This window comes from Botrytis deweyae, assembly GCF_014898535.1.
Source record: "Botrytis deweyae strain B1 chromosome Unknown BDEW_056, whole genome shotgun sequence".
NCBI classification, from domain to species: domain Eukaryota; kingdom Fungi; phylum Ascomycota; class Leotiomycetes; order Helotiales; family Sclerotiniaceae; genus Botrytis; species Botrytis deweyae.
In genome coordinates this window covers 94,086-221,569 of record NW_024066263.1, presented here as the reverse complement: position 1 = coordinate 221,569, position 127,484 = coordinate 94,086, and the positions used below count along the sequence as shown (strand labels likewise).

General features: G+C 41.4%; 32 protein-coding genes across 32 annotated transcripts; 16 read left to right on the top strand and 16 right to left on the bottom strand.

Annotated features, from left to right (window-relative positions):
• Positions 1-1,661: 1,661 nt before the first annotated feature.
• EAE98_012011 (uncharacterized protein) lies at positions 1,662-2,487 on the bottom strand (the record flags this gene model as incomplete). Its single annotated transcript, XM_038959635.1, has 4 exons — positions 1,662-1,968; positions 2,040-2,214; positions 2,267-2,292; positions 2,345-2,487. The coding sequence occupies 4 exons, from the start codon at positions 2,485-2,487 to the stop codon at positions 1,662-1,664; spliced, it is 651 nt and encodes a 216-aa protein (XP_038804059.1).
• A 2,497-nt stretch (positions 2,488-4,984) lies between these two features.
• Positions 4,985-6,766, top strand: EAE98_012010 (uncharacterized protein; the record flags this gene model as incomplete). The annotated part of the gene is made up of 6 exons (XM_038959634.1): positions 4,985-5,014; positions 5,186-5,431; positions 5,503-5,813; positions 5,860-6,013; positions 6,073-6,196; positions 6,261-6,766. 6 exons carry the CDS (start codon positions 4,985-4,987, stop codon positions 6,764-6,766), a joined length of 1,371 nt encoding a protein of 456 aa, XP_038804058.1.
• Positions 6,767-13,758: 6,992 nt separating this feature from the next.
• EAE98_012009 (uncharacterized protein) lies at positions 13,759-15,787 on the bottom strand (the record flags this gene model as incomplete). The annotated part of the gene is made up of 2 exons (XM_038959633.1): positions 13,759-15,418; positions 15,534-15,787. The coding sequence occupies 2 exons, from the start codon at positions 15,785-15,787 to the stop codon at positions 13,759-13,761; spliced, it is 1,914 nt and encodes a 637-aa protein (XP_038804057.1).
• A 927-nt stretch (positions 15,788-16,714) lies between these two features.
• Positions 16,715-19,971, bottom strand: EAE98_012008 (uncharacterized protein; the record flags this gene model as incomplete). Its single annotated transcript, XM_038959632.1, has 4 exons — positions 19,410-19,971; positions 18,076-19,125; positions 17,443-18,000; positions 16,715-17,390 (listed from the first exon to the last, which is right to left on the bottom strand). The coding sequence occupies exons 2-4, from the start codon at positions 18,876-18,878 to the stop codon at positions 16,715-16,717; spliced, it is 2,037 nt and encodes a 678-aa protein (XP_038804056.1). The 5' UTR covers positions 18,879-19,125; positions 19,410-19,971.
• Positions 19,972-22,484: 2,513 nt separating this feature from the next.
• Positions 22,485-23,648, top strand: EAE98_012007 (uncharacterized protein; the record flags this gene model as incomplete). The annotated part of the gene is made up of 1 exon (XM_038959631.1): positions 22,485-23,648. One exon carries the CDS (start codon positions 22,485-22,487, stop codon positions 23,646-23,648), a length of 1,164 nt encoding a protein of 387 aa, XP_038804055.1.
• A 1,219-nt stretch (positions 23,649-24,867) lies between these two features.
• On the bottom strand, positions 24,868-25,876 carry EAE98_012006 (uncharacterized protein; the record flags this gene model as incomplete). Its single annotated transcript, XM_038959630.1, has 2 exons — positions 24,868-25,612; positions 25,728-25,876. 2 exons carry the CDS (start codon positions 25,874-25,876, stop codon positions 24,868-24,870), a joined length of 894 nt encoding a protein of 297 aa, XP_038804054.1.
• Positions 25,877-26,150: 274 nt separating this feature from the next.
• Positions 26,151-30,400, top strand: EAE98_012005 (uncharacterized protein). The gene is made up of 5 exons (XM_038959629.1): positions 26,151-26,910; positions 27,019-28,693; positions 28,751-29,322; positions 29,384-29,505; positions 29,557-30,400. Exons 1-5 carry the CDS (start codon positions 26,564-26,566, stop codon positions 29,937-29,939), a joined length of 3,099 nt encoding a protein of 1,032 aa, XP_038804053.1. The 5' UTR covers positions 26,151-26,563; the 3' UTR covers positions 29,940-30,400.
• Positions 30,401-36,115: 5,715 nt separating this feature from the next.
• Positions 36,116-39,242, bottom strand: EAE98_012004 (uncharacterized protein; the record flags this gene model as incomplete). The annotated part of the gene is made up of 4 exons (XM_038959628.1): positions 36,116-38,476; positions 38,540-38,622; positions 38,678-38,818; positions 38,870-39,242. The coding sequence occupies 4 exons, from the start codon at positions 39,240-39,242 to the stop codon at positions 36,116-36,118; spliced, it is 2,958 nt and encodes a 985-aa protein (XP_038804052.1).
• Positions 39,243-46,942: 7,700 nt separating this feature from the next.
• Positions 46,943-51,718, top strand: EAE98_012003 (uncharacterized protein). Its single transcript, XM_038959627.1, has 3 exons — positions 46,943-47,822; positions 47,890-48,005; positions 48,057-51,718. Exons 1-3 carry the CDS (start codon positions 47,040-47,042, stop codon positions 48,847-48,849), a joined length of 1,692 nt encoding a protein of 563 aa, XP_038804051.1. The 5' UTR covers positions 46,943-47,039; the 3' UTR covers positions 48,850-51,718.
• Positions 51,719-54,247: 2,529 nt separating this feature from the next.
• On the bottom strand, positions 54,248-54,799 carry EAE98_012002 (uncharacterized protein; the record flags this gene model as incomplete). The annotated part of the gene is made up of 1 exon (XM_038959626.1): positions 54,248-54,799. The coding sequence occupies one exon, from the start codon at positions 54,797-54,799 to the stop codon at positions 54,248-54,250; it is 552 nt and encodes a 183-aa protein (XP_038804050.1).
• A 1,319-nt stretch (positions 54,800-56,118) lies between these two features.
• Positions 56,119-56,313, top strand: EAE98_012001 (uncharacterized protein; the record flags this gene model as incomplete). The annotated part of the gene is made up of 1 exon (XM_038959625.1): positions 56,119-56,313. One exon carries the CDS (start codon positions 56,119-56,121, stop codon positions 56,311-56,313), a length of 195 nt encoding a protein of 64 aa, XP_038804049.1.
• A 1,484-nt stretch (positions 56,314-57,797) lies between these two features.
• Positions 57,798-58,833, bottom strand: EAE98_012000 (uncharacterized protein; the record flags this gene model as incomplete). The annotated part of the gene is made up of 4 exons (XM_038959624.1): positions 57,798-58,050; positions 58,104-58,516; positions 58,566-58,618; positions 58,665-58,833. The coding sequence occupies 4 exons, from the start codon at positions 58,831-58,833 to the stop codon at positions 57,798-57,800; spliced, it is 888 nt and encodes a 295-aa protein (XP_038804048.1).
• A 1,054-nt stretch (positions 58,834-59,887) lies between these two features.
• EAE98_011999 (uncharacterized protein) lies at positions 59,888-60,778 on the top strand (the record flags this gene model as incomplete). The annotated part of the gene is made up of 3 exons (XM_038959623.1): positions 59,888-59,948; positions 60,003-60,320; positions 60,399-60,778. 3 exons carry the CDS (start codon positions 59,888-59,890, stop codon positions 60,776-60,778), a joined length of 759 nt encoding a protein of 252 aa, XP_038804047.1.
• Positions 60,779-61,111: 333 nt separating this feature from the next.
• Positions 61,112-62,483, bottom strand: EAE98_011998 (uncharacterized protein; the record flags this gene model as incomplete). Its single annotated transcript, XM_038959622.1, has 4 exons — positions 61,112-61,127; positions 61,179-61,646; positions 61,699-62,303; positions 62,358-62,483. 4 exons carry the CDS (start codon positions 62,481-62,483, stop codon positions 61,112-61,114), a joined length of 1,215 nt encoding a protein of 404 aa, XP_038804046.1.
• Positions 62,484-64,443: 1,960 nt separating this feature from the next.
• Positions 64,444-66,498, top strand: EAE98_011997 (uncharacterized protein; the record flags this gene model as incomplete). The annotated part of the gene is made up of 1 exon (XM_038959621.1): positions 64,444-66,498. One exon carries the CDS (start codon positions 64,444-64,446, stop codon positions 66,496-66,498), a length of 2,055 nt encoding a protein of 684 aa, XP_038804045.1.
• Positions 66,499-67,717: 1,219 nt separating this feature from the next.
• Positions 67,718-68,026, top strand: EAE98_011996 (uncharacterized protein; the record flags this gene model as incomplete). Its single annotated transcript, XM_038959620.1, has 1 exon — positions 67,718-68,026. The coding sequence occupies one exon, from the start codon at positions 67,718-67,720 to the stop codon at positions 68,024-68,026; it is 309 nt and encodes a 102-aa protein (XP_038804044.1).
• Positions 68,027-70,868: 2,842 nt separating this feature from the next.
• EAE98_011995 (uncharacterized protein) lies at positions 70,869-72,582 on the bottom strand (the record flags this gene model as incomplete). The annotated part of the gene is made up of 2 exons (XM_038959619.1): positions 70,869-71,995; positions 72,180-72,582. 2 exons carry the CDS (start codon positions 72,580-72,582, stop codon positions 70,869-70,871), a joined length of 1,530 nt encoding a protein of 509 aa, XP_038804043.1.
• Positions 72,583-73,103: 521 nt separating this feature from the next.
• EAE98_011994 (uncharacterized protein) lies at positions 73,104-73,424 on the bottom strand (the record flags this gene model as incomplete). The annotated part of the gene is made up of 2 exons (XM_038959618.1): positions 73,104-73,214; positions 73,356-73,424. 2 exons carry the CDS (start codon positions 73,422-73,424, stop codon positions 73,104-73,106), a joined length of 180 nt encoding a protein of 59 aa, XP_038804042.1.
• Positions 73,425-75,454: 2,030 nt separating this feature from the next.
• Positions 75,455-76,717, top strand: EAE98_011993 (uncharacterized protein; the record flags this gene model as incomplete). The annotated part of the gene is made up of 2 exons (XM_038959617.1): positions 75,455-75,526; positions 75,583-76,717. The coding sequence occupies 2 exons, from the start codon at positions 75,455-75,457 to the stop codon at positions 76,393-76,395; spliced, it is 885 nt and encodes a 294-aa protein (XP_038804041.1). The 3' UTR covers positions 76,396-76,717.
• Positions 76,718-77,824: 1,107 nt separating this feature from the next.
• EAE98_011992 (uncharacterized protein) lies at positions 77,825-79,481 on the top strand. Its single transcript, XM_038959616.1, has 4 exons — positions 77,825-78,141; positions 78,196-78,596; positions 78,649-78,948; positions 79,001-79,481. Exons 1-4 carry the CDS (start codon positions 77,994-77,996, stop codon positions 79,265-79,267), a joined length of 1,116 nt encoding a protein of 371 aa, XP_038804040.1. The 5' UTR covers positions 77,825-77,993; the 3' UTR covers positions 79,268-79,481.
• Positions 79,482-79,808: 327 nt separating this feature from the next.
• On the top strand, positions 79,809-83,870 carry EAE98_011991 (uncharacterized protein; the record flags this gene model as incomplete). The annotated part of the gene is made up of 1 exon (XM_038959615.1): positions 79,809-83,870. The coding sequence occupies one exon, from the start codon at positions 79,809-79,811 to the stop codon at positions 83,868-83,870; it is 4,062 nt and encodes a 1,353-aa protein (XP_038804039.1).
• An 806-nt stretch (positions 83,871-84,676) lies between these two features.
• Positions 84,677-85,284, top strand: EAE98_011990 (uncharacterized protein; the record flags this gene model as incomplete). The annotated part of the gene is made up of 3 exons (XM_038959614.1): positions 84,677-84,847; positions 84,898-84,994; positions 85,043-85,284. 3 exons carry the CDS (start codon positions 84,677-84,679, stop codon positions 85,282-85,284), a joined length of 510 nt encoding a protein of 169 aa, XP_038804038.1.
• Positions 85,285-85,985: 701 nt separating this feature from the next.
• EAE98_011989 (uncharacterized protein) lies at positions 85,986-88,220 on the bottom strand (the record flags this gene model as incomplete). Its single annotated transcript, XM_038959613.1, has 1 exon — positions 85,986-88,220. The coding sequence occupies one exon, from the start codon at positions 88,218-88,220 to the stop codon at positions 85,986-85,988; it is 2,235 nt and encodes a 744-aa protein (XP_038804037.1).
• Positions 88,221-88,666: 446 nt separating this feature from the next.
• EAE98_011988 (uncharacterized protein) lies at positions 88,667-92,895 on the bottom strand. The gene is made up of 3 exons (XM_038959612.1): positions 92,097-92,895; positions 91,069-92,012; positions 88,667-91,017 (listed from the first exon to the last, which is right to left on the bottom strand). The coding sequence occupies exons 1-3, from the start codon at positions 92,416-92,418 to the stop codon at positions 88,816-88,818; spliced, it is 3,468 nt and encodes a 1,155-aa protein (XP_038804036.1). The 5' UTR covers positions 92,419-92,895; the 3' UTR covers positions 88,667-88,815.
• Positions 92,896-93,467: 572 nt separating this feature from the next.
• EAE98_011987 (uncharacterized protein) lies at positions 93,468-95,674 on the bottom strand. The gene is made up of 2 exons (XM_038959611.1): positions 95,433-95,674; positions 93,468-95,358 (listed from the first exon to the last, which is right to left on the bottom strand). The coding sequence occupies exons 1-2, from the start codon at positions 95,555-95,557 to the stop codon at positions 93,648-93,650; spliced, it is 1,836 nt and encodes a 611-aa protein (XP_038804035.1). The 5' UTR covers positions 95,558-95,674; the 3' UTR covers positions 93,468-93,647.
• Positions 95,675-98,839: 3,165 nt separating this feature from the next.
• Positions 98,840-100,103, bottom strand: EAE98_011986 (uncharacterized protein; the record flags this gene model as incomplete). Its single annotated transcript, XM_038959610.1, has 4 exons — positions 98,840-98,870; positions 98,923-99,470; positions 99,562-99,844; positions 99,895-100,103. 4 exons carry the CDS (start codon positions 100,101-100,103, stop codon positions 98,840-98,842), a joined length of 1,071 nt encoding a protein of 356 aa, XP_038804034.1.
• Positions 100,104-100,901: 798 nt separating this feature from the next.
• On the top strand, positions 100,902-107,110 carry EAE98_011985 (uncharacterized protein; the record flags this gene model as incomplete). Its single annotated transcript, XM_038959609.1, has 5 exons — positions 100,902-101,768; positions 101,820-102,537; positions 102,590-102,693; positions 102,742-103,752; positions 103,802-107,110. The coding sequence occupies 5 exons, from the start codon at positions 100,902-100,904 to the stop codon at positions 107,108-107,110; spliced, it is 6,009 nt and encodes a 2,002-aa protein (XP_038804033.1).
• Positions 107,111-107,947: 837 nt separating this feature from the next.
• On the bottom strand, positions 107,948-109,342 carry EAE98_011984 (uncharacterized protein; the record flags this gene model as incomplete). Its single annotated transcript, XM_038959608.1, has 1 exon — positions 107,948-109,342. The coding sequence occupies one exon, from the start codon at positions 109,340-109,342 to the stop codon at positions 107,948-107,950; it is 1,395 nt and encodes a 464-aa protein (XP_038804032.1).
• A 1,060-nt stretch (positions 109,343-110,402) lies between these two features.
• EAE98_011983 (uncharacterized protein) lies at positions 110,403-111,671 on the top strand (the record flags this gene model as incomplete). The annotated part of the gene is made up of 1 exon (XM_038959607.1): positions 110,403-111,671. The coding sequence occupies one exon, from the start codon at positions 110,403-110,405 to the stop codon at positions 111,669-111,671; it is 1,269 nt and encodes a 422-aa protein (XP_038804031.1).
• A 1,150-nt stretch (positions 111,672-112,821) lies between these two features.
• EAE98_011982 (uncharacterized protein) lies at positions 112,822-113,654 on the top strand (the record flags this gene model as incomplete). The annotated part of the gene is made up of 2 exons (XM_038959606.1): positions 112,822-113,427; positions 113,526-113,654. The coding sequence occupies 2 exons, from the start codon at positions 112,822-112,824 to the stop codon at positions 113,652-113,654; spliced, it is 735 nt and encodes a 244-aa protein (XP_038804030.1).
• A 1,027-nt stretch (positions 113,655-114,681) lies between these two features.
• EAE98_011981 (uncharacterized protein) lies at positions 114,682-115,345 on the bottom strand (the record flags this gene model as incomplete). Its single annotated transcript, XM_038959605.1, has 2 exons — positions 114,682-115,228; positions 115,287-115,345. 2 exons carry the CDS (start codon positions 115,343-115,345, stop codon positions 114,682-114,684), a joined length of 606 nt encoding a protein of 201 aa, XP_038804029.1.
• A 5,377-nt stretch (positions 115,346-120,722) lies between these two features.
• Positions 120,723-123,156, top strand: EAE98_011980 (uncharacterized protein; the record flags this gene model as incomplete). The annotated part of the gene is made up of 3 exons (XM_038959604.1): positions 120,723-120,807; positions 120,918-122,985; positions 123,138-123,156. 3 exons carry the CDS (start codon positions 120,723-120,725, stop codon positions 123,154-123,156), a joined length of 2,172 nt encoding a protein of 723 aa, XP_038804028.1.
• Between the last annotated feature and the right edge of the window lie 4,328 nt (positions 123,157-127,484).

Sequence of the window (127,484 nt, the reverse complement as noted above, 5' to 3'; positions counted from 1 at the left end):
GGTTAGTAATAAAATGAATCAATTTTAATATTGTGTTTTGAATATAAGGGTACTTTATTCTGAGTTTCTTATTAATAAATCTGAGTAAGGATAATTGTATTTTGAATTTAATCTCAATGATTAATTTAATTATAGTTATATATACTTTTGATATAATTTTATATTTGCAAATTTATATTTATAGGACTAACTCCTTCCTGATTGGCGTATACCGGGTGGGTTTGTACAAAATAGGGGTAAGTATTAGGGAGTGATTATCTAATAGGGTTTATATAATAGATTTACTATTCCGAAAGTATTCGGAACACTCTATGCTTTTATAGGTTAATGATAAAGTGAATCAATTCTAACAATTTCATTAAAAAAGTTTAGAATTTTATATTATAAAATTTATATTATTTCAATTTCAATCCTTTATAAAAACCTCAGTTTTGAAACTAGCAATATTAAAATATATCATTTAAAAGCCCTTAGCTTTTTATATATGATTATCACTATTCTTTTTTTTCATTCAATTTATATTAGTTTAAATAAACTGATTTAAAAGATTCTATTACTAATTCAACTATAATATTATAATCGATTATTGCTAAAAACATTATAAAAGATTTATAACTAATCGGATAGCTAAAATTATAATTCATTTTAAACTAACAATTTTCGAATCAAATTTTTCGTATATATGTATACCTTTAACCCTCGCGAACGGTAAGAATATTAAGGAGGTAAACCTTCAATAATTATTTTTAGAGATTTAATCGAAAAATATTAAGAGTCGTAGTCGATGTATATTTTAATATAGTAATATATCAATAGCGCAAGCGATCATCTTTAATTCAGACCGCCGATAGATTAGTTATGAAATTAGAATTCAGGATGAGTTATACATAACTCTACTTATTCATTTCTTCGACTTCGTAAGCTCAGCCGGGCACCAATCATCAAGTTAATAACATGACTCCAAAAAGAATAAAATCAGACTCTAATGCGGATCCGCGTCTCCCTATGGTGGATCCTCAACTCTAGCGATGACACGTGATGCATTGAGCCGCAGTAACATCAAGCACATAATAAAAACCAGACACCTGACAACACACAAATGAGACAGGCTCGGAGATTCAAGCTTCGACTTGATATTTGAATCTGGATAACGGTTAATATCATTGGTATGGCGAGGCTCTGGTAAGTTGCTATTGGGGAGACTGCAGCGATTGATTGACGTGGAGAAGTTGGAGATGGTCATTAAAAGAGGCGAAGATTATATGGTAGTGAGCATTCGTTGGTGGTCGCTCACGAATACGCGGACTTTAGACTGGGGTATAGAAGTGTTGACGGGATACGTATTCCCTTCAACCTATGTTTTTGTGAGAGATGATTAGAAGTTGCACACATCTTGTTCCCTGCGATGAAATGGCCAAATCAACCTACAGCCGTGTTGAAGTGGTTCTCATGAAGAGCGAACACTTATAGGCAGTTACTCTCGAAAGTAATAAATTCTATCTGCAATACTATCATGCACTTCTAAACAACAGACTACAGACGGTCGCAAGTGAGTGCGGCAAATTCGAATGCTAAAGGTGGTTTTTGTAACAATGAAATAACAAGCTTGAATACAATCTCTACATCGTCTTCGCGAACTCGCCAATGGTCAAGCTTCTGGATCAGCTGAGCATTATGTTGATGAACCACAACATCCTCCACTGAAACCCCTGCATTGTATCCACATCCCGCTTGCCCAACTGGTCGGCCTCAAACTTCTTGATCAAAGCATGCAACGAAAATCGGCACCAGATGATAATCCCCATCTTGCACGCCCGAGTGAAGGACCACAGGACCGACACCCGGAGGCCCAAGAGAAAAGCACGACAAAACCGAGGATTGTTCGGATACAATGCAGCATTTTCAGTCGTACGCCAAACTATCTTGGATATTGGATTGCCGTCTGCTACGAGAGAATGTGCCAAAGCGCTGAGGTATCAGTGAGAGTTAGCCAGTGCACTTCTTCAAGCATGGGACCCGAGCAAGCGATCTGGACTTACAAAGCGCAAATGTAGAGTAAGCATTTAGGAACATATGGGAATTGTCTGTAAGGCCAATTGGCGTACTGGATTTGCAGAAGCAAGGTTTTCATCTCTCCCAATTTGAAACGTAGACAATCCTGCGATTCCTCGAATATGGCCGCGACCCATTCTAAGGGTTCGGCGGTGACTTTGACTATCGATGTATTTAGTGGGAAAGCGTAGTCGTCCGCAGTGAGGACACTTACTCAAGTCTCTGCTTTCTGATTTATCGCTATGAGATGGATGTTATTGATTGCATCTCAATTTGAACGGTGGACACATACTGATAAGCCTCATAATATGGACGGGATTCGACCAAATCCCTCAAGTCTTCGCCCACGTCCATACGATCCTTTTCGAATTGCTCACCGATGGTCGTAGGGCCTAGGGAATCAATAATAGCAGCTGGGTCGAAGACGTAAGGCATGATGATGATGATGATGATGATGATGATGATGATGATGATGATGATGATGATGGATTCTTGTAAGAATTAGTCAAGCATTCAGTGAACAGTTTTTTTATCTCATCTGCTCGCTGTTTGCTGTTCGCGAAACAAAGAATGCTCAGCCCGGCTCGGCGACTGCATTAGGTCTAGTGAGGGCCGAATACGATCTCATGGTGGCGCTCAAGCTGAAACAAAGACGAGTAAAGATCTAAAACATATCGTATAGAAAAGAAAGGAGTTTTAAGACTAATCTATAACTACTTCAATTAGTATATCTACTATAGGATTGAGTACTCGTAATCTACTTAGGGGTTTTTATTCTCTTTTAGTAATTACTTTACTTTAAAGATATAAAGTAGAGCGAATATCTAAGAAATCTATTAAATATTTAGAATATTCGAAGTATATTATATAATTATTATATAATTATCGTTTTAAAACGAGATTATTTATAATTTATATATAAATTTAAAAGTATATAATAATATTAATAAAATATCAATAATTAATTATTTTATTATTCTGTATATAAATTTTCTATATAATAGATTTCAAATCTTTAAATAATTAAAGTCTCGAATTTCTAAATTATTAATTAAAGAATTATATTAAACTTATTATATAAAAATTGTAATATTATATACTATTTATTTCGAATATATTTATATCTAATTATATTCTATTAAATAGTTATCTTACTCTATAATATATAATAAAACAAATATTTAATTAGTTTTTTAAATAAATACTTAATATTATTTAAAGTATATCTATTTGATAATTAATTCTAATCTATTATATATTCGTTTAGAATTTTAAATTTATTTCTAATTAGATTTAAATAGAAATTGTAATTTTTAATATTCAAAAAAATTGATATAATTAAAGTAAAGTAAATAATTAATTAAAAATAAGAAGTAACTAAATATATTAAATCTAATATAAAGATTATTGTAACGAATATTACATAATATATATAATAATTCATTACAGCCTAATTCAAGACTAACTTGAACTAGACGTATATAAGAGATAAAGAGATCTCTTAAGAATCTCTTTTCTCTTTAGCTTTCTTATTCTAGTTATTTAACCTCTATACTATACTCTAATATATAATCGTAATAATTATTTAAGATTTCTTAGAGTTAAGATTTAAGTCTAAGTATATATTTTCTTCTTTTTTATTAATTTAATTAGTATTAATTAATATATTAGTAAATATTCTAATAAATATAAAAGAACTCGTTATTATTACAAAGCTTTAAATTTGATATATTTTAAAAATCTAATTTAAAAATAATTGTAATCATTTAAAGTTTAGTCTAATAAGATTAAATATAATTATATAAGAAGTATAATAAAGAGTATATATATACATAATTAAACTCTTAATATCATATTTTAAATAATATTTAATATTTAAATTACTAAGTAATATTTAAGATATAATTTAATTTTTTTTAAAAAAAATTAGAGTTTAGAAGAGATTTTTAATACTATAAGTTAAGAGTCTATAATTATTATAAATATTTTCTTTTTATTAAGATTTCTTATTTTTAATATATAAAATCTTATTTTAATATCTTAGCTTAATATATCTCTATACTTTTGAAGAGATTTCTCTTAGATATTAATAAATCTACTACTACTACCATTATATTCTTTTAAAAAATAGACTATACGCTAGTAAGAATTAATTGTTTAAGTTTTTTATAGATTAGAGTTATAGTAATTACTAGAGTTATTTGATTTATCTCTTTAATAAATTATTTAATAAATATTTAATATTTCGATTGAATACTTTTATTTTGAGGCGTTTGATTTTATTTAAAAGCGAGTCAATTAGCTCTAAAATAACCTCAAAGTAAGAAACCTTACTAGCGCATGATCTATCTTTTAAACGAATACGATACTACTACTTAAACTGAAACAGAGTTTAGCTACAGCAAACAAAGCATCTCAAACACTCGACGCAATCTTTTTTCTTTAAGTTATATAACGACAATCTAGAAGCAAGCCTCTCATCTAAATGGAATTTAGCTCAACACAATAGTCTCAAATAGTTTCTGACTGACAAAGCATCCTGCGGGCTCATGCTGTCGTTGTCTTGCTATCGTTGCTGCTGCCATGAAATCATCATGTCGTAGGCCGTTCATATTTTATACCATCTCAAATTTCCTCGCTTTTATCTTTAAAGTACTGTGAAACCCCGATTCATTTCGGGGTCTAAGTCAATTTTTCACTTGGCAGTACCTGATCAAACTGTATTGACAGCTCAAGAAGGCTTTTTAATTGGGAAGTCTATCGTGGAAAGTGAACTTCGACCACCGAATGGAATGGGTGATGGTACAGTGTTTTGTGGCTTTCATCCTTCAGCCAGCCATACGCTTTCTAAAACTTTCTTTTCTCTTTCGCCGATGATCACAGCTTTTCACTAGTGATCCTTTGATTATGAGACTGGCAACATGGCAACAAGATGGAGCGGTCGAGCCTGGATCCTGGCTTTGTATTTGTATCATGCAGTTGTTGAATATATTTCAAAGGAGGATCTCCCTTCGTTCTACAATCCTCTCTAACTCTCTCTTTTTTTTTCATCATCCATACCAAGCTCCAGCAACGCAGTAACGTACAGTCAATCATGAGCTCATCCACAAGCTCATTGGCCCTCAGCCGGTAGAAACCGAACCCATACGCGTCTTTAATCGCAAGCCGTCGGCCAGCTCCAGCTCCCGTTGATGTCGACTTCACGGTTCGTTTATCGGTTTGGCAACGAGGTTCTCGTCAGACGAATTCTCAACTCGCCGACCACATCAGCTTCGTTCTTCAAGGAATACACGAGGGATCAAAATCCTCGAACCCTTGGACTACCACCACCCTGCCTCGCTCCATCGATTCAGCGGGGTCGTGGCCTCAACCAACACAGGTGAGTGGCCGAACTTTTGGGGAACGCAACTCTTTTAGCCATCCCCTAAAGTATCTTTACTAAACTGTTAGGTGAATATTTCATGCCGAAGCATGGATATCTTGCCACCGAAATCGTCCTACCAACAAGAGGATAGATGGGAGGACCATAAGGCTCTCGTTGACTTCTTGTTCCAATATTTCCAGGCACATATGAGCAACCAAGACTATGTGAATTCAATCTACTCCGACCGCCTGATCGGCTTCGCTCTCAATTACCCGGCGATCCCAAATGGGGAGACTTCCTACAGCAGACTCGACATCCAGGAGTTTCACCTCCCAGAAATCAAAAAATGGGAGATGTTCAAGACCAAAATTGTTCGAACTAAGTTCTACCATGGACCGTAAGATTAAGCTTCAAAATTCCTCATCTCATCTAATGATGTGTAGTCTCCTGACCTTGGATCGTGTGTCAGAGGTTATCAGAGCGTACAATGAAATTATACAAATGATTCCGAATGGCATTTTTCCAAATTCCAATGCTAACATAGGACTGGCTGCCGGAAGAGCAGCAGTTGGGGTCCTACCTGATCTAATGGAAAAAGTTTTTTCTCCTGATCAACTAGAACCAGTAGACAATCATTTCAAGCTAACAATTCACAGAATTCTTTGTTAAAAGATCTCGACCGATCTAGTGTCGATGATTTAGTCCGTCAATACACCCCGCCAGTGATAAGATGTATGGAAGAAGTTTTGGACGCTTTGGAGAACATGGCTATGGATACCAGTATGTAAAATTCTACGGAACGTTTTGTTAGTAGTTTCATTCTGATATATTGTGTTTAAAACAGAGTCGAGGGAGCCATGTCCTCGTCAAACTTGCGACGTGCTTTCAAAGATATACCAACTTAAACGAAGGACTCCAGCGCTTACTGGTGTGTTGGCTTTGCTCGTAGATAAGAAGGCACAACAGAAATGTATATGGGGCACCATTGCTGTTAGTAGTCTCGTTGTCGGGGGCATTCTATTCTATACCGCTCCTGTGACAGCCCCAGTCGCCGCACTTACTGGGCCAGCTATGGGCAGCACAGCTGTCGTCAGTACAAGTGTTGGTGCCGTGGTAGCCGAAAATGCTGCTCTAACAGCCACTAGGGCAGCATTATCGTACGGAGTTAGAACTATGGCCGGTGGTGCATTCGGAGCCGGATCTATGACTTTTATCAAATTCCTCGAAGAGTCGAAGTCACATAACATTATGTTAAACTATCCCTCACGCCCTCTTGAATTATCGCCTTTCGACACTGCTTCTGAGTTAATATCAAAATCATTGTTGCTAATTATCGGCTCACAGCTTTAACAATCAATAAAAAGATCAATGGAGACCTCGAAACGATAGTGTACTATATAGCCTTGTGCTTTCTGAAGTCTAACGGTATCGCCAACCCACACAGCGATGACGATCAACTGAATGAGATCGTGATGAAGCTACATGGTCGCCGACCAACACAGATAGCGAAGAAGCATTATCGAGCAGTATTTTTACACAACCTGGTCAAAAGATTGGAAGAGCATTTTCACGAGGTCATTGTACGGCTACAAAAACTTGGATATGCTCATCTGGAAAATATGGAATGGACGTCAAAGCCTCTGATTACTTTAGAGGAGAGTACGATGTCGTTTTAATGGTGTCTCACGTTTGATCCAATGAATACACTATTTGTAGTGCTTTGGATGCGGGAGTATATATCTGGGTGTTTTCAATAGATTTTACAACGTTTGAATATATCGAACATAAGCAAAGATGTATCTCATACTTGTGTCTTTCTCTGTTCTAATTTACAAGATCGCTCCAAATCTTCAATGGGGAGCCAGCAGCCTCCATTAGCGCATTCCATGTGACCAGCTCCTTTTTTTGCAGGATAACAAAGGCAATCTGAAACTTAGCAGCTTGGACTCCAGGCTTTAGAACTTAACTTAAAGCAACCTACCAATGAGAGCAATCCTTTGTTACACAATCACTCATAGTCCTACACTCTATCGTCAAATACGAAATTTAAATCCAGTTGTAGATAATCTCCTTTAGAACGATGTTGCTACTTTTTATAGATAATATAATAGCTACTTCGTCGCGAGATCCCTATAGTAGTAGAATTCGTAGTTGACTAAGCGATCGCTTCGTTAATTAAAATAAAATTTTCAATACTTAATAGCATATTTATTTTTTTCTAAATATTAAAATAGATTAATTTTATCTTTATAAATTAGTAAAAGCAAATCAAGTGATTATATACTCTATTATATAATTATATATTTCTATAATTAGGAAATTTTTATATTTAAAGATATATTTACAAGGAGGGATATAATTACTTTAGATATTTTTCAATATTAGAATCTAAATTAAAATATAAATTTAAACTCGAGCGTAGCGAGGATCGGAGGCTTAGGGGCTGGGCTGACTGTGACGAATATCACGTGACACACATGATGACTCATCACAGCCTAGTTCAAGACTAGCTTGAACTAGATATATATAAGAGATAAAGAGATTCTTTAAGAATCTCTTTCCTCTTTAGCTTTTTTATTCTAGTTATTTAATCTTTATAATATACTCTAGTATATAATCGTAATACTAGCCCTTATATATATTATATAAGAATGAATATAAGAATAAATATAAGAATAAATATAAGAATAAACATAAGAATAAATATAAGAATAAATATAAGAATAAATATAAGAATAAATATAAGAATAAATATAAGAATAAATATAAGAATAAATATAAGAATAAATATAAGAATAAATATAAGAATAAATATAAGAATAAATATAAGAATAAATATAAGAATAAATATAAGAATAAATATAAGAATAAATATAATTATCCCTAATATATAGGATTTTAAAATACAGTTTATAACTGAAAACTGATTGGTTGAGAAAAAATATAGATACTCTGTATATAAATATTAAAATACTTTATATCAAATTAATCAACAAATCAAGAGTAGAGAATTTATGAAATAGAATTAAAAGGAATTCTAGAATTTTATAAATTGAAAGCTTTTTAATGATATAATTTTTATATTAATAAATTGTAGTTAATAAGAGAAATAATTGATTAGAGAGTAAATTGAAGATTTGAAGAGATTGAAGATTTTGAAGAATTGAATAAACGTTTCTGATTGGTTTAAAGGTTCGGGACTTGTTACATAAGCGGACACAATAGAAATTGTAAGCTTTATTACTATATTATATATATAATCTGTTCAAAAGATATAATATTAGGGATCGAAGTTCTAATAGTTTACTATTATATATATACCCTGTAACAAAGCCCTCCTTTTTAATCTTTTCATTCCGAAAAGACTAAGCGGGGATTATTACTAATAATATATAGTTAATTATATGATTTGTGATAATACGCCAAGTCTATTACCCAATACCCTTACCATTAGTAATTCCTGTACTAATGAATTCAGAATATCTAATCATTAAGCAGATATATCCTCGTCCCTTACAGATCCATTATCTAATTAATTATTAACCTAATTTCAATTAAAGTATAATCAATAAGAGATTTTAGAACGATACTTATAAGGTAAGATTTCTAATACTCTATTATATAAATAGATATAATAGAAGTTATAAGCTTTACCACTATATTATGTATACAATCTGTTCAAAAGATATAGTATTAGGAATCGAAGTCCTGATAGCTTACTACTATATATATATCCTGTAACAGGACTTGCGATAAGAGAAATAAGGGATTAGAAAGAGGAGGGGATTAGAAAGGGAGATGGAGAGGAGGGGGGGATTAGATTTATTAGATTTAGATTAGATTTTAGATTTTTAGATTTAGATTTAGATTTAGATTTAGAAGTAGATTTCGATTTCGATTTAGATTTAGATTTAGATTTAGATTTAGATTTAGATTTAGAAGACTTAGTAAGATTTATTAGATTTATTAGATTTATTAGCTTATTAGTTTATAGATTTATTGTTTATTCGATATTAGATTTATTAGATTTTTAAGATTTATTCGATTTATTAGATTTATTAGATTTATTAGGATTTCTTAGATTATTAGATTTAGAAGATTTAGAAAGCTTAGAAGATTTAGAAATTTAGGCAGATTTAGAAGCTTTAGAATATTTAGAAGATTTAGAGATTTAGAAGATTTAGAGATTAGAAGATTTAGAAGATTAGAGATTTAGCAGATTTAGAAGATTTAGAAGATTTAGGAAGATTAGAAGATTTAGGCTTAACGCGCCTCGGCGCCCTCATGCGAGCTAGAAGCGAGAGGGCTAGCGTAATCTAAGTAGTATTATTATTATTATTATTATTATTGTTATTATTATTATTATTATTATTATTATTATTATTATTATTATTATTATTATTATTATTGTTATTATTATTATTATTATTATTATTATTATTATTATTATTATTATTATTATTATTATTATTATTATTATTATTATTATTATTATTATTATTATTATTATTATTATTATTATTATTATAAAAAAGCTGCGCAGCACGAGCGTAGGCGTAGGTCCTGAGTAGCGTTAAAAATAACTACAGAGAGCGCTAGCGAGGCCGTTGTTATTTTTAGCCACGAAGAGCCGAGAAAAAGCTCGTTATTAATATTATTACTTACCGGCTATTAGAAAAATTCTATCGACTATCCTAAGGTGGTCGGTAGTACTAACTCTAACCTATAGCAACCCTAATATAGTGAAATTCTTTTTATAAATCAATAATAAATCAACTATATAATATATAATATTAAATTTTAGTATAGATTATAGCTCTAATCGATTTCTTAATTAAGTATTGATTTCTAATAATATATAATTGATTAAGGGTTGTTGTTATAGTTTTTAGTAATTTATAATATAATAAAATATAATACTTTTCTATCGAGTTTGGTATTACGTAAACGGACACAATAGGAGTTGTAAGCTTTATTACTACACTATACACACAATCTATTCAAAAGGCATAATATCAGAAATTAAAGTTTTGATAGCTTATTATTATATATATACTCTATAACAAAGCTCTCCTTTTTAGTCTTTTTGTTTTGAAAAGATTAAGTATGGATTATTATTAATAATATATAGTTAACTATATGATTTATAATAATGATCAATATACAGTCCATTATTCAATACCCTTACCATTAGTAATCCTATTACTAATGAATTCAGAATATCTAATTATTGAGCAGATACATCCTCGCCTCTAATTCGATCCACTTTTCTAATTGGTTGTTAACCCAGTTCCAATCAAAGCACGAATCAGAGATCTTAGAACGATATCCATAAGGTAAGATTCCTGATACTCTGTTACGTAAGTGAACACAATAGGAGTTGTAAGCTTTACTACTATGTTATATATATAATCTATTCAAAAGGCATAGTATCAGGGATCGAAGTCCTGATAGCTTACTATTATATATATACCCTGTAATATTTGGTTTCTAGGAACAAAATGAATAGAAATATTATTTCCTTAATCCCGAAGTACTGAATATATTCGAATAAATCTAACTTTATATTTATATTCTTATTATTACTATTAGTTCGAGAGAGATATAAAAGACGTAGTTCCTACTATAAGTAGGCCTCTAAATGTTTATTTGTATTTAATCTAAAGAGCTAGTTAATGAGGGAAATAGTAGGCCTTATATAGGCACTACTGAAAGAGCTAGTCTCTTTCGCATTCGCCTAAATACCTTTAATACAATAGTCATTATATTGAAGTTATTCCTTTAAAGTAAATACCCTTGTTTATATAATTACTACTAAAATAATCATTTTTGATAATTATATTAAAATTATTTTAATAAACATTTTCATCTTTTCATTTATTTAATTGAATGTATAATTAATTTATTATTGATTTATAAAATAATTTTATTATATAAAGATCACTATAGGTCAAAGTCGATACTATTAATTACCTATAAGTGGTTGACTATATTATAAATAGTCGATAAGTAATTCTAAACCCTTAAAATCTCAAAATCTAATAACTTTATAATATCTTTAAAAAATAATCTAATTTTTAATATCTAATTTTCAATATCTAATTTTCAATATCTAATTTTCAATATCTAATTTTCAATATCTAATTTTCAATATCTAATTTTCAATATCTAATTTTTAATATCCTTAATATATAAAATTATAAACTTAAATTAAAAAATTACTTAGAATTTTCAAATTCCTATTATTTATAAATTTAAAATTATATATACTTAATTATTTATATACTTCTAAATTCTTTTATTTTAAATTCTTTTCCCTTTGAATTCTTTCTACTTTAAATTCTTTTCCCTTTAAATTCTTCTCACTTTGAATTACTAAATTCCCAAATTTTGAAAATTAATATAATTATTTAGATAGTGTTAGTTCGAGAGAGATACGAAAGACGTAGTTCCCACTATGCGTAGGCCCCTAAATGTCTATTTGTATTCAATCTAAAGAGCTAGCTAAATGAGGGAAATAGTAGGCCTTATATAGACACTACTGAAAGAGCTAGTCTCTTTCGCATTCGCCTAAATACCTTTGATACAGTAGCCATTATATTAAAGTTATTCCTTCGAAGTGAATACCCTTATTCATATAGATAGTATTGAAATTAGTTTATTAATTTACTAATTTGAAATCCCGTTAATTTTATTACTTAGCTTGATATATAATTAAGATTATTAAGAATTCAAAATTCAAAATTCAAAATTCCCTTTTCTATTTTATTTTTCTCAATTATTTTTTCTTTATTATCTATTTATTTCTTATATTTAATTTATTATTTAATCTATTTCTATATCTATTTCTTTTCTTTTTCTCTCTGTTTCTCTATCTCTATATCTTTATCTCTCTCTCTCTCTCTCAGATAACAGAGTAAATACTACAGCCCCTCTAGCGTGGTTTTATTAGCTTTCTAACACCTTAAATAGCTTTAACTTTTATAAGAAATACAATCAAGCTTTTCACCCTCTTCAATACATATTTAGCCTCTTTTCTCTCTCTCTCTCTTTCCATCTCTATCTCTATTTTCTTTTCTTTTCTTTTCTTTTTTCTTTTTCATTTTAATCTTAATCTTAATCCTTTTATTTTTTTTTCTATTTTTATTTCTATTTTTATTTTTTTTCTATTTTTATTTCTATCTTTACCTTTATCTCTATTTCTATCTCTATCTCTATTTTCATCTCTATCTTTATCTCCATTTCTATCTCTATCTCTATTTCCATTTCCATCTCCATCTCCATCTCCATCTCCATCTCCATCTCCATCCTTTACTCTTTACCTTCTCTCCTTAAAATTCTATAACTCTCCCACTCTTCAACTCTCCAATTCTACAATTCTACAATTTTATAATTCTACAACTCTCCAACTCTTCAACTCTTCAACTCTACAACTCTCCCACTCTCCCACTCTCCCACTTTCCCACTCTTCTACTCTCTCATTCTCTCATTCTTTTACTTTTCTACTCTTCTATTTTTCTATTTTTCTATTCTCTATTTCTTCAATTCTCCAACTCTTCAATTCTATAATTCTCCAACTCTACAATCGGTTTCTAAATCTGTTTTATTTGATTCTTAGATTCTTGAATTATTTGATTATTTAATTCTATAATTCTATAATCCTATAATTCTTTGATTTTTGAATTATTTATTAATTTATTTATTAATTTATTTATTAATTTATTTATTAATTTATTTATTAATTTATTTATTAATTTATTTATTAATTATTTATTAATTTATTTATTTATTTATTTATTTATTTATTTATTTATTTATTTATTTATTTATTTATTTATTTATTTATTTATTTATTTATTTATTTATTTATTTATTTATTTATTTATTTATTTATTTATTTATTTATTTATTTATTTATTTATTTATTTATTTATTTATTTATTTATTTATTTATTTATTTATTTATTTATTAATTTATTAATTTGTCTATTAAACTATTTATTCTATCTATCTACTCATCGATCGATCTGTCTCTCTATACATCCATCGATCGATCTGTCTTTTTATCCATCTATCTATCCATCTACCCATCTACCCATCTATCTATCTGTAGAGAGAAATCGACAGAGAAATCGAGAAAAGTAAAGGAGCAAGCGAGAGAGCAAAATCCTTCAAACACCAGCCAACTTGTCATTTTGTATTTTCTCAATCTCAACCTCAATCTCAAGCTCATCCCAAATCCTGACTATCAATCTCCAAATTATACAATTCCTCTCTCTCTCTCCCTCCCTCTCCCTCACTTCCCATCCTTCCCATCCTTCCCATCCTTCCCATCCTTCCCCTCACTTCCCCTCCTTCCCCTCCTTCCCCTCCTTCCCATCCTTCCCCTCCTTCCCCTCCTTCCCCTCCACCCCACCCTCCTCATCACTAAACACATCCTCCCCCGGACTCGGAATCCCCGCCGTAATCCCCTCCACCTCTCTCTTCCTCTTCAATTCCCAACCAGCATACAAATTCCTACCAGGAGGAAGATGTTCTTCTCCACCTGCACCTCCACCTCCACCTGCACCTCCCCCTACACCTGCAAAAGCAAAACCTCCTCCATCAATAAAACCCCTTCGTCTCTCATGCCTAATAAACACTCCTCTATTCCTCCCCAGGACATTTTGATACTGAGCCCAAAGAGGAGCAGGAACAGGAGCAGGAGCAGGAGCAGGAGCAGGAGCAGGAGCAGGAACAGGAGGAGCAGGAGAATTCTCCACAATCCCTCTAATTTCCCCCGCATTTCCAATTTCTAGCCGAGGGGGTCCAGCAACTGGAGATCGAGGTTGAGGTGGAGGTTGAAGAGGAGGAGGAGGAGGATAGTTAGGAAATTGAGCAGCATAATAATTTCCATTCCGATTTCCATTCCCATGTCCATGTCCATTTCCATTTCCATTTGCATTCCCATACATAATCTCAAACTGCGATCGACGCTGTTCACGAAGTAATTGTGCCTCTTCCATCGCTTCTCTTCCTGCATTTTGGATCCTCTCCCTATCTACAGCCGCAGCCGCATCTGCAATTCCATCTCCATATGCAATCTCCCCCCGTAATCGATTTCGTTCACGAAGTTGTCGAGTATGTTCCTGGTTTCTATCGAGAATTGTTTCCCTCTCCCTCTCTGCATCCCCGTTTCTATTCGCATGTTGAGGGTTAAGTAATCCGTGGAAATGTGGAACCGTTTCTCCGTGCGCTTCTCTCCTTCGGATTCTCTCCCTCTCCCTCTCCCTGTCCCTCTCTGCAAATGCATCTTCATTTACATCTCCATTCCGTGCGACAGGATTTGGGAGACCAGGATTCTGATTTCCATTAACATTTCCATCTCTATCCATTGGAACAGGATTTGGGAGACCAGGATTCTGATTTCCATTAACATCTCCATCTCCATTCATTGGAACAGGATTTGGCAGAAGGCGATTCTGATTTCCATTTCCGTTTGCATTCCCATCGCCATCCCCCTCCCCATCCTCACCCCCTAAACCAAGACCATACCTCTCACGAAGTTGTATAAAAGCCAAGGGCTCTCCCCCTCCACCACCCCCCTCTCCCATTCCCGCATTACCCCGCCGCGCCATCACACCCGGCAAAACAGGAATCGGCAGATCCCCACCCTCTTCTCTAACCACCCCCAGCCCCGACCCATCTCGTTCTTCTCCCAACTGCCTGCGCAGCACGACTCCTCTTGCCCTCCTCATCCTCGCTTCATTGCGCGCACGATACGCATCTGCCATATCCCTCAACAACTCATCCCCTCTTCCTCCATTTCTCTCCCCATCTCTCTGTCTCGCGACAACACGCGGTGCCGGAGGTATTGGTGCAAGAGGAAACTTCTCCTTTCCCTTTCCCTTTCCCTTTCCATTCCTATTCCCATCCTCTCCGCCCGCTTCCCCAGCGTCTAGAATTTCATTCATGTGTCCTGCCAGACCCCTCAACTGTTTTTGCAAATCTGCAATCAGATGTCTATTTCTGGGTTTGGGTACTTGAACTTGAGCGGGAGCGGGAGCAGGAACAAGAGCAGGAACAAGAGCAGGAAGTACCCCCCCCAACCCCCCTCTCCCTCTCCACATCTGCATACATCGCTCTCGCACCTTCGAGATATTGAAGATCCATTGGATCAAAGACTGGATTTCCGTAAATATCTTCCATTTGCTGAGCAAGGAGTCCAGGCTGCATGACCCCTTCGTTCTCATCCAATTCCTCATCCTCACCCAATTCATCATCCTCATCCTCATCGAATTCATCATCCTCATCCAGTTCATCATCCTCATCCCCATCCTCATCCCCATTCTCATCCACAAGCTGCGGTGCCCCAACCATATTATTTTCCATATTCCGGAGATGATCATCTCCATCATCTCTCCCTATCGCGATCCTGTAATTTCGTCCATGCCTCCTAATCCTTTCCTGAAACTGCATATACAAATCTACCATCCCAAAATAAGTTAGTACATATTTCCGAAAAGAAAGAAAAACACTCCTCCCCACCCCTCCCCTCTCTCCCTTCTTCCCTCTCGATATCCAAGATCCCCCCCTCCCAAAAAAATCAAAGAAAAAGAAAAACATCCAAGATAATCCACCCCCCTCCTCTCAGGGGGAATTCCTCCCAGATGCTAGTCCCCCAGTCCCCCAATATCTCAATCATCCCATGTACACTACTCTAATCCATCTCAATTTCCCACCCCCACCCCCGCCCCCACCCTCTCCTCTCTCCCCCTAAATCTCCTCTTCCCCCTAAATAAATCTCCCAACTTTCCGTTTCAACTTTTCGTTTCAACTTTGAAATCATTCATCACTTTAACAACTACAAAAAAAGTACCCATATATTTAGTGGACCACCATTTCTCACCTCGGAGAACTTCCTCTCTACCACCTCGTCTTACCCCCTGATTCCACTCCAAAAGATCAAAAATAAAAACCAAAAAAAAAAATACAAAAAAAAATTCGAATAAACTCACCATGATCACGCTGCAATTCTTGTTGTCCTGTGTACCCATTAGTCAGCAAATATGCAAAAATGTCTATGTTGCATGCATCGCAATTAAATGACTACTCCAAAACAAGGGGAAGCAAAAAACCCACATAACATCTATCCGACCCAAAGGCTTTGGTAATGGTATTTATCTTACTACCTAGTATCTGGTTTCAAAAGAAGAGAGAATAGAATACCATTTCTAAGATTTACCCACCCAATGCCGAAAGCCAAAGATCATATAACATTATGGTATCAATTAACAACGAAAAAATCATTACGAAGTACTAACCCATTGCTACCGGTCGAAAATAGGCATGTTGAACTCTTGGATCCATCGCCTTTCTCCTTTCATCATCCTTGGTGACATTTTCCGACATCTTAACTCTCAAGTCCTCCTCGGAATATTCGGGATGTTCTGCACGAACTTTTGCCAGTGCTTCTTTTTCGGCCTTCTTAACTTCATCATTATGTCGTTCCTCCACTGATTCAAATAGTGGACAATTTCCTTCTTTACCACCTCTCCTTACATCATTAAAATGATCGTAATTGCATGATTTGGAACAAACATAGCATTGAACGTTATAACATCCATTGCGTGTGCATGTCATTTTATTGCAACCTTCTTCCTTTACAAATGGAGTACCGCATTTGTTACAAGTCCTAATCATTGCTGCAGACATTGCTTCCTCAATTTGTCGTCTAACCGAGAGACCATTTGCCTTGGTATTTTCTTCACAAGTCATAGGAATATGCGACTCCAATTTACAAAGTCGACAACTGACCTTTTCGCAATCAGGAGCTTGACATCGAAATTCTCGATTGACTTCGACAGGAGGATATTCTGCTGCGAATGGACAAAATGGACAGCTGGCGAGATTTTCGATACCAGCCATACGTAAGACAGCTTCTGCTTCATTACGTTCCAAGGCGACGATGGTTAATTCGTCTAGGAATTGATTTCTGCATAATAGATAAGTACAAATCTGAAGGTTTAACAATTGAGAATACTCACCTTTGTTCAAGAGAAAACCCCGCCTCGCATCCATCCGTGGACATACACATGAGCAGATATTTAGAATTTCCGATTTCGGTCTCCGCTGATTGTCGTGCGCACCCACGGCAAAACCAATGTAGGACTTGTTCATTGTTGCAATGTACCATGCGATTGAGTGGATAGTCGGAATAGCAGCAGCAGCATTCTGACATGGTCCCCTCGGCTTCAGCTTTCTTTAGATTCTCTTCTTCTGCGAGTATGACTTCTTGTTCGGCGAGGCGACGACTTTCCGCAGTCTTTCGAATCTTCCGACACACAAGTAGTTCTTTTAAAATCTCTGTCTTCTCGGGAAATTCATTCCTCTGAATAGATTCATCAATTCTACCATCTTGGTACTCATATGGCATTTTTCTTGGAGTTTTGATTCTCCTATATGGTGGATTATTAGCATCAAAAGTTCGATCTGCTTCCTCGAGTGCGCGATAGGCGGAGAAAAGACGATGACCGGTAGAACGTAGTGTATCATCTACAAAGGTCAATGGAGTTACTGGAAACTCAAATGAAAGGATGCTCCGACTAGGTAAATGTTAGCAAAAGAAAAATAGAATGAGGAAATGGATGAGTGATTGAGATGAAACATAATATACTCACATCAGTGTCCGCTCAAAATATAAAGCAGGCCCAACGACGCGACCGGCGGCTTCATATTTTTGTATAGCTTCCTCTTCTTCGGTGAGTACTCTCTTTCTCTTCAATTGCTTCTGGACATCTTTTGCTTTTGGGTACGGAGTTCCAGTATCCGCTTGATCCAGTATGTGAGCAATCAGTCGACCAGAAGTGATAGATACCTTTTCATATAGACTAGCGACATGATCCCTACAGATCTCTGGGAAGACTGCAACCACTGCATTGATACATTCCGTCTTTGTTTCCATCATCGCTGGATTTAAATTGTTTGGTGATGGCTCAAATGGTTGATGGAGACGAGAAGGTTCAACAAACGAAGGAGGAGGGTGAGAAGCTCGATTGTATTCCGCTCGAAAAGTATAATCTTCCAACAGTACACGATTGATACCTTCGTCATTTTCCTCATCCATCCACTGCGCCCAATTCATTTCCCCTTCTTCATTCTTGACGGGAGAAAGATTTCTGGCCATTGCTTTATTTTCGGGTGCAGCTGCAACTGCGGGTTGAGGCAATTGGCCTGGATACACTAGGTTGTTATCCTCGAGATCAAATATCTGGTTGTTGGCACCAAAATACCCTCCGAGTTGATGATGTTGTAAATCTAGATGTGGGGGATGTGCGGGGACTTGAGGTACATCAAAAGCATCTCCATAGCCTTCGGAGTCCGAATCCGAAATTTCGATATAGTTATTCACTGCATTTTGAATGAAGGGTTGTTTATCTCTCGGTGGACCATTTTTATGGTTCACTGGAGCTGCTTGACTCATGTCGTCAAAGTGAATTTGTTTGCGGTTGGCGCTTGATCAATATGATGAGTTCTTGCGTAGTTGGTTTTTTGGAATAGTGTAAGTTGGTGAAGAGGGAGTGTTGGTCAAGAGTGTCGTGAGAATGATCGTTTGCATATTCAAGACGTTTGACTTTGTCGAGGGTAGTGGGTGAATATTAAGTAAAGAGAATTGGTGAACCGAGTGACGGACGTTCTATAGAATCTAATGTGATGGCACTAGGAGTGTACTAGTAGAATTTTCGACGTTAGTAGATTCTTCTTTTTAAACTTTGGGGGGGGATCGAATCCGAATCCGGTTCTCGAAGTGAATATCTGGGTAGGTACTAGGTATGCAGATTCTGAAAAGGAATCGGACTTTATGTGTGGTGACGAGGTAGACTAGAAGAGACTCGACGGAAGAAGTTCTCGTAGTATATCGTCCGCTCACGTATGGAGAGATGAAACATGAAACAATATTTATATTCTCAAAGTCTCCAGAATAGAAGATGAAAAGGAATGAATCATATCATACCACGAAGAAGTGAAGAATTATGGGATTCACCTGGGCAGAGATATCAGGTTGTATCTTTTGTTTGGAGAGTGAGGGGTTATGAATGAGGTCAAACGTATGTATGTAGGTATGATGCAACGGTATGTAGAGGTTTCCAAATTTATATTGTATTATATTACAACCTTACAACGAACGATGTAGAGTTTCAAGTATATTCTGTACTGAGTTGATGGGAAAGTACGGTATGGAGAAGAGGAGAAGATGAACCTGCCAACCGCATTCGAATTAAGAAGAGATTCCCAGATGACAATTGATGAATCATACCTGCCGAGTAAGTGGTAGGTAGGTAGAGAGTGAAGAGTGAAGAGTGAAGAGTGACGAGGTGAAGTGAAGTGAAGGCAGAAATGAGTGAAAATGGAAGGTAGAGTTGGGAAAAGGAAGCTAAGGCAAATGGATCATCATGATTACCGGTATTTTTAATTTACATGCTAGGTAGCGGTCTCTACCTCGCATGCATATTGAGAAATGATGCACGATCATAGGTTGCACATGATAATCTGCTCCACTTTTTTACCATCTCTGACTAGGGTAGCTCGAGAGTCGATGGGCACGAGAGGTACGATATTGCGATTTTACGATATTCCCATGATACTACGATGGACTAGCTACTACGAGCAGCCACCAGCCACTAGCTACCAGCTGTTTGTGGAAACCTGGAAGGTCAGAGCTCCTCCTCCCTTGTCCTGTCAAATGACGCACAGACTTTTGCTATGAGACCCAGGGTCGCTGATCTGGATTTGGGTGGACGTGGACGGGACGAGGGGAAAGAAGTAGAAAAAGCCCCACATTGGGAAAATGATGCATCACTCGATAATAAATGTATGGTGGTGGAAGAGTGTGGAGAGTGAAGGGTGAAGGGTGAAGGGTGAAGGGTGAAGGGGGAGGGAAGGGGTGAAGTGTGAATACTACTAGGTACCTAGGTAGATACTCGTACACAAACGGAAATCTTCTAGAAGGGCCTTTATTGGATGGAAGGGGAGAGTACCTAGTGGATACCTAGTAGATACTCGGTACCTCGTACGTACAATGAGTTTCCCATCATCAAAATCAAGGTCTGGTGGTCTAGATTTTATATCGTCACATCACTTTCCTACTTCACTCTATGGAAGCATGTTAAATAGAATAAATACCTAGTATCTATCATCACATCCTTCACGCAATTCCCACCCACGCACATTGCCAATGGGAATCATTCTGGAAAGAGGTTTCTCATGTAGTCAATAAAGTAATTGATTCTTCCCAAAAGACACAACAGACTTCACTCCAAGACGACATCCGATCATGTACAGTATCGTTGATCGGGAAATTCTTCTTAGCATCTCTCATTCATGGGTATGGGAGCATCCAAACACAGCATATTCAGGATGCCACAATCGTATTGCATCGGTCCAGTGAAAACATTCAACACGTTCTGTGCGTCGTACTCGCTGTACGTTCTGTACTTTCGGTCAGACGGCGTAATTTGGTACTCTTTACATATATTTAGATCCTCAACTCACAACTCAGGTCTGAGGAATCAGGAATCAATCCGAATATCAGAAATACTTTGGTCGATCGATGGGACGGTGGATTTTGAATCATTTCATTTGGGATTCATCAGGGATGTGGAAGTGATTGTAGAAAGAGAAAGGAGAGGAGAGGAGAGAGAGAGAGAGAGAGAGAGAGAGAGAGAGACATATCGGGTTTGGCAAGATGAGAATGAATATGGATGTGAATTTAATCCATCACTTCTCTCTTTCTCTCTCTTTTCCCCTCTTCCCCATTGCCGATGATGTTTTCTACTATTGATATCTACTAGGTAGGTATATACATCTACATATACCTATATATACCTCTCTCTATACAAGGCATTCTCCAGGCATTTCATCAGGTAGACTCAAGCTGGACGAGGTAAGTTACCTACTGCAATCGAATATATCAGGAGTGAAACATTGAAATCTTACCACAGAGTAGATATTCTCTCCTCGACTCCCAACGATGTCACGGTCGACTATCGTTACTTGAAGTCTTTGATCAAACATCCTACTATGTAGATACCAAGTAAGTTAATGCACCCCATATTGTCACTAACGTTTCAGAATCTGACCACTTTGACCCCTCTGACCCCTCTAATCCTCTGATCCTCTGATCCCTTCGTTACCTAATGCTTTTACAAAAAACATCATCTTCTCTCCAGACTTTCACATGATGATATATTTCTTATCGTTATCACTCTCGATGCCCCGAGATTAACCGTACGTTTAGCCTGGGCAATTTCATTTAATCAATGCTCTCCAATTGATTGTTATATATGGAATTACATACATGCACAACTTCAATTCGATTCAACATCTATGGTCATAAGTATGTCCTCATACACCTCCCTAGGTAAACATCCTCTCTCACTCAACAAGTGAAGAAACATTCAAGAAGATCATGAAGCTTCTCTCGTTTCCAAAAATCCCGTGATCAACATAGCGGAAAGTATATCTCAGCCTAGGCCTCCATAAATCCGGTTATTATCGGCCCCGGATCTCACCGTTCTTCGTCCTCAAAGTCTCAAACCACCAACCGTCAAATCATCAACTTCCTCGATACGAACTTGTCAATGGTTGAGCATACCGGTCCCCAGTCATCAATACCTTGAAAGGCAAGAGCTTTGACTAAGATTAACTCAGCTTCATGCGGAGATTATGATCATTTGATGTGGAAGTATTCACCAATTGCTAATCCTTCACTCCTAAATCATTGTTTGGTCTTTAGTTAGTCTGATGGGTTGACCTAAAAGACGTATTTAGAAGGTAGATATTGCATCCCTTCCTTCAAAGAGGACCCTTTCCCCACAGGAAATGCATGCTATCATCTATCTACTTTTCTTTTGTTAAGATTTACCACATATCTACCTTCTTATCAAAGTTCAATTCCCCACAACAGAGGGAACAGAATAACTTTATTAGAGTGCCAAATCTCACAAAGAAGTTTCGATTCATCTATATTTGTAGGAAGATATCTTTCATTCAATCTACTTTCTACTTTCTACTTACCTGCCCTTCAAACATGTTTCCAGATTACAATTCCCCAGATCTTCATCTGGCTCACCCAACCCCAGAAGAAAAGCTAGCAACGTGGAATCTCAACTATGAAGAATGGGGCAAAGCACTTTCCAAATCAGACTATCTTCATCGAGAACAATATCTCGCCAGCGTTCCCTTGACCTCGGAAGATGGAATAACCTACTGGTGTCTAGTCGATAAATCCGCCCCTCCAAACAACCGGGAAATCTATGCCTCCTGCGAATCCCTCCGCAAAAAAGCTTTTATATCCAAAGAAGGAAAAGTCGAAGAAGTCATCATTCATTCAATTGGATCTGTTTTTTGTCCTCCCAAAAATCGAGGCCGTAAATATGCTTCTCGAATGATGACAGACCTGGGCAATATCCTCAAAACATGGCAACTCGACCCCAACATCCCCGGACGTCAAAAGACCCCCGCCTCCATCCTCTTCTCCGACATAGGCAAGAAATTCTACGCAAATCACGGCTGGCATCCCTTCCCCTCTTCGCACATTTCCCTCCCCCCTCTACCCAACCCCGCACATTCCACCCCCTCCCCCTCCTCCCATCCCACCACCCTCCTCAAAGAAGCAGACCTCCCCCCCCTCTGCGACCTCGACACCACCTACATCCGGCGCGTCCTCTCCCGCGCAAACGACCACAAAACCCACATCGCGCTCCTCCCCGACCACCCCACCATCCAATGGCACCACCTCCGCGAAAACGTCATGTCCGTCTCCATCTTCGGACGCGCCCCCGAAATCAAAGGCGCGCTCGCCGGCACATCCCCCGGCTCCCGCGTCTGGGCCTATTGGACCCGCGGCTACTACGGCCCCGTCGATTCCCCCTCCTCGGGAAATTGTCTGCACATCTTGCGCTTGGTACTCGAGGATGAATCGAACAGTGCGGAGAACGCGGAGAAGTTGGAAGCGGTGTTGCGCGAGGCGCAGAGGGAAGCGAGCGAGTGGAAGATGAACGAGGTGCAGTTTTGGAATCCGACAGCGTTGGTGGAGGACTTGTTGAATCGGTCCGAGTTGGGCGAGAAGGGTATCCATCGGAAGGTGGAGAGGCAGGAGGAGAGCGTGGCCAGCTTGATGTGGTATGGTGAGGGAGAGGGGACCGTGGAGGAGGTGGAGTGGTGGGGAAATGAAAAATATGGATGGTGTTAGGGTTTGTGTTGGGTTTTGGTTTTGGGTTGGGTTTGGGTTGGGTTGGGTTTGAGGAAGGAATTGTGGTAAAGAAAGATGGGATGAAAATCTATCATTGTCGTCATCGTCATCGTCGTCGTCGTCATCGTCATCGTCATCGTCATCATCTTTTTCTTAACATGGGCGGCAGCGGATCTCTTTTACATTGCATTACATTACATCACATCATATTACACTACACTACACTACACTACACTACTACACTACACTGCATTGCATATAGCAGTAAACAGTAAACAGTAAACAGTAAGCAGTAAGCAGTAAGCATAGCATAGCATAGCATACCACATATCTCATCCCATTTCACCATTTCACCATTTCACCTCACAGGAAGAATGAGATGAAGCGGTAACATTTTGACTTGATAGATAGAGAGAGAGAGAGAGAGAGAGAGAGAGAGAGATCTAGAATCATATTATATCGTATCGTGTCATATCGTATCGCATCATATCGTATCATATCATATCATTTCATATCATATCACATCATTTCATATCATTTCATATCGCATCGCATCGCATCGCATCGCATCGCATCGTGTCATATTATATTACATACATATATATCATATCATATTATATAATATCAAAATTGATATTCGTATATAAATACATATCAAGAATCTAAGTTTTGCCAGCTCGGAGAAAAGATTTAGATGGGGATCTTGGTTTGATTGGGTGGTGGATGGTTTGATTGGGTGGTGGATGGTTGAGTTTGGTTTGTATGGGTTTGGGTTTGGGTTTGTATGGATGCGTGGATGGAATCTTTACGCATAGTTAGAGTCTTAGTTACTTACTTCAAATGCCTAGGTATGTATGACTCTCTGCCCAGGTAGTTATGTAGGTAGGTAGGTATACTCACTTGCAGTTCTTCAATCCCCTTCCCTTCCCTTCCCTTTAAATTCTCAGTTTAGATTTCGAGTTTTGGAATTTGAGACAGGAATGAAGTAGAGTACTCCGACTGTGTTGAGGGATTGCGTATCCATATCCATGATCAAGCACAATCAATTGAGTCGAAGATTGTATAGGGAGGTAGGTAGGTAGACTTCTACGATTTGAGACCCGAATTTGCCGGCTCCACGGCGCATATATCTTACGGTTGATTTCCTGCTCTGCGAGTACTAGTTTTGTTGGTGTAGACGCCCTTTTGTTTTGTTCGTCTGGGTGCTAATGATGGCTCATCATTCATACTCATGTTGCTGACCCTCTTCTCGGGAGCGCGATTCTCGACTCTCAAACTTGGCTTTTCCTTCTTCAATCCAAGCTTCCATGATGAAATCTCCTACTTCCACTGCCCTGATAGCTGTACTCTTTATACCTCCTCTTGCCTTGCCAACTCTACTCTCTTTCCTAGCCTCCGGCTCATCATCTCTGGCTTTTCCCTTTCCTTTTACATCTGTCGCGCCTTCAGTTGGGATTTGCAACTCCGCCACTGCCGGTTCCCATCGCTGTGGATGTCCAATTGGCGCATTCCCCTCTCCCTCATTTTCTTTCATCTCCATAACAACTCCCCAGGTACACTCCTCTGGATTCTTCAAGTCCTCCAATTTACTCGCACTATAGGCTAGTTTTCTTAAACAAGCACGTAATTCTTCTTCGACATCAATATTGCGAATGGCATTTATATCTGCAGGAGCGCGTCCTTCGAGGAATGTAAAGCGTTCGTTGAAGGGAATAGAGGGGAAAGAAGAGAGATTAAAGATGTAGCGTTCGAGTACTTGGACTGAGGGGGACGAAGATGGATAAGGTTTTGTGGGAGGAGAGGACGAGATATTGGCGGGAGAGGACGAGGGTGCGACTGCGGGGGAATCGGAGTAGATTACTATGGAGACGGTATTGATGGTTCCAGCTTGTAGGTGAGGGGTTATGGCGCTGACGCAGGAGTTTATGTAGGCGCAAAGTTCTGGGTGGCGGTTTTGAGGGACACTGGGAAATGGTTAATTGAGGGTTTGGGGAGGGGAGAGATTGGCAATCTGACATAGAGGAAAACCTCAAGATTGATAGGAAATGGGACTGAGAAGAAGAGAACCAGTAAACTTACGGGAAATTAAATGCGCGCGTTAGGAGAAAGGTATTTTCAGGATAGAGACCGCGCGCGTGTAAGATTGTATGGATTGAAAGAGTGAGGAAGGAGAGGAGATGCGTGTGTAGTGAGTGAGGGGTACTGAGGGGTGGAGGGCGTGCCGGCATTGTGGATGGAAAGGGTGGTTATCGAGTTGTGTGTGACTTGCTTTTGGAAGAGTTGAAGAGCTTGATGATTGAGGGGCGACTACTAGGTAGGTAGAGAATGCCTAGTGGTTGATATGGAATCTTCACTGATTTGCTTGCTTGATTTGGGACTTGGACGGTAGGTATGTGGTGGTAGTTGTCGTTACTTGATCATGACATACATATCTTGTCATTTGATATCATTATTGGAAATTCACTGTCTCCCAATGCATACCGACTACCTACCTACGGTACACATCTCAACATATGATGTCGATCATTGATAAAGTTTCCTACAGTAAGAATATTTTCGAGGAAAGCTCGAGAATCTAATCGATAAGATCTACCGACCTACCGACCTACCAACCTACCTACCAACCTGCCAACCTGCCCACCACCAAACTCTAAAATCTAGACCAATGATTGGTGAATGATGAGGTCAAATCATATCAATTTACCAAACGCGAATTTCAACCACGACGATCAACTTTACCGTGATACCGACTACGAATTAATTCCAACACTTCTCTCACAAATTTATTCACTCCCACCCCATTATCTACAACCCCCCTCAAAAAGGTATCACTCAATCCTTTGAGATACCTCTCCCTTTATTTCTTCTCTTTCATTTCATTTCTACATTCGATTTCTTAATTTGAAGAATCAAATATGGCTTCACAGCACGAGACACAACTCCTTCAAATACTCGCAGATACACAATCATCTGCAGATGGACCCCGCAGACAAGCAGAAATCTTTCTTAAATCTGCTCAAAACGATCCAGCTTTTCCTTCTGCGCTTGCATCAATTGCTTCTCATTCAACCGTCCCTTCAGAACTTCGACAAGCTGCTTTATTAAATCTAAAGAACTTTACGAGTAAGAATTGGACTGGTCATGATGATAATGGCAATCCTACCATTCAGATTGAGGAGGGCGCAAAGGCAGAGATTAGAGCACGAATGTTGGGAATTGCTACAAGTGATGTAGATTCAAGGAAGATTAAGGGTGCTGCTAGGTTTGTGGAATTTCTGTTCCTGACAAGTTCTTGGTCTTGGATAGGCTGATGGAGGGGCATTTTGATGTCATGAAAAGCGCACATGCTAATCTGCAATTGAATGAACAGTATGGTAGTTAGCAAGATTGCAAATGTCGATTATCCAGATCAATGGCCAGATCTCCTCCCAACTATCCTACACATCATTCAAACCGGCACAGATTTACAACTACATGGATCATTGAAAGTATTAGCAGATGTTGTCGAGGAGAGTTTGAGTGAAGATCAATTCTTCTCCGTCGCACGAGATATTGTCAATACTGTCTATGGTGTAGCAGTCAATGAAGCACGTCTAGGAAAATTACGCGCACTATCGGTATCTGTTTTCCGAGGAACTTTCGATATTATGGAAATGGTCAAGGACGAACATGGAGCGGAAGTTAAAGCATTTGCAGAGGAGGTCCTAAAGGACTGGACACCATTCCTTGTGGCTATTATGAAGCAACCTCTACCTCCACCACCAAAAGAATCTGAAGAGGATGGACCAGTCGATCAGCAATGGCGTGGAGTTATTGCATTAAAGTTACAAGTTGTTAAGACCTTGATGAAGATCAAATCGGTTTTCCCAACATTGTTACTTCCACAAAGTCCAGTTTTATTCAGCGCTACCTGGGCGGAATTGTCAATGGCACAACCTATATTTCAAGAGATGTATGTCGATAATGATATGCCAGGTCGCATGGAGGATGCGGATAATTTGCCATACACTTTGGATTTCTTGGTATTGGAAGAGCTCGACTTTTTACAATCATGCTTGAAAGCTCCCCCGGTACAAAAAGAACTCGAAACTCAATTACAAGCAAATGCTGGTGCAGCTATGACTCCTTGGGTTGTTGACGTTATGAAGCTTGCTGTAAATTATGCACAAATTCTCAAGGAAGAGGAAGAATTATGGGATATTGATGTCAATTTATTCTTGGCAGAGGAATCATCAGTTACCACACAATACACTCTCAGAATGTCTTGTGGAGACCTCCTCATCAAACTTGGTGAGTGGTTGTCTCATGGTGCTTTGGAAGGTTTATTGGCCTATACCCAAATGATCTTCTCCTCGGACGCCGCTTCATGGAGAATGAGAGAGGCAGTTTTATTCCTTCTCACTCAACTCACAAACGATTTCTTGGATTGTGGCAAGGAGATCCGCCCTGAGGTTTCCCAAGCTTTCTTGCCTTTCATCGACTATTCCATCAACAGAGAAGAAGAGCCATTATTGCGTGCCAGAGGATATTTGGTGGCTGGTAATCTTGCACAAAGTCTACCCCAGGTTTCTCTTGGATTACTTGATCGTACAGTCAGAGGTGTCAACTTGGATGAGGCTGAAGTTGTCAAGGTTTCTTGTATAAAATCTATTCAAGGATACATTCTAGCTCACAACGTACCTGCTGATCGACAACTTCCAATTATTGCTTCCATATCCGAATTCCTTCACTCAAAGGATCTTACAGAACTTGAATCTGCAGATGATCTTCTTGTTACGTTGGTGGAATCTTTGAGATCTGCAATTCAAATGGATACAAGAGTAACACTTGCAGATGAAGGTGGAGCTTTAGATTTATTGTTTGTTCTTGCAAAACATGGTGCCTCGAACTTTCAATTGACTATGTTGGTCACTGAATCATTTGAAGAAGTTGTTGAGTCATTCACTGGTGGACCAGGCTACCCAGCTTTATGTACTAAAGTATTGCCTTCATTGATCGGTGCATTTGATGTGGGATCTATAACTGATGATGATCCTTTGGTAGAGGTAAATCTTTCTGGTGCTCTCAATAATTTGATGCTCAATACTGATATTTTCTTCTAGCTTGCCGCAGACTTACTTACTATTCTTACCGAGAATGGATCGGAACCACTTCCAGCTGGATATGTTGCTGCCGTATTACCTAAGTTGAATCGACTTTTGATGACCACAACTGAAGGTGGTATTTTACGACCAGGTGCCGAGGCAATCAAGTATATGCTTATGCATGATCATCAGCAAGTCTTTGCTTGGCATGATGAAAGCAATAAATCAGGTTTGGAAGTTTGTCTAGTCATTATTGATAGATTACTTGGTCCTGAGGTGGAAGATAATGCAGCATCAGAAGTTGGAGGTCTTGCAGCCGAACTTGTTGAGAAAGCTGGTCAAGAACGTCTTGGTCCATATTTACCACAACTCTTGAGAGCTGTTGCTACACGTCTTGCTACAGCAGAAGCTGCTCCTTTCATCCAATCTTTGATTTTGGTTTTTGCTCGCTTATCTTTGGTTGGAGCACACGATGTTGTTGAATTCTTGAACCAAATTGAAATCAACGGTCAAAGTGGTTTACAAGTCGTTTTAAGCAAATGGTTGGAGCATTCAGTTATGTTTGCAGGATATGATGAGATTAGACAAAAGTAAGTTTCTCTTTCCAATCCTACTCGTAAATTCGATCGTCCGAAGGCTTATCATAAATAGTGTCATCGCACTCTCTAAAATTTTCAGTCTCAACGATCCACGTGTTGGTCAAACCATGGTTAAGGGTGATTTAATCATTCCAACCAGTAATCGGATCATGACTCGATCCAAGGCCAAACTCAGTAAGGACGGATCATACTTCACGCCCCCACCACAACTAACGCGACAATCAGACCCCGATAAATACACAATCATTCCTGCATCGTTGAAAATCATCAAAGTCCTCATTGAAGAACTTATTTCAGCATCAGGACTTCAGAATGCAGCAACGGCGGCAGCAGCAGCAGAATTCGCGGATGAAGATGGAGATGATGACTCATGGGAAGATCTTCCCAGTGTACTTGATCTAGGTTTGTCGAGTACAAAGGCAGATCTCATGGCATTTGGAGAGGGAAGAGGGGGTTTCGGAAGAAACAGAGATGATGAGACGCAAGCTTACTTGACCGAATTCTTTGTTAAGGCTGGAAGAGAAAATGTAGGAGGGTTTAATGAGTTTTATGAGGCATTATCGGATGAGGAGAAGGTTAAGTTGCAAGAATTGGCCCAGGGAGCTTGATTGATGAATCGAGGTAATGTGTGAGATAACATTGTGATGGATAGATGGTTTTTTGGGTAACTGGAGATTCGTATGATGCTACGATGATATGTTGAGGTAAATCGATGTATAATTTGCCTGTCTGGCTGGTGCGCAGACGGGATTTTATTACATGGTATGATATGGCACCAAATGGATCCAGACACCGCAATGTATTCGTTCCAATTTGGAGGAATGAATGCGAGTGATCTGCATCACGAAATCATGACTTGAACGATGATGACGGGGAATTCTTGAGCTCAAAATAAAAGTAAATACTTATGATTGATCGATGGGCTGGGTACAAACAAATATCATATGTTGTAGATGGATAGCTTGATGGATGGTCTGATGGATGGTTTACTACATGTATGCATGGAAATAAGATGGTATAGAATAGCATAGGATATATTAGTAAGGTGGTAATGAATGCTTGATTCCAATGTTTGTTTTGTTTTTGGGGTGGATTGTTTGGTGTGTGTGTGGATGGAGATGTAAAGGTTTGAGTGACCAACCAACTGAATACCAAATCATTTGTAGTTGCTCGACACTTGCTTGGGGCGTCGTACCGAGTGTTTCTACTCCAAATCCGAAGAGTAAAAAGTCACTCATATTGTGAGAAGGAAAATATGTGGTCACTTCCATATATTTCCCCTCCCCCCGGGGATTTCTCAACAGAACGGTATTTCCTCACTTGACTTTGTTTGCATCGTCTTCAACAAACACGAGCTTTCATTTCATTCTTGATCCCAGTAAGCACATAGACTCTACAGCACGGTACGTACCCATAGCATCGATCAGGGCTCCTCGCAATGATTTCTTTGCTACTAGTCAAGCCAATCTTCGTTTGCTTTTCCATTAGACAGACTCCTGGTATCTTGATCTCAAAGGTAAACAAACACATACCTCCCTTTCTTTTGTGCCTCCTTTTCTGCTTCGTAGCGCTAACTCAAAATCCCCTTTACGCTCTTCGGTCTTGATGATTTTGGAACACCCCAGCAATGTGAATGTGGCAGTTCTCTACGAGTGAGTATATCACGAATTCTCTTTGCCAAACTGATACTCGAATTGTGTGTGCACTGTCGTTTCTGTGAATGAGGCTTGTCGAAATTGGGATTGGTATTGGGATTCTAATCTCAAGGTGACTTCTGCGGGGTTAGTCTTGATGTAATGTAATGACGCAATCGGGAGGCATGGAGGTACGTTACCGGAGTAGCTATTCATATTGAATTTGGCCATTAGTAGCTTTAGCTGATCGGTGATAGGGGATCACCATTCCGTGCTATGGATTCTCTTGTACGTGAGGATGGCGATTCGTTTCCTGGAGGAGTAGGTATGTTCCAGTGAGGGTACTTTGCGTATGGTGGCTGACTGGGATGTGGATTGGTGGTGGCTGGCTCGAGGTGTTGCTTCTGGAATTGTATATTCCGATGGTGATGTATTGTGGTTTAGAAATGGAGATGCTTACTTACTTAGTTGTTGCTTGTCAATAATCGGTAATGAAGCTACCGATGGCGAATCATTTGAACGGTTTGAGAAGAATGGGACTTGACCGGGAACAATACAAAAGTATCACTCGCATTGCATATCGTGTAGCAGAATGGACGGGAGTGAAAGCACAGAAATCGAAGGACGTGAGGTGTGGTTTGATTGGGGCGGGAAGATTCAGAGATAGTGTAAAAGTTCGTGTTGTTGATATGCCAGAGTACTTCTCATGCTAATTATCATCCATCATATACTTTTGCTAAGGCTGTTGCTGCGATACTCCTCTCCTCCATTTTCAAGGATTCAACTCCGTTAGGCTACACGCACTATCGTACAAAGCGCAATTAGACGGTAACTCTTCACTCAATACCGGAGATGTAATGACTTTGGTATCAATCATCTTTCAGTTCGATATATGATTTTTATATCGCCTGATTAACTTGTTTATATCTGCACTGACATTATTTATCCCAAGAAAACCAGAGTACTACAATCTCAGAGCGTACTTCGGTCCTCGTGAGTTGTCATTGATATTCGTAGAGATGAGAAAATGAAACCATTTGAATCTATGATAATATGCGTCAATGAAGCTAGAGTATGTATTTGTATTCTCTGATCATGACTAAATGATATTGGTATGTTTCTGGAAGCTTTCCCATTCGTTTTACACGTTTCGCTACATCGCATTGCGATATCGCTCAATTTTCGTATAAAGCTTGAAGGAGAATGTTCCTCTTAGAACGCGGATGCCGAGTACTTGATTCCAGGAGGGAATCAATGCACACCGGATAACATTCTCCTGATATTTACATTAAAAGCTATTGAAGAGTGACTTGATTCATCTCATGAATGAGTGTAGCGTGTTGAGAACACTTCCATCTGAGCCGTCCAGGCATGATTTTTCGTAAGAATCTCATGAGATCGAATTCATTCGCTTCCCACGAGCCGACAAAGCACTAAACTTTCTCTCTAGCTTGATGGAAAATGCTTCAAGAGACGAGCACCATGGCCGAAAATGACGCCTGGCACATAAGCCATAAAATCCCATATCATACCGCCTAAAATTCCATATTGAATCAGGACATTGATGATCGATTGTCCAATTCCACCTGTACCATTTGTGGTCATTGTCCACAATAGAAAGGGACATTATCAAATTATCTGCAGGTATGAAAACCTAACCCTGGCCGAAAACATCACACTTGCAATATCCTCTTCGGAGCTGAGAGAAAATTCAGAGTACAGCGACCACACTCTCAAAGACTGTGTCACTTACCTTTCCGCCCACTGCTTCATTTATTTCAAACTGACATTGTTACGGTATCCGTAAAGCTCGAAGGAATCAATGCAATGGAAAGTTTCCTGATGTATTCTCCCAACGACTATTCAGCTTTCACTCAAGGCTTGCGAATATTCTTCCGGCTTAATTCCCAGTGTAACATTTACTCCAGTTTTGTAGTCCTACATACTCGTAATCGAATACCAAGCCTTGGCCAGTGTAAACAGCGATAAACACAAGCCCAGGCAGATTCTCAACGAGACATAATATGATGAATTCTAGATCGTGGAATTAATAAGTCGTAATACCTTGGGTCACACACTTCAAGCCAGCAGCTGAAAAAAGATGAAGCTTATGCTTCATGTTCTGCACTTCATCTATAAAGTCGCTTGCCAAGTACAATACAAAGCCAAAGTCGTTTATTGACTCAACTGAACGGCTTCTTGAAGCCAAGAATCCGAAAGGCGACATTTCTCGATATTGGATACACATTTTCCCATCTAATCAACGTACCGCCAAGTAGCTTTACCACACGGTAATTCGCAGGTACCTTTGATGTGATACAGCGATGAGAAAAATCGTTGCCCGGAACCTCAATCTATCATTCTTGATCGCTTTCTCCAAGAGTTTTGGGGTCTTGGTAGCATGGAATGATTGCGTCCTTGGCGGCCGAGCACTCAATCGTTCACCCTTTCATGCGAATCGGCCCTCGCAAATTCACCAAAGCAGAATCTTCCATACTCAGGTTCATCCGTCCCTGAATTGACATTTCATGAGCGTTAAGACTTTTTCCCTATCTCCAAGGGGTGACCCTTGACTTGGCAATTGTGAACTTCGGTCGTTTCCATTAATTGCCTGTACATTTGTGATGACTTGTTCATTCATTAATCCATTTTCATAACCGACGTAGCATAATTGAAAAGGAGTAGATTTTCATGTCCATGCACATATCGCGAGACGGTGAGACTTTGATGCCACGACATATACTGCGGGAAATGGCCCCCAAAATGCCAAGATAATTCCCCAACCTCCTTCCCCTTGTTCTCTCACAATCGACAACGAATGCATCGTCATCTAATTTCCCCTATCCATCGCATATCGATACTCACCGTCCCTATCAATATCGATAGCATCAAAGTAAGACAAATTAACCTTATACTTATCCCGCATCGGTATTGAGATCCGCCCATTGGGAGAATAGCGGATATTGTCTCTCGATAATGCCACAGCTTGCGGTTAGATTCGGGCTCCACGCATTCTATCAACGCTGCCACGAAAGTTTCCCCGTGCCCAGATTCCTCCATTCTCCATCCTCCACACTTCCAACTTCTTCCAAATTAAATTCTAGTACGGAGTGGTGAGTGGAGACCCCGACCGAGGAAATACAAAATGCGGATGGGGAATCGAGATGTGGACGGAACATCAACAGGAAAATCTCTCAAGTTCCTCGGCGTGGAGCATGAGAAGAGCGGGCGCGGGCCGATTGCATTCATTGGTGCGGTGGAGCACGTTCTTCGATGGAGTTCGAAATTCGAATTCAGGAGCGGTGGATGACTAGGTATGGGGACCGGAAACGTGTGGCAATGGCAGAAACAAAGTGTCACCGTGCCATTGTAAGTTGTAACCGTTCACCGTTCACCGCTCGCACTCGCATTCGCACTCTCTGTCGCTGTCGCTGTCGCTGTCGTAGCATCGGGCAAGCGCGTATACCCGTTCAGGCACAATTCAGCATGTTGCGCATTGGTATCGTGTTTACAAAAATTCTCCGAAGATCTTCCACCCATCAGAGGCAGAGGAAGAGGAAGACATCAATCATCGCGAGTCGCGACGAACACCAACTACTCCGTACAGCAATGAAATTGGAAGAGACCCTCACAAGCTCTTTTCCCCAAACAGTCGCACGGAAGCAAACAATCACTGCCCCACCATAGCTACGCGCATTAACCTCGAGCTTCTCTACCAGCAGTCGCAAAGAAGGCAAAAACGAGCAAGCCACCTATCCAGAAAACGCACCCATCTCCGCTGTGGACCATTCCTTTCCCTCCTTCACGCTTGTAAGTTGTATTTCCGTACAATCGCTCCAATTTTCAAGGCACGCTATGGATACACCTGTGACCTTTGGCTACAATCACGATGGATTCCTCCATATCGCTAGCCCAGCAGGGAGAATCCCCTGTCTATCCAGGCCCTCCCCTGGTTATCGTAGCATCCCTCTTGTTTCCCGGGTGACATCGTAACTTTTACCTGCCAAAATTCACAACTGTTCCTGCAAATGGCCAGGTCCTCTGGTATTAAGTTATCCACACATACAGTAAGTAATTTTGTACCTGCCTTAATCACCCAGCTCCCATTCAAGCGTCCGCGAACCAGCGGGTCTCAATCTGTCTGCTAAGTTCAAGATGGGATAAACCAGGCACCAAATCCGTGAGGAAATTTCAAATTGTGGAGATTGGATTATCTTTTTTTGTATTGGAGCTTGTACGGTAGACTACAAGGTAGAAAGATTTTAAAAATGATTGTAATTAAAATAATAACAACAATAACACTAATAACAATAATAATAGAATGAAATAAATCTATGTTGATTTGGGGTTGGCTGTACGAACTATTGGCTAATGAATGGGTAGCAAAAGGCGCTTAATTGTGTGACTTTGACATACCTCGGAAGGTTATGAGTGAAAGAGTGAAGATCTGTATCAAAGAGAGAGCCTAGAAGGGGACGGAAATGAAACGTAGAGTAATAGAGAATGAAGTGGATGGGGCCTCAGAATTGTAAAGGAGAAAAAGGGTACTGCAAAACGGCAGATGGGTTTCGCATCTAACTCAAGGTCAAAGCAGTCAAGAGACAGAAAAATGTAGCACAATTTTATTCAAAGTCACAATTCACAAAGCACAGCACAGCACAAGACAGGCACAAATCAAGATATTGTAATGAAGTCGTTCCATTTCTCAGTATATACATCTAATCATCCTCTTCTGCTCCCGTGACATAAACACATCCCTGGAATATCCCAACCCATTTACCCATCTATAGGTACTATTCAAACATAAAACATAAAACATAATTGAAAATCTCGCATCTCGTAATAAAGGTCTATAAGGTGTAAATAGTATGGATTAAGGTGAGGCGACAATTAAAGGTGTATTGACGACAAGTCAATGTGAAGTCGAAACGTCTGCAGCTCTGTACTGGCAAACTATGTTGACAAGTTGTTTCGCAACCACAATGACAGATGCCGAATTGAGGATGACGAGGGGATATTAGGAACGCCTGTCTTTCTCCATATTCTCCATGTGAAATTTCCAGATTTTTTGTGACTTTTAAATATTTTTTTACTTTTTCATCTGTCTTGTCTTGGCAAGAGAGAAGCACTCAAATTAGGGACGAGATAATCTAATCGTCATCCTCAACCTCAGCTTGCTTTTGAACAATGTGGTAACGGTGGACACCGTCAACTTGGGAGTGTTCAAGAGCAACCTTGGAGAGATGGGCGATGATGTTCTCCATTTGGGTGTCAGCGTGGCTGCGTCTGGCACGTCCAAGGTTGTCCAACCAAGACCATTGGTTCAACAAGTAGTAGACAATGGCAGTGATAATGGTGACACCGATGGAGTAACCCCAAACAATGACAACAGTGACGATAGAAGTGTGGCCGTTCTCGGAGAGGAGAACGTTGCGGGTAACTGGGTCAGATGGCTCACCAGCTCCGCCACACAACCAACCGAAGACACAGAAGAGAGTAGCAATGACATCGACAATGAAGATGGCGATAACCAATTGCCACGATGGCCAGGTGTTACCACCACGGGTGACGAAGATAAGCCAGTTCTCAGTGAGGGAGACTTCCAAGAAGAGCATACCTTGGATAGATCCAAAGTTCTCGATGAAACCACCGTTTGGTACGAAGAGAGCACCACGCATGACCCAGGTACCAAGAGCGAGCAGGATACCGAGGATGACAGAGATAATCCAGATCTTTGGCAATTGCCATTCGACAGGGCGTTGTTCAAAGTGAGCATTGTCATAAGCGACAGCGATGGTAGCCAAATCAGCGAAAAGGGCGAGGAAAACAATAAGCTCGACACGGATGGTCTCGTTGATGATAACCATGGAGGTAACCAAGTAGATTTCCAAATGGAGACAGAGAGCGATACGGTATTGGATATAAGCCTTCATACGTTGGAAAATTTGACGGGCGATCTTGATGGCAGAGACGATAGTGTTAAGACCAGGGGCGAGGAAAACGATATCAGCGGCGGCTTGAGCGGCTTCAGTAGCACCCTCGACAGCAATACCACAGTCAGATTTCTTGAGGGAAGGAGCGTCGTTAACACCATCACCAGTCATAGCAGTCAAATGTCCACGTTGTTGCAACATCTCGACGACTTGGTACTTGTGCTCAGGGAAAACTTCAGCGAAACCATCGGCGCGCTCGACCAAATCGTGTTGAGTAGTACCAGTAAGACCACCGTGGATGAGTTTGTCAGAGTTGTAAACCTTGGTACCGAGGGCCAACATCTTGCAAGTTTCCTTGGCAATAGCAATAGCGTCACCAGTCAACATCTTAACGGAGAGACCAAGAACTTGAGCTTCGGCGATGGTGGCAGCGGTATCCTCACGGGGAGGGTCGAACATAGGAAGCATACCAAGCAATTGCCATGGTCCGTTACCTTCCTTAACAGCAACACCGAGAGAACGGAAACCACGACGAGCGAATTCCAAAGTCTTGGCCTTGTACATAGCGGCAACCTCAGCGGAACATTCAGACATTCTCAAGATGGCACTTGGGGCACCCTTGGCACAAGTCCAGGTAACACCATCCTTGACGACGATAGCAGTAATACGCTTGGAGACAGGGTCGAAAGGAGCGAAGTTCTCAGTTCTCCATCCTTGTTCGAGGATCTTACGGGCAGCTGGGTAACGCTTCAAGGTAAGAATGGTAACTTTATCGATAGGATCCAAAGACTTGACGTTGTGGGAAGAAGCAAGAGCAGCGACAGCCATCATCCAGTTAACATCGACACCCTCGGCGACGAATGGTTCACGAATGGACAATTGATTGGCAGTAAGAGTACCGGTCTTGTCAGAGCAGAGAACATCAACACCAGCAAGGGACTCAATAGCGGTAAGCTTTTGAACAATAGCCTTCTCCTCAGCGAGGTAAGCAGCACCGACAGCGAGAGTGGTGGTGGTGACGACTGGAAGACCGACGGGAACACCGACAATCAAGAGGATAAGAGCGTAATGGAGCAAGTTGACGGAAGAGTGTTCTGGGGTAGCGAGTTTCAAGTGATGGAAGAAACCACCGATCCAAGAGATCAAGATCCAGCCGACGACCAAAACCAACAAAGACGTACCGATGGAGTTCATGATAGCCTTGAAATGACCTTGATCTTGAGCACCAGTAACGAGGGAAGCAGTACGACCGACGAAGGACATGCGAGCACCGTGGGTGACAACGGCATAGGCCTTTCCACGCTTGCAACCAGTTGTGTAGTAGATAACATCAGCGACGTACTTGTCGACAGCCAAAGATTCACCAGTCATGGCAGATTGATCGATAGCGAGAAGAGCATAGCCGGAACCGTGCTTTCCTCCGTGTGCATCATCATCATCATCCTCTTCCTTTTCGCTCATTTCGTGGCTGCGTTGGTTGAGGAGTTCTTGTTGGTAGGTTTCGTATCCGTTAGGGTCGTCATAAGCGCAAATAATTCTAGCATCGGCGGGAACGACATGTCCATCTTCGATAATGATCTATTGGCAGATTGTTAGTAATGTGATCTCGAATTGATGCGATGTCGTTGTGGTGTAACTTACAATGTCACCAGGAACCAATTCACGAGCCAAGATTTCAACTTCAGCACCATCACGAACAACAGTAGCCTTCAAAGCAATGTCACCTGTGATTGAGGTTAGCAACGAGATGGTAGTGTGCGAATTGGTGCAGTAGCTTACCCTTCAAACTAGCAACGACATCGGCAGCTTGTTTTTCTTGATACCAACCGACGACAGCGTTAAGCATGAGAATACCGATAATGACACCGAAATCAATCCAATCACGCAGACCAGCGGCGAGGAGGACAGCAAGTTCCATAACTGTTGCCGAGATTAGTGGAAGTCATGTAGAGCGAATTGGAGACAACTTACCATAGAGGACAGGACCCTTGAAGAAACCGACGAACTTCCAGAACAAGCTCTCGTTCTCGGTGGTCAATTCGTTCCATCCAGTCTTCTTACGACGGTTCTCGACCTCGCTGGCAGAGAGACCTTGTCGCATACCGGTGTTGAGCCAGTCATCTGGGGTCTCGAAACCAGCTCCATCACTGCCCTTGGCCTTCTTGCCCTTCTTCTTCTTGCCAGCGTTGGCTGCCTCTTCTTCTTCGGCAGCGAGCTTCTCTCCCTCTTCTCTTCCCTTATACTTTGAAATATATCGAACAAGTTGTCCATATTCTCCGAGTTTTTCGTCTTCGTACTCTGGTCTGGCCGCCGAAGCGCCGTTCTCAATGTCTCCGTGAGCCATTGCGCTTTCGTGTGGTAGGATGAAGGAAAGATTATTATTAACTCCCACCGTGACAAAGGCAAACTGAGTAGACTGAAAAGAAAATGAATTGAATTTGGGGGACGATAGCAGATTATATATCTGAGAGACCGAGTGTGATCAACTATCCTAGTCCCAAGCAAGATTGGGTAAGGTCGGTTTTTGATTTTTCTTCTTCACCCTTCGGCGTCATCCTCGGACGGTGGTCACAGACAATTTTGGCGGCATGACTTGTGAATTGGAAAAGAAGCTACTGGGGGGCCTTGAACTAGACCCATGGGTAAGCTTGAGTGAAAGTCTGGTATATCTGGCGAGGGTCTGGGGCAGAAACCAACGATGAGCTTAGGAAAGTTTTCCATCGGTTGAAGTTAAAAAAGGTCACCGTAATGATAGAGAAAGTGGATGATATTACTTTTAGCGTCATAGTAGTTCATGGCGGATTGTTTTGATTTTTGGTGAGGGATTTTCAAATGATTTCCTAAATGCTCCATTAAAAACCTTACCTCTTAGCTAGACCCGGCTTAGCGCTCGACTGTTGCCCCCAATTAGGTAAAGATTCCTTCAATATCCGATTAATATCCTTGACAGATCAACTTTTTACTCTTCCTTCAATAACTATCGACCTGGGAAGAGAAAGCCGAGTTATCCAGTGTTAACTATTGAAAATCGAGTCGGCTAATCTAGACTGAGTAGTATTATCTAGCCTTTCTCCAAGCGTCACCTTCCGACATATCCTCTTGGAGTAATTGCCCATGTTTCTTGGATTATATTGAGTTTAGATCTATTCAGTCATTGCCAAAGTCAAGTTCAGGTCCTGGTTAATGTATCGGTGAGTCGGAAGCTTGGTCGGCTCAGCGAATGACGACTCTCCATTATCAGATAGGAAGTTATCAATTGGCCAATCAGTAAGCTAGCTGTTCTAAAGGTATGACAAGAAAATGGTAGCAATCATGAATCAGTTGGAGTATGGCATATAACATTATGAATAATGAACACCGGTAGTGTTGGCGAGGATGGAATCCGCTACATCAACAGATTCATTGCAAGCTCTGTAGGTATGTATGTCGTGGCGAGAGTGATGAAGGGGTAAACACGGGGGGGGCAATCATTCGGCAGATGCTATAGAGATTTTCGGTGCGCAGAGATGGAAGAAAGTTACTTTCTGGCTTATGGCTATGTACTCCCGATTACTACTGCAAGATCTAGATGCACATGAGAATCACTGCATGCATTAAAGTATCGTGAATACATGTACTACATTGACTGTACCCATCAGCATTACTGAGATGACTACCTACAGAGCTGATAGCGCACTGTTGACTGTGCAATGTCAAGGCTTGAAAGCTGCCTGCTAAACTCGCTCCTTTCCCAACCTCCTCGTACAATTGCCGCGTCTACTCAGCGTTTCGAATCTAACATGGAATAACGTATAATGAATTTCACACTTTTGCTTATTTTTCTTCAATAACTACCTAGGGAGATTGGGAAATCTCGGTATGCCTTCGGAAAGTACTTTGGTGGGCATACTTTCCCTTCTGCAGCCCTAGGCGTGATTTACCTGTTATGTGGTTGATGAGCAGAACGCGTTGTTGTCCAGTATCTCATCTCTCAATTGACAACTCACATGTAACTATGAGAAAAAATAAGATGAGAACTCCATCTCACGATCTTCATAATTTCCCAAGTCATAATTTTATACCATTCAGCTTATCTCATTGGACAAGAGTCCACAAGATTCCAAAATTGCAAATAGTAATTTGCAACTTATCTTCACCCACACTTCCCTATCCTATCTCAAACGAACGGTCCAATGATTGATTGTTTGCAGTCGGTTGGCGGATCAGTCAGTTTGTTTACTTCATTTTACAAGCAGTAGTGGTATGGGGCATACTACGGTAGGTAATGGCTGTTGCGGGATGGAAATGGGTGCTGGGACCTGGGTCTGGACGGGGTGACCGTAAACAAGGCGAACAGCAGGGTACGGGGGAAGATATCATCGATGGCAGATTGCAACTTGCAAAATTGACAATGGGGAATTTGAGCCATGAAGTTCTTTGGCCCTAGGAAAAACACAGTCTATTGTATCTATGTACATACAAGACGAATTTGCTGCTTTGATTACATTCTGCTTTGCTGTTGTTTTCTTCAGGGTTGACCGTTTCTGCGTCGCTGTCAAACAATTCGAACAATTGGAGATTTTTACCAAGTCACTCCCTGCTAACTACAATTCCTTCATGAACTCAAACAGTAAACAAAACAACGTGGGATTGATGACGGGCGGCACAACATCAATATGGGAGAGACCTTGTTTCAAAATATCTCAATTTGAAATTGATTTCAAAAGTATCTGAATCGTTTAAATGACCCAAGACATTGAAATTCTACTCAGGTTCTTACTCTCATCTCATCGGCATTGAATATTACTCGGTATTGACTGCTGCCAAGGTGATATTCCTTTGCACCACGGTGCACCTATTGTATTGGCCAAGCATCAAGTCGTCTTGTCCTCAGCCAACATCACCGGAGATCTTCGTCCAAGCCATTCTTTCAGAAACGTAAAAAACTATCGAAATGATTTTTTGAAACTTTGACTTCAGTAAGTACGAGGAGCCGCGCCGCTGTCTGGGCTCGAGGAAGGTTCTTCAAAAGGAGATACAAACTAGAAACAATCAATGCTACATCCCACGCTCAAATCCCACACAGATACGGGTAAGTTGGACGCCATGAACGCCACAAATTATATCCCACACGCCTACGCCGAAACCGCCGCTACACTGTTTTTTTCCCACCAGCGACACACTTCTAGAATTTCATTTTTCCCCTTCATTTCTCGCTTCCAATATTTCCATCCCCAGCCCATAGATTTCCCCCTTTCACCTCCCCCTCTCCCCTCACCGTACCACCGCATTGCAATAACTTTCACTCCACTCATTCACTCTCATCTCCCCCGGCATTGCGGCACGATTACAATTGCGCTAAATATGACGTTACTAAGGCTTGTTATTTACACTGTCACTCTTGCAATCGCTGGTTATCTCTCCAGAACCGTGCAGCTATTCGGCGGGATGCAATTGAGACAATACGGAGGCATATACTGGGATCATCAGATCTTGCATCAATTCTCATGTCAATGACAAGGGGAACCTGGGTGAAGATGGAGACTAATTGTTTAGGGAAAGCTTGATTGCGAAATTGACATTTTGGAGGTGGAGCAATGGAAATGGTTTATTTACTTGGGCTAAACTTATTATACAACACACTGTAGATAGTTATCTGAATAACCTGGATATGAATTCATAGATGCTGCAATTGTTTTGGGTAATATTAAGTTATCATCAAGATGAGTGAGTCTGAGTACGGTGCAGGGTAAAAGGGCTTCTTCCTCCTCTTCCCGGCACTCGGCCTTTCTTCCCCCAAGAAATACTGGAGAAAATTCAATAAGAAATAACACATAACGCGGTCAAAACATACGAACCCTCTTTGCAAATGGAAAAGACGCGACGGAACCTACCAACTGCGCATCGGTAGCCTCATGCATCTCTCTTTGGCAATACGATGGGTGGATGAAGGAAGTGTTCATCCTTCCACTATACAAACCTTCTGTCGCTTGGAATGTCTTTGAAAATTAGGTCAGCTCGATCAACGTCCAGTAAGCGCTCTCATCTTAACCTCCACTTTTGACCGGTGTGAGGAATACTGGTATTGGAAATACCGAAAGGATACCGTAATAACCGTTCAATTCCCTCAAATTCCCCATCGCAATTATCACAGTCGTCTGGTCGGCTCTAGGTAACGACGTAACTATCCAATATATCCGATCCGAGGCTCCTAATGTAGTGATACCGTTACATCCCTTTCATCCCATTGCAATAGCCTCGGAATTAATACCGTCAGTTCCTTTCGAGCGCCTAGAACTAAAAATACCTCAGGCTACCTGAGTTGGCTCCGAAAGCCTGCGATAACATCATTTTTCCTTCATCTGCATTTGAACACAAAATGGCTGGTTGCAATACAACAAGTGCTGGGCATGCTTATCTTTGGCGTGGCATTTGCTTGGAAGGAAACTCAAAGTTTCATCCTAATTCATTCACGCAATCCGGTCCGTTGCATCTTTAGGAATTAGATAGACAAGTTAGTAGGATTGACATATCACACGATAAACATAGTGATGTTGTTGACGTCGTAGTATCCAGAAGTCTACAAGTGCTAATATCATATTATTACGAAACGAATCGCTCTCCTTACGTTCAGATTTGCCCATTCAACACCAAGAAACTCTATCAACGTCACAAACCTGTGTTAGCATGGCGTAGCCAATTAATGCTGTGTCAAATATTCCTCTCTCATCCATATCAAATCTGCCCAGAATAGATCACCCACCCTGATAAACTTCGGACAAATAACTGACATTCAGGGATTCAGTTCTGTTTCTGAAAAAGGGCCTTACTTTTTGGGGTACTCCGTATTTTCCCTTGGGGTATCAAACTACCCCATGGATAGTCGCAGACGCTCCAAGTCTTGGTTTCTGCTCGCCAACAGCGCTCTTCCTGAGACTTCCTCCTACATCCTTATTAGTAAGACTACTCGCATACCGTAAAAATCCTAGTCAAATAACATTTGCCATGAAGCAGTAGAGTTTTCGTCTTGCAGCTTGATCCTCATTCTCGGCCGTTTGGTTTGGTTTCGCCTCATCTCATCGGTCAAATTTGAACCCTGCAGAATTTTAGATGCTGCAAATGCAATGTAACTCTTTACTTACACAATGGGCGATTTACGGATGCGACATTTGGTGACGAAAAGGAAGTTTATTTTGATCACGTGAATGTCAGCTTCTACGAACAGCGCATTTTAATTTTCTTCTGGGTGATTACACAAGGCGGGTAGGTACAGTGAGAGAGACATACGTCAGAATCTGATCGGGAACTGGGGCCCTGGTCTTGGGGGGGGAGGGGGCAAACCGGAAATATTTTATATCCCTCATTCTTCGCAAGGGTTTGAATGCGACAGGCACGCGAGCAAGCAAGAAAAAATACCTTGATTTGATCAATTAATTGATGTAAGAATCCGTATGTAAGTCAGAGTGAACCATTGGAAGTTTACGAGTTTGCCGCCACCTTTCGTTTTCCAAGCTCAGCTTTCTCGAACTGCCTGCAGAGACTGGTTTGATCGCTCTCCCCGATGAGATGAGATGAAGTCAGAATATTCTGACCATGATGTTCCAAATTCGATTTTTCTCAGGCACTGTTTCGGTGTGTAGTACAACCTCAACACATCTTATTCTAGGCGTCTTCTAGGCGTTCAAGCCTATTAGGCCAAGCAGCCATGACCTAAAAATGAGAGAGTCGAGTGCTATCCAGGTTATACGTAGGCTACGCCAGCGCCGGTCAATCCGACACGACAATCGACGAAACGAAGAACAAAAATTTATCTCACTACTGCATGGAAGAAAGTCTTGACAGATTGCAGACATTGTGTTCTTCCAATAACAATCGAGCAAAAGATGATTAGTTTCTCAGCTGCTTCCCAATCTCATTACTTCTTGGGGAATTGATTTGATGGGTGCACGAGCATACAAACCACTACAAAAGCTAGGTGCAAAATTAAGCGACAATGAAGGGGAAATCCTTGGAACCGTTGGTTAATGTTTCCAATTTCCTCCGACGCCAATCTGCACCTCCACGGACCTTATGGTACGAAATTTATAGGCCAATGGACTTGTTTAGACACCCCACGAAAGTATGGTTGATTTTCAACAACATGATTCGTGTTCACACATAGTGGTTTTTCGAATTATCTAGTTTACACAGCAAATGTCTTGACGGGTGAAGATTTTGGAGTGTGAGAAGTCATTGAATACGGTAGGGCGCAAAACTACCAGGAAAGACCTTACAAAACTTGTTAAATCGTGCTTTGATCTAAAATTCCCGAAGTCGGCAGCGGGATGGGCTGCAGATGGAGCTAATTGAAGGGTGTATCGTTTCCAATTTACATTTCAATTCACATCTGTAATGAAAAGTCAAACAATTCAAATCAAATGCCGTCTCAACACGCTTTTCGTCCCTTCTTCGGACCAAAGTCAATTTTTTCTTGGTGCTTTCGGTTGATGTTGCTCTCACTCTGCCCCCAAGTACAGTACCTCTTGTGGGATTGGTTTCAAAAGATTTTTTTTATATGGAGATCAAACGACATGAAATCTTGGATTCATTTATTCATACAGGAAATCCTAGACAATAGGAAAGAATGAGTTGATACCAAGAGAAACATCAAATGGCATCCATGGAATGAGCAAATATCGTCCTATTGAGCATCTTAATTCTCCTTTCTCATTGCGACAAGTGTCTCGATCGCATCCCAAATTCAGAATTCAAAACACAAAAAAAGATCAAACGAGGTACCAATGTTCAATGTAGGTTTTGACACATTCGAAAATATCCCAATTTTCTGAAATAACATCAATATCAAACTCCCAACAAAACACATTACTCAAGGGGCGGGGTTTGACTTTCGTCTGAAATTCACTCCGCCATATAGTTTTGACCCCATCATTGTGAAGCTTCCAAGAAAGGGGTCTGTATGCTTGGCTTGAATGTCCCATACATGTTGAAACGAGAAATGAATATCTGTGGCAATTTGGCGAAATAAAAATTTCAAATAGAATATGTTAGGTGAATTGGTATGTCGTTTCACTGGTATTTTCGATCGGAAATTCTAAAGCACGGTAATAACACCAATCACGCGGTTTTAAAAATCTAAACGATCCTCAGACATACCAAGCATACTCTCCAAACATTTTGATATACGGTAAGGCATTTCCTTCACGGTCGAGGTCAAGATGGAGGGCGATTGTTCGTGCGCACGGGAAGATCTGTATATGATATGCAAATCATCTCAGGAGTCAGTTGAACTTAGCGACCGAGCTACAAGCTCGGTCCTCTTTCATGGACGAAGGAAAAATATAATGGGTGTTTCATGCTTTCTTGGAGTGGAAGAAGAAAGAAGCGATTGTGTTAGGGCTGGAGGTGGCGTTGGGAGTCAGTATTTGTGGTTTGGGGGTTGCTTTATTGGGGTTTGATAAGGTGAGGCTCTATTCGAGAGGTGGAGTATTGAGATTGAGGATGTGATATTGGGATGTGGTCTATGGGTGTGGTCTATGGTTTAATGGCTGATGGTAGGTGATAATCAGTTGTTCCAGTGCCAGAGTCGTTAAGGATGGGAATTATTCGTAATTAGAAGAAAAAGTTGAATCTAGAAAGTCAATAATATACATCATAATTTCTGCTTTGATCTGATATCAAAAACTTGCCACAGAGCCGGATTTCTTGTACAAATTATTTCCATAACCAATATCTAAACCATACCACGAATTGAAACTTCTGAATCAACACATCATATTAATTATAATGATTCAGTTCGAACTGTTAATTCTCGATACCCTTACATCCTTATGAACTGTCGTTGAAATGCAGTCCGAAAAGAAATTATTGATTACGTGAGTTTTGTTACACAAAAATGACCCGCATCTCAAAAAGTGAATGGCAATTACCCAAAGAGGAAATTTCAACTTCCAAATCTGAAATTTTGAGGATTTGATAAGCATCAGATGCTTTGAATTTGTCTTTGTTGCCCGTGGAATATTTATTCTTCAGATATCTTCATCTAACTGTGATAATTCGTGTATTCTTTCTTGTAACGTGAAAGGGCAAGATTATTACCCCTCTTTTGTGAAATTCCCTCATTTTTGCCTCAAAGACATAGAATTCAAGTTTTATATCCCTCACCATGATGGATGCCACACAGCTTATAGGTACAGATGGTCCCAAAGTCAATGTACATAAGAATTGGAATATCCCAGGTAAAATTCAGTGGAAAGCCACCGAATTTCACTTCAAAGAAAGTCAGGTGGGAAGCAAATCCTCAACGTCAACTCATCCTCCATCGGCCACAACTATCAACTGTAAAGAGGGAGGACCAAAACAAAAGTTCGCATTCGTCGATTTATCATCTTCTGGAACAAAAACAGATGTTAATGTACGAAAGTTCGTGCGCAAGCATGTGAGGAATGATTTCCTAAGCAAAACGATTCGGAAAAGTAAAGGGGATCCGAAACTCCGTTCGAAATGTATAAAACCTTTCGTGGAACCCAAGTCAGTCATATCTGATCATCACCAACATGATGGTCTTATTATTGAGGATCTCATCGGGTTTCCGACTGCACTCAGCTTGTCTCCATGGCCTATTGAGATGACGACAAGAACGCACCGGTTGCTGAGCCGATATTTTACGCATGTTAGTTCGAGAATGTACCCATTATCCAAATATCTTTCTTCCAATCCTCTACGTTCAGATGAATGGTTTCGTTTTACAATCAACGATGCAGCGATGTTTCATGCGATATTATATGCTGGCGCAATCTATCTCTCCTTGCTTCAAGGTGGGAAGGACTCGGAAGATTCAATGTACCACCTTGGCAAAACCTTAGAAATAGTCAAGGAAAAACTTCAGAATGGGAAACCAGTCGACGATAGCACTATTGCTGCTTTGTCGTGTGTAGCTTTGGGGGAAGTATGTTTACATTTCGATATCAAATTTTGCTACGTGATTATTTGATATCTACTAAACTTCCACTTAGGCAAATACGGGCCATTCAGATCTATGGCATATTCATATGCGTGGTATACAACAAATGATAAACACGCGAGGCACGATGTCGTCTCTTCCTATGATTATACAGACAAAACTTCGTCGGTAGGTAATTTTACTAAAATATAGAAAAACCTCATTCTAATTATCTTCAAGGTCTGATATCACTGGTGCGATTGATTATGCTGCTGAACCATATCTTTACTACAAGCCACGAAATCATCCTGAAATATCAATATCTAAAATTCTACCGGTGCATAGAATCAGCACCATCAATGCTTACATTGAAATTTCACTCGCTAGATGCGGTATTCACTCAAATCTCATACGGATAATGCAATATCTAGCTATCTTCTACCAGTCCATACAGTTCGCCTCATTAAGCAGAATTCTTCTCGACCCAGGAGAGTTTGTTGATGATATTTACTGGATTGAGTATGAATTGTTATCGTTTCCCCTGTCTCTAGAAGGAGACCAAGAACCTACTATCGACAAAGCAACTCGTATCGGAGCTCTACTATTCATGAAGTCGATACTTGAAGAATACCCACATTCCTCTACTGGTCCTTCTATCCTTTTACAACAATTACAAGAATCTCTGTCCACAATTGATACCGCTACAACCACAGAACAAACATGTCAATGGCTGATTTGGTTATTTACTATTGGCGCTGTTCATTCAAAGCGGAATCTTATCACACGAACTTGGTTTGTGGAGCAATTGGCGGGGTTGCATATGGAGCGCCTGAGAGATTTACTAGTTGACGGGCAAGTACATGCAGAGCTACATGCAGAGAAGTTAGAAGAAGAAGAAGAAGACGAAGGAGAACTTCAATTGTGGAGATTATTGGAGCTGAGACAAGTTATTGGAGAGAGAGATCTCTTCCTACTTTGGGATGATGTTGCTCGGTGGAGACGAGAATCTTACGGTTTTGGGGAAGGGAATTGAAGATTCCGGGCTTGGTGATTTCTTGGGGCTGGGCTGGCTACTGACGGATGGTACGCTACCAAGTTACCTTAGGATACATGCATATCTGCAAACATCACCACTACTCATGTACCTCTGGGGACAAATCAGACCGACTCAGATGATGTCGTATGACAGGGAAAATATGGAGATAGTTCGGGGAGGTAGCACATAACACGAATCAGCCCTGTCCACACTAAGAAGATTCTATGGCTTCCAAGATCCTTCTAGACTATTACCCAAACGAGTCAATTAATATAATTCAGATATCAAGAGAAACCAAATCCGCAAGTCTACGTGGCGAATTTTGAACGATGGGTCGTTCGTTCGCCTCAAACTTCAAAGTCAATTTCAGTTCCGCGGTTTGTGGTTTCTGGTGGAGAAATTTGTATGTATGTAGGGACATAGCTTATACATACCCGGGGATTGCTATAGGCCATCCAATCATTTCAACTGTAGCGTTACAGCGTCACAAGCAGTTTAGAGTGGGTTGCCGGTATTGATTTATCGGAAGATGCCTCAAAGACTCCATATATTTTCCATCGGAGAAACACAAAGAATTGACCGATCGTATGTGCCGTTCTTACCGCGTGGAAGAACTTCTTTTCAATGAGGGATTTACTGGGATATAATTTTTTGCAGTGAGATTTACATATGTGGGCTGGGAGCCGATCGTTCCGATTTCTTGCTGTGATTCGTGAGACGGAAGTGAGACGCGTCGATAGAGAGTGCTTTCCATGTTGGGTTACGCGACAGGATTGAAGGATTTATTTCGCCGTCATATGGAATGGAGGGTAATAGTAGAAGGCCCGGTTTTTGGCAGAACCAGTAGGAAATATACCTCAGTGGGTACAAATGTGCGAAGCTGGAATTAGATAGATGGATAGATGAATGTGTGTGTTAGTCAAATTGGAAATGGATTCCAAGAAGATGGTCTAGATTTTAGAATGTCGCGACAAGAAGGGTCGAGGAATTGCCGGATGGTACTCTACATCGTATAATTGCTTGGTCGACGCTGTCGATTGCAATTCCGCTTGCAAGCAACTCCGTTACCGCTAAATGAAGGAGTTTCGACAATCTCTGGGCACATCCACAAGTAAGGTCTCCTGAGTAGCGAGACTTTGATGGGAAAATCCTGTTGAAGCCAACTTCATGATGCAAAAGCTAGGCTGCGTCGGCGATATTTGCATCAATTCCTTATTTCGGCCCAAGGCTAGAGAATGTTGATAAACTGCTCTCACTGCCACTGCGCACTGCCACTGCCACTGGCATATCGACCGGTATTGGCATACGGTACCGACAGTACAAGTGTTCGAACTCTATTCTCTATTCCGGTGATGCTGCTAGGATCTCACTCCGATCACTTCGCACGTAGGCAATAAGCCAAACTCTGGATTGAAGAATGAAGATCTCATCAGTGATAACATTGGCGTTGGCCTATTATTCCGGAATTGACAGTTGGGTTGAATGTCGATTTTTAGACCATTATGGTTCTTCTCGTTGATGACAGCTGGATTCGAAATGGACATGGTATGGAAGGAACAGCATTTTGTTGCGATGATGTTAGCTCTTTTGACAAGTGCCGTTTCTTCTGGGATAGCCCGGCTCTATTTCTTCGTTCTTGGTGGTTGTTAGGTGCTGGTTATAGTATTAGGTATCAAGTAGTATGTACGGAGAGCAAGATACTTTGTACTTTCAATAAAATTTTCCCTGTACCTAAAGTTTTCTCTCATCAAGGTCTTCGCTCTGAGATCTACAACTTCACGGGTGTTGATGTATAATATGTACGGAGAGGAATATACACTGTGCTAGTAGAAATGCCTTCTCTACCACGAACCTAACAATTCTCTTTCACCACGTGTACTTGCATTCGATTACTTTCAGCTCTCCAGACATGACTTTGGCCTAAACTATCGCGTACTAGATAAGAGAGAGGAATACATACTGTACTCGCAAATTTTAAACCTCCTCCTGCTAGCATCATGAGGTTGAGGGATCGCCAAAGCCAACTCATATTCAGCTTTATCTTTGGACAGGCTGCCCACGAGACTCACCCCGCGCCTTTGAATTAAGCTTGACGTTGATCATCCCAAGCATTATTTCATCTTTTCTATTTTTAATCCATTGTGCGGAAAATTAAGCTCATGAGTATACTTGGCATCGACTTGGCTTAAAACGGTGTCGATTTCATCATGCATATTGATATTGTTGTTGACGTCAACATGAAATTTCTTCTTTTGGATACACGTCAGTAGCGTATTTCTCTCGCTGTTTTAGGAATTTGACAGCTTATCCAAATCCGGGGGATCGACACATCGCCTCTGTTTTAGTGTTGATTTGGTCTTCCTCCTTCTTGGAGTCTTCTCGGAATACCGTATAGTAGAGGGAATCAATAGTATTTTGATCGGTTTGGGTTTTTGAGGCACTAGGTAATTTGCAGGCAAGAGAATGACTCACTCAGAGATGGACTCTTTTTTAGCTCTGCGACTGGGATTTTATCGTTCTTGTCCTATTAGTTTGAGCATTTTCCTGATTACCTTGTAGTTGAATGGTCAAATTGATGGGTTAGGTGACTTGTACAGTTGTGGTAAAGATCGCTTTTTAGAGCCTGCTGGTAGTTAATAAGCAAGAAATTTCCGATGATATCTGACATCTAGACTAGTTTAGTTGCATTGTCAACTTGGCTCTAGTAGATCTGGGTTTCACAAGATTGATTGGTCATTCATTCTTTACTAAAGAGGCAATGATGTGGTGTACATCCGGGGAAGTTATATCATATACCGGGATTTATAGACTAAAGAGTATTCTATCAATGTAGAAACACTTTTATATGTGATGATTAGGATTGGGTTAGAATATCATTTTGGTGTGCTATTAGGCTTTAAATGGTGGTTGCGACTCTGGGAATATAGTCTGGTCAGAGTAGCACTTGTAATGAAATCATTGTCCTTCACGTCTACAACAAGTACATCTGTGCCCGGAAACCCAAGAGTATCTATTGCGCCATCTGCGCTAGAAAATACCAAACTTTCTGTTATTGAGCCGGCCGGAGGGAGAAACCTATAATGTAATAGATGGAAGCACATTGCCATCTTTCGTTTGAGGATAGACCGACTTGTTTCTACAAGTAGAATGTAGGCGTCATCGTCACTCTTCCCATCTAGATCTATTGAAATTCCAAATATGATTGTGATCACAACTTTCCTGCTTGATTATATGCGTCACTTCGTGGTTGTCAAGAGTTAGGTTTTTTATATGTCTACATCAGTAAAGTTGGAAATGAAAGAGTAGTGCTGGTGACGATGTAGAAGCCAAAGGTAGATTCAGTAATCTTTACCTTCATTCACATTTACAACCGAGAGCTTCCATTCATGCTATTGTTTTGAGTGGGCTTAGGATGATATACTATGTATTTTCTTCTACACTCCTGACTTTGTACTGCTTGACTGAATGTATCTGTAAATGATTAGCTCCACGGGTTGAAGAAATGAGTTTGTTGCACATCTCTGTGTGCCGCAGTTCCGAAGGTTGCGGTAGTATAATACAGTAAAGGAGATGGAGGTGAGTATTAACATTCATTGCCATCTATAGATGTGGTATTTTAATTGACTTGGATAGATACTCTACAAATATTTCCTTAACCACTACAGATCATAAAATCAAATAGCATGTTGAAATCTTTATTACGTTATGTTCCGCATGTTCAATCTTTCATTGTTGTCCACTGGTTACCAACTCTATTGCACATTCTGGCAGGTTGGAAGGATATCATGTTGCGTGTTTCTTCTGGTTTGTGTGTCAAAAGAAATGTTTGAGAAGATTTCTATTACACGTCATGATAACTCCCTGTCGCATATCTCATCCCAACTATTTGTCAAAACAACATTTTCTTCCTCGAAATGGGAAGATATATGTAATGGGAAATTAGGATATCTTCCTGTTACAAATCTACTTTCAATCGTCTCTCACAGAATCTACTTGCGGTTGCATTTGCTGCACATCTCATCTTGATTATCTGTCAAAAGAATTGTCTAAAGGCTGAGCGACATGATAGGAGGAACAGCACTTCATAATTCCTAGTATACAACGTGGCTCTTTAACGACACTTATCTATCTGGTATAGCTTACCAAACACTCCCTCATCTTGTATATCTAGCTTAATACGAACATAAAATTTGGCGTTTATATCTGCTCTTCACTTTACAAATTGCATTCAGTTGACTGGCTGACAACTTTTTATCTCTATAGTATACTTATATCTGCGTTTATGAGTGATGAGAAACAATGTTTCTTCTGTGCATAACTTAGATATAAGTCTATTAAGATAATGGGGATCTTTAATCAATCTCTATATAATCGATTTGATTTACCTACCTGAATGTTGAAATATACATACCTAGGTATCTTGAGTGTATATCCACCCTTTTATGTGAATCAGTCTTAGATAGATGATTACATCAATGTCCTCATAAATCTCTCTATTTCGTTGACTACGAACTGATGTACCTCTTGACTTCAACTCGTCTAGCTTTAATCCCTCCAACCTAGCTTACTAGCAAATATCTTTCTTTGCACATCGCACTCAATATGAGCATACACAGTTCTCCAATCATCGCGGCTCTCCCCCATCTCTTTCCAGCTTCCCTGTATCTAGTCTACTCCACTGAACAAATGTCTGACATTGAAATCGGAAGTTTCTTTTGGCTTAGCAATCAAAGTTGACACATTAAGATTTCATGCAAACGCGTGGTTTTCTTTGCTATATATCTGAAATTAATCCACAAACCTTAACAGCGTGTATAGTTATAGGAGTAAAACCTGAGTATGGGATCACCAGATGTATATAAAGCAGATACAACCTCTTTCACGACTGCAGTTGCTCTAGCTGACTTCATTCCTTGATCTTACCCATGGTAATCAGCAAAGATAACAGGTATTACGAATCCTCGAGTGTCCTAGCAAGAGTTATTCAAAAAAAAAAAAGTAGAGATAGGGATAAGAAAGTTCCGTCTTCTTGAATGTCAAAGTGAATTAAGTATTTTCAGTTTGGCATGGGTTTTGTTGAGCGTTGATATCTCGGGGGTAGGGGGTATCTTGGAGATTCATAACTACAGACCCGTGATAAAACATACAGAAGAGATCAGATTTGCAGGTTATACTACACTGCGAATTGTGTTGGATTTAATCAGGCTTTGAGGGGCACTTGAGATATTTTGAGCTTTTTGCATCCCCCACTTGACGTCAGATTCACGGGTACTAGTACGAATACCTCATCAATGATACCATTCTACATTTTTCTGCATGCTTCCTATGATGCTATCCCAATTCAATCCTTCCACTCTCTCAATAGGTTGTGCCTGGACAGTTTTCATGCAATCAGCTATTGCTCTCTCTTTGGCAATTTCTTGTTCGCCTTTCGGGCTTCCGCTGCACTGCTCTTCCCTCCCGCTCTCCACTCACGCCGTCTCCCCCTCTCCTCATCCGTATCACCATCCTCACCTTCTTCATCTTGATCTCCTGCATCTTGTGCTCCCTGGCTACCCTGTTCATCTTCTCCTTGTTCCTCTGGCGCTTCATCTGACACTGCTTCTCTGCCTCCGTCATCATCGTCATCGTCATCGTCATCGTCATCTTCCTCACCTCCCCCTTCTTCCTCCGAGTCTGTTTCACTATCTGGAATCTCAACTTGCCTGGGATCCGGATGATTTCCTACCCACTGTCTCAAATATTCATTCACATGTCTTACAAAGAACACTTGACCGCCAGGCTGGCCTCTAGGCGGAAATACCTCATTCATCTTCTTGGTGAGAAACTTTCTACTAGTTCTTCTGTCCTTCCAATACCTCCCCTCATCATGTCTTTCTTGAAGTAAATCCTGAAGATGATTTTTTTCTGCCTGCGTCCATATTCTAGCCGGCTTTTTATGTGGCATTTTGAGACGTGTTGTGAAGTTACTGTGAGATTGCGATTGATTGTGCAATCAGATGATGAGATGACGAGATTTTACAGCGATAATGATGTGGTTGAAATAGTGATGGCAGGATAAAGACAACTCTAGGAACAAGCCGGAAATCGTGCTGGCTTACCAGATGACGGTGGAGAGTTCGCCATTCATTCCAAATGTACATTGTAGTGTTCTTTGGACCATAGTGCTGCGATTATTTGATGAATTTCGGGCAATGTGTAATGAATTAACTAATTGTTGTGAATGATGCTTTGTGTCCCCCATTTTTGAATGCTGAAGAAGTGAGTCGATTTGGGGTTTTCTCTTTATCACACAATATATCTGGTATGAATTGATAAAAGAGGTGATCGAAACGAGGGTATTGAGAGGGGATTTAAGAGAATGGCACTAAGAGAAGAGGGGAGACTAGAACTCTGTTTTCCCATGGATTATCTTTATCTCTTGAGGCAAGTTAGCCAGGATATCATAGCTGTCACTTCAGTTCAGTTCTCCCATTTCTTCATCCTGAATTTTCCGTCTATTCATCTATTTTGTTCTCGTCGTTCCTCTATCATCTTACTCCCAATCCACATATTTTTTCAACTCTATATTGAGATATTCTTCCTCGTCTTCCCCTGGACTCTTGACCCCCCTGTTTCATCTCCTCAGGTAAACCTTTCTTTCGATCAAGCAGTAGAACGATCGATTTGGCTAATTGAACGAGCTCTTCTTTTTCTTTTTGCTTAGCATTAGCTTCTACATGCAACATCAGACTGGGCTTCGAGCTTAGATCTCCTCCGGGTTAACTGTCAAGAGTCACCTCCTACAAGGGGTACGTGCGACTACTCATTTTGGGATGTGATTCATGCAACTTGCACATGAACAATACTTAGCTATGCATCTGGACCCAATATCACCGTCGGATGTCACAAACGAATGCCAAAAAAAAACGCCAAAAGTATGGACTTGCAAGGCAGAAACTCATTCCGTTGGAATTTGCAGCATACCCTCCGTGGTCGGTTCATGCACTTTGAGCTAAAGGACTTGCAAGAAGGTCAAATGAACTGATCGTAGAGACTACGGCTCGCTCACACTACTACCGTCGACAAGTTCACTTTCTGCTTCTACACATACTAAACAAGCACTATGCTTTCTACAAAGGCTTTCCTAAGCTGTATCGCTCTTGGTACTGTTGTCTGTGGCGCTCCAGTTTTGAACGGCAAGTATCAAACTCTCTATCGTCTGCATCCATCTAATTGGACGTAGAACGAGCCATCAGCGTTAGAATTATAGGAAACGAAGCCATCATGGAAGGCTTTAACGAAGACCTCATGCACAAGACAGGTCGACGCTCAGGTATCTACGCGGGTATCATCGGAAATGAAGCCATCGTAGAAGAATTCACCGAAGATCTCATACGAAAGCAGGGGCAGCATGTGGGTATAATTGGGAATGAAGCGATCGCTGAGGGATTCAATGAAGATTTGATTCGAAAAGAATGAGCAGCCACGTACAAGAGGTTCCGAGTCAGAGTCTAGATTGTGGTAGTGGCTGCACATATACAATTCCGTCTTAGAGATTTAGTCTTCTCCAAGTTGATAATTCATATGCGGTTGCAATATGCATCTTGAGCTTATTATCTTCAGCCTTTATCCCTCTGTCTGAAACTACCACGAGAGTATCTTACTACCAGCATTCAGTATATCTTTTTAGGTATCCAATATCCAATCGCTGGTAGAAAGAAGTTTCCATTCTGGTGTGCACTACACACAATGTTGTCTCAGAGCCTCTTTTATCGTGATCATTTATCCTTTTCCTCTTTCTTTCTCTTCCATCGCTTCAACATCTTTTTCAATTTGGGGAAAAAACTTATACCCATTTTCCATACACAAAAACCTTGAACAAACGCCTCGACACAATTATTTTCTCGTAAGCTCTAAACCATATGAATAGTATGGTAAAAAAGAAATGACCCCAAAGAGTCTTCGGTACCGATCTTCTTCCAGGCTAAAAAACATCGTGATCTTAGCACACTCTTTCATGTAAGCATCAGTATTACCCAGAGAATCTTCCATGCGAAGATACCCTGAGGATAGATGATGACCTTTTACCCTCCCCTCCCCTCTCCAGAGACACCCACACCCTCTAGACACCCCACCCACAAAACCATATCTATTCCCATAGAAAACTCACGCACTAAGATTACTTCATCCCAATTCCAACCAGTCATTTTCCAATCCCAATCTCAAATCATAGCCAGTCCAGTCCAGTGATCTAATCAATATACCCCACCTGCCACCCCAAATATCTCCAAAAAGAAAAAAAAAGACCACTCCCTGATTTCCTCACCCAACGCATCAAAAAACTTCCAGCAAAATACTCACAAACAAACCAAAAAATACATCATTAACGGAGAGGAGGTTTTGAACCACACCCGATTTGAACGGATAACCTTTCGATCTGGAGTCGAACGCGCTACCGTTGCGCCAGCGGTCCTTAATCATGTGACTATTACAATTTCAGTTTTTGTTTGCGGATATATCCTTTGATTTGCGGGGGGCTTCACTGGGTTTATACTTCAACGTCTCGTCTCGGCTTTGCATTATGTGGTGGGCGAAGGGAATACTTGGCAAGCAATACATAATTGATTAAATGAAGCGATTGGGTAGAAATAAAACGTCATGGAAGAAGAAAAAAAAAAAAAACTAGATGGGGATGTAATGGAAGCGCTCCGCGAGGAACCGTGAGCTCGCTGGAGGATTGGTTTGGTCAACGTCAGATCTCGAGTTCTGTCGTTTCGTTCATATTTGCAGATAACCTATACAACGTCGAACGTGTCACTTCACCGGAAACGTAAAAGAATAAGCCAGTATATATGATCAATACCAAGGTAAACATAAATGGATATATATTTTCAAAAGATTCAGCATTACACTGCCAGAGCGAATGGTTGTGGTTGAGAGAAACCAAGTCGATCGTACCCATCCTACTCAGTCTCAACACACACATCTGCATCGCAATTCTCGCTATCTTCCATGAAAATACCGCCAAAGATCAATCCCTCATTGATACCACTTTCCTGGAATCCATTCTTGGAAATATCTGCACCAGCGGCAAAATCTGTTGGCTTCTTCAATAAACCGAAGTGATATTGACCTTGTCCAGAAATATCATTGGTTAAAGCTTCAGTAACCGATTCAAGAGCCTTGGAAGAGGTAGAGTAGAATACTTGGGTTGTACTGATTCAAGGTTAGCTGGACATATTTATTGAAAACAAGAGCGGAAAACAAACTTGGCGGTAAAATCCAATTTCAACCCAAAGTTGTGCCATCCATCGGTAAAAGCAGTGGTGAAAAGTTCGGTTGCTCCCTCATTCACATTTCCGACGACTCTCAAAACATTTGGATCTGTGTTGTTTGTGTCCAAAATGGTACCTGTCTTCAACACAAATTGGTTGGTGCTGAAATCTGCACTTTCGAGGAAGGCAATTTGATACTCGTGGCTGAGATTCAATGGACGAGAGGCATCCTTCATGATGGAGAAATGAAGAGTTTTGATGCCTGTGGTGGAAGCATCAGTGCCATTGTTGGATAATGGCATCAATTCAGCACGACGGAATCCAACTTGTACGTTTGTCGAGGAGGGAGCAAAGATGGAGGCATCAGAGAGGGTGACCTCGAAGGGTGTAGTTGAATTTCCATCATACTGAGAAGTCATTAGGCGTGTAACCAGTATAGCACACAAGATGGCTTACCAAAGAAGTAGGAATATCAGTTGGGATGTTGATGATTTGGCTCCATGTGAGATCTGGAAATGTTAGAAGAAGTGGTGTATAGGAAGAAATCAAACCTACTTGCACCAAAGTTATAACTGGGATTGTAGAGACTTGTATTGGAGTTATCAAATGCAGTTGGTGTGGTGCCTACTGGTACACGACCTTCAAATTGAAGTGGACAATCTTGCGCCTGTGCTACAGAAGCGAGAGTCAACAATGACAATCCGAGAAATGAGTGAAGCGACATGATTGATAGAGAACTTTGTAAATGAATGTAATGAGAAAGGAATGTATTGATATTTGTTAACGGGTTAAAAAGAATGGAATTGACAAAATAGTCACACAGTGATACTTTGGATGAAAGGGTACACGGTCCGAATAGCCCATTCATATAGGTATATATAGTTGGTCTACTCTACGACTCCGCGAGATTCCCCATCTCATCTATTATGGTTCAATTTCATAAGACTTCGCCAAAGAAGTTGAATTTACCTTACTATTAAACTTTCCTCAAATAGATTATGGCCTGATAAACGAAGCAATAGAGATCCTTTATTATTTTGGAACGCATAACATAAACGCGCGAATTGACACAAGAAGAGCAACAAGAAACGCTTCCCAAGCACCAACCATGGCAATTGCGGTGAAAATAATGGGTATATGCCGGTTTATAAATTGAGAATCCGGAGACCAAGAGACAAGCCTGTTTCAGCAAAACTCTAATTTGACTTGTAATTTCGGATGGTTCGGTCCATGCTGCATTTGGGCAGTCTTTCATTTCAGTTTGGAGAATGTTTCAGTCTTTCAGTCTTTCAGACTGTAGAAAGTATTCCAGCGGGAATGAACTTTAACTCAAGAGCTGGAGATATGGATCTCTTCTAGAACTACTTTGAGGAGTGCAACAAACAGATGATTGGATTCCAAAGGGTCCAGGGTCTGCAGATCCAGGTCTGCCGTGAATATTATCATTTAGGAGAAATCAAAGACATAAGGAAGGAGTAGCAAATTGACATATTGCATTCAAGGGCCAATATATGAGTTTCCGAAGCGCTTTATATTTACATATTGTATCATAAGTAGAGTTGCTAAAATTGTTGTACAGAACGATAGATGCATTGGGCACCAAACCGGAGGCCGGAGTATCTGATGATCCGAATCGTGGGGTAAATGAATGCTAACTTTACATTACGTAGTGGCGGGAGCTGCCTTTCGAGCTCTCAAAGTTTCCTTCATTTAATACCTACCTACATCAAACAAACCAATATCTAGAATTTCCAGTGACTCAAAACCACCGAGTCAAGATGGCGGAAGCAATAGATAATCCAGATGTTCCCTCGAACAAGAAGGCTTTTATCCCATTAGGTGACTCCTCTCCCCCTCCATCCTTCTCCCAAGCTAATCAAATATCTCCCTTAGAAAACAACCCCGAAGTAATGTCCTCTCTCCTCCACAAACTCGGCCTCTCCACCACTCTTTCTTTCCACGACGTATTTTCCATCGAAGATCCTTCTCTCCTCTCCTTTATCCCCCGTCCCGCACTCGCTCTATTACTCGTTTTTCCCGTCTCAAAAAGTTATGAGGCATTTCGTTATTTAGAGGATAAAGAACGTAAAGATTATACAGGAAAGGGAGAGAATGAACCAATTATTTGGTATAAACAGACTATCAGGAATGCGTGTGGATTGATTGGCCTTTTGCATGCTGTGAGCAATGGTGCTTCGAGGGGTTTTGTTGGTATGTTTATCTCTCTCTCTCTCTCTCTCAACAGATTTGTCAAACGTACATATCTGACACAAATTTTCTCTTTTGCAGAACAAGACTCTCCTCTCGACAAACTAATCAAAGATGCCATTCCTCTCGCCGCAATCGATCGCGCAGATCTCCTCTACAATTCCCAAGCCCTCGAATCCGCTCATCAAAACGCCGCAACACAAGGCCAATCCTCTACACCCAATGCTGAAGACGACATCGATTTACACTACGTGTGTTTCGTCAAGGACGGGAAGAACAATCTTTGGGAAATGGATGGAAGGAGAAGAGGACCACTTGAGTTGGGATCATTGGGAGAAGATGAAGATGTTCTGAGCGAAAAGGCGTTGGATTGGGGTGTAAGGAAGTTTTTGAAGAGAGAAGAGGAAAACGGCGCAGAGTTGAGGTTTAGTTTGATTGCGTTGGCACCAAGTCTCGACTAAAATGGGTTGGCTACGATTATGATTATCATGAACAATTTTGAAGGAACCGGAAGAAGAAATCGGCGTTGCATTACACCAAATGAGCAGTCATAGAACAGCTACATCTGGGTGTCAAAACCTTACATCCATTTTGAACGAGACCCAAAAGTTTTGACTTTAGATACCATGATATGTCTAGATTTTTAACGCGATGGCTTTATCCACGGACCAAATTCCACATCTAACTTCTATTGACGTATATGGTGTCCCAAAATCTTTCAAGCCCGAAGCCATGCCATATAGTCCAAGCAACTCAAGCCCCTTTAATCATGATATCTCGTAGATGTAGTGGTTCTATGACCAGGAAATGCTATGAACCGTTAGTAAATTTACCAAAACCATGGGAAAGACCAAAACTTACTAAAGCATAATTCCGGCTCCCGTTGCCATAGCCATGAATTGTTTCAGCGTCTTCGTCAATTCAAGACCCCTATCCTTTCCAGTCTCCAATAATTCCGGAATAACGGCTACAGTTCCCACATACAAAAATGTTCCAGCTGTAAATGGCAACAACATATCACCCCACTCCAAACTTGTACCCATGAGGCCGTCAAACCTGCCAATACCGCCTTCTTCTGTGCTTGAACCATATTCCTGAATCATGATGCCGATGACCGTCCCGAGGAGAGCTCCAAGTGCGGTTACGAATTGTGCGCCCATGGCTGCACGTTTGGAGAAACCGGATTGGATTAGGAGAGCAAAATCACCGACTTCGTGGGGAATTTCGTGGAAGAATACTGCGACTGTAGTTGTTGCGCCAATTGTTGGAGATGCATAGAAAGAAGAGGACATGGCGAGACCGTCGGTAATGTTGTGAGTGAAATCAGCGCTGTCATACAATTAGCAGTGGCCTCCCTGTTTTCTTCTGCGAAGAAACGTACATGAGGTTAAGATATCCAGCAAGCTTGACACTAGAGTTGATCTCCTTTTCAGTCTTCTCAACCTCAACAATTGACTTTCCGCTATCCTTCTTTCTTGATCTAGTACTTCTGGCAGGTGTATCATCCAAGTTGCTTGAAATAGCAGAAGTTTCCTTCTCGCTCTCATGACCATGACTGTGCGAGTGTTCATGGCCTTGTCCACCAGTGGCGATTCTCAGTCCTTTATCCATAGCAACAAATGTAACGAATCCAACCATAATCGCGACTCCCAACAATAAATTGCGGTTTGGTTCAACCAACACGAAGCGCACATTCTCATGGGCATCCTCGCCAAGGAAAATCTCTGGAAGAAGATGGAACAATGTATCACCCAAAAGACCACCAACTGCGAATGCTACCATTACGGAGAGAGAAGAAGGGTCGATATTCGGTGGACATAATGCGAGGAGAAAATTGGGGGGTCCAGAGATATACAGGGTTGCTAAAAGTGCATTGACAGCGGGGGTGGAGGGGAAAAGAACTGCGAATATGCGAGAAGTAAGAGTTGAAGTAATTGGAGACGTGACTTGTTTATATGCATTGAGATCTTGCACAAGAGGACATTGCTATCGAGTAAAGTTGGTTAGATGGGGCTCAGGCAGATTATCGTGAGAACTTACTTGGAGCTGTTCCTCTATTTCAGGCAAGCTCATGCTCGCAACAGATGTAGCATGGCCTTGAGCATATACGCATACAATTGCAATTGAAAGCAAAAGAGCAACACGACGGGGACTAAAGAACGACATTTTGAATTGGAAAAATGTATGTTGGAAGGAAAGGAAAGAAAGAAGGAGGGACAGCTGAGCTTTGACGGAGAGATTATCAGATTGTCAGTATGTAACGATATCGGATGGCGTTTAGCGAGGTGGAGCCTACATTTTTTAAGCCTTGCAGGGTCTCTCGGCCCCGAGGGGTCAAGTGAATTTACTTTGGTGTTAGTGCATTATGATGTCAAGCATCATCTTTATTAAATTCGTTACAGAATTTGAAAAGGGGCAGACAATAAGTATCTTGAGATTTCTTGGATCTGCTCATCGGCAAGACTTTATTCTTGAGTCGATATTCCATCGAAGAAAACAAGATGTGTCACTCATTGTCAGTCAGCCACATCCAGCCAGATAGAGATGTGTCATCTCTGATTCACTAGCAGGCAGGGTGATGATCCTTCAGCAGCTGCAAGTGCAGCCTCAAGGTCGAACAAGACTGTGCATACTCCCCCGATGAGAGTTGTTCGAGAATCAATCTGTGCTGCAGTTTTTCTCGGGTCTTAAGTTATTATCGTGAAGCTGGATTCGCAGCGCATTTCTGCTTTCTTTTGACGATGTGCACATCGAAACAAGAAAACAGTATTTTGGCTGCAAGCTAATGCCTCATACATAAGTCATTGAATATCGAAATCTCCATATCCCCCATGACTATGGGACTTTCCTTCCAAGTAATCTACACTCATACAATTCTCAGACTTCAGCGGAGAAGGTCAGCAGGGAGTAACTTCACAAAGCAAGACTAAACTTGGTGAGTCGTTTTACTTGAAGGGTATATTGAATTCGGGAATGTTAGCAAAATGGCATCAGATGAGATAACAAGACAATTATTGCATCTACTCTACAGATTCCTATCATTGATTGCATCCGATTGAGAGCCGATGGAAGGCCTATGAAGTCTCAATTTTCAAAATAATCATCTACTCCCATGTTTCCGTCAGAAACCCAAACTGAGAGCCTTAACTATAAACAATCAATATTTTCTGGTATGAGATGAGATAAAAAATTACGATTTCGTACCAAGTGGGTATTCTCGACTTGGCAAGATTGGATTAGAGATCATCACTGTCTGGTTGTTTTTCGAACAATCACTGTCCATTGTCCGAAATTACCAGTCTGTATAGTATGGATTTTCCAGCTCCATCTAGTCGACAGGTTTCGGAGATGAGGTGAAATGAGTAGCTATTCTATGCTATCCAACCCTCTCGCCTGGCTAATTTCGACGGGATACCTTTGAAATCTAGTTGTTCGACGAATAACCTACTATTCTCAACAGACTTTGGCCAGATGATGCAAAGAGAATGTTCCGGAGTGGTTTACTGATTCTGATCCCCAAAAAGGCAATTGTTTGAGAGGAATCTGGACATCTGAGATTCCCAGTCTGGTGTCTTTAAGATCAGAACTCTATCTTAATCTAAACGATAGATAGATTCGGATTTATAACGTCTGATGTGAATACAATGCATGATTATTCATCTAGCCAAATACAGATACCGGGGCGACTTCCATCTCCGGTACAGAGCGTGTAAGTGTAAATCTAAACGAAAGCCTATAGGTATTATTAGTCTCATGGCATTCTTCTTCATGCAAACAAATGTTGTGAAAATCACGCTGTTCGGCGGGTTGTCGTGCAGAACCGCGGATTTATCACCAGCAGCGTAATCTATGGACACAGCAGACGCTGCGCCGACAATGCCTATGAGAATCGATTATTTCAGGCCTCTCATTTCATCGAGTGATGGTAATACATGTGCAGGTTGCCGGTTCTAAGCCTCTACCAATGTCGGTGTATCTCCAATCGCTTATGGGGCTTGGTGAACGTTATACAGACTCGACATTTTCGCCTCGAAATACCCACCATTGCCGTATCTGCTCGCCATGGCAAATTTAGTTATTTCCAACAAGGGTCTTCTATCAAACTCCGTATAACCAAATTTCAAAAATGTCTTTGCTCATATACATATTTGCTTCATATGTCAGTCCAGTAAACGCATATCCTGTGGCTAGTGCAAGCCCGAGCGATGTTAACATCACAGCCTTACAGACAGATGTTGCTCCAGGCTGGGTTTCAGAACCTGATGGTAGAGGCTCTTGGAGCTTGCTATATAGCTGTGTCGGGACTTTAGTCGCATGCGTATATACAGCAATTCACTTGAACATTCCACCTACTCGCGAAAAAGCGTATTTTGGTTGGGCCAGAAAAGCAAAGTGGGTTATGATTGCACTACTAGCTCCAGAAATCGTCGCATACACTGCTTTTGAACAATATTATCTTGGTCGCAAGTTTCTTAAGAAGTTGGTTTCTCAAGAAGAACAAAAGGTTGCTTACCCTTCTATCTATGAAAAGTATAGCACTGATACAATACAGACCAGCAACACTACTGCGAAACCTAATTTCGACATGGTATATGCTCATTACACGATGATGGGCGGATTTGCTGCAGATGTTAGCCATCTTCACAACGTCCTCAAAACTGTAACCTTCACCACCGACGGTATCCTGTTCCTATCTAGTGTTGGCTTGGCGCCACATCTCGATAAACAAGAGATTGAGGACAAGAGTAAATCAGACCTGCTTGGAAAGATGCTGGCATTCCTACAAGGCATCTGGAGCATTGGCCAAGCAATTGAACGAAAGTGTTCGGGCTATCCGACCACTATGCTCGAAGTGCATACTGTCGTCCATGTTGTGTGCGCCCTAGCTTTATATGTTCTCTGGGCTACGAAACCGCTAAGTGTTGGGGTACCTACCATTGTGAAGTTCAATGATGCGGATGAGAAGTACCTAGCCTTTATGCTGCAACTAGGGGCCGAGAAGGGACCTCGCTCGGTTGAACTTCACCCAAGAAAGAAATGGTACGACATAGCGCCATCGAACCATTATGGATTTACGATCCATGATAGTACAAAGCCCGCTGGCGACGTATATGGTGAACCTGAGATGGGAATTTATCAAAGTAATCAGCAAACATCAGCAAATCCTGATTCCAGCAATGCTGTTGCCAGCGAGATCGTCTCTCCTGCTTCCAAATCGGACTACAAATCTTCCGACCAATGGCAGGAAGTCGGTAATATCGTCACTCATTTTAGGCAATCAGAAGAGGAGATCAAGAGCCTTCCTGAATCATGTAGGGCTCGCCAAGCGTGTATGGAATACAAGCCAGCTACAGATGTGCCAATCGTTTGTACCGTGGTTACAGGCCAGTCATTGAAGTCCGGCTTTGGTCCCGGCCTAAACCATGATTCGGGTAAAATGCGCCACAACATAAAATGTGATAGCAGGTCTATTAAAATATCCTTCACATACAAGGATATAAGGAGGCTCAATTTAGCTTCGGCGTACATAGAAAGTCTATCACAACCATCGAAATCCGAGGAAGGACGGAGTGATAATATCCAATCGTCCTACAACGAGAAAGTTCATGATGCATTAACGCCGATATTCGCTTTTGCCGAAAGAATGGATTTGCCTCTTGCATTGAGGGCTCCTAATATGAGTGGAACCATATTCAAGAACACGCAAAGCGATGCCACATATCTTTCTGCAGCAATGGCTACGATACCTGCGCTATATGGCTCCGTACACCTTGGCGCTCTTACTATTCTGTTTCCGAGCACAGTAGAGCGGTTGGCGTGGAAAATATCCTGCTACTATTTGATTGCTGCCGCTGGTCTCTTTGGTGCTTGGTCTCTTTTAAAGTATGGAGACAAACAGGCCGCGCATGTCTTCAAAATGAGTAACACACCACTCGAAAAGTGGAAAATGTTTCGAGGCGATTATGGTTATCCATTGAAAGGGAAAACACAGAGTGTCGTACTCGGATGCTTCTCATTATTTCATTACATCAAATTTGTGTTACTTGGACTTGGAGCAGCGTTGTATGTCGCCGCTAGAATTTACATAGTGGTTGAGTCATTTGCCTCATTACGCCATGTTCCAGTTGGGGTTTATCAGACTCCCAACCTCAATCTTATGGGAAACCTTCCGCATATTTAGCTGGTGTTATTTTTCTACTCGGGGCTATTTCTTAAAGTTATTGAATTTCATTGGTCTCACCTCATGGCAAGAGCAAATAACAGGTTGGTATAGTAGTACATTTATGCATATGTCCCGGGGAGCTTCTGGCTTATGAATTTCGTTATATCGCTGATGTTTGTCGGAAATCAAGAGGGATTTTTCATTAAATGGAGTGAAATAATGAGAGGGATTGAAAGAACGATGGAATATTGTAGACTGAATCTGAAATCATTTTGTTTGACATTCATTACGGGGATGATCTTGTGATAGCAGTACTGTTTATCAAATATAGTAGAATGATATCATTATGATAATGTCCCTTCTACAAGCAGATCAATGGTACCTGTAGCTTCTTCTAAAGATATTAGAATCAAAGGAAGTGGTTTAGAACCAAAGACTGCGAAATCCAACAGTCTAATTTTGAGTACAAGTACAAGCACCACAATAAACATACATCTTAAACAACCTAATTATCCTTTGTAATGCCCCATTCTCTACTGACTACAACTTACAAGTGACAATGTTTTAAAGACCAAAATATTAGATGAAGAATAAATAAACAGAGGAGAAAATGATTTGCTGTGAAGGAGTAAAGCGAGTAGTCAAAAGGCTTTATTTGAGTCTCGCTTAGGTTTGAATTGCACACCAAAACAGCTCTTCTCTTTTGAATAATCTCTTATGGTGAGGTGTATATCCTCAATCAGAGTCGATGATGCTGGTCTCTTTCTGCGTTATTCACGTATCTTTGATAGGTTATATTGACCTTCATTCTCCCATCCTGAATAGGAGGAGAACCTCAATGAAATGACTTGAAGAGAGATGGACATTTGTATGAAAGAGCCCAAGGCTATCAAGACCTGGGGCTATCTGATAAAGAAAAATACTGCTCAAAAGCTAGGGCTCAGTACAGGATATAGACTTTGTTTTGAGATATTCAAAGAACGATTGAACATGACAAGTAGCATCTTCTGCTGATTAACAAAGTATGTAGTTGAATGAGATATGTTCTGCAGTGTTTTCCTTGCTCCAATTGATGCTTTTGATGGCCTTGAAGGCTTTATTCCATGATGACTATTTCAATTGGTCAATCTCCATGAAATGAAGACATCGATCATCCCAGTTCTTCAGAATACAACAACTCTACCACGGACTCTTCTCTTGGGCGAAACTCATACTGCACTGATACATTCGTTCCGTAATGGATCCGCTCATGGCAACCGCCCCGCCCAATGCACCCCGTACACTCCGCGAGGAAGACAAGCTCAATGTGGACGAAAAGAAAGTATTTGAGGAGCTCTGGAAGGATGAAAACAACCACGTTGCTGCAACGATGTCGACTAAGATGACTGAGGAGGCTAAAACCAATGACAAAATGGACAAGAAACCAGATTGTTATTCTGTGAGCCGTATGGAGAAGGTTATCGAAGCACATCGGGCGGATTTGAAAAAAGAGGCAGATAAGAAAGAGAAAGAGAAAAAGGAAGGGGAAGGAAAGAAGGAACTCTGATTAAATTCTCCGAGCACAGGCTTACTGGTCAAAGAGAAACTGTGGGTGGAAGTACTGTCGTGGCTTGAGCCTTCATGAGATGAGGGTTTGCAGAAAATAATGCACAGAAGATCGCCGAAAATGTTTGTGTGCTTTTTGAAAAAGTATGATGAATATTGATATCAAGTGATTATGTCATTACCCCTTTCGAAGCGAAAGCTTATACAACATGCCAAATGAAGTTCCGCATTCTCTTCTAGTACTTTAGTGACTTCCAAACTATCATCTGCAAGTTCCAGATTGGCAAAAGAGATCTTTTACGGAGATGATAATTTATTTGCACATGTAGATTTAAAGTGGAATTTTACAATGGCTAGTTCAAGTTTGTGCGGTCATACAATTAGACGGAATGTCATGAAGTGAACAACTCTTAAAGGAAAAGATGTAGTTTTGTGCCGTCAAATGTTGTTGCTTGTCAGTTACTTCGATTTACTATCAACGTAATGTCCCCCCTTTTCATCACAATGACATGAACATTACTTATCTCATGGGGTACATTCCTCTTGTAACGATCTAGAAAGCCACACCAAGACTCATCAAGAAGAGTAAGAATCTCATATAACCTTCTAAATCACCAGATAATAGTCTCAAGATAATCGTATTCGACTGGCTTTGCTTGCTTTTCGAAAATCAACAACCCGATGAATCTTTCGAGCTGAATCTGTTAAATTCTACTTAGGTGAACTCCAAGATGCATCAAAAGGTAAATCTCTCATTAATACAGCAATTTTATGTGATGTAATAGCCTATTTAGTTTCTCGACTTGAGAAGATATGGTTATTACTCGTACTCAATACGAACAATAAAGTAAACTAATCACAGGATTTGAGACGAGATAGACCTAATGACTGTACTTCTCTTGGAAAAGAAAACCACCAGCGGAGAAATTCGAGACGAGATGACGCTTATTTCCCAACACAAAATCGAAAAATGAGGTATCCTGTCTGAAAACTTCAGATAAATACCATCTATTGTACGAATTCTGGCTCGAACAAATCATTCTCACATCAATACCATGGGAGATGAGAGAAGATGAATATTGTAGACTGCTCTAACAATTGTATTCTTCGTGCATGTGATTCTATTCTTGCCAATGTTTTCAAGCAGCTGATGTCCTGCACAACGTACTCTCATAAATTCGTGTTCCTCCTGATGATCTTCCAGTGAACAACTGCATCGTCATTCATCAAATCTTCAGTCTTGTCTGTACAATCCTTCATCAACAATGCTGATTGATTGCAGTTCCGGCGTTTTCAAAGCATGATATGCAACATGAACAAACTCTAATCACTTCCAGTATTGGCCGAACGTCAGTATGTGTTTTCCTGACGCGCTTTCCTCGTGTAATGAACCGTCGTCATTCACAACGAATCTCGTTCCCAAGTTCTTCAAAGCTCCCACAGCCATTGCATGAACAACCATTCTTGTCTCCCTTCCCATGTCTACTTCGCAGGCCAGGAGCATCCAACTTGCCCAGTATGCACGTGATAATGTCTTGGGTATCATCACGTGTCCACGAGCTCCTCCTAAAGGTCTCTTCCTCCTAAGTTGTGCAATCTAATACTCACTTCTATCAGCTCCATCGCTCTCAACTCAAATCTCAAAAGCTACCCCTCCGACCATGGAAGTAGAGCTGCAATAAAGTGTCGAATGAGGTCTGTGGTGTAGATATAGTTGTTGGAGAAGAAAAGCCGTCCAACCCAATCCAAGCTTTCATGTCACCGCGACCCCCCAGACCAATCCAGGCAGGAGCATCTTCACACCGTTCATAGAGACAAAATATGAAGCCGGAATTGAACGCCACAATCTCATCAGTAATCTATCGACCAAACCCACCCACGTTCAAAACCATAAAATTCATAATTGTAACACGAAGATTTACCTTTCAATTGTTTCGGAGATCGTAAAGTTATCACAGTATCTTTCATGTAATTTATAAATATTAGAAGCAATAATTGAAATATAAGAACCTTTTGAGAAAAATCAATTCTGAGCTCTTTCTCTCGTCCCCGCAGAGACCCCTCAATGTTAATATACGAGGCTCTTCTAACTCAGAGAATCTCGTATATAAAATAGACCTCAAACTCTATCCACATCTGCATTTGCATTTGCATTTGCATTCTCACCCCAATTCCAATTGAATCCCCAAAGAACCCAAATCATCCAAGCAACCACGCACACACAAGCAAATACGAGTCTCCAAGTCGTAACAATCTCCTAGCGGATCTTCCCTGTCACTTCCACATGAACCTTCCCTTTCCCACCTTCCTCGTTCCTCTTTCCCGTGTCCCCATTTCGCCTGCCTCTTAACCACAATGAAGTCATAGATCCATCGATTGAACCTAGACCCCTAAGCCCAATCCGCATAGATGTGGCTAATACGCTAGTTTTAGCTCCGAGTCTAGTGCCATCTAGTTCCAGTCTAGATGCGTCGATCATGACCTAGTGGCGATCTGCGGGGGTTTTTTTATTTGTTTCTTTAGCGACCGGCGACCAAAGGGTAAAAATGGGGTGCATGTAGGTACATGGTACTTGTTAGTTCCCAGCTGAGGTTCTGATGCTAAAATGTGTATCGTGAGGATTGGTTATTGTCGCCGGTGATTTTCTGAACAAAGATAAGGAAATCGACGATGAAGGGACCATTGATCAGCGAATATAACTCCTAGTAATTACATAATTTTCTATTTTCGCTATTATACAGGGTTTCTGTGATAATTAATTTACAATTGTGAAATGAACGCGTCTCTCCATGATTCTACAACCCGATCCCAAGCATTTTAATTCTACCAATCCATACTATTTATCATAATGCCGTCGGGGCACCGAAATGATGTTCAGGCTTTTTTGGTCTCTCGGGCAAGGTAAAATTTGGACCTCTTTGAAAATCCTCACTTCTTCTACCCCAAGACCTAGAGGTAGTGCCTGAAGAAGCACCTGAGCTTCGTCTCTTTTCTCTCATTCTCTGTAAGTATTTGGTAGCTTCTCCATCTACAGGAGTGGACTTTATTCCGTCTTCGCCTCGTACTCTACCTAGAAGACTTGATATACTCGAGCCTGAGGTATCTCTATAATGCGATGGTCCTCTTCCAGCAGATGAAGGAGAACCATCCAAACCACCATATCCTGAATCTCTAGTTGGTGGTCTTTCATATGTTTGCTGATTTGCAACTGGTTTTCTTGGGACTAAACGTGATTGCATATCGTTGAGCTCTCGGGCATGTTTAGAATCCGAGTCTGAAAGACCATCATAAAGTTTTTGCTCGCGAAGCTTTTGCATATTGGAATCGATGTGATCGATGCTGTTGTATTCAGCTGCCTGCGCATGTTCCAAATCACGGAGTTCCTTAATCTTCTTCTCCTTTTTAGGGGTCGATACTGATACTTCTGTAACAGTTTGTTCTTTTCCAGCTGGTACATGATTCCAATGCATGGGTACTGTTAGACCGGCCTCCTGAGCAGCAGTCGCCATAACAGGTGGATACCTCCACCATGTTTCCTTGCGGGGGAAGCCTTCTGCGGTGATGTACTCTCGTTCCATGACTTTCACGGGCTCACCGGGTACATGAGACCACTGAAGCCCACCTTTCGAGTCTGGTTGAAAATGTGTTGTGTATTTTGTGTTTGGTAATTCTGGTTCGACTCCGAACAGTGGAGAGTCGAAGGGATCTTCAGCTGGAGCTTGTGAGTGGTGATGTACAATGGACCAGTTTTTAGTATAGGTTCCTGTGATGGTATGACCCCGTACCATCGACTCTGGTATTCTAACCAGTGTGTCTCCATCGTCACCATAAACGTAATGTTTGGCTGGAAGGACCTCGGTATCGATAACTGGAAGAACTCGATGATACCAATGATGTTGATGGATTTCTCGATGAATTACTTTCGTTATAATTTCGTGTGAAGTCGGCAAAATATGTTCATGAACAACAGCTAATGAGAAAGATGAATCAGCTTCTGCTCCTATCTACTGTAGATCATGCAGATACAAATGGCCAATTTTCTGGGCGGACAAAAGATGGTGAAGCAGGTGAATCTGGTAATAAGGGATTGAGTTTCAAAGGTGACAATTGGTTTGACTTTGAATGGCGACGAGTAAGGGAGGGATTGTATGTACCGGGTGCAACCTTTTCGTGTACAGTAGTATCCACAGTATTGTTAAGATCTACCACACCTTCAAGGCCTATGGGCTCCGCCCGTTCTCCAATAAGGTATGAGCCATTCATCCCAAAATGATCAGGCATTGGCGAGGACATATGCTTCTGTCCATTTTCAATGGGGAATTTGGTGCCATTAACGTGCATGTCGTCTCCATTGATTTTAGTCTCTACTTTTTTGTCTGTAGGGAAAGGAGTATATTTTGATGGCGATGGCATTGATCGAGGAGTTCTGTCAGAGACTTTACCAGAAACGCCATTTTCTGAAGACACATTGTGGTTGTGTTTCGCCGAAGTGGTAGTAGAGGTTGAGTGAGAAGTGTCTCGATCCCGCACCGAATTGGCTCGCATTGTCTCCTTCATTGGAAATTGCTACTTGACGAATTGATAATATTTGATGCTTCACGGTGTGATACTGAATGGATTGGATGTGATTGTGTGAAAACAAATGCTCGACGACGAGCCTCTCCAATTGATGAAGTGTAGTGTGTGGCTTCGAAAATGTATGGTAATGTTTCTAGATCCCCTTGATGACGATCGAAGTTACTTGCATGACTATTAGAAACCGTGCCATCTTTACTATGGCAGGTGCTAGTGGGACAAGAATACTCTGCAGAACCCAATTTCGTCTCTGGTGGAGATCCGCTGAGGCAAAAAAGAGATTCTGATACACTTTGGATGTAGGATGGATCTTCTTTGTGTCGTCATTTTCAGGAATGAACTCCGGCAGTCTAGGTCTAGAATGTTTAGACCCTTCAGTCTCAGCCACACCACAATATCTCGATCTTAAATAGCGATATTGGGGATTGCTAGGATCTGCCTAAGAATTTTCCATGGCCAAATTTCGATTCACTACATCTTCCCCGTAATTCTTACTCCAGCAGTCATCGCTCGATTCCTGGACTTCGTCCACCTTTCAAATTGTCATGCGCATCTAAGACATCGATGTATTCATTAGAGGGACGAGACGAGTGCCATTTATGATTTTGCACAGACTGTACATGCATTGGTAAAGATTCGTATGCTTGAGGAGAATGGGCCGAGTTGGGTAGCTTCGGCAGTGTGTTCTACAGAGAGAGGGCGAGGCCGCGACCGCAAAACAAGAGGAGACCTTCGCACAAGTCCAGAAATCATACGCGAAGAGAATTCTCTTCCCCAGTCCTGTATATCACCATCAACTCTAGCCATTCTGCGTTTCTCGTCATGTTCCTTGGATTTGGTAGCGTCTTGCCGATGCTCTGGAACTATGGGAACTTCTGCCGATTCACATTGGACACAAGTTTTTCTACTGCTTCTACTCGTTTTTTCAAGGGTATCGTCGCTGTCGTATGCTTTGGAAGATCTTGGTACATCAATTGACAACTGGTGTCTAAATTTAGTATCGGTAACTGGTGAATTTGAACTCTTTACTTTTTGACATCGATTTCCTCTTAAATTTTGAGCATCAGTTGTCGATGATGACCTTTTCAAGATCCAATCTTTTATTCTGGAAGCATTGATAGGTCAGGATGTCTCAAGTAAACAATCGGTGTTCGGAGATGGCTTTACCGGTGGGGGATCTTCGAAATGCTTGTGACGATCGCTTTTGCCCAACCCTTTACTTGGTATTCGTATTGGTAACAAAGCACAACACAAACGACAACGACAACATCGACAAAAAATCAATCCCAGAGACGAAAGTTCTAAAGTACATTGGCAAACACAGCAGGGATAGAATAACATGTCGGCGAACTTCCATTTCAATCTGTACTTAATTCGTTACCGACTGTAGGTTTACTCGATCTCCAAGATTTTAACGCACCGGCAAGGGAAATATTTCACTGGATTCTACTCTACTACTCCATTAGCAGTTAAACCCGTCAGAACTTTGGAATAGAGATCATTGATTCATTGCAGCGACGTGGCATGGACCCCTTGACCCAAAAGCTAGATCCTTAGTACACTAGATCTCCGTCCACTCACATATGGGAATGCTGGCTAATCGGTCACTTACCTACTTCCGGTGTAAGAAGCTTCGACTTCCTTGTTTTTCGTTACATTGTTGTATGTGATATGTACGTTACTCGATCATAATCCAGGTCCATTGCGGCAGACATCCACGTGTAATGCAAATCATCGATATTTGGAAAAGTATTGAAATGTTGACAAGGAAGCAAGGAAGCGGAGCCCATCTCACCTAGCCACTTGGAATTGAACAGTGCATATGACTGGTTACGTTGTTTAGTAATCTTGTACAGCGGACGCCCCTTTCCCGTGTGGCGGCTTAATCCGATGCGGGGCACAATGATGCAACTTTAAGTTTCCCATCAAATCGATCATGGCAAAATCAACAACCATCAATAACATTCAATAATTAACATTTCTGCAGGATTTGACAATGTGTACATTGGTACGAGTCTCTGACTGTCGACTACAATGCACTACTCAACAACTCTCAATATAGATGATTGGCTCTGTTGGTGCTAAAAAAAAATGAAATCTTGGTAATCTTGCAACTTTCATGGCATCAAGAAGCCACAGCACAAACAAGTAGTAGTTAGACTTTCTTCTCAGAACTCGTAACTCAAATAAAGTTTCTAGTATAGGCAATGATTACATTACGCTATCTCATGAACCATCTCTCACTTCAGCTGTTTTGGAAATGGAAATCATAGTTCCTTCAGCTTTTACTCGCGCAACAACCGAAACCCACTTTTGCAAAACTGCCAATACTATACTTGAGATGCCAAAATGGGATTTTGACGTTTGTCGGGCAAAGACTGGCACCCAATTACCAAAAGAACATCTGGAAAGTTGATACAATATGATTCAAAAGTGGAGACGAAGTGCGTAAGTAGCGCCAATTGACCTCCCGGCACATCTTCCTACCCTTTGTCTACCATGTAAGGACCAGATAATTCCATACGAACCTCCGCTCGTTTATTCTCAGCATCGATGCACAGCCACTTGGTGACGGATCTTCCGGATCTCACAAAATCAGGTATTTGCAAGACACAGCTACCCGAATCCGGAAAGTACAACTTATTGTACCTAGTATGATGATGTAGACAATGCTAGGTGCGGGGGAGAAGCTATCATCTCGAGACTCTCGGGACTATAAGTGATAGACTGTCCTCCCATCTCGTTTTCATTTTCCAACACAAACAATCAAACAATCAACAACCAACAATCTTCTAATCCAATCAACTATACCCAACAAACACCTATTCACCTTCACATACACCATCAAATCAAAATGGATCGTGCCAAGTCAGCTGTCAGTGATTTCCTCTCCAAGGATGGAAAGCATGATACCACTGTTCACGAGGTACGAGTTCTTGCCCTTCAGTCGGCATATCAGAAAGTGCTAATGATTTATCGCAGACTATCAACCCAGCTGTTCAAAATGAGCACGTAATCAAGACCCGCCACGAAGAAGCAACTACTGCTATCGACCGTGAGGTTCATCAAGATCACCACCACACTTCAGTTCAGCCTATCCAAGACCGTGAAGTCCTTCCAGAGCAACACTCCCATCAACTCGGAGCTGTTGAGCATCGCAACATCAAGCACGGAGATGACAATCAGATTCAGGAACGTCTCGCTGCTGAACAAGCCCAATTCAAGAACACCAGAACTGTCGGAGAGACTCAACACACCGCAGCCAAAGGTGCCACCGTTGCTGGTGAGCATGTCCATCACCACGTCCACGAGACCATTCAACCAGTCATCGAGAAGGAGACTGTTCAACCATCCGTTGTCCACACCACCATTCCAGTCCATGAGGTTCATCAAAACGAGGCTAAGCACCACACTGCCACCGCTCTCCCAGCTGTCAGCATGAGCGAGTTCAGATCTCAAGGAGGTTCCTTAGGAGGACGTGAGGAGCGCACTGATGCTTTCAAGGGTGAGCCAAAGTCTGTTGGTGGCACTCTTGGAGGCGAGGGTGCCAGAGGCACTACCTCTTTGACTGAGGGAGAAGGTATCCATACTGGCGCTCACACCGGTACACACAACGGCGCGCTCAATGGCTCTCACTCTCACACCGGTACTGGTATCGCCTCTACTACTGCTGGTACTGCCCACCACACTACCTCCCACTCTTCGACCGAGTCCCACAAGAAGCCTAGCTTGATGGACAAGCTCAACCCTAAGGTCGATGCCGATGGTGATGGAAAGGCTGGTTTCATGAAATAGATGCGTCCTGTACACTTCACTTAATATTCCCCAACTGTATTTCTTAGCTCCAAACTGTACATAGACACGATAACTATGAGATAATTAATCAAAGCGAGTCGATGAAAACGATCTTATTGTTCCACGGTGTGAGGTTATGTCGCATTTTCATTTTACATACCGTGCCCTGTAGTTTTGATTTCTTGTGATTTTTTCTTCGTAATGTATAGTCGCAGTTGCAAGTCGTTGACCAATTCTGCAAATCAATTACGATTATTAGGTGTCTGCCCTGAGGTCGGTTCCCGATATTTGCTCGTGATCTCGGGTGGTCCTCGGCATTCTCGAAGACATTTGTCGATTACATAATCATACTTCAATCTTTAACACCTGTCTCTATATAACCGAAAAAAGCAACGGAAATTCATCACTATTCAAAAGAATTTCAACAACTAAAACTCTTCTTGATATAATTTTAAATAATAAAAACATTTATTATCAATACAAAGAAGACTCAAATTCTCATATACTTTTTTCAAATTTTAATATTTAATTCGAAATGAATTTATAATCTATTAAAAAAAACCTTTGAAAGGATACTCAATTTCAGCCGCTTTTTTCGGTTACATAGAGTCCTGTGTAATTATCCAACTACAACAAAAACACTGCAGCAGGAGGAATCTCTTCCCAGAATGTCATCAAAAGTTTTTCTCTCCTGGAGTCTATATACTTGACGGGGTTTGATTATTGACCGTTCCGGGTCAATTGCGATCCGATCGTATGATTGCTGCGTTTGCATAGGGTAATCATTTCGGGATTTGAAATTCTAGATGTGCTGCAACATCGCGTTGCATCATAATCATCAGCTTGCAGGCTATACCTACCAAGGTGATCTATAATGTGCTCCATTCTATCTTACGGAGCTGATTTTAAAATTTCATCGTGGTGAGCAAACACCTGTTATAACGCCAGCTAGTGTTGGGGTTTGTGGCAATTGCTTCAACAATTCAGAAATTCAGATATTCACATGTACATTATAACTTGGTCAGGTTTCTTAGATGGCTTGAAATTGCTTTCAGTAAGTCTTGTCTTATGGTCCTGTCTTTCCGTTTCCTTATCTCGGGATGAACCGTTTCGTGATCTCCACGGCAGATCCAGAAATACGGAGAGCATGTTTGAAGCGATTACTACATTCCGAGCATCCACCGATACACAATCAAAAACGGGTTCAAACGGCTAATCTTCCAAACTGGAGATGCTGCATGAAGCAGCTTTTATCGAAACAACTTCATTGTATGTCGTTATTAAAATTTTATGCTTTACAGCATACTCGTAAAGGTGCAAGGCATCCTGCATACGACGTCGTCATGTTTCTACCCCTCTTCCCTCCTGGGCATTGCTGTCATAAATTTTGGGGCGGGATTTGAACTCAATCGTATGATGATAGAAATGCATGAGATCAATATCACAGTTTTCTTGTGTTGGGGGTAACTTCTGAGTTGTATAAGAACTCAACTTCATCCAAGCATTCTCTTCTCTCCATCACACAATCTTCTCATCATTCTACAATAACAAACAGCAACCAAAAGACAGGAACCAGCATTTATCATATAAATAACAAAATGCCTGCTCGAATCAAGAAGTACAAGGCCGCAGCTGTCCAAGCTGAGCCTGGATGGTTCGATCTCGAATTGTCTGTCAAGAAGACCATTCACTGGATCAATGAAGCTGGAAAAGCAGGTTGCAAACTCGTTGCATTCCCTGAAGTTTGTAAGTAAACCTAGCTCTGGTCTCGTTCTTTTCAATTTACTTACACACCCATAGGGATCCCTGGTTACCCATACTGGGCATGGAAGGTCAACTACCAACAATCTCTCCCTATGCTTAAGGCATACCGCGAGAACAGTCTTGCATCTGACTCAGATGAGATGCGAAGAATTCGTGAAGCTGCCCGCGAAAATGCCATCTACGTTTCATTGGGATACAGTGAAATCGATTTCGCAAGTCTGTACATTTCTCAAGTTCTGATCTCCCCAACCGGTGAAGTTCTCAACCACCGCAGAAAGATCAAGCCTACTCATGTTGAGAAGCTTGTCTACGGCGATGGAGCAGCAGATACCTTCAAGAGTGTTGTTCAGACAGATATTGGAAGAATTGGACAACTGAACTGCTGGGAGAACATGAACCCGTTCCTGAAGGCAATGAACGTTTCCGAGGGAGAACAAGTAAGATCACACTTGCAAGCACTTTGATAAATTGTTTCTCACTTTTCTTCAGGTTCACATTGCTGGCTGGCCAATCTACCCACACAAGGAAACTCGCACTCCATTAGACCCTTGGACAAACACTAGCAACCCCAACTCCGATATTGTTTCTCCAGCCTACGCCATTGAGACTGCAACTTACGTTCTCGCACCATTCCAACGTATTTCCAAAGAAGGTGTTGACAAGTGCACTCCACCTGGAGTTGCGCGTGAGGATCACAACATTTACAACGGCAACAGCAGAATCTTCGGACCTGACGGACAATGCCTTGCTAAGGCTGACAAAGAGTTTGAGGGCTTGATGTTCGTCGAGGTAAGATAGACAGCATTTCCTCCATCAGAAATCTATGCTAACGAAATTTCAGATCGATCTCGATCAATCACACCTCCCAAAGGCTCTTGGAGATTTCGGTGGCCATTACATGAGACCTGATCTCATCCGTCTTCTTGTTGACACACGTCGCAAGGAACTTATCACCGAGGCAGACCAAGATGGTAGAATCGGTACTTACAACACTCAAGATCGTGTCGGACTTAACAGACCTCTTGATGCTCCTAAAGTTGATGGTCCAAGTGGTGTAAGCAAGCAGGTTCTTCCAAGCAATGCCAAGAAGGCTGCTCACAAGGCTTAAATTTCAATCGTGCGCATAGTCACCGGATTGTGAGGACGAGTGTCTGCCTCGACGCATTCATTCTGTTGGAAAGCATGTTGTATTTTTAGGGTAAACTTTTGTACTAGTCTCATCTCATTTCATACATATTTAGCAATTTATTGAAATATCCCATCTTATTTGATGTTTGGTACCTATGTGGATGGTAATGCTTCCCAAATTTTCAACAATACTCCAACCAGTGCAAGCTTTCGGTGAATTTTAACTTCTTTCTGTGTTTTGACACTAATTGTTATGTCTCAGCCCATATTTCACGCCTTTGTTACCATAATGTGCTTGAATTGGAAACAGCTACAACATTAGCTAGTGAACAAAGGAGTCATCCCACTTTGTTCACAATCCCACACCTACCTAATTTGAACATTTACAATTGGTCAATGAATTTCTTTGATTACTGTAGGCTATTACTTGGGTGAATTCTGAGACTTTCAAACGCAATTTTTTTTGGAGAAAAAATGAAATTTCGCAAGAAATAATTCATATTTATCTGCCATTCATGAAAATGTCGGATTATAATTTCGACCACTCGGGTTTCACCCAAGAACATATCCGGCATCTCCAAGAAAACCCTCTTGAAGCTTGTCAGCGAGAAAATGAATCGCTTCGTATTAGACTGGAAACGTTCAATCGTATGCTTCTCGAAGCTAAAGAGGAATCGCAAAAAAGATTAGATCGTATTAAACAGGTGAGAGACGAAAGGGATGTGGCTTTTGATGAAGGGGAAAAATATGCGACGAGAGAAATTGGTGGACAGTTGGAGGCGTTGAAGAGGGAAAAAGTTGAGGCAGAGAGGAAGACTAAAGAATTGGAAGAGCAGGTTGCGAAATCGCGGGAGATGGCGATTCAGATGAAAGCAGAATTGAAAAAATTGAAAGAGAGGAAAGATGAGAAAGAAGAAACAGATGATGTTTCTCTTGAGCAGCAGAGAGATAGAATTGCAGAGGAGCTTGAGGAAGCAAAGGAGGTCATTAAGGGAAAAGAACTTCATATACAACATTTAAAGGAAGAAGCCAGGAGTAGGTCATCGAGAGTGTCAGAGACACCACCGGTAGTGAGTGCACGAGTACAGGCTCTTATAGAACAAATCCATGCGTTGCTGGCACAAAGAGATGATATGAGACAACAATTGGAGATCTTGACGGAGAATTTCATAGGTACTCCGCCGAAGGAGGTTACGCCAAAAGGAGACACACCACTGAGAGGAACACCGGAGCAAAACACAGAACGGCCGCCTGGTAGATCCGGTGCTAGTGCGGGCCTAGGTAGTGCTAATTTCAAAGGCAGTAGACGAATCTTGCATGCCCCTTCTCCTTTGAGACAACAGTCTTCTACCACCGAATCGGTAGAAGATGAAGATTCAGAAAAAGAGATGGAAGTGAAAGAACGTGATTCTGAGCGAGAAGAGGAGGAATCAGATACTGAAAAAGAAGAAGAAAATCTAAAAGAAAGTATCGAAATAGACGAAAACGACACATCGCTGGAAAGTTATCGAAAAGACAAAGATCTACACTACCAGCGACTTGTCAACCGCATCAAAGAACTCGAGAGAAGGAATCTGCGTCTCGAGCGCTATCACGACATGTCCCACGTAACACGCGCAATCCTCAGTTTGACACCCATTCATTTCGAAGCATATCGTGAACGTAAAGAGGCTAAGAGGAAAGAGGGAATGGTATTGCTCGATATCACGGATAAGGAACGTAAGATTCTACGAAAACAAAATCGGAAGCTCGAAAAACAGTTGCAGGCATTGGCGGATCTGAGATGCAAGGAGAAAGAGAAAGATACGGGGGATGCACAGGATTTTATACTCACACAAGCTCAACATGATGCAAACGAAAATGCTACGAAAGATTACAAAAGATTGTATGAGGAGGCGGAAATGGTAGTGATGAATATGCTAGAGACCTGTGCGGATGTCGATGCCGAAGAAGTCTCGGAATTGCGGAAGGAGCGGGAATTTCATAAGAAGCGAATAGAAGAACTGGAAGAGGAAATCGATGGTCCATTAGGACTGAGAGAACAATTGGCATTCGGAACTGCTGAAAATGCAGACGATTTCAATGCGGAGAGGGAGTTAACACGAGTCAGAGCTGAGCTCGAATGGTGCATAAAGGAAAGAGACATGGCTATGGAGGAATCACACGTGGAGGAAAACCTCACATCCATCAAAGAACTAATGGATCAATCATCCCAGAAACTCGATGTTGACATCTATCCCAACGAGGAAAAATACGAACAATGCAAGGAAATGACCAAAAAGTACCGACAATGCCAGCGTGAATTGAGCGACGAGAAAGAAAAGACCAAGTCTCTTGAAAGGTTTCTGGAAGAGAAGTACATGGAATATGAAGACCTTGCCGGCGATGTGCACGATGATTCGATGAGCGCAAGATTGGCTCGAGCATTAATTGAACTGTACCAAACGAAGCGAAAACTGATGGATAAAACGATACAGAGAAATAGTCTCACCAAGAGTGCTGTGGGATGTTTAACGACCGTCTTGCAACACAATGAAGTTCTGGAGCAGAAAATATACACACTGCAACAACATCCCGATCGCGATCCTGAGCTTCCTATCACAGATGTAGATTTGGAGAACGAAGAAACAATTGCGAGACTCCAGTGGAAGACTGATTTGTTGGAAAAACAGCTTCTTAAAGCTCAATCGGATATCAAATCTGCGGAGAAGAAGGCAAAAAGGTCGAAAGAGAGATTGGATGAATACATTGGGTTATCTTTTAACAAATCGAATACGCACCCTAGAGTTGAAGCTTTGAGATTGAATAGACAGAGATCTCCTCTCGATCCGAACGCTACTGACCCGGAAGTCATTGCGCATTTGAAAGTTCAGCTCAAAGATACGGATGATTTGGTGGAGCTTATATGTCAGAGATATGACGTTGCAGAGGGTGAAGCGGAAGATGAAAAGGAGGGATTGAAGGCAGAGAATATGGAGGCAGCAGAGAGGGCGGAGAAGGCGGAGAAGGCGGAGATAGCGACGAGGAGATTGGAGGATTGTATGGATTTGGTGAATGGACCTTTGAGTCAAAAAGAGGCGTGGGATAATCTGAAGAGATTGTTGAGAGAGGCAAGGGAGGACTTGAAAACTAAAATGAATGAGTGGAAAGAGAAGGATGGAGAACGTGATTGGGCAGTTGAGAGTTTGGAGAAAATGTTAAAAGAGAGTGAAGAAAGGGAAGCGGCACTCGCTAAGCTTCTACATTCGACACAAGAGGACATGAAGAGTGAAGGTACAAAGGACGCGAAGATTGCAGAATTGGAAGAACAGTTGAGGAGGAATGAAGAAAGAATACGAGACTTGCTCCGAGAGAAGGATGAGAATAAAGCCGAAGCTGATGGATTAGAAAGTTTCCTTCGAGCTAGCGAGACGCAAACGACACAACTTGAAGAACGACTTAGGAAGGCCGAAGAGAGAACTCGAGATTTGCAACTGGAGAAAGATACTCAGCAATCTGAGGCTGAAAGACTGGAGGATCTTCTCAAAGCTCGTGAAACACAAACGGCTGAATTTTTCAAGACATTAAGAGATGAAGAGGAGGAACAATACCGAGTGGAAATCGAGAGGTTACATGAACTTCTCCTATTAAGAGAAAATGAAGACGAACAATTCCGTGAAGAAATTGAGAGACTTCACGAACTACATAAAACTAGTGAGGGAAAGGTTACCGAGCTTCTCGAGATATCAATCACGACTTCGACACGATTATCTGATCTCGAAGACGAGATCACGAGATGGAAAGTCGTTGCTGGAGAAAGCATTGGGGAGATTGAAAATTTACAGAAAAAGTTGGAAGATGCAGAGGCGAAGGTTGAATTGCACAGTACAACGCAGAATCAAAATGCGGAAACGCAAACTGACACACCTACATCCACAAGCATGGAAACACAAACGGAAGATATTGAACTTCGACAATCCGCAGTTCCACCTTCTACAGTTGAAATCAAGCCAAAGAAATTCAAAGGAAAGTCTCCAAAACAGAAGCCCATCACAAAGATCCCGCGAGATCCACGCTATCATCCTCAACATCCCGATTCTGAATCCTCAGATGAAGAACCAGAGTCCCCTGAGCCATTCAAACCGCAGCCTAAACACAACGTTGCACTTCGTCAAGAAATGGATTCAAGCCATCCAGCTCCATCGCCCTCTCCTGCTCCTTCATTAACCATTAGACTTACTTCCAAAGCCCATGCGAAAAAGAAAGCTCACGGAAAGGATAGTGTAGAATACGATTCACCGTACAAATTCGAGACCGCGGTAGAAAGCGAAGATGAAGAGATACCGGATGTGGAGATAGCGCAGGAGAGTCCGATTCAAGAAATGCAGAAGGTGGGAGAGGCGGTGAAATCGAGGGGGAGTAGGAATACAAGGAATCCGGATCCGGTGTATACCGGGCAGCTACTGGTGAGGGGACTTGGGAGGGGAGAGAAGGAGAAGATGGGTGGAAATAGGGCTGCTAGGGGCCAGAAGAGGAAAATGAGTGAGAGTGGGATTGAGACTGGGAAAGTGAAGAAGGGGAAAAGGCAGAACAGAAGTGTGTGATATGGTGAAGTGTTTTTTGGGTGGTATTGATAGATACTAGGCTGAAGTCTTGGAATTACAACTTCAAATTTTGTGAGTTTTCTAGTCAAGTACCTAGGTAGATAAAGCAAAATCAGTGACCATCAAATCCTTCCCTTTAAAGCCCTCCTACTTAGACTACCTAGTCCCGTATCCTACAGACGACCCAGAGATATATACTCGATCCTCCCCCCTTCTCCAAAACATTATTATCCAGCACGAATCTAATTACGCAATAACATCAGTGGCCAATATAAAGCAGGCAAGCGAAATTGCATATAATTTATCGTTCATGTATGTTTCAGAATCGATGAATTGATAAAGTTCCACCTGCATACTCAGCCAGCTTATTGAACAGCACAGAAGTTCATCCAAATACAAGCAAATCAACACGATAAATTGAGAAACCTCAGGGATTGAACAAGAGTCGCGATTAAGTTGTGTTGATAGCAGCGAGAAAAAGAGGATTTCAAAAGAAAAAAAATTATGTCCAGGTGGTAGAAGTGATCAAAAATCTACATTCGGCGAATCGTTCGTTCCATGGCCAAAATAAGAAGTGTGGTGGCTCGCATTTCGGGTCCAATCAACAATTGCAAACCAGCCGCGCGACGGCAATGTGCATGCGATGACACCCACCAGTAGTAGATAATGAGCTGATTTCCCACCCTTTCGATTGTTCAGAGTAACTTCCTTTTCTTCAGTTCAGAATACAGAAAAATTACCATAAATACTCTTTCCATTGAAAACTCACGGCTCTTCCGAGTACAACCCTAATTTCCATCGATAAGATGATTCATCCTCAGCAAATACAGGGAAAGATTTACACTTTCATTCCTGACTCAGAGATCCATCACTTGGGTATAACTCTCGATGACAACATTGAAAAGATTGTGCGTAAGCACATGGTTATCTGTCTTGGTATTGTGCACGGTAGACCTAACTACGTGAAAGTGATGACGGTATGTCACCCATCCTCCTCATTCGCCAGCACCAATTCTAAGATTTCAAGATTACATCGACGGTCAAAGATGATCACGAATATGTGCCTATAGCCCCCACACCCAAAAAACCATATCCTATACAAATCCAACTCCGCAGCAGCTCGGGTTATTCTCGTGGACAGTAGGTACGTCGCTTCACTGCACTGCGTCTAGACTCGTATCTCAAAATCGATGCCTGCTACGAGGTTCCCATTCAAGCCCTTGAGCAGGTTTTTGATTGCTACGGAAATCCATTGTCTATCCGACCTGGACGCGGCGCGGGAGGCTTACCGCAACTAAATGATTACATTAGACGTCGTGATAGCATCCGCGAGATGGAAAAGATATATCGCGACATGGAGAAGCAAGATGAATTATTTGAAGCGATGGAGAATTTGAATTTGAGCGATGGCTGAATAACGTTGCGAAATTCAGACCTTCCAATCCATCACTGTATCTACGAAAATTCGTTAGATATAATTCCATATCACAGGATACCCCAGAGTATCCACGGATATGTATCTGTTCGACAAACTGAACAGATAGTTCGCCTTAGGCTCCTGTATAAGGATCCCATAGGTGTGAGCAAGACGTCTCTAGGTTGTCTAGTGTTACTTGCTTGGCTATGCAGATGAGGCTTGCATGGTCCGATTGGAGGGTTCGAATGTGTGGATACGTGGTATGAGAGGGAAGTGGAGAGGAGGGGAGATAAGAGGGGTTGATTCGCAACGGGACAACATTCGTTTGATGGGCTTCAAGAATGGTGATTCTTTGCTTGCTACTGATACATTCATTCGTGGACGAGATGGTACTCTTTGCTTGATGTGGGAGAGACACAATCGTTAGCGTTGATGTTTTGGATGTGGGAAGGATTTTTAATAGTTTGAAATATTCGCTATCGCTACTTATTTCAAATGAGAGAATTTCCCGTATGATCTATCATGACGTGAAAATATCACAATACAGACACGTAAGTCCTGATCGTTTGAGTCGAGAGTATGAACCAGTTGTAGAACACAGTCCTAACCCATAGTACTGGTTTCAATCTCCTCCGGTCAACATCGCCTCACAAGTTTATCGTGATTGTGTGCGCTCACCAAGTTGGCATGCAATCAAACTACACGATAAAGAAAGTCTGATCCTTACTAATCTGGTCATACTTCCAACATGGATAGTCTTGCTCATCGATTTGCGACGCAAAGTACAGATCGCGGTACTCAGGACTAAAGTTCAGCATGCCTATCCGCCGAAACCTGCCCATCTCGCAAGATACAAGTTCAAGTAGCAAACAGTAACTGTTGGATAGACCATAGCTGCCTCGGTCATCATTGTCATACCAAGGCACGTAGAACAGTTTTTTCGAATCGTTCAGAATGGAAATTTCTGTTTCATTGGTTGTGAAATCGAGCCCGGCCCAAACAAACAGGCTTTGTCGAGCGTCCGAATCATTCTCGCGTTTTTCCAGAGACTCCAAGTCTTGTTTCGGCTCGGAAACCCCGATTGCATCAACGGGAAACACATGGAATATGTCTTGACCTCTTATCAGCCTCATTCGCTTTAAGACTCCCTGGACCATGACTTCGATGCATGGCGTTGATGGGGGCATGATAATGTCTTCGGTAAAAACATATCTTTCAGGGTCGGTGTGAGCATGAGTAAGCCACTTGACACAAGTTACCTGTGGTAAGATGAACTTTTCATCGGGATCCTCACCTTCAAGGTCTCTATCTTTAATGTGAACCCAGTAGCCGGAGATCCATGAAAACGTCAAATGTGTTGGCCTCGAGAAAAGATTATGTTGCTTAGAATAAGACATGTTTATCGTGCTTTTCCAAAGCATTTCGAGAGATAGACGACTAAGCCATAGTTCTGCCACGTACACATCTTTTATATTATCTTTTTTGAATTTCATTATGAATTGCTGAGCGATGCCTGCTATTGCTGCAAGTCTGTCACTCGGGAAGGTGAGCTCTGTGTCCGAATATTTCGACACCAAGTCGTACCAGGTCTGATAAAGCTTGTTGCTGCTGATCGACCTGGCGTTCGGCAGCAATTTCTTAATGGTAGGTGATGAGGTATTGTTGGCGCCCACGGAATTGGGAGACACAAGAGGCCTCCAGGGTACGACATCAAGTCCCATAGATTCACTCCAGCGTTTCTCATAACACTCGTACAGAACGATATCCTTGCAGAAGTAGATGTTCCTGGGACTCAGCAAGCGTTCTTGGAATACCCAGCCGCGCACAGCCAACTCAGAATCCTCAACCAACTCATCCCAAGCCCCATCCCCCTTTTCAGAAGACACTAGAAAAAATTTCTTCTGCCATCCAGTCTTGGACGGCATCTCAAAAGTAGCATGCTGCACCGTGCATGGATCTCTTTTCGCAAACAATCTGCCTAGTGTAGGTCCCCACGAGGCACAAATATTGAAGCATGCATTCGAATATACTTCATGCATCACTGGAGCCTCTCGTTTCCAATCTGCGAGCTCATCGCCCTCTTGAATGATACAGAGAGAATCAATCCAGAGATATTTGACTTTAACTCTCCTGACCGCTCTAATGGCATCCTGAAAAGTCTGAGAAAGGACTTCTGTCGGAATACTCTGTCTCCATAATGATAAATTGTCGACAGTTAGCCGTGCCATATTTTCCTTCCCCCAACGATGGCTTAGGGTAGCGTACTGCCTGTGCGTAGAGACTTGGGTACCATCCACGATTCGTAACTTGAGATCCTTCTTATTATGACTTTTGAAACAAGTAATTTCAAGCAGCCGAGTTGGACGCCAGACATTTGTGTGTCTCTCTCGACGGTTGGGGCATTGTATATGCTCGGAGGTACAACGCTCCAGCCATTTATTTATTTTTGCAAATGTCTCCTTTGAATCAGTTGAGCTCGAGGTGATCCTCCAGCTTGGTAGTAAATTTGACAGTTCTTTGCTAATGAGATTCATTCTGCCTTGAAAATGAGCACATGGGTAATACTCGTCCCCACACCAGAAACAGACGCTGAAGGAGTCCTCGTAAATCCTGTAGCCCATAAATACCGCGGGGGATATAGCACGAAATATCTGTGGGTTTGGCATATCGTGCTTAAAACATTCCCCGTGCCTCTTGTTTTGCGGAAGCTGTCCATCAAGACCTCGTAACTGTGACTGAAGATTCTTTGCTAGGTTGCAGAAGATCCGTTTGCAAATATAGCACCCATAGTCGGTGGAGCGAAGGAATGCTTCAGGTGAACGTTTGTCAATTTCCAGAGCCACTGACCAGATGTAACCTGAGGGACCGTCTGGTATGATATTCCAGTATAGACGCTTGGTGATAAAATCTCGACAATGTGCGCATAAATTCATGATAACGGTTGAGAGATTATCAAATGGTTGCAGCACAATATATAAAACAAAATTTATATATTGCTAGATCTATCAAGCTGTAGACAAGTTTAGCAAACAAGAAAATAGACTTTCGTTGGATATAGAATTATGATAAAACGTGGGTATCTTTGGGCAATAGCTGTACACGTATTAGTTATTACACGATGATGTGTACTTTGAGGTTCACAAGGGGCAAAATAGCCGATTTCATTCCCCGCTCAAATCGAGGTTCTGTACCGGGTTATCAGTCTACTCATGCAGCTTTCTATAGGTTTAATAGACTATATTGATTATCGATTTGTTTATATGATTTCCTATACCTATATTTGAAATGTTTTAATTGACTGCTTTCCTGTCGAAATCACTCCTCTTGAACTTCACTATAGTACGGCATGTAGACATTTTTGCTCAGAATAATGTTAAATAATAACAATCAGATTTCTTATTATTATCTAATCTATACTTTCATTTGTTAAATTTTAATTTTTTTTAAAAAAATATCATTCTAAAATAAATTTCAAAATGATTCAAAGATTTCAAAGATTTATATTAAAAAAGATTTAAAAAACCACCTCTACAAATCAGTAAAAGAACGCTCCCAATCATCTTCCACTTCTGAATCTTCTTGATTCGTCCAATCCATATCGTCCTCCCCACCATCTTCATTCTCATCCATCATCTCATCCTTTATCTCTTTTCCCTTCCCCTTCTCATTTTCCCTATTCTCTTCATCAAACTCACCATCCGACATCTCCCTCTCACTGACACTAACACTATCCCCATCAATCGTGAAATCATCACCGCTCTCTAACCCTTCATCTTCTCCAGAGCTTACAATTTCGAAATCACTTTCACTTCCACTTCCCGTGGGCGTCATAGCAGCCATATCATAACTTCCTGTCGAGAAGACACTTCCCGTATTACTTTCACTGTCATCATCCCACACTGTACCAATTTGACTCCCCACTTGACTCCCAGCTCCTATTTCTGTCTCAGTTCTCGCACTCCCGTCCTTAACATCCAAACTGCTATTTCTCTCACTTCCCATTCCTGTTCCTACCCCCAAAAATCCACTAGCCCCTTTATACATAACCCCCGGCGTCAATCCTCCCACATTAGCATAATAAGCGGGTGGTACATCCGCGCTCGTCACACCACCACTGCCATCGTCATTCCCCCCTGCCCAAAGCGGTAAGTACTGCCATTCCTTATCGGTTAAACAGAGTAGTGTATCCGTCAACATGTTGTTTTCTGATCCGTCTGGTTTGGAGAGCATCGAGTGACAAATTTGGTCCGTATAAGATTTAAGTTCGTCGAGGAAACAACAGAATTTGAAATTGTGAGGGGATTCGCTTAGTTGATAAGGACTGGAGTTGGCGGAGAAGGGCGTGGATGTATTAGCGAAGGTAAAGTTTGGGGTATCTTTCGATAGAAGAGCGGAGCTAGTTCCTATGTCTGGGTGCGAGATATCTGTGAATGGAGCGGCTCTGTATGATTTATAATCATCAAGCGATTTATGTCTCATATGCTGCAAAAAGTTCTCGAGAACCTTTGGTGCAGAATTCTTCGGCGTCTCTTTCGCCTCGGTTGAAGCTCCCGGCTGGGCATTAATATCATATTCATCCTTTATATTTTCGACCTTAAGTTTATTCTCTTTTGTGCGCAAAGGTAGATCAAGTAATGGCTTGGTCGAAGCGTCAGTTGAGACGGAGGATATTGATGCTACATCATCTGGTTTCTCATCAAATTCGGCAAGCTCAAGTTCTAATGCTCTAATACTTGCTAGACGTGCCTGGTGATATGCATGGTCTTGGTTGTATGCACTCATAAATGCATAATTAGGTCTCTCTTCATCTAGGCTCTTCGGTTCAGCTGCTGGGATAGTAGGTAACGGGTTCGAGGGCGAAGATGGATTGTAATTCTCCTTATGTACCGCAAGGTTGACCTCGCGATTAAAGTCGTTGACATAAATCTCAAGATGAGAAGTATTTGTCAGGCGCATATTATCCCTATCCACAAGGCTTTTGCCTGAACGAACCAGCTGCGGATTGTATAAGTTAAGTTTAGGGTTCTCAAAATCATCCTCCCAATATGTATCTCGAAGGCGACGCCAGAAATGTGGCAGTAAGACTCTTTCACGATCGCCAAGACTGTTGTAAATGTAATTTGGATCTGGACCCTCATTCGATTCATTTCCTGAAGCTGCATGCACTTCCCATTGAGCTTCGCGTTGGCTTTTACTTGCCATAGTGATCTCAAAGACTTCTAGTCCTTGATTCAAACAAGTAACAATTTTCCCTCGAACAAATCGACGAAGATTGACGAGTAACTGCTGAATAACCGACTTTCTTCTCTCATAGATGGCTTCATCTTTCTTGCTCTTATCTTTTTTTTTATAGCAATAGTCTTCAAACTTGCATATTTTCCTGTACTCTGGAAGTTCCAAAAACCAAGCCATTCTTTCATCCAACAAATCGGTGATTGTTTTTTGAACACGATCGCAGAAGTCTTGACTGGCATGTTGAATAACGTTCCACAAATCTTCATCAAGCTCTTCACGAGGCCGAAGATACTTGTACTCTGCTCGCCTACCAAGACCTGCACAAAAAGTTCTTGAAGCAACATTGAGCGCTTCTTCGGAAACGAGAATTGAGAACGCAGCTCTTGTAATCATAGGTGATTTCAAGCCAAGCCCAATATTTATACTGGCTTCGGGAAGAACTTCGAGGAATTTGATATTATTTCCATTCATGATCCATGAGGTTATGTAGTCAATCTGAAATGAAGTTAGACTTAAAAATGTCGAAATGAAGGAATGATTGCTTACCACAACGCTTGTACATTCATAATACTTTGCCAAAACAAATAATGTCCATACTTTTGGCGCAGAATCCAGTTTAGGTGCTCTACCTTGAATGATTCTAAGAAGATTTTCGACTCCAAATCGATGACGGATCGGACAATAATCTAGGACCCTTTTCTTTGACCCCGCTACTTCGGTAGAGTCATGATGAGCAGTTCCCACCGGGTCACTTCCCGAAGGCCCAATAAACAAATGACCATCTTCCAGGCTATTCTTAATAGCTCTCTGCATATTCGAATCTTGGACAGACTTGTCACAAACAAAAGTATCATCTTTAGGTACCGTACGACCCAAAGATGTAAAAACAAATTTATCGTTGACATGCGAGTTCATCCTTGACTGCGAATCAAGAAAGGCTATGTAGCCGTCTACCGGGACTTTCAATCCAAATTGTTCGGCAGATTTAGCTGGTACAATTGCAGGTCCAGGAATATCATCATCACCAGCAACCAGATGCTTTTCGACACCACATCGCTTCTCAGCCAAGTACCAATTCCTAATTCCTGCCGAGCAGGATAACTCTGATACCAATTCGACTGCCTCATCACCTTCTTCTAGTGGTGTAAGATCAAGTACATATCTGACACTTTCTGGAAGATAATGTAAAAGACCCTTTCTCTTTCTCGCCCAATATTGTGGTCGTTCTTCGAACATCCGAGAGAATTTTGTTGAACCAAGAGCTTTTAATTTGTCGCTACTGGCTCGATAAATTTTGTATGGTTGTGGTTCCCCCTTGAAATCGTAGAAAGTAATGCCTCCCGGATATGAGACGTATACCAGAGTATCGCCTTCATCCAAAAGCGATTTGCTGTACTCGACTGCATTGTGATCTCTCTCACTGAGCTCTTGTCGAGCTTTGCGTTGTTGCTCGCCGGCATCCCCCCACTCTGAAGTCAAAAGGGGTCGCACTATTTGACAATATATCGTTAGTATGGAATCAAAGTTTATTAGGCCAGGCAGATGTGAAGAATGATTAACTCAAAGATACGTACCATCATTTGAACTGGGACCACCTTTTTGATCAACGCTTTGATCAGACTCATCTGTTTGACCTGGAAATCTTGAAATATCTTGATATCCATCATTGAATTTCATAGGTGGAGTTTTTTCTTCGTCTTTTCGTTCCATATTTTCTGTTTCTCCGGGAAGTTTTAACCTTTCACGAGATTCATTGGTGATTGATTGTTTGATGACTGCCTCTTCCGAATCAACTTTCTCGATTTCCATTTCGGAGAACTCGAACATGTCATCTGAAGCATTCCAGGTGATTGCTCCAGGAGGAGATCTATTGTTCTTGGATTCGGAATCTTCCATTGTCGCTATTGAGGCGAGTAACTGAATGAATGAGAGTAAACTTGTTGACTTGGTCGTCCAACCGAAGTTACGAGATGATACTCGGATTTGAATATGTGGCGAGAGCAGGGAATCAATAAGGCTGAGGAGACAAATGTAGGTCTAGGCAACCACAAGACCGCCTTTTCGGAACGATAGCAGAGACCAGCAATATAAGTTATCAGTTCAACTCTCCAATTCAAGGTATTCGATAGTCCAGTACACGAATCCAGATACGCGGTAAGAGTAAGAAATCAACAAGGCTGAGGCAAAAGAGAGATAAATGCAAATCTAGGCAACAACACGACCGCCTCCTCAAAACGACGTCTAGTTTAACATAAATCGGCCAATAAATCAAACATAAAGAGGTCGAAGATCAAAAATTCCGAATAAAGTATAACAAGTTCACAAGTTCACAACCAACTCAACAAGAGTGAATGGATAAACTGGACTCTAATCTATTCCACACCGGTCGGGAAAAAAAAGAGGTAAGCCTTCTTTCTCACCATCCATCCAAAGAGTCAAGCTACAACGTGATAAGGCGGGGTAAGCTAGACTGGGCTAGTTAGCTAGTCTAGTTCAGCACAGGGATAACCAAACCCAACCATTAGTAAAGAGGGCTATCCGGTCACAAGCCACAGGGAGGCCCACAGCGGTCTGAGCTGAGGCGGTTTATAGGGTCTATTCTAAGCCTGTCAATGATGCATAGCGTGTTTGATGATTGCGACCGAGCGAGTGTAGCTGTCATTATTAGTTGAGCCTCAGTGGAATTAATTGACCGACTGGAAGACAACTTGATTTTTACTGGATTCTCTTAAGTTGATTGTGGATTCGGATTCAGATCGATGATGGATCTAGAAATGGAAATAGATGTGTTGATTCATGCTAATTAGACGTACTTGACAAAATTGTATATCGTAAAATTGGATGTATATATTTGAGTAGATACCTATTGATAAAAGGTGCAAGCAAGTGAAATTTCATATAGAGAAATGTATTTGGAGAAATTTAAATTTGATTCCTTGGCTGATAGTCTACCTATGAGTAGGTATTGAAGTGAGTCTTCGTAATAAATCATATACCCCCCTTTCCCATGATATCTAACGCCTATCCCATCCCATCCCATCCCATCCCATCCATTATAGCATTTGTATTCTTTACATTTATCTCAATCTTTCAGCAATTTCATTCTATCCAATACATCATCCCAACTAACATTGAACGATAATCTCTCTCCTCCCCTCAAATCCTGGTAGTCCCAGTCCCCTCGGGTTTCCCTTACAACACCTCATAAACGCCACTCTCGCCGCCGCATCCCATCCCATTTCAATATTCCTACACCTAGTCTCCTCAGCCAATGATGCTCCCCCCTCTAACACTCTATCCACCTCCGGCCTATCCTCTTCTATATCCACCAATCTCTCCATAACTTTCCCCACCGCCCCAGAAAATCCTCTTATTTCCCTCCCACCCAAATAATCATACTTCCCCCTCTTCAACAACATCGAAACTGCAATTCGCCTTAAATCTCTATCTCGAATTTCCCATGCCACAACCATCGATGGAATCACAGTCGCGAGTTCGAAATCTCCGTTTTCCTCTAGCGTTTTTCTCCAACTTGGGGTTGAGCGTAGTATTTTAGCAATTTCTTTTAGCTCTTGTAATTGTGCTGAAAATCTTCCCTCGGCAACGTCAAGACTATTGAGGTGGTTCGATGAAGCAATAAGAATGTATCCAGAAAGCCAATTCATTCTTAACATATATGCCATTAACAGATCCGAATCTTTATCACAGTGAAATTTATCATTGGACTGGCATCTCTTTTGGCGGTCTTCGAAAAGAGGCGAGAAAGATCGATTCCAGCGTTCGTATTCCCTTAATGTTCTTTTCTCCTCCTCAAATTTAGGATCAATATCAAAGAATAATCCATTATCGCGAGAATGGTTTTCCTGGCCATTATAATATGCTGAAAAATCATGTCGTTTAAGAGTCGAAGCCAACCACTCCATGCTTTTCACCATAACCCTTTCCAAATCATTCTTCGCCTCTGTAAGATTGGAAAATCGGCCCGGCATCATTTCAATATCTGGTTCTCCTAGACTTGTCCTTCTTTCATGTTCTGGTTTTGCATCCGCGTATCGTAAGATTCGGGATTCCAGACGACTAAAGCATTTCAAACAAGCAGTTTCCGACATCGATCCGAGACGGCCACCTTGGGGGATATATGTCCTGACTACCCACTCACGAAGTGCTCTTAGTCCCAAGTACATAGTCGAGACTCTTTCATGGCTGATGACCTCGTTACCGCTGGCCAACATATTAGAAAGTAGATGGGTGATGAGTGTTGTTCTACTTTCCACGTCTATATCAATGATTCCTGCGCCTATCCCCAGGCCCTCCGAAAATGGCACTGTTCTCTTTTTTGTCAAACATTTCGTATTGCAATATTCGTGGTAAGTAGCCATGTGTCTAAAGGTTCCTATATGAACTCCCCGATTTTTCGGTCGTAAATCGAGAGATCCAATCATGTGTACAGCATCAAAAACGAGCGACGAAGATTGACATCCAGAGAATATGAGACCCCACCAAACTTCAAAGTGACCTGAACCTCCCGTAATCTCTTTCACAAAATTTCGGAAACATGCTTCGGCACTTTGATCTCTCCATGTCGAGGGTGGAGAAACGGAAGATTCTGGCTGTGATAAGATAGAAGAGGCCGTGGAAGCCACAGAGGTGGGAGAAGTAGCGGGACTTATGGGCAGATATCCAGTTCTTGGTATCAGCGTTCGTGGCGCGATGTTGGTTCCAACAGTGGGCTTCACACTGGATCTCTGAAGATAAGCGTAACCTTCGCATTTATGTCCAAATCGTACACATCGCATACAACCTGGTTTTGCCTCATCGCATTTGACTCTTCTCGATCTGAAATGTGCTCAGTATATCGCCTTGAAAGGTATGAATAAACATGGTTTGGATGAGAGTGGCGATGAACATACTTGCAAGTCAAACAACCAGTCTTGACCTTCGGTTTACTCGCACGAGAGCGTCTAACTTTGGGTTGTGATATCGGTGCAGTTGATGTTGGACATGTTTGTGGAAGAGCATATATCTGGTTTGCCATTGATACAACTTCCGGCTATCGATCAATATCGTATCATTAGCTTTGTGGTTGCTCGATTGTATTCTCGCAGCTTATTCACTCTGCTTATACATGACAAACATGAGCGTTGTAAAGCAACAAAAGTATGAAAGGATTTCGAACTATGAAAATCGAACTAATTTCAACCGGCGCACCCACATATATCATTCGATCCTGCGGCACACCATCTTCAAGCTGTGCTTCGTACACTAATAAGATGGGTGATATCCACCTTAGACCATGCTTGGCACATTCTCCACTCTTACCCTCCCTCCCGAGTTGATGGTTCCTCCCCAGTGTCCCCACAAGCGCTTACTGCTCAGGCTTCAGCTCCCCCCACCAATGAGCTTTCACTACCCCCACGTTGTGAATGACATATGATCCATTATTGAGTCTCTTCAGCCAGTAAAAGAGATTCTTTACCAACAAGATACGAGAGAAATGTCCTGTCAATCTTTCGAAAGGGCTAATCTCAGCGGGGGGGATTAAAAATGCCAATCATGCATCCTCGTAATAGCGACGAATAAGAAATAGAGGCGTAATGAAACGAACGAAAAAGGAATAAGGAATAAACGTGGTGGGTGGATACGGGGTGGGTCTGCACTGTAACCTTATTATTTCTGGCTGCAGTAGTTTGATTGCTTCAATTGCTTGCGTGTTAACTGTTTGTGAAGTTGTGATACCTCAATGCATTATGGTAAGCACTACAATACCTTGCATTTGGCTATCGTAGCACTTTCTCTTACGAATGATGAATCTCGGTATTCGCACTTGAAATGCTTTCCGATAGCGATAGGAACGATTATATCAGAAAACAAACGCGGCAATCTACTTGAAACATTCGCTTTAACACCCCAGCTGTCAGCATGCGTAGTACATCCATTTGGTAAAGCCACAATCCAAATCTATGAAGTGGTGTACAAGATGGTCAAATAATATCAAATACGAGAAGTAAAAGTATGCAACCAGCATGAAATGTTGAACGTTGAGGGCAAGTCGCGGCTCTTGGTGTTGAGAAGGGTGCTCAGCATTATACGGAGCAGGACAATAAATTCGGATGGAATCGCATGCGCGTGCTCATTACTGGCGCTGAGGTTACATTACACACATTATCCCCGGTCATCGGGATTGATGGAAAATGAGTGATCGCAGCAGATTCCTTCCTTTTCTTTCGACAAGGGTTGTATTTGAGGTACGACACAACAAATGGTAGGACTGCCATACACAACCAAATGTTGGTTCTTAGGTGCATTATTGAATCGTTGAACAATGAAGGCGGGGTTGAAGTTGAATGCGTCCCATTTGAACCAATCTACTCAATTATCGTATGATAGCCTTCCAATCCCCCGTGGTTGACCAAGTTTTGCCGTTACTACAATGTAAGGCTATTGATTGACGCCTTTGAGGTGCCGAAGCGAACGCTGTAACGTCAACCAGGGGGGTACTTGATGACAGGAGGCCTTTATTGGTAATGCAGCGCATTATGAAAAGGTAAGTGCTAATCCTCTTTCCTTTTTATGCTTCCTTCGGCAGATATAAAAAAATGATAATGGTTTGCGGAATATGACAACTAAATGTTTTTCTTCGTGCGATCGTTGAATTGCTTGCAACATTAGTTGTCGTGGACGTGATCTAGGTACCGTCGACCTTAGCTCAGCCTACCATGTCGCCTTGTGGCGGGAGCTTTTATTTAAGTCTTAGATGTCCGCCGAGTACCGTCGTATTCGGTGGTGATTCCTATTGGTTAGCTTATGGTTAAAAATTCGAGGATTAAGAAAGCATTCTATAGGTGTGAAACATGGTTGAAGCAGACACAGAGTACTTGAGCTCTAGTGAGTGCCCATGAATTAAATGAACAGTTCACCACTGCACTCCTGGAATCTTCCTTGATCTGTGTGGTTAGCATTTGTCCAACACATAGGATAGTTGTCTAGTCTGGATCAGTGAATGCACGTCCGAGGACGATGGGGATGGTAGATGAATGTTAAAGGGCCGCGATTAAAATGGCAGGCTGAGATGGATGCCCAAGGTTACACAAAATGTGGTGAGCTTTCTGACCAGCAAATGAGCAACGACACGTGATATGATGACGAGGTTCCTTAATGACAGGCTTTGTAATTGAACGTTTATTGCGGTCAATTTTGACAACATTGCAGAGAACTCGGATCGACGTTTGATTTGAAACCAACCTGCGCGTTTGACAATTTTCTTGAAGAAGTGATGTCAGATCTATATCAGAAACATGCTTCTTGTTGTCTCAATTAAACTCCCAAGTTCCGTTGTATGGCATGTTATGGAGGCTAGTGTAGTTAAGTGATTGATATGATGACTTAGTCCAGCGTAAACTCTTATCTCCGAAGGCTCACACCTGAAATCAATATTATAATTTGTTATGGAAGGTATTGCTAGTGGATCGAACGTGTAATTGGCCGTGTGTTTGCCAAAGTATTCTATTGTGGGATTGGATGTGACTATAGAACGGCCTGAACTTGGAGATTACGCAGCAGAGTGGAACTGGTTCAGACTCTTAGAGTTGCCGCTGCAAAGGAAATAGTCTCGGGTGCTGAGCAACTCACTCGAGTATTCTGTCTGATTACTACCAGTGATTAGCCCTGAACTATTGTTCGCTTGAATTCTAGCAATTGAATTCACTTACCTACCAAAAACACGAACATATTACTGATCGTCGAAGGATCGAATGCTTGAAACATATTTAAATACTTTGGCCAGGAATCGGGCCTTCAAGATTGTGTTAGAAAGCAAGGAGCCTCTGATGGGCATAGAATGGAATGGTACCCTGCATTGGAGGGGTTCGAAGGCTATCCATACCTACAAACAACTGTTTTTCGCGAATACTATCCAATATTTACTCACGGGCTAGCAGCCATCTATCGAGCATTGTTCTGCTCCAACGAGACCTTATTGGGTAGATAAATGCTGATTCGTAGCGCTGCAGAGGGTTCATTTATTATCGTAGAATGCAACTCAGTCAAGCATCTATAATGCTTCATGAACTGCCCTTCTTTTCATTGCAATCACTCTTTGGCAAATTTCCATATATGGAGTTATCACCAACTACCTAGGTAATTCATACACGCAGGGTATTTGCGGTGATTAATTGGCAGGATCCTATGTCAGAACTGGATGTGATTGCGAACCGACTGCAGATGCATATGCTACCAATATTTCCGCCTGGAAGTAAGATAGAAATAGAGTTATCGACGCTCGACTTGACTGGTATCACATTAATCATTAATCATTAGTCTATCCTCTATTTAAGGTATTTCCAGCGCCCCTAGAAACATCATTAGTATCCATTCCCAAAACTGGAAGAAGCTTCAACTTACTTTGGATTATCCTCTGTAAATTCATCCCACTTTCTAGCCTTTTCGGTCTCCTCGTCCATTTTCTCGAAATCATCAGGATCAATCTCAGGTATAATACCACTTGCCTCTCCACCTCCTTCAATTATACCACCCCTCGCTCTCTCTTCTTCCAGATATTCATCTATTGTCATAGTCGGTAAATTATGCCCTGGTCTGAATACACCCTTTTGTAATGCTTGTCTACTTTCTAGTAGAGTAAATGGCCGTAATGGCTTTCCTCCAGTACTCAAGATTGGCCCTTTGTTATTTGTAGTAATATCTCTCATATCCAAGCGATCCGAATATCCTGCGTCTGGTCCGCGCAGACCTCCTATCCGTTCCCTGTCATCCGGTTGCTGACCTTGGGGAACTTGTGGTCCCACAGGTGCCATAGCCAAGATCTCGAGTTCGCGGTTGATGGATTCGAGTGATTGAAAGGCATTATGCGAACACAAGGATAGTTTGGCAATTTCTAATTCGCGGATGGCATCTTCATCGTTTTGTAGATAGGCTGGATTTGCTGCCAGAAACTGAGATTGTTAGCATGTTGCACCAAATCAGAAGATTCGTTTGAGGGCTGCTCGGCATAGAATAAACCCAGCGTGAGCCGAAGACACATACATCCAGCTTCTTTTTAAGTTCCTTCTCCATCTTAAAATTTGCGATTTTTGCATTCCTTCTTGCAGTTGGATCTGTGGTGGAAATGGTTGAGAACGTAGATGGCGATTCTTGATATTCAGCATACAACTTCTTTTCTGCAGTAGATAGCATCTCATAATATCCTAGTTGAGTTAAAAATGCTTCATAACATTTTTTTGCCTCTTGTAAAATTACTTTTCGATCACTAGTATTTGTGGAAAGTCGTTGACCCAAATCTGCGATCCTGTAAGGAATGACCAAATATCTAAAGAGGAGCATTAGCTTGCTGCCCTATTTTCATGCGTATGAACATACTGTATATCACTAGAATTGACATCTTCCAAAGTTTCGTTTGGGCTGAATAATGCAAGTCTATCTGCAAGCTGCCGACATTCTTGGTATGCAGTGAGCGCATTCGCAACATCTTCCTGATATTTTTCTGTATTTGTATCCCATGATGATTCAATAGCCAGTCTTTGGCGCTCTGCTGAATTGAAGAGGGTTTTGAGAGAACTATCTGCCATATTCAAAACAATTCGAAGGATATATGCGGGTTTGGGGGTCGGGAGATACCAGGTATATGATGAATAATTTGGGAGAGCGTCAGGGCAACAGTGTGATGTTGTGGTGGGGGATTAGCTGTAAAGCCCAAAATTGCTGGAGAAATGCGGCCGCCTCCAGTGGATGATGGCAGACCGCCTTCCCGATTCACTCAGATTTGGCAGATCTATAATAAATTCTCCACAATAGGTAAGTGAATCTACTAGGTACCTAGTAGGCACCTAGGTAAACTCAAGATATAGCTTATTTAATAACAAAAACGAACTCACTTTCCTTATACAATTCTTCTCTAAATTTATATATCTTCATTATTTCCAAATCGGGAAAGATCTTTAGCATATTTCAGCCACTAGCAGGAGCGCAAGCGAAGGATGCCCCACAGATAATGAGAAACTTATCAGCAGCAAAAAGTCTTCATTGTTATTGTTGATCTTTTCGCATCAGATGAACCTCCAGTTGGGGAAGGAGAAATTCACTTCTTCTCAATATCACAACCAGATAAAAAATTCAATTTCTCTCATCTCTCAACACTCTGCAAATATCCATTGCATCTTGAAAACCCTCTTTCTCATCCCTTAGAAGTGTAATTGCGCCTTTCCTGCCTGTTTTCCTTTCTCTTGTTCATCATTTCTAAATTTTGACTTCTGCCTGCCAGTGTTGCACGGTAGACCTCATCCCACCCTGCAGCATGCGCTGGAAGAGGTGCATGAATGCAACATCAAACCATTTTACACTAATTGTGTTTGCTTTTGGTATTAACAATGGAAACTAATGGAAATCGACAAGCAGGAAGAAAAGACATAACTCCTTCAGATCAAGAGGATCTTTTATCATTTGATGATATTGTTACTATCGATCCACCTAAAACCTTGTCTTCTTCCGTCGCCCAGTATACTTTTCGGGAAAATATACCTTCTGCACATGGCAATGGAAATGCTAAAGTAGATTTCAACAGTGGTTATCTCAAAAAGGCTTCCCTATCTTCAACAGGCAATCAAGGTGATGCCAAAAGTTCTCCCCCTCTTTCGCCTGATAGCAATCTGGAATTTATCTTTGGACCTCCTCTAAGGAAGCCAGAGAGGCCACTCTTTAATAAATCTTCCCATTCATTTCAAGCTTCGAGTTTGTTTGCGCAACAATCTTTCACTAATTTAGGGCAAGGCCTCTCCGCACCAATTGCTAACACGACTATACCATTGCCCGAAACAAGCTTACTAGAGGAGTCTTCAAGATCTTCAAGTCCTGATCTTATTCAATTCACTCCCCCAAAGCAAAATTTGCCAAAGGAGGAAATTCCAAAAGCTAAAAACCTCCTCCAAATTCACGCCCCAAAACTGAATTTCGGTTCATCCGCCTTCTTATCATTGAATCCTTTCCCTTCTTCAAGCATACCCCGCACAAGAGGAAAGTTACAGGGAAATTGGGCTTCTTCTATCGAGAATCCAAGAACACTTGACCCAAAGATACTCAAACCAGTTATCATCGATACTCGCCAGGGTGAAGGCTTTCAAAAGGTTTCAAGAACAGACATGGCTCAAGCTGATACCTTCGATAAATCTTTTCTTGCTGGGACTGCGGATATGGAGTTGTCACCAGTTTCTCACCATGCGGATGTGGTTGCAACGACGGTTAGTTCTATGTATTTGGGCTCTCCGTACTGGCTAATTGGTCCTCAACAGGTCATCGACTCGATTACTACACAGCAAACCGCAATAGCCACTCACAATCCAGCTCAAATCTCTAAGATGACAGATCCTGAAATCCCTTTACTCCCCAGAATGGATGAGGCAGGTTCTCCCGTAATTCTACCATTAGACTCTGGAGACCAAATACCTTCTGGAAACTTTCCTTTACAGCTTGATCCATCATCTCCGGAGAAACATTCTGCGAGTGTGTCCCCAATCAATCAAGTCCCTACACCATTTGCACTTGCTACGAGAACAACCGATGATGTTTTCGCAGAACTTAGGCGGCCTTTGCATTCCCAAGCGAGTCACAACCAGTTTTATAATAAACCTTCCTCTTCCCTTGATGATCTCAAATCAAACGATGAAATTCTAGATAACAACCAAGGTTCCAACCAGAAAGATCTGCCTGTTGTTGAAGAGGATGGGGAAGATGAAGAGGAAGAGGACACGAACCAAGCCATTCCCGATATCAAACGTATCTCAGCACGAAAACAAAAGAATGCTGCTATATTTGACGTTTTTCTCAAGGAGGCTACCAAACAGCCAAAGACAGAAAAGATTTCACATGCAAATGATGAAGCAATTCAGTCTACTCGGTGGTTGATAGACCAGGCAGAAAAACAGCATATTATAGAAAGTCCCAGGGACTATCAGCTTGAATTATTTGAGAAGGCAAAGAAACAGAATATTATAGCTGTGCTTGATACAGGTAAGCTTTTCTTTGACAGCTCTATTTTTGCCAATCTGGCTAATATTTTTAGGGTCTGGCAAAACATTCATTGCAGTTCTCTTACTTCGGTGGATCATAGACCAAGAGCTTGAAGATAGAGCTATTGGCAAGCCTCATCGTGTTTCATTCTTCTTGGTACGTCTGACATGATACTTGATATATCAACACTAACATGTAAATAAGGTTGATTCCGTGACCCTTTGTCATCAACAACACTCGGTGCTCAGAAACAATCTCAATCAGCCAACAGACATGATCTGTGGGCTTACGGGAACTGATTTGTCCGATCACATAAAGTGGAAAAAACGAATGGATGCGAACATGGTCATTGTCTGCACCGCAGAAATTTTACGTCAATGCTTGCACCATTCGTTTGTTACAATGGCTCAGATAAATCTGCTCATTTTCGATGAAGCTCACCATGCAAAGAAAGATCATCCTTATGCCAGGATTATCAAGGATTTTTATCGCAATGACACGGGAAAAGATTTTACTCTGCCTAAGATATTTGGGATGACAGCATCACCTGTAGATGCTAGAGATAATGTCAAGAAAGCTGCAGAGGAACTTGAAGGTCTGTTACACAGTCAGATATGTACTGCGGAAGATCCCAGCTTGCTGCAATACTCAATCAAAGGCAAACCTGAAACTATTGCATATTATGATCCTTTGGGCCCGAAGTTTAATACTCCTCTATATCTTCAAATGCTCCCGCTTCTGAAGGATAATCCTATCTTTCGGAAGCCGTTTGTATTTGGGACAGAAGCTAGTAGGACTCTAGGATCTTGGTGTGTTGACCAGATCTGGACTTTTTGTCTTCAAGAAGAAGAGTCTAAGAAACTACAAGCAAAGACAGAGCAGGCGCATCATAAGAAAAGAGTCCCAGAGCCGCTTGATGTGCTAGAGAAACGCAAGGAACAGCTTGAAGAAGCCAAGTCCATTGTCAAAAATCACATTTTCGAGCCACCCCACTTTGCATCAAGATTATCTGATGATCTCACAACAAAAGTCCACTATTCGAACAATTTGTCTACCAAAGTGGTTGCTCTCTTAAGTATTCTCAAAGATCGTTTCCAACGGCCCACCAATGACAAGTGTATTGTGTTTGTCAGAGAGAGGTATACCGCACGCCTTCTAGCCTCACTTCTCTCCACACCTGAAGCCGGCACACCGTTCTTGAAGGTTGCACCGCTGGTATGTAACTGATTCTATTCACTGAGCATAACTCCTAACATTATTACAGGTTGGTACTACGTCTGCTTCAGCCGGGGAAATGCATATCACTTTCAGATCGCAAACTCTTACCATGCATGATTTTCGCAATGGTAAGATCAACTGCCTTATCGCAACGTCAGTTGCTGAAGAAGGCCTCGATATTCCTGACTGTAATCTCGTTGTCAGATTTGATTTATACAATACAGTCATTCAGTACATTCAATCCAGAGGTCGTGCTAGGCATGTCAATTCAAGGTATTACCACATGGTAGAGAGCCACAACGAGGAACAGATTCGTACAATCAAAGAGGTTTTGAAGCATGAGAAAATGCTGAAGCTTTTTGCTTCTGCTCTTCCAGAAGATCGCAAATTGACCGGAAACAATTTCAATATGGACTATTTCCTCAAGAAGGAACGAGGCCATCGAATCTACCCTGTTCCAAATAGTGACGCAAAACTTACTTATAGAATGAGCTTAACGGTCCTATCCGCCTTCGTTGACTCACTTCCTCGAGCCCCAGAGTCGGTTCTTCGAGTGGATTATGTCGTCACAACTGTCGATAAGCAATTTGTTTGCGAGGTCATCTTACCAGAGGAAGCACCCATACGTGGAGCAATTGGTCGACCAGCAACAACCAAACAAGTGGCCAAATGCTCCGCAGCCTTCGAGACGTGTGTGATTTTGCACAAGAAAGGGTATATCAACGACTACCTACTTTCTACATTCAAAAGATCGGCACACATGATGAGAAATGCACTTTTGGCTGTGGATGGAAAAAAGCGAGAAGCTTATGATATGCAGACTAAACCAACTTTATGGTCTTCCAAAGGGGATCAAGGCATATTTTATATGACCGTCTTGTCTCTTAAAACTCCAGATAGTCTTGACAGAGCATCTCAACCCTTGGGCTTGTTGACAAGATGTCCATTGCCTGATTTGCCAGAATTTGTTCTTCATTTTGGAGGAGGACGAAACTCTCCAGTCTCGTGCGTACCTCTCGCTTCCTCAATTACGCTCGAAGGAAACATGCTTGACCAGGTCAATATGTTCACCCTATGTTTATTCCAAGATGTGTTCAGTAAAGCCTACAAATCAGACCCCGATAGTATGCCCTACTTTATAGTTCCCATCAGCTGCTTGAACACCATTGTCGACTGGAAATCACAAATCCCAATGTCAATAATCGACTGGGAGACAGTTGCATATGTCCAAGACTTCGAGAACAAACAAGCTGATAAACCATGGGAGCACAAGCCATGGTTAGGGAAGCCCGATGATTATTTCAAAGACAAATTTATAACTGATCCCTTTGATGGATCGCGGAAATTATGGTCTGTTCGCATCACGAAGGAATACAAACCATTGGATCCAGTCCCACCAAACACGGCCCCCAGGAAGGGAGCTAGGAAGAATAATAGTAATATCATGGAGTATAGTTGTAGTCTCTGGGCAAAAGCTAGAACAAGACGAACTTTTGATGAAGAACAGCCTGTTGTTGAAGCAACCTACATTTCACTTCGGAGAAATTTGCTTGATGAGTTTGATGGAGGAGAGGTCGAGACATCAAAGAAGTGTTTTGTTATTTTAGAACCGTTGAAGGTATCGCCTCTTCCAACTACCGTGGTTGCAATGGCTTATCTTTTGCCTGCAATTATTCATCGAGTCGAATCATATCTCATTGCTCTTGAAGCAACAGACTTGTTACATCTTGACATTCGTCCAGATCTTGCGCTAGAAGCTGTAACCAAGGATTCTGACAATTCTGGAGAGCATGGCGAGGAACAGACAAACTTTCAAAGAGGAATGGGCAATAATTATGAACGATTGGAGTTTCTTGGGGACTGCTTCTTGAAGATGGGAACATCAATATCTCTATACGGTCTGAACCCTGATAGTGACGAATTTCGCTACCATGTTGATCGTATGTGTCTAATTTGCAACAAAAATCTGTTCAACACGGCTTTGAAACTGGAGCTTTATAAATACATTCGGTCAGCAGCATTCAACCGACGTGCCTGGTATCCTGAGGGCCCCGAGTTATTAAGAGGAAAGACAGCAACGGCACCAAATACCCATAAGCTCGGTGATAAGTCAGTCGCAGATGTTTGTGAGGCAATGATTGGCGCTGCTTTACTAAGTCATCACGAAAGCAAATCCATGGATAATGCAGTTCGTGCCGTTACCGAAGTCGTCAATAGTGATAACCATAATGCTGTTGTATGGTCTGATTATTACAAATTGTATGAGAAACCAAAGTGGCAAACTGCTGTAGCTACAGCTGCACAAATTGATATGGCAAGGCAAATTGAGGTGAAACATCCATATCATTTTAAACACCCACGCCTGTTAAGATCAGCTTTCATACATCCGGCATACTTGTTCATCTACGAGCAAATTCCTTGTTATCAACGTCTCGAATTTTTGGGTGACTCGCTACTCGATATGGCATGTGTCAACTTCCTTTTCCACAACCATCCAACAAAAGATCCTCAGTGGCTCACTGAGCACAAGATGGCTATGGTATCCAACCAGTTTCTTGGAGCTCTCTGTGTTAAATTGGGCTTTCACAAACATCTACTGACACTCGATTCTCAAGTTCAAAAATTGATTGCAGATTACTCCTCGGATATCAATGAAGCTCTCATTCAAGCCAAAGCAGACGCAAAGAGAGCCGGTAAAGAAGAAGTTGATTATGCTCGTGATTATTGGATTGCCGTTCGTCAACCTCCTAAATGTCTTCCCGATATAGTAGAAGCATTCATTGGTGCCATTTTTGTCGACTCTGAGTATAACTACGGTGAAGTTGAGAAGTTCTTTGAAATGCATATTAGATGGTACTTTGATGATATGAGTATCTATGATACCTATGCTAATAAGCACCCAACCACTTTCCTTACAAATTTCTTGCAAAAGAACATGGGATGTGAGGACTGGGCACCAGTCAGTAAGGAAGTACCTGGAGAGGATGGTAGAAAGAATGTTGTGGTTTGTGGGGTCATTGTGCACAATAAGGTGGTATCAACTGCCACTGCCGAAAGTATGAGATATGCTAGGGTAGGAGCAGCAAGGAAAGCCCTAGTGAAGTTGGAGGGGATGAGTGTCAGAGAATTCAGAGAGGAATATGGATGCGCATGTAAAGGGGATGTTGTTGATGAAGAGGGCAATATCGAATTTGTTGAACGTGAAGACGGAATGGAGGGCATTAGTATGGGATATCGAGAAGAGGTTGTTGGCAATCTTCTGAAGGAAAATGAGGGTGGTTTAAATGGAGATGAAAAGGAAAATGAAGCTGTAGGACCGTTGAGAGCACAAAAACGAAAGTTACTGGAAATTTGAAGCATGGAATTACAGGCATGAAGAAACGGACGGAGAGATTTTTGATAATTCACTCACGACTTTAAGACCACGAATTAAGCACGACACGATTTGGCATTTTGCTCGCGATGATGGGTAGACAGCATTGCGTTTCTCGCAATTCACGACACGACTTTCACGGCCTTGACTTTTTACGGCCAGATGATTTCATAGATTTCTAGTGAGTGAGAGGTGACGACACGATGATATTCCAAAAGTTTCTCACTCACGAGTTTCATCTTTTTTGATTCAATAAGGTTTCTTTGCCTGAAAGCACACTTACGTGTGATATCATCTGCAGGGGACACAGCGGAGTTTTTCATCGATCACAATAAGATGCGATGTGGTGCAAAGTGATGGCGGTTTCCCCTCACTTAGGTTAGATTATACATGCATGGATAATACATAGCGAGCTAGCTTTTTCTTCAATGGTAGTTGAATAGCAAAAAGATATGGCTAAACTTTCTCATGTATGTATTCGAGAAATGGTGATTTAGTTTTGACTGACTTGATGGTTTCATTATATATGTATGTGATATTTAAGTAAATATTGAAGTGAAATCGAAATGCAACGCCAAAATGCTATTAGTTCCATGATATGACATGACATCCAAACTCCGATTTGAAATGCTCCAGCTTCGCTTTTTAAAACTGGTAAAATGGACATTATTTCGTCTAGTTGTAGTTTTTCGTTTCTCCTCTTGCTGAGTGTGGATGATAGTATGGTATGATGTGAACTCAGAATTCTAGAGAAGACTATCATCTCATCTCAGCTTTCATCATATCTCCGACTTTCCATGCCAATATGCATCCTCGTGCTTAAACCAGAACTCTCCTCAACCCCCCAACACCACCCAATACCCTCCTTCCACTAACCGCACATCTACCTGCGCCGCTTTCCCATTTTCCTTCTCTTGTTTCCCTATATTTCTCCTTTTCCTTCTCATCTTCTTTCTCATCACTCGCTACAACCTCTGCCCCTCCTTTCATAAATGTCTCTTGTAACTCATGTACCCCCTCGATCCAACGATGAATGCAAGTATAACAGTAGACATAACCGGTCTGACAAGCCGTTGGGGTGGTGATTTCTTGTAAGCAAATCGGACAGTTTTCTAGAGACTCTGTGCTTGAGGAAGAAGGTGCAGGAACAACGTAGATTGGGAGGTGGGTAAGAGTCGAGATGGGTGGGTTTGTGGGCTCCTCTGAGGATTTATCTTCTGGGGATGTTGGAGATGCGGTTTCCGGCTTTGATGAGGATGATGGTTTGGAGGGAGTAGTGGCTGGAGGTGTATACGAAATGACAGGCGGTGGTAGCTCCAATCCCTCCGTCGCTTTCTTCGACAATTGTCTCGCGAAATCACTCGCATGCCACCATTCCAGAAACTTGAGCGCAAAGATACTCGTTGGTAACAACAGCTTCAATCCAGCCCCTAATCTTCCCATCGCCAATCTCGGATCCAACAGACTTCTTATACCCAGGTTACCTCCTGGTGTCGTAGATGAGGGGGCGTTTGCAAGGGCTTCAAATGCTTGGAAGTCTGCTTGACTTAATCTTCGGATGCGAGTGCCTATAAGCCAGAGAAAGGGGTCGGAATAAACTCCTGAGCCGGATTTTGAGTTGGAGAATAGGTAGCGCAAATTGAAGGCTAAGATGCTGAAATAATACGCGGCGTTGACGCTGGGATATACATTAGTCAGAAACCAGCGATAGTAATGGAGAAATCGTTGGCGGAGTGTAGGATTTGGTGGCATGCGGGTGTAATTTGCGCCCAGGAGGGCGCGAGGTGCATTTATTTCTGCGGACTCATCGAGGCGACGTTTGAGATAGGGGATTCCGACCAAGACAGCGAGATTTTTCCATACGTCTTTCGTTGTAAGTTTTGTTGCTTCTCGTAGACTGGCGTTGGCGCCTTCGGCAGTCAATTTTAAGGAGCCTACTGCGGCGGGTAGGGCTCGTTCGCGTTTTAGAGAGTAGAAGTTCTCGACGAAGGAGGAGGAATAGGTTGATAGGTAATGATGTTCGATTGCTAGGAAGAGAAGGGCGTGGAGTTCGTGGAAAGAATTGAGGATTGGAAGGAGATGGCGTGGATATCGATGGGTAGCAACGGTCAGGAGATAATGTAGCGAGGGAGGAAGTAGAGATGATAGTTGAGTTGAGGAGAGGAGTTCGAATAGGGAGGGTTTGTAGGGGTCGAGGGGTGGTTCTGAAGACATTATGGATGCGCGGTGAGATTTGCTGTGCGAGGTATTGGATGGCTACTTTGGGTCGTAGAAGCTGTAGTGAGCAGCTTGGATTGGAATGGCAAGCTTTGATACACAATGCTGATAGTTGTATTCGTGGTGTTCGTAAAAGTTCGTGTGAGAATTCAATCCTCAGCTTCGCGATTCGATTGTGATGAGCTTGTGCTTGATAGAGACGCCAATGTCGAAATTATCAGATGAATATTGAAAGATATTAAAATTGACACTATTTGTGTTTCATATGGCATAATAAATAACCGCAGACATTATAGATAGATATGAAAAAGGAGTTGAATGTTATAAGAATCTGTTAATAAGAAGCTGTCAAAGTATGAAGGTATCGCGAGGCTGCAATGCCGAGGTTGAGAAGTGAAGTCTGTGATTACATAATATCCTATCACGTGCAAATTTTATGCTTCGCGAAGTTCGCCTAGCTTGACGAGTGAGCCCCGCAAATTTCTACTTTTGAAAAAAAAAACCTGGGGTAGCTCATACTATTTCATGTACTATATGGAGCTAGTCTTCCTAGTCATGACCAGTTCATGACGAGAACAGTAAAATCTGGTTTCCCAACAATCAGGCTGGATTTATCATGGATATCTCAGATATTGCAATCATTCTGTGTGTTCATTCCATGCTTCATATTCCATTCATTCATTTATATGCTTGATCGGATCGAAATCTGAGGAATCAGTCTACAATTTGATAACAAATTGAAAAGTAAGTACACCAGAAAACTTAGAGTATCTGGATCTGCACCAATCAGTCAAATGGTCTATAGACTAGTGATGCTCCGGTGTGAACCGAACAGTCAAAAAATGGTACTATGAGGATTAGTCTTCTCTCAGCTTTCATGACGTGCGAGAATCTCCAAAACTTTTATTTTTCTCCGTATCATCCTTCCAAAATTATTCAAGTGAGTTCATACATTTATATCTATTCATACATTCATATACATTTACACATTCGCATATACTCATACCTGTCTATACGGGTATTATATCAGTGTTTCCTATCACTTCACATTTCCAAGATGTCTTCCTCTTATGGGATCTTCAGTTTCACAAACAAACGTAGCGAATCCTCAAACTTGACCTCTGCTCCTATCACAAACAGAAGCGAACGCTTCACTCTTCTCAATCTTCCCAACGAAATTCTGCATACTATGTTCAAACGGCTTCTTAAGGAGGCCCAAGACAGAAGCTCAAGATTCTCTAACTATGGAATTCAAACGAGATATATCAACGATGCACTCAATGCGCTATCAATATCCAAGGATGTGCGAGCTACATGTTTGCCAGAATTTTATCGAGAAACACTCATTCCGATTACATTGGAACTCGAGGAATCTGGATATCTAGGATACCCTGAGATATATGAATCGGAAGGAGGCTGGATAGCCAGAGTAGAAGAGGCAGACTTCAATTTCGAAGCAATACCGGTCCAGGGTGTGCATGAAGAAGACCCTGATCTTATTGAAAGTAATCGACAGAGATTGGACAAGTTCTTAGTTCATCACGGCAGTCAAATCAGACGCATAAAGTTGAACATTAGTGGCATTGGGGATCATGCTGCTCCAATTTTATCTGGGGACGCGGACTCGTACAGACTGTTTGAAGGGAGAATCAAAAAGCTTGTTGAGCAATTGTTAGGAAGGAGGGAAGGGGAAACACGAAGAACGAGGAAAATACTCGAGCTTCGGTTATGTGTTCAACCAGACCGTGAATACCGCAGACCAGAAGAAGAAGAAGAAGAAGACGAAGACTACAATCGCTACAGTTTTGAGTGTGCGTGCTTCAACATTCTAACGTCACTTCTCGAACCCTTGAGAGAGCATCTCGATTCAGGACAATGTGCGAAGTTGGATTGGAATGGGGTCTATGTTCTCAAGGCTACCGATATCAATTGCAGTATCTTTTCTTACGAGAGCATTTCATTTGTCAGGGAAATGATTGGTGATCTGACATTAGAAGAAGAGAACGCACGATGTCAGTGGGAAGATGAGCAATTGTCACGAAATATCGAGGTGAACAAAGATCTCGTATCGTTGCCTGTAGTGAGAAATGAAGATCAATGGGTCAACTTCTGGAGGAATCACAGGGATGTAAATCCGTACCGTCTAGCCTGTATCAATTTTCTATATCCTAGGGGTATTTCTCAGGCGTACATAACACATCCTATAGATTCTGAATGGGTTCTAAAGATTCTAGAATCGTCTTCTTTCATATGGGACATTCATGAACTTCGACTCGTTCTTGATTTATTGCGTGAAAGGAAAAGAAAGCATTGTCTTGAAAACTAAATTGTCAATTCTCTTCACTTTTGTACTTTGAAATTGGAACGGCGTTTATCTTTTTGTAGTTCTCAAAGTTGGATTTTGGTAACAGGAAGCATTCCAAGATTGAGCGTTGGAATATTTTTCACCTTACCATGTATATTTATGTTTTTTTTTTTCGCATAGCACTTACAGATATCAATAGCGGATGTCAATAGTATTGTAATAGATTGAACAACTATCCAAAAACCATGTCCTCCTGAACAAAAAATGAAGCCTATAACTATCAAGTATCATAATCCAGAACGATTTTTTAGGAAGATATTCTATACGTCATTCTTAAGACCCGGAAAAGTGTTATCAAACATTCCGACCTATGGAACTCACTTTATGTAAAATCGTACCGGATTATACCCAGGTAGTAAAAATTAACCTTAAAATTAGAGTTCGGCGTCAATAAGAGGTTCAACATTTCCTGCTCGATGTGTGAACAAGAACAACAGACCTCAAGAATATGACTCGGCAGACATTTAAAAAGTCGGGCATGGCTTCGCTGTAATCGAATACCTTGATGCACTTTGATTTGTATTGAGATGTTGTTTCACTCACTATCTGTTCACCCGGAGAATTTGACGAGCAGTGTCATCAAAACCATTTTCTTATAGATTAATCACAGAAACACTCCACTCGCTTAGATCAATGCTATCTTACTCCAAGATCCGCAGCCCCTTCATCTACTCGATTCCTCACAAACAATACATCTCCCATTTTTCTCCCATCACATATTGTGTTATAAATTCAAAACCAGACAATTATTTTACCAAAATAAGTCATCTACAAAACTCCAAAAACACAAACCCAGATAACGTAGGTGGTGTAAAGCAAAAGCGCCACCAACGTCCACCAACGTTCACGGCACAGATTTGTGGGACCCCCTTAACCTACCCCGGACAGAATCCGGACCCATTTTTATAAGGCTGATTTAACCTACATTAACGACTGCCTAGAAATTCACTCAAAAGGGACTTTTGAATTTCTTTTTTCCGCAAGTTGCTTACTTTTTTGGTTTGTTTTACTTCTCGTGCTATTTTTGCAATTGTCTGAACTTCGTCGAATTTTTGATTAGAGTAACGTTATTGAGTGGGTTAGCGATATCGAAAAGATTGACGCCATCATCATGACCTCTCAGGCCCCTTCTCATGCACCCATTGAGAATAAGGAGTCAACGATATTTAGCGAATCAATAGAGATTGGTCACTCCACTCCATTATCAGATGATTTCCAAATCACAAATCACTCCCCCAACACCGGCACCGGCTCTGCTCCACCACCTCCACCACCTCCTCCTCCCCCCGTTTTCTCCAGACCGTTCACTCCCGCAAAATTACCACCCACTCCATCTCCTCCACCTATCGGCCCCCCAAATACCTTTCTCACAGAACTCCTCACCTACAACGGCCACCCCTACAAAGACCACTGGGCCTATTTCATCCGCTCTCCCTCCAACTCCTCCATCGGCGTTCGTCTCCACGCCACCGGAGATGTAAGGAATGGATTCCGTTTTGAAATCCAATGGGGTTATAATTTATATACCACTGAGGATATTCCTACAAAGAGGATTCCACTGCAGTGGATTGATGGTGGGAGCATACTAGATGCTGGGGGATGTGGAGTGGATGTGAGTGAGGATGTGGATATGTATAGGAGAACGGTCTGTGCATTTGAGAAAAGTGTAAGAAAAGAAGAGGTACCCGGGAAGACGTTAAATTCTGTGGAAGATGAGGTATGTAGGATCTTTCCATATTAAATTCCATTCAAGTATCGAGACTTTTGTTTTCTACCACATCACACATCTACCATTCTAACACACCCTCTCCAAAGACCAACCCCGGCAAAAAAATCACCCAGAAAGATTGTCAATCATGGCTCGTCGGGGCCGCCGACCACTTAGTGCAGGATGGGATTTTCGGTCCCGAGAGTGCGGGGTTTCTTCACGCGGTTAGACAGTGATCTAACATCGCACTACTTCATAAAATATCAGACCATACCTAGATAGAGAAATCACATCACGCTTCGGAGTTGTAATCGGCGTTAAGTATATGTATCCCATTCTTTCCTTGTGTGTTTCTATCGCAGGATTCGGAGATAGAACGAGTAGATCATTTTTCTTTCTGCATTTCTACCCCGAGAATCGTTTCTTTAGTAAACACTTGAATATCAACCTAGTACCTACCTAGGTAGTTATCAATAACAATCCAGAAATAATGCATACCCCCATCCCATCCTATCCTCTCATTCCCGCTTACCTTATATCCTTCCATGTACCTAGTAATTCCATCCATACACCCAAGATGGAAAGTCTCCCTCCGAAGTCCGCACTACTCTAGAATTCCATACTATCTTATCCTATCCTATGCTAACCTATCTATCTATCTACCAAGAATCAACCATCGACGATCTCTCTATCTATCATTCTATACATACAAACAAACGTACATACATCACACACTCACTTTCCAATTTTCCACCCCCAATCCAACTTCAAAGTGTCAACTCTCAATATATCATCACAGTCATAATCACAATCACAGAAAAATCACATGATCACACCATCACGATTGTAAAATTTTGAGAAAAAACATTATCATCATATCATAACACATAAGATCCATTCCCTATCCTAACTTCCACTTCCCAGCCCAAGAACAACAAAAAACAATCGGCTCGATTAAAGTCCGATGTATCATATCCCAACTCATCCCATCCCATCCCATCCATTCGATACTCAAGTAATCAGCCCTTGATACTTCCATATCCATATACGTAACCATTCCATCCATCCATCCATCCATGCTTTTCTTTTTCTCAATTCCGGTCCTTATTAAGACCTTGCTACCTGCGTGCCTACTACGCAGCCACGACGCTATCCTTCCCAAAAAAAATCAAAAAGACAAAAGAAATTAATAATCCAAGCGATTATTATAAATGAATGTTTCCAATCCAAACAATGGATTTCTCCCAACCCAGACATCAAATCCTAACACATCCAGTCCCCCAACTCTCCCTCCCACACCTTCCCCCTCCTCCTCTCCTTTCTAATTTCCAACTCCAAATCCCCCACACCCCTCTCCTCAATCTCCACCCCAAACGTCTCCGTCTTCTCAATCTCCAACGACCCAATCGAAATCATCGACGACAGACTATTACACCTCGTCGTCGCGCCACCCATTCCCATACTGATCCCGCTGCCGCGGAGTCCCAGACCCGCGATGCGATTCCGAGAGTCGATGGAATTGCGGGAGTCTTCGAGGATGGTGTGGTTGGAGGAGGAGAGGGAGAAGGCTGCTGCGGTGGAGAGCCCAGAGGTGGAGAGCCCGGATGTGGATCCTTTGCGTGAAGTGGAGTAGGAGGAGTGCGAGCAGTGGGAGGAGGTGATGGATGTTATGGTTGAGGAGGATTGGATGCGTGGTTTGGAGTCGAATGTGGGTGAGGGATGGGGAGAGTGGAGAGAGGTGCTGGATGGGCTTGTGGATAGACTTGTGGAGCGGGAGTTGGAGCGTGATGAAGATGGTGATTTGAGCTTACTGGAGAGTGGAGTGTTAGTGTGAGATATGAGGAAGAATATATTATGGGAGAACTTACAAGAGTTTTTTGATTTTTTGTATATTCGACGTCGATGACGATGATGATGAGGAAGACATTTTGGTTGTGTACAACGACGATGTTATTTGATTTTGGATCAGAGAGGTTCAGTGTTCAACTTGTGCGGGTTGGAAATGATATAATTTCAAAAGGAATTCTTTATCTCCAAAAATATATAGACGGGTATAAGTAAGAACTTAAATGATCTTCCCATTCTTCTAGGAAAATCATGCCATATAAGTAAAAAAGAAATACCACGTTTGAACCCACCAAGCTTCAGGCACGAAAACTCTATCCAATACTTACTTTGCCATAACCGTACGATTCTCAGGTGTCACTCACTTGGCCGAGGACTAAGAGATCGCAAGCTCCAAATATCAAGGATTTATCTATCCACACACTAACATTAATTTCATGGCGCTTGCTTCGGAGTTTGCGAGCCCAGGATCGGGCATCAGTTGGGAGATCTCGAATTCGACTACGTATAAAAGTCATCCGTTGTTTGATGCGTTCGCTAAGCATAGTACGTGAAAACTATAAAATCTTGAGTCTATGAGCTTGGCCTTGTGCGGAGCTTGTGCATCTAAAAGGTTTTCAAGCAAGCCGGGAGTTTGTAAACTAGATGATTTTCTAAGGTTGATGGTCCACTAGGCAGAATGTATGATTAGAGCGCAGAATGGTCGGGGTGCAGAAACATTGGGGTTTAGGTTGATTGGAAGGCTACATCTCGTTTACACGACGATTGGAGTATAGAAACCTTACTAATGCAAACCTTAAAGAAAGTTCGCGCACAGACGCAGGTACAAGCATTGGCCAACTGTAAATGGCTATAGCTTCCAGATTTGGTAGATGAACCTGTTGATCATTGTATGACTACTGTAGATTAAGACAATGATAGGCTGGAGTATGCGACAGAAATTCCATAACCAGCTCACGCGGTTATGGCGGATGGCGTGGCTCGTGACATAATGGGTGCAACCGAAGCTTGGAAGGTTCACATTTTGTCCTTAGCTCTGGACACAATATATACCTGCAGCTGTATTGATACTAGTAGCTTGTTATGGAACGGTTATCGAAGGATGTTGCGGGGTGCGTTCGCTTGCGAGTGGTGATAGAGTTCACGTATACGATACGCAAATACAATCCTTCAAACTTTGGACCTCAAAAGTCAAGATTTAATGGAGAAGGATACGATGAATAATGCATGGGATACTGAGATTGCACTAATGCAACGTCGATCGATCTGAATTTGTAGGTGAAATCAAAGACATTATGATGTACAAGGACAGTAACGGTTTGTATAGTAATGCTTTGTCGTTTAGTTGATTAAGTCTAAAGCTGTAGGACTTCCTATTGGATCATGTACGAAGCTGTTTGTGAGTGGAGGATTTGATCCAGGATGCCAATGATAGATGGAGGTCGAAGAGCGAGGAGTAAGAAATTATGGATAAAAAAAGGCCAATCCAAGGTTGAAATAATGATCTTCTTTGATAAGCTTTTCATAATATATTATACAATCCGTCTAACTAAACATGTATAGTACAAGGTAATTATATACGACCAGATCTACTACATGATATCCTTAATAAGTTTCCCTCAGGCTGCTAGCATTGCGACGAATATTATGAAAAGATAGGCAACGGGTGGCGCATTTTAAACAACCTTTGACACGTAGGCCATGTGATTTTGTAAGAACTATCTACTAGAATCCTGTGTAGTATAAGGCTGAATCATCTGCATTCGGGTACCTGAGATTTGAGTTCAACGTTGGAGTTATGATTTGTTTTTATGATTCGTTTTTATGAGGATTATGCATAGAGCGGAGGGATGCGATATCAAAGGTATGGAAGATGAGTATCTACCGTTCTACAACTCGAACTAACGGGAATGAAATGGGGATAACAGATGAACAAGAGGATTGAAGAGATTGCAAGGTACTTCCTCATTCTCCTTGTAACATACGCGTACAATAAGATAAACTTATTCCCGATAATTATCCTGATGATGAAAATCTTGACTATCACAATCGATAACTCGAACAATAATCCGAATAAAAAATTATCTTCCAGTGAGTGAATTGCATGTTCACATAATATTTCATGGTAGGACGGATCTGAGTGCCGACCCCCTTAGATCTTTCATTATATGTATCCTCGTTTGAGACGGCATTGAACTACCAAGCTTGCGATAATCAGGTATATGATAGACAGCATAAGGTCTCACACTAGTGCCTTTTGCTCTTAGTGCTGAAAATCAGTGATCTAGGTCGATCTAATGAGAGCCATGAAGCTTGGATACTTTGAGTCTTTGTGGAGTCATAGATGTATATCTATTCACGAATAATGGTTGATTGGTGCTGATAGCCCTATACTCATAGATCTCAAGCTCATATCATCACTATGTTTCCAATTCTGTCCGTTAATTGTAGATTACTTCGAATATAGCGGCATCGATATCTTAGATGATCATCCTCAACACTCTAGCTAACGGGAATAAAGAGACAGTCAGTAGGAAATGGAAGAACAGAAACTATTTTCGTGCACTTCAGACGGAGTGGAGACTGTTCAAAGTATAAATTTTTGACATCATACCAAGATTGCTATCCAAAATCTAGGTGTACTCTTTACTAAACACTCAAAACCTAAGAAATCAGGAGTGAAAATGTCGGACAAGACCGAGAGCTAATGCGAACTAAATTTCGGAACGTATGACTTCTGTTGATCTGCTGTCAACTCGGTCTTTGGTCTTTGACAGATGAAGAATCTTAGTGGAGATCTTTTTGTATCTCGAGTTTTGACATCTTCATTGGACTGGAGGGATTTATTTGTGGTACATAGTACAAAATCAAGGGGCCATTTCTCGCCAAGATTTTGTTCTCTTGTGTGGATATCCACGTTCAAGATGATCTATCGCTGTATCGCTATGATATACACAGCCGATGAATCCTACGTAGCAATTCAAAGAATTGTACTAGAGCTGGTGAGAAAGCGATATATGATCGACGCCCTGTCTCTATCATGTAAAAATGGTGTGACGAACGAGTAGTTGCAGTCTGAACACATGCTCTTTGAGATCTGGCGCACTTTGCCATGGAACGCCAATATACCGGTAAAGTACCGGTCATGCATTATCCTTAGTCCAATTGTTGCTTCTTAAACAGAATGTAACGGTGAGGAACCCCAGGATGAGCCATGCACCATAAGTACATTCATTTTAATGAATCACGTGTCGGACACAAGAATCAGGAAACATGGTTCGTCCCAATTAAATAGAAGACAAGGAGAATCCTTCTGATATGTATGCTAGAAGTGAAACAGACGTGCAACAAGACAAAAAGCAATTGAAAGAAGACGAGGATGCGAAGAATATATCACGTGAACGATATCAAAACCATACCTTGACGGGCAAAGATCAGAGTCGACAAACTCAAAAGATGGAAAATAGAGATAGATAGTAAGAATGCTTAGGTTCAAACCTCTACGAATGGATTGACGCCCATCAATGTAACGTTTCGCTCTATTAGGTGCAGATCATCAACTTGATGTTCTAGACTTGAGAGGAATGAAGAATTCTCAAGATTCGCAAAAACACATATTATACCGTCCACATTGTCCTTTGTGGGATGAAGAAGTGATATTCAAGTATCAAGAATCTTACAATGTGACTCAAGCCAATCTTTCTTCCAGATACACCACTTCTCCCATTATGAGATACGATTTGTGGCATTACGAAACACCCAAGTCCAATTTCTTACCTACCATTCGCGTTTCTAACCTTAGAAACATGTTATTGCGTACTCCCGCTTCAAATTTTGATCTACGGCCTATTTTGAGAGGGCCGACATGAACTGCGTAGTAGATATGCAAGCACTGGCATGAGATTCGTCATCCTCAAGCTCATTCGGACATGTACGTTTTGCATGCGATACATCCTGTGCCGTGATGTGTGAGGGGTTGAGACGGGATGACGGAAGATTATGACGGGAGAATTGATAAACAAATAGTTTTCAAACACGGATGTCATTTGTTTCAGAGAAAAGAGATGAGATGAAGACATTCTGACGATTTGATGTTGTCGTCGTGTTTGAAGTTTTCGAACTAAGCGGCTCGGGACAAGAGATGGTCAAAGACAATGGAAGACAAGAGTTCCAAATTTCACGTGTGGCGTAAGTGGATATAGGTTAAGGTGAAGAGGAATTATTATATACTATTTTTAGACATGAATTGAATACATGAGAATAAATACATAAATATATAAATACATCATAAATACATAATAAATTTATCAACACATAAATACTAGATAGGTACATAGGGGCAATGAATGAATAAATATCTCGGCTTATTACTTCCATTTGGTAAGGATCAATTTATTCATTTTCCGTAACAATATCCGATATCTAACGAATGATACCCGATGTATTCGGGATCAATGAAAAGGGGAAGGTCGTTTGTTTCGGAAAGGTCTAGATGGATGGATGAATACTCTCTCGATAGATGAATAGATGAATAGATGAATACCGTAGATGCATGAGATTTCATTCCGTCGCAATACAACCATAGATATGAGAATATGTTCCGTACCAATCACGTACAAGGAAATGTGAATATATCTCCTCTTTACTGTTTACTCTTCTTCACTTTGTACATGTCCCTCCCATCTCAATTGTTATATATTTCTCCATCTTCCATCTCCATCCCCTTCCCTTGCCATACATACCTCCCACTCCAAACCCGTTCAAGCCGTTTTGGTGGAGAATATTGACCACCTAGGTAGTTTTGGTTCTAGTTCACGTTTTCGTTCTCGTTCCTATTCTCGTTCTCGTTCTAGTTCCACTTCAATCTTCATCGGCTTGCCTCGAACCTTGGTACATCCAAATCCTCTACCATCGAATAACATAATTCATTCACCGATACCACTTTCTCCATCTCCTTTCATTCTTGAGAAGACAACTTCACAGTCACCTCCATCACGATTTAAATTCTTCAAAAGAGGTACTCTGTGCCAATTGCGCTCGTTATCAAGGACTCTGCTTTGATCCTTGAAGGTTTAAGCTTCTTATCTGAAATTATAATCCCAATCCCCATATTACGCTTTATGCCATCGCGCATCCATCTTGAAGGAGCAACAGAGCGATACGACATCTTGGCTAAAGATTAGAGAAGGGAGAAAAGGAAAGAAGGAGGAGGACACCTTTCTATCTCATCAACAGAAGAAGAGGAAAACTTTAATAAGAAACACGCGATCATTACATTATTTCATCGATAAGAAGATTATCTCCATTTCAATCTCGACAACTCCGTTTGGTGCGACCGTCATCCAAAGACATCTGCGAACCTTACGGAACTTACGGACTTCAAACCTGGGGGAAGTTCAACTTCTTATTGAGCGACTTACACCTTTTAATAATTTATGGGACAAGATAACATCAATACTATGGCTACCAATTCTTCAATGAGGATAGGAAGTTGGTTACTATTCTTTCTAGCAATTTCAATAACGGATGCTTTCTACATACCAGGTACGTCTGCCGCTTTCTGCCATATCCATCTCATCTCATCTCATCTCACCCCCTTGTCTGCTAGATGTTAAACTCCGGACAATGATCTAACTGTCCTCCCATTCATATAGGTTGGTCGATTAAGAGTTATAAAGACAACGAAGCAATCCCTTTGCTAGTTAATAAGGTTTACTCCGATAATACACAATTACAATATGCCTACTACGATCTTCCATTCGTCTGTCCTCCAACCGGTGTTCGTCATGCCGGATCTTCTCTGCTCAGCGGCCAAAGTATATCATTGAATCTCGGCGAAGTCTTACGAGGGGACAGAATCACACAATCCGATATCGAATTGGTAATGGGGAAGGATCAAGAATGTAATTTCCTCTGTTCCAAAACGGTCACCCGAAAAGATCTTAAGCGCGCAAAAGAATTGGTTAAAGATGGCTATGTTGTGGAATGGATTGTGGATAATTTACCTGGAGCAACGAGTTTTGTGACAGTGGATAAAAGTAAGAAATATTACGCTGCTGGATTCAAATTGGGTTACAAGGATTTTTCTCAAACTGGCAAAGCGAGATATTTCATCAACAATCATCTTACAATCGTTCTCCGATATCGAAAAGCTCCAGGAAAGGATGGAGAAAAGGGTGGAAAGGTTATTGTTGGATTCGAAGTTTATACCAAGAGTGTTGGAGCTGATAAGAGAGTGGAATCGGGATGTCCTGCGGATTTGAATGATGTCGATACACCATTTGAATTATATCTCGCCCCGAATCATACCGATTCTTCATCAACCCTCGCATACCCACTTTCATCATATCATCCACCGGAAAGGGAAATAGATTTAGATGATGGAGCTACAATGGAGATTCCATACACCTACTCTGTCTATTTCCGTGAAGATGAAAAGGTCGAATGGAGAAATCGATGGGATCTATACTTCGTTAACCAAGAGGAAGGATCAAGAATTCATTGGTTGGCTATCGTCAATTCTTTGATTATTTCAGGTCTTCTTAGTGGGATTGTTGCTATGATCTTAGCCAGAACTGTTCGAGGAGATATTAAAGCGTACACAAAGGACGTCTCTGGAGAGGATGGAAAACCAAAACCAAAAAGAAGATCTAGACCTGGTAGTGGAGCAAGATCACCTAAAACTGGGGAAAAAACTGGACTCGGTTTATTGGATCAGGTTGATACCGAGAATGATGCCGATGTTTCTTCCGATGATGAGCAACTGGAAGATATTACTGGGTGGAAATTACTTCATGGAGATGTTTTCCGTCCGCCTCCTTATGGATATCTTCTAGCACCTTTGATCGGATCAGGAATGCAACTCGTCTTCATGGCCTTTGGATTACTTTCTCTAAGTAGTCTAGGTATACTGAATCCTAGTTTCCGTGGTGGATTCATCAGTGTCGGAATCGGTCTTTTCATCTTCGCAGGAGTTTTCTCTGGTTATTTCAGCGCACGTGTTTACAAAACATTTGGAGGTCTCAATTGGCGCAAAAATACCTTGATCACAGCCATTCTTTTCCCTGGTCTCCTCTTTTCTCTAGTCTTCATCCTCAATTTATTCGTTTGGGCCCAAGCATCTAGTACTGCCCTTCCATTCGGTACCCTCATCGCTCTTGTATTCTTATGGCTTTGCATCCAACTCCCTCTTGTCTATGCCGGCTCTTACTACGGCTACACACGTTCCGGTGCATGGGAATCCCCAACAAAAACGGCTATTATCCCTCGTCAAGTACCAATTCAACCTTGGTATATCCGTTCTACCTCTTCAATTCTCCTGGCTGGCCTCATCCCTTTCGCAGTAATCTTCATCGAACTTCTTTTCGTCTTTCAATCACTTTGGCAAGATAAAAGTGGGTATTACTATGTATTCGGGTTTCTCTCTCTCATAACTCTTCTTCTCATGATCACAATTGCGGAAGTCACAATCGTTACCATTTACATAAAACTTTGTGCTGAAGATTACAATTGGTGGTGGCATTCTTTCCTCGTAGGAGGTGGATCAGCAGTTTGGGTTATGGCATATTGTGTGTGGTTTTACATGAGAAGGTTGCATATTGAGGGATTTGTTAGTGGAATGTTGTTTTTCAGTTATTGCGGAGTCGTGGCTGTTACTTATGGGTTGGCAACGGGAACAGTGGGATTTTTGACCAGTTTTTGGTTTGTGAGAAGGGTTTATGGGTAAGTTATTGAAAAATTTCTTTTGTCTTCTGTCTTTGGGCTTAGTCAGTTACTTAAGTGGTTCCTTTAAGAAAGAGAGGGGAATGGATGACGATGTTCGCTTGTGGTGGGGTTGAGGTTAATGTTTAAGTACGAAGCTGATGATTTTTTAGTGCGATTAAAGCAGATTAATAATACAAATAAGTATGAACGAATAAACGAGTGGACGTACAACTTCTAGTTCCGATACCATTATTTCGTTTCTCGGCGTTTCGGTTTGGATGGAATAGGATTAAGGTTGGGAATAGGAATAGCAATAGCAGTTCAATTTATGCGAGAAGTACGAGAGTAGGGAGAGTAAGGCGGGGCAAGAGAGGAGAGGAAAGGAGCTACGGAAGGAGATGAGAAGGTAGGACAATAGGTGAGGAGGAGTGGGGTAGGTGGAGGTTGGAGCTAAAGGGGAGGATTAAGTACATTTACATATACATGTGTATGTACAAGAAATAGCGAAAAATGAAATAATTAATTTAAACCCAATTCTATTGATGTATTGGTGGATTGATGGATACCTATATCTATGTAGATTTGTATGTTGTATGTATATGCTTATGTATGCATTGTAAGATGCTTGATGTGAGGTGAATCTCGGGTTGAGGGTGGGAGGAGTAAAAGTAGGGAGAGCTGAGTAGGTAATAGAATTCGTTGATCTCTTAGTTGATGGGGAGGGATGGGGGGATGGGATGGGAAAAGAAGAGAAGAAAAGAAAAGGGAAGAGAAGAGAAGAGAAGAGAGGAGGATGAATTCACATCGCGACTTGTCAAAAGTTTGAGTTAATCGTAGCAGGTAGTTTGAACTTGATGCGAGGACATTGAAGGAATCTCGAGATGGTAGAATTTTAAATGGAAATGGAAAGGGATCTGGAATCTGGAATCTGGAAGATCCTTAGAGGGAGTGAGAAGGAGATGGGAGATTGGAGAGGGAGAGAGAGAGATGTACTTCGCAAGTTCAGAGACAGGGATATCAAATGGATTCCTAGCTTTTGCGTCGGCGGCTGTGTACAGGTGTAGGAGATGAATATGATGATTCTGGAATCGCATACATTTGGTGGAATTTCTCACGTTGAGGGTTGCGTGGCATGGGTATCTAGGTACTTAAACTCCTGTGGATAATTATAATTCGGTAGTAGAGTACGATAGAGTCTTCAGATTATTCTGATCGGTCGGCAGAAAATATGGGACGGCTTTGGAGATTCTGTGGTTTGATCATTGATACAAAGATTTGCGTTTTCTATTTTCTGGGACGGGAGAAAAAGGGAGGGGGGGAGTTGGTTGTGGACTGTTGATCTGGGAGGTTTGTGGGCTGTCGTCGATTGGGGATAGTTGTTGTTGTCGCGGATTTTGGTGTCAAAACTTTCGGTGATAACGTACTTTGTGGTTGAGAGTATTCATATAATCATCTTTTGTATATTCACAGTATTTTAGGAGTTTATGAATGAGCTCGCTTTTGCGACTTTGAGAGTGCGGAAGGCTGGATGGCTCAAATGCACTGTTCATGGTTGACCTGGGTTGGGTACCTCTACGTTGCAAGTTTTCTATGCCGATTCAAGGTACTGAATAGGGATATTAAATACAAAGAGATGGGAGAAAAGTTGAAGTCCTGGTGATTTTTAGTTTTGATTATTTGCTACACGGTGGAAGGGGGAGAAAATATTGGAGTGATAGTGGATGGAGTTGCATTGGACATGTGGAATGGGGAATGGGAGTGAATATGAGAGAGGATAATCAAACTCCTGAAGATCCCTAGGTGCTGTCTAATAGGTAATTCTAGCCAGGTTTGGATATCGCGGATGGTTATTTAAGACCGCCTTGAAGCTTTTCAGAAGAGAATAACACATTTCAATATTATGCACCGCGGAACCCACCTGAAGGGAAAAATTCTCTAGAATTCTTTAGGCTCTCCGAAGAAGTTGTTGATATCAGTTTGAAATTTGTTTGTAAATCGTGCTCAACGCAACTACTTTACTCGCGGAAGATTTCTTTTCGTTGCCATTTTCTTCTTATCTCAGCTTTCCTCTTTCATTTGCTGTCATTGAGTTATGTGTTATTTATCATCTATACTTTTCATCTCACACATCATATGTCAAGTCCCAAGGAGTGAGTGATGTTCCATCTGAAACTTTCGTGATCTCAAGGCAGTCATGGAGAACCTTTGAGGAATAAACTATGAAACCATCCTGTATCTGTGTGGTGCTAGGATTTTGTGAAGTGCTTGTGGCCACAGAGAGAGGCGTTCCGAAGAGTTTATATAAACAGTACCAGTCAAATAAACACAGTGGAGTGAATCTGGATGTACTCGAAAGAAGACGAAATGGATAGCATCATCTTGTACTACCCCGGAGCTTTATAATATATATTCACTAGACGCAAGCCTGATAGTTCCACGTATTCTTTGTGTTGAATGTCTATCATGAAGTCTTTGAAAGACGGAGTTATATAAAAGGACCACTGGGTACTAGATTACGCCATATGGTTCGAGAGCCATCTGACAAGAATCCTTAAGAAAAGAAGCAGCAGAGCTTGGAAAGCAGCGAAGTTAATTCCTATTCAGATGGATAACTAGATATCTCAGATCAAGAAGAGACGAAAAGCTACTTAATTTCCATGTGCTTGACTGTCGAAATGATATGGCTGTTTACTTATCATCACTGATGTATAGATCCATCATATTTGTCAAATACCCACCGATTACAAGTGGCAGTATATACATATAATAAACAACAAAAATACACCCTTGTACCATCCCCAAAATCGTACGGTCTGACTACTAAGATTCAGGAGTAGAAAATGTAATTTATATGTTAGAAAATCACTCAAGTATATCACGTAACTGATCAACACTCCAGTCCCTGTTGTTAAATCCCGTGTGCATCATTTCTTTGACCAGAAAGGTAATGGACCGTATAAGAGCTTAAATAGAGAGCCCTGGAGATCCTAGATATCATGAGTAAGTATCGAGGTAAATTCTCGGTTAAGAAAATGAATCACGAACATAGTTGCGCCGCACAGAGGAGTTATCATCTGATACATACCTCCAGATATCAATTGATTCGGAAGGACCTGTTTGATTGATAGCTCAATCCAGACCACAAATCGCATCATAGCTCGATCTTCACATTGAGCTCCACTCCTATCTCACCTTCTGTGTATATGAACCTATTTTCTCCCCCAGAGCTCACTTCTCTAATACCAAACATCAGACGCCAAGAATTGGATGATTAGGCTATCGTTTAAAATCCATCTGATTCATATACATCTCCATCCATCATTTCGACTAGACCCTTTCGAGGGAAAAGAAAAGGAAGGAATAGAGAAGATTTGTATACCTTTATACCTGTCTGCCTCAAAAATCATCAACGATAAATCTCAGGAAACAACAATGAGATAATCTCCAAGACTAAATTTCAAAGATATAACAAACATAGCGACAGCAAAAACATTCTTTTCTATATCAGATCAAATCACTTCACATTCCATACCATTCCATCAAACCCACCATCTTAATTCTCATCTCCCATCTCCCATCTCCTCCAACCACATACCCAACACTCCACCAAATCCCCTCCTGATACTGTCGATTCGATCTATCCTCCACAACCATACCAATCAATCTTTCAGCGTTTCCCATCTATTTATCCCTTGAATACGGAAACCAGCCATTTAGTGAATGAATGAAGTCTTCAAAATCTAAACCCAAAACAAACGAAAATGACCCGAGACGAACCGAAGAACTCAAGAATTCTAATTCGGAGAACTCCACCTCAAAGAATTAAGTCATGGGCGTAATTTACTAGATTAGTCGCGCTGATGGATAAATAGATGGATAGAATATATGAATTGAATATATGAATCTGATTCCATAAATCTGTATCCATGAATCTGAATATATACCACACACCACACACCACACACCACACCAAAGAAAAAGTCACGCAAGCAAGCAAGCAAGCAAAGCAAACAAACTTCTCAATCCCAGAAAATATATTTCTTATATGTATATATATACATAGTTAGTAATACAATCTACAATCTACAATCTACAGTCAACAGTCTACAGTCTACAGTCTATATAAAACAAGCTGATCTGAGATTTCAGATATTAATAAACTTCCAAGTTCCAGCGATTTTTGGATATTGCGTTGCGGTTGAGGTTGAGTTTGAGTTTGAATAGATGGATGGATGAATGAATGGATGGATGGATGAATGGATGAATGGATGGATGAATATCAACAATCATCTACCTATCTATCTATTCATCTACCTGCTCACCTACCCACCACTCACCAGTCATCTAGCACATAGCACATAGCACACACCACCTCCACCCACATTCCCCCAATCCATCTAAACACATACAATACCTACAATGCAGCAGTAACACAGTAACGCAGTAACACATAAGTGAGATTAACCCCTCCCCCTCCCCTACAATCTCAATTTCCAAAAGCACACTCGATTTCCTAT

Bases quoted from the DNA above. Each gene is read 5' to 3' on its own strand.
- EAE98_012005 (XM_038959629.1), top strand. From the start codon at position 26,564: ATGGCTTCACAGCACGAGACACAACTCCTTCAAATACTCGCAGATACA. The intron at 28,694-28,750 runs GTAAATCTTTCT...ATTTTCTTCTAG, and splicing joins ATGATGATCCTTTGGTAGAG to CTTGCCGCAGACTTACTTAC. The intron at 29,506-29,556 runs GTAAGGACGGAT...CGCGACAATCAG, and splicing joins TCGATCCAAGGCCAAACTCA to ACCCCGATAAATACACAATC.
- EAE98_012003 (XM_038959627.1), top strand. From the start codon at position 47,040: ATGATGGATGCCACACAGCTTATAGGTACAGATGGTCCCAAAGTCAAT. The intron at 47,823-47,889 runs GTATGTTTACAT...ACTTCCACTTAG, and splicing joins CGTGTGTAGCTTTGGGGGAA to GCAAATACGGGCCATTCAGA. The intron at 48,006-48,056 runs GTAGGTAATTTT...ATTATCTTCAAG, and splicing joins ATACAGACAAAACTTCGTCG to GTCTGATATCACTGGTGCGA.
- EAE98_011992 (XM_038959616.1), top strand. From the start codon at position 77,994: ATGCCTGCTCGAATCAAGAAGTACAAGGCCGCAGCTGTCCAAGCTGAG. The intron at 78,597-78,648 runs GTAAGATCACAC...ACTTTTCTTCAG, and splicing joins ACGTTTCCGAGGGAGAACAA to GTTCACATTGCTGGCTGGCC. The intron at 78,949-79,000 runs GTAAGATAGACA...ACGAAATTTCAG, and splicing joins AGGGCTTGATGTTCGTCGAG to ATCGATCTCGATCAATCACA.
- EAE98_011988 (XM_038959612.1), bottom strand. From the start codon at position 92,418: ATGGAAGATTCCGAATCCAAGAACAATAGATCTCCTCCTGGAGCAATC. The intron at 92,013-92,096 runs GTACGTATCTTT...ATTGTCAAATAG, and splicing joins TGGTCCCAGTTCAAATGATG to TGCGACCCCTTTTGACTTCA. The intron at 91,018-91,068 runs GTAAGCAATCAT...ACTTCATTTCAG, and splicing joins ATGAATGTACAAGCGTTGTG to ATTGACTACATAACCTCATG.
- EAE98_011987 (XM_038959611.1), bottom strand. From the start codon at position 95,557: ATGGCAAACCAGATATATGCTCTTCCACAAACATGTCCAACATCAACT. The intron at 95,359-95,432 runs GTATGTTCATCG...AGCACATTTCAG, and splicing joins ACTGGTTGTTTGACTTGCAA to ATCGAGAAGAGTCAAATGCG.